Genomic DNA, 144,179 nt, shown 5'->3' on the forward strand with positions numbered 1-144,179 from the left:
ATGCTCCAATTTACAGCATCCCCAGTCAACGCAGTTTTCTCTAGGAATAAAAGGCTCTTTTCTGAAGGGGAGGTGTCTCGCCTTCCCACACCGGATCTCACAGGGCAGCAGAAGGGCCCGTTTAAGGCCCCACACGAGGTGTGACATCCCTCAGAGCCCGCTTTTGGTGCCTTGGCCCAAAAGGTGACACACAGCGCCCGCAACCGAGACGAGGCGCCGGGCCCACAGGGGACTGCCAGGGCAGGGCCCCACGGAGCGGGGCGGGGCGGGGCTGTGGGCAACCTCACGCCTCCTGCCAGCCCTCTGCGGGGCTGTCCCTGGGGAGCCAGCGCGGTGGCGCTGATCTGAGGTGACCTGCCCCTCCGGTCCCCTCCTCACACCGCCCCCAGAGACACCCCCGCCTCCGGGGGAGCTCCACGGCGGGAGCTGGTTCCCGCCCGGGCCGCGCCCCGCAGGCCGGCGGCTGGCCTCCAGCCTCTCGCCGCGACCCCCGTCGCCTGAGCCCGGCCCCGCCGCCCGGATTGGGCCGCCGAGAGTCTCCGCCCCCGCGGGGGAGCGGAGGCCCGGGAGGGAGGAAGGAAGGAAGGAACACCGCCGAGTTCCGCCTCAGCAGCCATGGTCGCGTAGCGTCTCCCCGGTAGCCGCGCTCGGACATGGGCCTGCCCCGGGCCCGCGGGCTGAGGCAGCGAGTCCCCGCGGCGGTGAGTACGCAGCCGGGCCCGCCGCGCTGGCCGGAGGCGGCACTCGGGCCGCCGGGGGGAGCGAGGCCTGCAGGGCGGGCGGGCTCGCCTCACGCCCTCCTCCGGCCGCGGCGGGAGGGGACGGGCGCCCTTGGAGGGGAGCCCCAGGCCCGACTCCGCCGTGCCGGGGTAGGGGGGAGCAGCCGTCAAGGGAATGCGGAGGGCAGGGGGAGCCGGGCTGAGCTGCGCGGGGGGGGGGGGAATCGGGCCTAGCCCGGCCCGGCGAGGAGCGGGCAACCCTGCGCCCCGCTGCCGGCGGCGTGACCTTGGGCAGGCCGCCCCAGCCGCAGCCCGGCCGGGGTGAGGCGGCAGTGGGGTCGGGGGAAGCCTCCCCAGTGACCGGGAGCGGCCGGAGGAAGATGGCAGGGGAGCAGCGCTTCCCAGAGCGCACTCCTCCGGCCGGAGCGGGCAGGCGGCGAGCTGCGCTGTCATGGAGACTGCCACAGCCCCGGCCCGGCCCCCACCGGCGGGGTCCCGGGCCCGCACCCGGCCGCTCCAGGGGTTTTAACCGCCTTGTTATAAACTTGGAGGAGTTTTTAGCATCTCTGTCATCTCCCCGGCTTCTTATCACCCGTACTGTTTGCCTACCTCTGCGGATTTTCATTTATCTAAATAAGAAGTGAAGCTATTTGTGGTCTTACTTAGATTGAATAACTTTCAAGCTATCTTTGTAAAATCCAACTTTTTTTTTTTTTTAAGCAACTTAACTTAGTTGCTTAAAAAAAGTTGTAGTGTCTTCCCTCCCCATCAGTGTCAGTTAAACTGTGGGATGAGTGAACTGTCAGAAAGGATTTTCTCATTGTGCGAAACGAGCGGTTCCCAGGTTTGGGGGTGCAGGTAGTTTCAGCATGGTACGTGGCCAAAGACGGGCCTGCGACACATTACTGCCACGGTGACTGGTGGTATCCAGCGAAATGATGATAGTTTGGGTACTCTGTGTGAGCATAACGGCCTTGCTACAGAAGCCCCAATGGTTACAATCAGTCTATGCACATTAAGTTACAGCACCAAGGCCTGAAAGAAAGCTAGAGAGCTCACAGAGGTAAATATGCTGATTGAGTTTATAGTTCGGTCACATTAAAACACTGTATCTCTAACTGATACTGATAATCTTAACAAACCCAGCTCTTCTGTACAGAGTACAGACAGTAAAACTTAATTCCAGCAGAACCAAGGAACTTGAGCAAATGAGAAACAGGTTTCTCATGAGCATTAACTCTTAGAGACAAAAATAAGTAGGTGAATAATACTTTATTGCATACCTGAATTGGTGATGCACAATACTTAGCATGTAAGTTTATTTCAGATTGTGTTGGTGTATGCTGCTTGCAATATAACTGCTTCTGTGCGTTGTTCTTGCTGTGGTCATTCCACTTAAAGCTTACTCATATCCTTAGTAAAACAAGCTTGATAATTAGATGTCGAAAAACCTGTTACCAACAGGTATGTTTCCCTGTCAGTGTAAAACTATCCATTCTACGTGTTTTAAATGCCCGTAAACATCCAAGCATGATTTCTCTTATATTTGGGGAATATTGGCCTGGTCTTCAGCACTCTTACGTATGAAAAGGGAGCCTGAGATAATACTTCAGCTGGTGACGGAACAGACATGGGTTGAGTCTGATTTTAATTTTTAAGAAAAAAGTTGACAAACCAAAACCAGGTTGTTTCCTCTTCTTCACGGGGTTGACTAATAGTAGATTTAGGTATTATGGCTTCTTCAATCCCTTGTATTTATGGTTTTATGAGATCCACTTCTCTTTTTTTGCGGGGAAATATATCTTTCTTCTTTAGAGATGTATGAAAGATCCATATATATAATTGGAAGGTTTCATTGATGCCTTGGTGTTGCCATTGTATTGATGTGGTGATTATAAGTGTGGAGGGAAATGGAATGCTTGGCAAAAGTGAGCATAATCTAGTCAATACAGCCTGGAGCAGCAAGAGTTTATCCTGCTAAAATGGATGCGAGTCTGATAAGAAAGTACAGTTCATTGCAGCTCCTCTAGTGGAAACAAATATAGACCTCATACAGAACATGCAGTAGCTGGTCGAGCACCATGCATTTCACCACTGTATGTTAACTATACCTGAACATCTTTATTTGTGCAGCTTATTTTGCTGGAGGAACCATTGAGACAGGTCAGTTAGGAATGGGATACCTGCAAAAATTTAGGTTCAAAATCATCTGGTTATGTTTATACATGAAGGAGCTGATCTGGATTCTGAAATCGGCGTCTTCCCAAAACCTGCTCAGAGAAGGAAAAACACCCTCATTCATTTGAGTATAATGGAAAATCAAGTTACAAGCACATTTTAAAATTTAGTAGAGGCTTATGGAGTTTTAAGCATTCTTCTGAGCCAAGACGCTGAGCAGCCAGCTGGCAACTAGTGGTCAGCCTGTACATTATAGTTAGGGAATTTTTGCTGCATAAAACTGAAAATGCTAGTTATAGTTCCATAGTTAAAGTTCTGTATAGAAAAATGAATTAAAAACTGCAACTGAAATTTCACATTAACTTACATATGATATATACTGCATGTAATTCTGTTAAATAGGCTGCTGAGAATTTCTTTTTTTTTTGAAAATGTTATTCCTAATTCATCCTTACTCTTTTTACTGCAGAATATTGTATGAATTATGGTGCTGAAAGAGGTCAAAGAGTAAGGTCACACCTCATTCATCAGATACTGTGGTTAGTAGCTCATGTTTTGAAAAAGGTATATACATTTACTCAGATCAGATAATAAAAGTAAGTTCAGTACTGAATTTATCTGGGAATTTAAAGACTTGCTGTTATAACTCACCATAGCAGAAAGAGATGGAAAGACAATTTTTGTTCTTGGCCAAAACTCAGATTTGGCTTTTATCCACTAGTTCTACACTTGTATGGATGAGGTTCCAGAAGAACTGCCCATATCAAGGTGTGTCAACAGCACTTGAGAATTTACTAGCATCTTTTGCCTTCCATTAAATGGTTCATTTTCCACATAATCTTGGGTTTTTTTCCCCCTCATATGCACACATAGACAATAAGGTTATATTCATATCTTTCTTGGACGACGTTTAATTACAATATTCTGTCAGAACACAACCAAATGCTGCCACTTAAGATTAAGAAAATACTGGTTACATAACAGAGCAAACACTGAAGATATATTTGGAAAGGACTTAGCTTCAAAGAAAAAGTCTATTTACAGTTAAAAAAAAAAAAAAAAGAGCCAGGTAAAGACATGCTCTGAAGGTAGGATTAGGCAAGCAATGCTAAAATCTTAATAAGAGTGAAGCCATTCTTTCTAATTTTATGAGGCTGTAAAAAGTGTGTCATTGTCTTAGGCAAAAAAGCTTTTAGATTGGAAGGGCTCTTTACTTTGGGGCAGGGGGCAGTGTGTGTTTTGTTTCTACTGAATGCAGTTCTTCTAAGATGCTGAAAACAAGGCAGAAAACTTAACTCCCTGAAAATTAAAGTCGAACATAAGACACCTTATATGGGGAACATAATGTTTTAAGACAAGCAGGGTATGGGACATATTATTAATTTTATGTATTAAAATTAGTATTTGAGGACTTTGATTTTTGGATAATTCTAGGAAGTAAATAATAGTCTCCTAAGGAAGGATTTTTGCAAAGTTTATCGACTCTGAGAAGTTGCTATGTAATTGGACAATAAGCAAGCACAGCATCTGTGTTTAAGCAGTGAGTTACCTACCTGGAATATTGTTTAGTCTGACCTTGCCGTGCCAGACCTTAAACCAAAGAACTTAGTGTCTTTATTTGATAACTAGTTCCTAGACCAAGAACAGTCATCCTAGTGATACTATATGTGCAGTGCTACTTCAAAGAGTAACAGCTGGGAAGGGGTCACATTCCCATCTCATTCTTGGCTGCAGGCTGCTCTCCTTGCACAAGCTGTGTAGCTGTTCTGCCTCTGCAGCAAGCTCAGCTGGCTCAATGAGAGGTTGGACAAGTACTAGACCAGGAGGGAAATCAGGACCACCTTATTTGGTGGCAGTCAGCTACAGATCAATTCAGTTCTGTGAAACTTCCCTCTGAGGTCACCGGCTGATGATTTTTTGGTCACACTTATCATGCTGATCATCACCTTGAGGGTGGAAGGGAAATGCCCTACCTTCATCTCATTAAAGGCCACATGGGTTTTCACTGCTAGGAAATTTGTTGGGATCATTTGAGCATCTTCTAATGAGTTCCCCTTAATTTCTTCAGTATTGCTAGCACCTTAGCGTCTTACCACTTGAGAGGGAGCTCAATTCCTCCCCTGCCACCCCGAAGGGCTAAAATAGCTTACCGTGTATTAGACTTGAAGATTTTTAGTTAGGTGATCTGTATGAGACTTAATGGACTGCTCTATCAGAATGTTAGATGAGGTGATGTAGTAGTCCCTTCTGGCCAAACTGCTTAACTATTTCATGGTTACCTGGAGAGCACTTCCAAGTGAAAGCAGAAAGACAGTGACATCTAGGAGTTTTATGACTTACAGTATGTCCAAGAAATTTCAAGTCAACTTTAACGGTAGCAACCTTCCTTTTCTCAGCTTGTCGCTTTCCAAGACATTAGTACAAAACATTTCTATGGGTGTAGTGTGCAGAGGTAGATGCTAAGGTAGTGATAAAATAATTATCCATTACTAATTTCAGAGTACAGAGAAGTCAGCTGATTTTTCATAATACTTACTGGTGTTATAGTTGAATAAGTTTGCTGGATATGATAACTTTGAACATTCTTAAGTCATAATTTATTTTCTTATTATTTTCTTCTGTTAGCAACATATTGCTAATTCTTGATAAATTACCTAGAGAGGTTTCAAATAATTCTGTCACTTTGGGAGGATTAATTTATACTGTTAACTCTTCAGCCACTCTGTTTGCATCAGTAGTACTTAGAACTGATACAAGAGAACCCTTATGGATAATTAACATTTAAATAGGTGCAGTTTAAGCAGCTACATTATTCTTCAAGTACTGGCAAAGAAGTTTTCTTTGACTCCTGGAAATACTTTTTCCTTTTATGCTTGTATTACAAATAATCGCCCAGAATAAGTGACAATTTTTTTTCCTTTTTGCTTTAAATATATATGTATCTTTCTATGTAAGTGATTCTGTTTTAATATAAGTAATATAGACTAATATCATAGTTGTATTGATAAGTACTGATGCTGTAATATTATAATAAAATTTTGCCAGCTTGTAGTGGAGCAGATCACGTACTAGAGTTCTAATTTATTACCTACAATCAGATTACATTTAAAATTTTTCATTGTAGTTTAAACTTTAACTGCGTAGATTCCAGATTGTTTTATACTAGTGCTAATTCACATAAAGTGAGATAGATTAGGTAATAACGCCATACAGGTAACTATAACTGTATTCAAAGTCATTGGAATCTAATTGGGCTCTCCCTACCTTTTTTTTTTTTTTTTTCCCCAGAAAAATATTGATAGAGACTTCTAATAAGCTGTACCATCCTAGAAGGGACATAAGTAACAACATTAACATGCCTGCTGTGGCATCTGTACCTAAGGAGCTATATCTCTGTACTTCACTGAAAGATCTCAACAAGAAGACAGAAATAAAACCTGAAAAGACGAGTACAAAGAGGTATATATTTTAATTTATTTTGGATTAATATTAGAAGCATTAGTGCTACTCTGTTAAGTAAGTTCCAGAACTATGTTGTGGATCTAAATTTCCTCAATTATTTCTGTTATAAAATCTTTGATAGTCTTATATCTAGATCTGTCAACTATGACATTGGATATGCTTACTGCCTACAGAAGGTAACTTCACATACTGCCAAGACATGAGTGGACAGAGCATGATGCCCGTGAAAATTTTATACGCTGAGAAAAGGCTACATAAATACAAATTCTCAAAATGATAGTGTTTAGCAAACGTGCGAATAGAAAATATTTTGCCTCTAGCATTTTTAGACAATCAACAATTTAATTTTGTCTTACTATGAATTAGTTTTTCCTCAAAAAAAAATTTTTAGAAGGGAAAAGTACTTTTTTTCCCCCCCTATCTCAGTATGCTATTTAATTATGGACGATTTTAAATAAGGCTAGTAAACAAACTAGCAAAGAGAAACATTATTTGGAGAAGCATGGTTGTAATTCATATTTAATGAAAGCCTTATAGTAAGACAGTAAAAGCAACTGCTTAATATATGGGCAGAGGCCGTGAACACTTAAAATGGTATCTTGTAATGAAAAGGTATTTGGGAACAAGTCAACAATCATGTGCTTTGCTCCTCTTCTTTGATTTCAGTTACGTACAGAGTGCCCTTAAGATTTTCAAGGCAGCGGAGGAAAGCAGATTGGACCGAGATGAAGAAAAAGCTTACATCCTATATATGAAATATGTGACTGTTTATAACTTTATTAAAAAGAGACCTGATTTTAAGCAGCAACAGGTACAAAAGCTTTCTGACTGACCTCTTCTGCATTGGTAGAAGTATTAGAAGTACAGAGAATTACATTAATGCACATTCAAAGGATTACACTGGTATTAAGTAAACTGTTTCACTTGTGATGATATTTTTTCCTTCCTGTTTTTGACAAGTCTGTTGTTAGTTGTTTTTAATACACATAAGGTATGTAAACTGTCAGATCTGTGAATATTTTTTCAGGGAAAGGTATTCTGTCATCTTTCCCATTCAAACTTTTTTTGGGTGCAGTTGCCTTGCCTAGCCTTTATTTATTAGTGTATAGAACGTTTTACTTACAAACTGATGTTTGAAAGGAAAATATTTTGATTCAAAATGGTTCCTTTTATCGGCATTAATACCATTATAATACCAATTCTCTGTACATTAGTGGCTCTTGATATGGATAGAAATAGGCATTATTAAGCTGTATGATTAATATGTGGGGTGATGCTTGTAATTTTAGGACTACTTTCATTCAATTCTTGGACCTACAAATTTAAAAAAAGCTATCGAAGAAGCCGAAAGACTCTCAGACAGCCTTAAACTCAGGTACGTGAATACAGTAAATAGATAAGATATTGTTTATTATACCTGAAGCCTGTATATGCGCAATTGCAGGTTTTCATGCTATTTAGTAGTGAGGGATTGCACTTGAGTAGACTTTAGGTACCTGAAACTGTTGAGCGCTTAAATTGTTTACCCACAAAAGTCTGTTATTAGAGATAATTTTTTTGTCATCACATAGTCCAATTACTTGCCACTGTGTACATTGTCTCTTAATTCTTGGTAACTATGATTTGTTGATATTGTCTCCTGGTTTTGTTTAATGACTAATAAAAAGAAACCACAAGATATAAACTGTATATACACTAGAGATGATCGAGAGCCATTTCACCCTTATCCTTTTCATAATAAGGTCATCTGGAGCTTAATGAATGTTTCTAATATTTATATATGTTAAAAAGTCCTGCTACTGTGGATTTAGTTTACACTAACAAAACATTTTTGATTCTTTACCTAGTTGCTACACCTTTCCTCTCCCTCTGCCATGTTGCAGATGTGTATGGAAATGCATGGGTTTGCCAGTATGTAACTGATGCTAAGGGGGCCTTGGGTGGCTCCTTCACAGCTGCCAAGTTACAGGTCTTTGTGCTATAAGCCGTGAAATTGTGTCGGTGAGAAGCTGTAAGGTAGACTCTGTCTTTGGGTGATATTTAGTGCAGCATATCTTGATTCCAGCCCTGTTTGCTTCTCCCATCCTTAGTGACTGCCTTTCCCGCCCCTTTCTCACCCTTTTAACTCTTGCCCTTCAGCTGGGCACATTGCCCACACCCCCCCAGTATTATTGGGAAAGCTTCCTTCGAAGTATCCATAAAGTTAGTTTAGGTGAACAAGGAAATAAGAGTGTAGTTACATGTATATGAAAAGAGACTTTCCAAAGATGTCTCGTGACACTATGCATAAAACAATCTTTAGGTTTTCCTTATTTTTAATTAAGTCTTACAGTTCAACAGAGCTACAAATTACTGTAAGAATAAACACTGATAGAGTTATAGGAAACCCAAACTATTTAGAGACATTGGTTAGTAACTTGTGGCTTTTTATGAAAGGAACAGGGTTTTGAAAGTCAACACAATTAATAACTTTCAACTACTCTGGGCAAAATGTATATATATTTGAAAGTAATACAAATGAAACATGACTCCTGTGTAACTGCAGGAGTGGTTTCAGGGAAGTTATTTGCATAATTTCTTCTTGAGGCAGTAGGCCAGCAAATAGTTTAAATGTTAATTGTTAACTGGAAGTGGAGCTGCTGAAGCATCATTTGTATAGGAGCAGGAATACCCTCATTAATGACCTATGTGCTTCAAAGGCGTAAATGGGAAATTGATGGGCAAATATTCCATATTGACTGAATTAAATTAAAATCTGAAGTATGCTTTAGTGCTGTTAACTCCAAATGAGAACAAAATGCCCTGTTCTAACTTGTGATGCCTTTGCCAAATCAAAAATCCTGTTTAAAAAAAAAAAAAAAACATTGCAGGCCTGCAGCCTCCTTCCTATTAGTAGCCAATTAATGGAGTAGACTTTGAGGCAGAACTTGATTTAATGATCTAGTTTATTAACATAGTACTTTTGATATGAAATACAGCTGTATTGCTGTTATTTCAATCCTGATTAGGCAACATCTGATGAAAACGAGCAATTACTAATACAGTTCAGTATTTCACTGCTTGGTTCAGTCATCAAAATTACCAGTTCAAAACTTTTTTTTTTTTTTAGTGGATCACTAATAACCTTTAAGCTTCTCAGATATATAAAATAGAATGCAGTTTAACAGTGATGTAAGTATACAAACCTGCAGTTGGTGATCTAAAAGCTGTACTTCAGAGATCACTGGTTTACAATATTGTGATTGTCCTTACCATGGCAAAAGGCTTGGAAGTTAATTTTAGTCTAAGACTTTGAGAAGGACAGCTGTACACAAGACCTAGGTCCACCAAAGCTCTTGTGTATACGTGATTCTTGCATTGACTGCACTGTAGCCCCAGCGTTTGAAACAAATGGCAGGGACACAGGTGAGGACAGAACAGTGTTATAAAGTCAGCTTACATCCTGAAGGTGACTGATAGCATATAGGTCTGATCTGACTTCTCAGAAAAAGGAAATTTAGATGACTGAGCTAACATTCCTAACTGTTGTTGGCTCTGTTGCAAAACTGAATAAAATACCTAGGATAATTGTTATAATATATTGAAGTTTACGTGTAAGTCACCAATAGTTACTTTTTTCTCTAGGAAATGAAAAACTTATTAGATTTAGTGACACCACAGCTAAGCATGACCTTGGGTTTAGAGGCAAAAAAAAAATATTAGTTCACCTCAAGAACAGTTAACATTATGAAATAAGACCCAAAACAGGATTTAAGAATAAGAAAACAACCCAAGAGTGGGAGAAATAATATACAGTCGTGGAGGAAAATGGGGTTTGCTGGAAATACAATTGTCAATACTTGAACTTTTTTTTTTTTCCTCCTGTAGACTTGATGATTCTGATGTTAATTACCCAAGGCTAGCCGATAACACAAAATTGAAGAAAAATAAGAGACTTTTTTTTTCCCCAATAGATATGAGGAAGCTGAAGTTCGGAAAAAACTTGAAGAGAGAGACAGACAAGAGCTGCAGAAAAAGCAAGAACCAAAAGATGAAGGAAAGAGTTCAGCCAAAAACTCCTCAGAAAGTGCTGTGGATTCCAAAGGAAAAAGCCAAAGGGTAACTGAATTTACAGGTTTACGAACCCTCTAATTCAGTCTAAATGTATAGTTTTAATTTAGCCTTTGATCTCTACTAGTAGCTATTTCCAGTTCATGTTATTTTAAAAAATAGCTTACACTCCCCATAGCCCTTCTTTGAAAGATGTCAAGTCCTACCAACCTTCAAGTCTTCCATAAGATAGACTAGGGGTTTTTTTATAAAGTGAAATTCAATCTTATACTAGAACTGGCGAGACTAAGAAACCCAAGGTATTGGTAATAAGCTGATTTTATGGATAACATGTCTCCTCTTTAGGAGAGAGCTCACTTTTCAGCAAGACTGTGTAAAGAAACTAATTTCTCTGCAAATATTTCACAAATTTCATCTAGCAGATGATTCTATCCTAGGTTGTATTGACTTTTTAACTGGTTTCTGTCTAGATAGAGCAGCAACTTTGGTATCTTTTTAGTACGTTGGTCAACACATCTTCAGAAGAAATTTCCTTTTAATACGCTTCTTCCTGTGGCTTACAGACTGACCAGTTTCCTTCAAGCTCTATGACAGCCAGTGTCTGTTGGCCACCTTGGTTCTGAATATTAGATATAAAACTAATGTTTTGGTTTTGTTTTGTTTCTGGTTTGTGTTGGTTTTTTTTTCCTTATAACACAGATTAATGGTGAGAGGAAGCATTCACTGGAAAGAAAGGATCAGTCTGACAGTCTGAGTGGTAAGAGATGCAACATTCACAGATGTGAAAAAGGTCTCCATGTGACTATGCACCTATCACCTAAGCAGTTGCAATTCTTTTAAGGAGTTATTTCACAGTCAGACTATTTTGATGAAATTCTAGTATCCTGCATTTCAGTAACAGTAACTTAGTAATTAATTGAGATCTGTATCGCAGCCTTCATCGCTTCTCTTGAACTTTGAAAGCTGTACTTAGTTATTAAACTGTTGAAAAACTAAAGCTGAACTAGCCCTAACGTGGTCAAATTATAAGGAAAAATGTCTCCTCAAATGATAAGAAAAAAATCTAGGCAAGGCTGAAATATGTCAGCTTTCTCAGTTAAATAAGAAATTTTTCTTTTTCCCTCCCATTCTTCTGCTTTTTGTTCTGTAAGAAATAAGTGCAAATGTTCTCTAGAGTTCTTAACTGAAGAGGAATATCTGCAGCATGTAGCTTGCCTATAGAGTTTAACTTTTTGTGTTCTCATTTAAATCAAACTATTTTATCACGCAAGTGTTCAGTGTTGTCTAATTCAGCAGATGAGATGCTAATGACTGCAGTGGTGGGACAAAAGGTCCGATATGTTCATTCTATAGTGTCTCACCTCCATGACTTTATGGGACTCTTCTGTTCCGTTACACGTTTGCAGTCTTGATTGCACCAGTCAGATGCGATGCTAGCTATCTCAGTTTATAAAGTAGCGTTTTACATCTAATAGTTTCTGTATTTCCAGGAGCAGTCACAGCTGAGAAACTGTTCGCGATGATGTCAGACAAAAATATTGAATTGATTATAATGGATGCTCGACAATTGAAGGATTATCAGGAATCCTGTATCCCAAGATCTATCAGTGTCCCAGAAGAAGCTATCAGTCCTGGGTATGAAATAATGTTAAATGATAGTGAAATATTACATTTTATGATTTTATAAATTGACTGAAAAGAATTGTATGCTTTTAAAGCTTGTACACTTAGTTTTAGATTCCATGCTACATACATCTCACCCACTTGTATCTGGACAGCTCTGTTCTTGCACGTACTTACTTCAAGCCAGAACATATTTATTTTACGTAATCCAGATATGTTTATGTGCTTGGATATTGTTGGATGAAACGTTACATGTACATTTGTCTTTAAATATATGTTAATACATTTCAGAGTCACTGCTAATTGGATTGAAGCTAGACTCCCAGAGGATTCTAGAGATCCATGGAAGAGGAGAGGACACTTTGATTATGTTATACTGCTAGACTGGTTTAGTTCTGCCAAAGACTTAAAACTAGGAACAACTCTTCAGAGCCTGAAAGATGCCCTTTTTAAGGTTGGCAAGCTTCATGTTTTATGTTAATTCATCTGAATAAATAAGATCTTAAAGCATCTATAATTACAAAGTATATGGAAGACTTAATGATACTTTAGGCAAACATCTTGGTTCAGTTTTTAAAGACTGCTTATTTTGATAGCAGCAGCGTAGTCTGAAGTTCATATTGCCGTGCTTGTGCCCTAGTAGAGGACAGTATAATTTATTAAATAGTTAAACAACAGAATGATTCAACTCTCCTCCTCAGCAACTAGCTCATAGTTCTTGGCTGACAGAGTTACTTGGGAAAATACTTAGTACTGTTTGCCAGAAACACTGTCACCCTCTTTCCTGTATTAGCAACTATAATTCCTTACCCACAGGAACTGGCTGGTGACCTGCATAGACAGGCCGAAGAAGGCTGGCTTCTTTGCAGTCCTGTCAGCCAGGCACCTCCTAGACCAGAAGGGCTTCAGTGAAGGAGACCCCAGAAATATTTTGAGCATGGTTAACTTTTCTGCATTATTGAATATTACTTTTAGAGAAACATGAATTTAAATGAGAACTTCATTAGTGCAGGGAGCTTATAGACTCAAGCAGATGCTCAACATTTTCAAGTCAGAACTCTGACTATAGCTGTATTGTCCCTACTCTTCATATAAGTGGCTCTTGTGAAAGACCACACATCTTTCTGTTACTTAAGCATTCAAGACTGGGGTTCAGGGATACTTCAGGTGGTTCTCCCTGTTTACTGCTTTACAGAATATTCTCTCTGCCTTGTTCATGTTCTAATACCGAGGACCTCAGGAGGAGGGCAGTCTGAAGCCTGAATTCTAAAGGGTTTTTCAGAAAGTTAACATTGTGCTTTCTAAAGCCGATGTCCCTAATCACTCAGCAAACTTTTCAGATAAGACACAGAAACAAATATTATAATAAAAGTCTTTTTCTGCATGGAGCATCGTTACCTGAAGTACCAAACCCTGTTGTAGGTAGAGCCAGGAACCTAGCTGTGTTGGGTATTGTCCAACTACAAAGAGAATCCCTGTTCACCAAAGGGTTTTTGCAGCCTGTTTAGTTCTTATGTAAAAATCTAAAAAATAACCAGTTTCAATGTAATGACTAGACACAGAAATTTCAACGCCACTCTTAAGATGTAAAAGTTTCTTTTCTATTTTTAAATAATTTAATTTCAAACTTTTTTTTCTTGTAGTGGGAAAGCAAAACTATACTGAAGAATGAACCTTTAATTCTAGAAGGAGGTTATGAAAACTGGCTTCTTTGTTTTCCCCAGTATACAACAAATGCGAAAGTAACTCCACCCCAGCATAGCAGGAGTGAAGCAGTGACTGTTTCTTGTAAGTATAAAGGATGAATCCCCCTCCCTTCAAGTGTTTAGAATTACTGGATATATCTTTAATTCAAATATGTTTTGAGATAGCTTTGTTCTGGCTAAATCTAAATTTTGGGGTGGAACATGGGGTTACGTTGCTTTTGTGGTTTTGTTTTAAGAGTTCTCTCATCCTTCCCTCCTCTCCCCTCTCCTAAAGTGGATTTTATGTATCCATCTCTGGAAGAGCCAGCTCCCAATCCACCTGTTGTTGCTGTAAAGCCATCTCCGACAGAAGCGATTGAGAATGAAGAAACAGGAGATAATTTGGAAGAGAGACTAAAATCACTTAACAGACCAAATGTACAGGATGCTGCTGTTCCAAAATCTGACACTTCAGTTGTAGTTAATCCAGTATCAATTACAAGAAATATCCCTGAGGTAAGCTGTGTTTCTATTTTTCAGAGTTAGTAAATGGTTAATCTATTAGAAACTCACCCCATGCAGAAGCCTAAATCCACAAGGAAATACACTTAGTATTTGTTTAAGCCTTATATGCAATGTATTGGTACGGAGCCTGTTGGTGGTCTGTGAAGCCATGGTAACTGATCTACAGAACTTCATGAAACTGAATATACTTAACATAATTGCAGAGCTTTTCATGGATATTTCTATACGAGCACCCAGAAATTGGAAGTTCAGGGATCAATCATTAATTCAAAAAGTCTATAAGGCACTCTTCTACTCAAAACATACACATGATGAAATACAGGAGGGTAGTTAAGCCATGGCTTACCTTGGCTATTCCAGATGTTTGCTTTCCAGCGACTGTATTTTCCTTCACACAACAAAGCACTTAGGTGGCTTGTCACTCTTGGCCCAGCAGTGAAAGTATAGGAATTTCTTTCTTCCTTTCATGGAGATAAAACTTTCTAAAGACACCTTTGTAGAGTCCTCACACTAAAATAATATTTTCCTAAGGAGAGAAGGCTAAAGTCAGACTCTTCACTTCCACCATTCTAGATACTGCCTTTAATGCAGATTTCAGTCAAGGGACCGTAAACCTTGTTTCTGTTCTTCCCTGAACTAGACTAGCTTCTGTTTCTTCAGAACTTCTACTTTAGCATGAAAACCAACTTGTTCTCCTAGGTCTGAGCATAAGCCATTCTTAAATACCTCCTACCATCAAGCAGGTCTGCCTCGGTCACGTGCTCTCTCACGTGACTAAGAGAGCCAAGCCCAGATTAGGTCTGAGTGCCCAAAAACGTTCACCTTGAAAGCTTGAAAATAAAAAGTTGTAGTAATCGGTGCTTAATGCTGTCCTTATGGTTCTGTAGGGCTTGTTGATTCTTAACTCACACCTGGAAGTTAAGTGAATACCTAATTTTACTAATAAGCAATTTGAATTACCAGATTTAATGAAATTGAAAGTTCACTATCTCTCTGGCAGAAGTCAACTTTATATCATCTTTGTTCTCTTATAAGTGTCACTTAGAAGCAGCTTAGCTAACAGAGCAGTAAAAGTGGTAGTGAATTGTTGTTCTCTGCTTTGTGTTACAGGTCGATCGTACTAAAAAGCCTTCACTAAAAATCCCTGATGATAACAGACCAAAACCTGAAAGTGCAGTCAGTGACAGCCAGCCTGTTGAGAACGGACGAGTAGTTCCAGACCGGTCCACAAAGCCGTTATGTGATGCAAAGAGTGTTCTGACAGAAGAAGAAAAAAGTCGCATACATGCAGAAACTGCTGCCCTGTTAGAGAAAAACAGACGGGAAAAAGAATTTCGGGAGAGGCAACAAGAAGAACAGAAAGAAAGACTCAAGCGAGAAAAAGAAGAACAAGAACAAAAAGCAAAAGAAGAACAGAAAGAAAAGGAGCACAAAGAAAAGCTACAGCAATCCAAAGAGGACAGAGAACAGAAAGAGAGGGATGAGCAAATAAAAAGAGATCAGGAGCAAAAGGAACAAGACAGAGCACGCAAAGAAGCAATAGAAGCAAAAAAACAAAATAAAAATGAACTAGAAAGCACTGGTGCAAAAAGGATTGAGATGGACAGAGTATCTATGGAAGAAAGAGAAAAGGGAACTCGAACACCAGAAACACAGAGACGTGCACTGGGTGACACATCTCAGACCTTTGTGACTGTTCCAGGCAAGGTTAGTGAAACAGAGAAAATCATCACCAAATGTGGAGTAATTATTCAGGATGATTTGTGAGTGCATTCTCTAGTATCAATCTGGAAATTTTAAATACATCATTGGATTTTTATTGAGGCCACTTTTGCATAAATGTAGAAGAGAAAGTTAAAACCAATACACAAATAATTAGATTATTTTTGGTTTTTGCAAGACAGCCTCAATTCTTGCTTGCAGGTGGGCAACATGGAATCCATATAGGATGATAAAACTTCCCACTGACATGGAGCTAGAAGGGACGGTTCATAGGCTGCAGTCCTGTGTTTCAAAAATAGAGGCATGGTGGTATTTTATCTCTTAATACCAGCCCAGTACTGTACATCATACTGTTGTAACACATGATAGGGACAGAATTATATTATTGTAACAAACTCTTTAGTGCCCCCTGCTGCATAAATGCTGATATAACAGGATTTTGTTGACTGGCGTAGGAAGCGAAGCAATACCCTAATCTAGTAATTTTGCTGAGAACAGTCCAGTTCCAACTCTTTGGCGGGGGTTACAGTTTTTTTCCTCAGACTCTTGGAAAAAATTGGAAAATTTCTGACTGGGAAGAATAAACATGATGTGTGGATACCTGCTCTAACCACTTCTTTGTGGCACATCCATTTAACAACCAAAAAAGAAAATAGAACTACTTTTTCCCTATTTTGCTTTATCATCATTCTTTACTCTCACTCCAGATAAAAATTGAAAGCCTTCTCTCAAAATCTTTTGCAGCAAACTGGGGTTAAAGGACAACCAGACAGTGGAGCTCAAAAGCCAGGACCCCTTAGAGAGGATTCTGACCAAGATACTGAAAGACTTAAAGTAAATACAGTGTGTTGTATGTAACCAAAACCAATCAAGTGCAGATGCTTTATGATTATTATGTTAAATTCCACCTCATTTCAGTTTTTAAAGTCATCGTCTTAAGAAAAGACTATACCATGTTTGCAGCTGCTTGATTGCTTTTTTCATTTGTCATATTCATCTGAAAAAAATACTTGAAAGTTTCACTAGAAATCTTCATATGTTTCTGATGGCAATAACAAGCATTCCACACTTGTTCATCATCTCACGCATACTCCTGTGCATACCGCTTTCAAAGGGAGAAAATATCATCTGTATGTGTTTAACAGAAGCAGAAATTCCTAATAAAGTAGCTTATTTAGGGGAAAAAATTGAGTAGTCGCACTTCTGTGAGACTGAATTGTCACATTTTTTCCTGGAGCATGTCAACAAATGAGTTTTGTTTCGATTGAGTGATACAAAATAGTAGTACGACATTACAGTTTATTGTAATGGTATTTCCAGCTATAATCAAGGATTTCTTATTCAACTGTTTTACATTAAATCATGTAACTATATAGGGAAAGTCACAGGCAGTTTGCTGCTCTGCATAAGTACCTAAACCTACCTTACGTTTCCGTTTGTTAGTCTCAGCGGGAGCCGTTGATGAGAGCGCGGAGTGAAGAAATGGGAAGGATAATACCAGGACTGCCTGCAGGCTGGGCAAAGGTAACTTTCTATTCTGGTGTTATAATCGAGTTGCCTTGTGCAGTTTTCTAATGCATTTCAATTGTGTCTCATTTCTACATTAGATCATTTGATACTTTATTTTTTTTTATTCCCTTTTCAACTTCAACACAGTTATTTTTTGAATTTTAACATAATTTTAATGAAACTAGGGGAGTTCATCGCTGTTTCGGGTACTAAGCAATTGCTGTTTAATATGCATTTTGGTGAAAGTGGTGCCTTCCAGTAAACTTAATCTGTTAAGTATCGAAGCCAGTCATGACTGTTGATATCTCAATGCTTGACAAACTCATGCACTGTTCTTACAGTAGTTTAAAAATAGGTAAGTAAGTTAATGATGGATTTTTACTTGTTTTTGAAACAATTTGTTTTTTTTCCCCAAGTTTCTGGATCCAATCACTGGAACCTTTCGTTACTATCACTCGCCAACAAATACTGTTCATATGTATCCACCAGAAATGGCTCCTTCATCCACGCCTCCATCAACCCCTCCAACTCATAAACCCAAGCCACAGGTGACTGTTGAACGAGAAAGAGAACACTCCAAACTGAAGCGCTCCTACTCTTCCCCAGATATAACCCAAGCCATTCAGGAGGAAGAGAAGAAAAGAATCCCTGTAACTCCTGCAGTCAATCGTGACAATAAGTATGTTTGATAAGTTACACGGCAACTTATGCAATACGATAGTATATAGGACTTTGTGCTTAATCAACTGAAGTTCATTAATGTTTTCTAAGTAGGTTCAAAAGGATGTGAGAGTGATAGACTTAAATTTCATTGCTAAAAGTCCAAGGTGTAGGGTAGTTATCTTTTGAGAATTAAGGTAATTGTTATGCATTAACATGACTTTCAGAGGCCAGAATGTAATTGGACAACAGCTGCTTTTTAAGTTGTGGCATTTGCATTAACGTTAAATGCCAGTTTTCTGATGGCTTGTGAAACGCAGAGTTTTCAGTTTTTAAACTGGGTTAAAAATCAACAGCTAGTTCTTCATCTGTGAATTTAAAGAAGAAAAACCCCAAAACAAAACAAACAAAAATAACCCAAAACAAGCAAAACAAAACAAAAACCTCTGATGGAGCCTATAACTCAGCCTCATTCTAGGCCAGCGTAGATGAATTTGTCACCATTTCGTTGACTGGTCTTAAATGATGGCATTCGGAGACATCTTGTGCCAGGATGTTTTTATTCCCTGTGAGGGAGGGTGGTTCTGTTGGCTCATGTGCACAGTCTTGTCAAGTCTGAGACTCTGAAAAATAATTTCTTCCTGACAGACCGGTCTGTTACACTAAAGCAGAAATTTCAAGACTCTCTGCATCACAAATTCGCAATCTTAATCCTGTGTTTGGGGGATCAGGACCAGCTCTTACAGGACTTCGTAATCTAGGGAACACTTGCTATATGAATTCCATATTACAGTGTCTGTGCAACGCACCGCACCTGGCTGATTATTTTAACAGAAACTTGTATCAAGATGATATTAACAGGTAACAATCTCGTATTCTTCTCCTGTAATTTATAACTGAAGGAAAAAAACCTGCCTTTACTATTGTTAATTCAAAAAAATCACTTAGTTGGGTTAAGGGGGACATTGTTTTTTAAGTAGGAGACAAATGCTAACTTCTCAGTGACTTGACATTTTCAAAATTTCGTGTGACAAAATAGGTTTTACTCGAAAGTCTTAATTAAATTGTGCTTGCGACATTCATAATTATCAGTGTACTAGAGTGTCCTAAACCAGAATGTTTAAATGGCAGTTTATAAATAAGCTGGAAACAGCTCTACCTTCCATCAGTCCAGACTGGGTCGTGGAACCAGGTTACAGTGCCAAAGTAGACAAAAATTTTAACTTAGGCTGTCAGCCAGTTTTTCTCAGTCTAAATGAATTACTTTGACATTGGGATGATGTCTTGAATTAATAACAATAATATTTTTTTTTCTAAAAAGTTATTTGAATGGCTCACCTTTTTTTTGTCTATTTAATTGTATAGGTCAAATTTCCTGGGGCATAAAGGTGAAGTGGCTGAAGAGTTTGGTGTAATAATGAAAGCTTTATGGACAGGACAGTATAAATATATCAGTCCAAAAGACTTTAAAATTACAATTGGGAAGATTAATGACCAATTTGCGGGATATAGCCAACAGGACTCCCAAGAATTGCTTCTCTTTCTAATGGATGGGTTGCATGAAGACCTAAATAAAGTAAGCAATACACTTGTAACGAATTATACATCTGTCAAATGATCAAGATAAATTGTAAAAAGACTCTCATATTTCATAAGAGGATTAACGTTACTGGAACCTTGTGTAGAAGGAATTCAAGAATTAAAGTAGGAATTTAGTTTGAAATGTATGAAGTACTGAAGGAAGTAATGGAAGAAGCCTAACTAGATAAGAAATGGATGGCTACCCTGACAGGTTTTAAATATTCTTGCAAATATTCAATAGTATACTTGCCAATAGATGAGACTTTCTGTTTTTATATATGTTATTATACGGCTATGGTATTTAAACTTCTGTTATCCAGGCTGACAACAGGAAAAGATACAAGGAAGAAAACAATGATCATCTTGATGACTTCAGAGCAGCAGAACTAGCCTGGCACAAACACAAACAGCTCAACGAATCCATTATTGTGGCGCTCTTTCAAGGCCAGTTCAAGTCTACAGTGCAGTGTCTCACGTGTCACAAGAAGTCCCGGACCTTTGAGGCTTTCATGTATTTGTCGTTACCACTTGCGTCCACTAGCAAATGTACGCTGCAGGTACGCTGGCACGAGAGAGACAGCTCTTGAAGTAACAACATTTCTCTGTGACTTCATCGTGGCATTTGCTCAGCCTCTTGTTGAAGGGATTGGTCAATATTCCAGCTTAGTTTACGCTAACCTGAAACATGAACAGATCTGAGTCTTCATTATTTTTTAGTTCTTCTGAAGTTTAAAAAAAATAGGTCATTCCTTAGAAGTTTTAAAATACAAGCAGGGTGGAAATACTTAAGTTGCAGTAGCAGAAAAGACGTGTAGTATTTGTTTTTGTAGGTTGTAGCTTTTAAACAAAATATTGTAGGTATTTTGAAAGACTTGCAGTTAATTAATATACACAGTAAAGTTTACTTCCACACATGGATTTAACTCGCTTTTCGTCATCTTTGTGAAACATAGCACGCAGAAAATTGATGCAGATTAACAACCAAATAGGAAACAAACATTTTTGCTACACTTCCATAAACACCTGCCCTTCACAATCTGTGTTTGTATTTTCTTTCAGGAATGCCTTAGGTTGTTCTCCAAAGAGGAGAAGCTCACTGATAACAATAGATTTTACTGTAGCCATTGCAAAACTCGGAGGGATTCTTTGAAAAAAATAGAAATTTGGAAATTACCACCTGTTCTTCTTGTGCACTTGAAACGGTAAGAGAAATGGTGATAGGTAAAAATTAATAAGGATGAAGTGACGAGGCTTTGATGGAGATTGATTGATTGTTCCAGGATGTATTTCCGCTTGAAATGTTGCAAGAATTTTATTTTCGTTTGATGCCTGTTCTATTAGATGAGGCACTCTTACAAGTAATATCTATTTTCATTTGTGCTAGGAAACACATGTGCCAGCATTAACAGAACTGGGAGCCAAATGCTTTAGTTGAGATCATGTCCTGGTTGAAAACAGGGGAAACGGACACGCTTAACGTTCTTAAACAGCTTGTGAACAACCTGTAACTCATAAAGATGCTTTTTCATTCTCTAGATTTTCCTATGATGGAAGATGGAAGCAGAAGCTTCAAACTTCTGTAGATTTCCCATTGGAAACTCTTGACCTCTCACAGTATGTTATTGGTCCAAAGAACAACTTGAAGCGATACAATCTGTTTTCAGTGTCAGTAAGTAACCACGTCACGTTTCAAAGTTCAGGTGGTCTTTGTGCCAAGACTTGGGTTAGCCTGTGTGATTCATCTCGGCTTCCAGGCTGCCTACCTGGTTGCAGATTAAGTTGTATTCTAAAAAAGAACATTTGGTATTCAGGAAGAATCTCACATTCTAGTTTATTTCCCTAACCAGGGAAGAAACGGTGACTTTTGAGGCCATTAATTCTTTTCTTTTCCTCATACGTTTCCAGAATCATTATGGCGGGTTGGATGGAGGGCACTATACAGCCTACTGCAAAAATGCTTCAAAACAACGCTGGTTTAAGTTTGACGACCATGAAGTATCTGAGATATCATCATCATCTGTGAAATCCTCAGCTGCATATATTCTCTTTTACACTTCTTATGAACAGCGAGCAGTGGAGATGGCCACATAAAGTAGTATGGGTTTAAAAAAAACTGGTTTTCTTTTTGTAAGAGCAAAGTAGGTATGGGAATGCATATAAATATGCAAAGCTATGACAAACATAGTCACTTACGGATATGAGGATGGTTGCAGCAGCTTTTCTGCAAGCAAGCTCTTTCTGGTCAGTACTAGTGCTTAAAAATCCGAAGACAGATTAATAATGCTTGTGGTGATACTGCCATCTGTGAAACCATTTAAAAAGTATACCTGCATTGCCATTTATTTAAAAAACCAACTATTTTTAGTCTGTTACAAAATTAAATTCTAGCTTAGTCATCTGAAATCTATTAACAAGTAGTTTAAAATGTCTTAAAATCCCAAGGCATATCTTGATTTTTATTTTTTTCTTTCACTGTTATGGCCTTTTCACATTTCTAACCTTAAGCTTGATTCTACTGTGAATACTCTAGAATGATGTAAACAGTTAGGAATGTAAGTGTACATATTGATTGCATACTTGCACATCAGAACTATGTATATAATAAAATGTTGTCCTTTTTGTGAGACTCTCTAAAACTCAGAGGATTGCGTTTATTTGCCAGCTCTAGATAATTGCAACACTACTTAATAAAAAAGCAGAGCTGTATTTTTTTCTGTTAGCTTTTGTCAATATTTGTGCACTTCAGAGTTATTCTAAACGAACAAGATTTTCCTTTTTAATTTTTTAATATAAATTTTCATGTACACATGCATTAAAAACCTTAATGAAGAAATGATTTAAAAATATATCCTATTAAACGTATGTCTGGGTGTGCTGTTTTCATTCTCAACTAGTTGTGTAATGGTCAGGATTCTATGTAATGACAGTCTGAATCTTATCCACACAGTTTAAAAGTTCTTCAGATAAAAAAAAAAATACTACTTCATGTACAACTCATTAGTTTAGAAACTAATTTAGTTGCATCTTGTACATTTGTCTGCTCTGGATTTGGGTTAGTTTTCCCTCTCTGATTAGGTTGGCATTCAAAAATTTTAAATCCTGCATTCTGAGCTTTTATCTGTCTCCACACCTGTGTTTTGCTGATGGAATTAAGATCAGGATTGATTGTTTTCCAGATGTTTACAAGCTGCAAATGAATTTGCAGTGCTAGAGGGACGAAAATGACAGTACTAGAATAATGCCTTTTTTTTTTTTTCTTTAATACGAACGGTCACTTCTCTCCCCGCTCTGATCTGAGTGGTCTGCTCCTGTGCTTGCACCTTAGTATCCTACTGTCATTTCCAAAAGGCAGCTTGAAACAACATGGTATATTTAACCAACAAAGGAACAAGAATTTGGAGGCAAGTGCATGTATATGCTCAGCATTTGTGTTCTCTTGAGGGATGTATGACGTTTGTTATGGAAAACAACCATTAGACCTTGTACAAATGGAGCCGATGCACGTTCCTTAACAGGCTCGGAAGCTGTAACTCTTCTTTCAGGCAGTAATTCCTAGAGAGACCACAACAGATGACCTGGTAATGCAAATGCTCTAGTTTATTGATGAAAGAGGATGTGGCTGATGCTTCCAATAAATTTTCATTGCTGTCTTACTCACTGTTCATTTTCCATAGCTAGCAGATTTTTAATGGGTGCAGGGAAGGCCTTGGCAGGTGTAGAATAGGAGGTAAGCAGTGTCACTCTGCACTGAGGAGTTTGGGATCTCGGTGACGTGATCATCATCAAACCTGTACCAGTTTTTGGTGACTGAGTGCTCACAGAACGCCGTGTAGTGGCCATCATCCAGAAAACCAGAGTGGTTCTGTAACAAACGACACAGTGTTAAAACAGAAGGCTCACTCTTTCTCCTCACAGGCAAAGCTAGGACTTGGCAATCATTTCTTGTTTGCTGTGAGAGAAGATTCTATCCCCCTTTGGCCTACAACAAAGAATATTAATTCAAATAAATGCTTTAAAACAGAGCAAACAGATGATGATTATGCTTCTCTACACAGAGCAAACAGATGATGATTATAGAGCCCTGACACAGGTCGCTATAAGCAGGTCCCACTTGCAGTGAGTGATTGTGAGAACCTGACAGAAAACAGGATCTCTTAAAGCTCGCTTGCTGCAAGAGATGGATAAAGAGACTGTTCAGTCCATATTTAGATGGGATCGATGCAGGATCAGCTTGTGTGTTTCTGCTGAAAAGGCTCCAACCAGGCGTTACGTGCCAGGAGCGCTTGAGTTTTAACATTGGGATGTGGTGGGAAGAAGGAGAGAGAAGTGGTAACAGCTCTTCTCCTCTTTGGTTACAAACTGCCACTGCATTATGTCCACGGCAGGGGGGGAAAAAAAAAAAAAAAAAAGGATGAAAACCATATATATATAAAATATATATAAAGTCCAAGATATCACCGGGTTCCTGGGCTCCATGAGGCAGGGCATTATAAATCGCAGCAGGAAAGGCAAAGCTCACCACGACAGCGCAGAGGCTGTACTCTGCGTCCCTGCGGACAGGCTGGGCAGTGTAAGGAGAGAGGTCCAGGTCGCTGAGTGGATAGCAGATGGTGGTTGAGAGCTTCCCTTTGTGTTTGTCTTGCCATTCGAACCTGAAATAAAATTTTGAACTATTTTAAATAACACCTAACTTCTTTCTTCCTGATCCTTCTGTCTATTAGAAGTGGCAGAAGTCAAATCTCTGCATTGCTGTCACTGTATCCCAAATGTTTTGGACTGTGCTGTTGCCAGTTACTCTTTCATGCCGGGCTCCATCCCTCTTTCCTCTGTACCTTTTAGTACAACACGACACTTTTAAACTTGTGTAAGGCGTCCAAGGGCTGCAGCTGGGGACCACAAGTTCTTTTGAGCGTGTCAAGGAAACCAGACACTGAATGGGAAATTAAGTAATAACTGTACATAACATAGTTCTGGGAAGCCAAATCATCCCAGAGTAATTTTCTTTATAGGTGGGAAGTTGTTAAGAATAAATTCTTAAGAATAAAGCTGGCATCTGGCCACAGGTGGCTAGTAAAAGTCTGCTAGTCGGGAGCTCTTGCGCTGATGCACCGCTCTGTTTAGTAGACCCAGTTGCTTAGGCCCGATTTAGTTACGGCATAAACAGGAACACAGTTGTCTCAGCTGCAATATTGACACGCAAAACGCCCTGTCTCAGTCCTGCGCTGACAACCCCAGTCACAAACTCTCCCGCTTGCCACAGGGACTCGTATTCACAGGGATGCCTGACCGTGTGAACCGCTGCACGGATCTGTAGTCGCTCTCTCCTCGGGGAGTTTTTGTTCCCTTTGGAGAAGAGAACCCAAATGTAGTGAGCGAGATGTGGCGGTGGGAGTACGGAGTAAGGCAGAACCTTGTCGGGGATTTTAGGACTGCAGCTTGCATGTTTGACAGGTGTATTTCTGTAATTACCCATTTAGCTTCCAGGTATCAAAAGTACTAAAACCACCCATTTGCCGTGATTTTTTTCCTTTTATGCAAAGGCAAGTGACTGTCCTTTGTGTCTCACAAATCCCAGGAAACGGCCATGTCCTCCCCCATATAGACTGTACCTCTTTAGGTGAAAAATAATGATCTGCGGTGCCTTGGTAATAGTGGCCTTTACTACAGCATCTTGTTTCGTTCCACACCAGGAACAGTGGATTTGGTTGTTCCAAGTCAGTGTATCTTGCTGAAAGAAGCATTTGAGACAGTCCTGTCAAAGGAAGAAAAAAATAATAATTTGATCAAACAGATCTCCACCCCTGAAGATCCTAAGCAAGGCAAGAGAAGGGTTTGCTGTATTTTGGAGCTCTCTGCCTAATGGAAGCGTGACGTAGCAGGGCTGACATTACAAATACACCTGGAACAGAAAGCAGCAGCCAACACTGGCTTCCTTTCCCCCCCCCCCCAAAAAAAATGAGGAAAGATGAGCGAAAGAAACCCTCCTGGGTTGAACAATCTTAATATCCCTCGTGTCATGGCCACTCAGGAACATTGCTCCCATGACCGTACCAGCCTTTGTGGTCCAGAGAGCAGCACAGAAACCCTACTTCTCTTAGGGCCGGCTCAAAGATTACCCATTAGTGCCCAGGAAACCAAAGTTACTAAAAACCTGCATCGTTTTAATAAAAACATGCATTTTTACGTGTCTAAGCCACCTATTCCCACATGGAGCAGAAACCAGCAGGAATGTATTAGAAGTCGTACCCCCAGAGAGCACATGCTCTTAGAAGGGACAGGCAGGGACAGAACGGTGAAGCTCTCGGGTCTCTCGGTGGTGGTCTTGCATTCCAGACACGTGATCTCGTAACTGAGTTGGCCCTCAAATAACTGTGTGATAATAGATGTTTCACTGACACTCCCTCTGCTTGCTTTTGCATCAGTTACACATCTCCTTTCACTTGACTATACAGAAGAAAAAAAAAATAAAAAAATTAACAAAACGTAGGTAACCAGCTGTTTCAGAAGTGCCTTCACTGGGCTTTAATGGTGGCTGCCCACTGCCTGTGTAGGCTAGTCGTTATTGTCACAGAACTTGGCTCTAAAACGGTCTAAAATGCTATGACTTGATGTTTCATACGTGCAGAATAAGCTAAATTCCTTTTCTGAGAGAAATTAAACAAAAATATAATATTCGGGACATTAGACGGGAGTGATTTAATTGCTAGACAAGCTCTTTATCAGTGGAACTGAAGAAGAGAGGGGCAGACATGGGGGGATGGCAGACATGAAGATTTCAGGCAAATGAAAAAGGGGAAGAAACAAGGAGAGGGAGAGGAGGATAACGGAGCTACCGTCAGCACTATCGTTTAGATGGGGGCTGCAATTTGATGGAGCATTAGACAAGAAGCAAATGAATTATTGTGTGTAGGTGGGTATGAAACAAAGGAAGAAAATGACAATTTTTAGCAGCCACATCATGCGGGTCGGGAGAGAAGGATGGGCAGTTATTACACGGAATCCTAAATCGTGGAATGCAAAAAGGAAACAGCTACGGTCCCCAAGATCCACAGCTGGGCTCTTACCTTGAGAGCCTCGTGGAGCTCGTTCAGCACACAGATCAGAAACTCCTGTGCGTCCTGCTGAGTCGTCTTCCTAAAAGCTGGGTACCGCTTCTCGAGGACCGAGTGAAAAGCCTCCGGGGAAACACAGTCAAACTCTCCAAGCCACATGTCAGACATCAAACAGCCAAAGGCAATCGCAGACTGGCCAATCTCCCTTGGGAAAAATAAACATAAGTTTCAGGTAAAGTATGAAAAGCTGGTGGTTCCACCTCCAAATGGGAACAAAATACATAAATTTAGAAAACATCCGCGGGTACAGTACGGCTCTGACAGCCTGTCATTTGGTTTGAGGGACTCTGCAGATACTAGGAAGTGGTAGGAATCATCAAGACAGCAATGATAGCAACCGGTATTACCACCAAAATGACAAAAAAAAAAAAGTGTGACGCTGAAGTTACCCAGCAAGGAAAAATGACTCAGTGTCTCGGAGGAAGGAACGGAAAGCAGTGTGTGGCCAGTTTGACTGTAACTGCCTGGTGTGGAGCTGGCAGGTGGCTGTCTCGGGCGTTCTCATGGTAACACGTATCCGTCGGAAGGAAAGCAGCTGTGCCAAGCAATGTAAGTAGCGTGAATAAATCAACTTACTTGTGTTGGGCTGTTTTGTGCTTTCCCGAGAGGAAATACTCCACGAGCTGTGGCAGGCTGCAGAGGCACTGCAAAATTGCGTTCATGTAGCACGTGTTGCCCAGATTCATCAGGCCGGTGAGCCCTGGGCACCGGCTCTGCGTCTCCTCCATCGGTGCCGTGCAGGAGTTCTTCACACCTTCCGAGCAAATGCAGTCATACTTATACTTACTAGGAAAAAAAAAAAAAAAAAACAACACAAAAACCCACAACAGTGACAATCTAAAATGCTACTGTGCCCTTTGAATTATGGTTTTAAAAGTGTTGTCGTCTTGAGGAGACGTTTCCCGCTGTTTCAGGATCTGCTTTGTAAGTCACGGTCACATTTACTTTCATTGAGCTAATACAGAGGTAAAGACTCTCAGCCTCCCACACCGAGCTCTTCCCAATAGGGTGATACACGTCATTAAGAGGTATTTTTTAAATACCTGAGGTTTTAGAGTTATTTCTAAAATTCCACTTAGTCTTCGACTCTATACACAATTTCTCAAAAACCATAACCAGCTGTAAATAGCCTCCTTAAGCGTTTCTCCCTACAGAATGCATATTATATTTCACTTCCTCAGTGGTCTGGAATGTATTTTCTAAAACCAGAGGTTGCAGTCTAGCTGCCGCTATAAAGAGGTTGCTTTGTAGACTTTTTCCATAAAATGTTACTTAATTCGCATTAAGAAAATTTTAGTAGGTTTGGTTTTTGCTGCACAAGTCTGTCCTGGACTGAACTGTCCCCATCCCCAATTAGGCAGAAGCGAGGTCTGAAGACAGACCCTGCCCGACCCAGATGTCCTCATTGGTGTTGAATTTTTAAAGGCCGTTATTTTATTCCGGTGCAGGAGGAGGGAAAACTCTGAAACCTCAAATATCTTTGTAGAACAAGAAAAGCCATTTCTTTCCTTTCAGCTCAACACCACCTGCCCAAGCTCCCGTGTCTGGCCAACAGCCGTTTTCTGTCATCTAATAGCTACAACACAACTGCAAATATGGTTCCTTCTAAATTTCAGTAAGAGTAGAGCCAACATTTCCAAACAGCTCTACCTATAGACCAGTGTCCTATGAAAACGCTTAATTCCATCTTTTACAGCCATCTCCAAGAAACGCCGACTCCGAGGAGAAAGCGCGTTGGGTCGGTTGCATACAGATGGCCAGGAAGCCACCGGCCTGTGCTCGCCCCACCTCAGGGGGGCTGCCTCCTGCCCGCTGCTCTTCGTACCATCACCTCTCCCGTTGGGCTTCATGGCGCGACTGGTCCCACGTGTCCCATCCTGTCCCGTCCCCCGGTTCCCCTCGCCCCGTGGCTTTGTGATGCTGTTCTGTTCCGTTGGTTCTTGTCCAGGGGAACATGCCTGGCCCGACCCGCCTCCGTCCCCTTCCTACACCCAAAACAGCCCCTTTTTTGGGAGAGGATGGGCACCTGCCCCTTCCACCGGGCAGGAAGCTTCAGCCTGACCCACCTTTATCCATGTCTGCTCCAACCTATGTTAGCGTTTATTATTGCCGAGCTCTGAGGGGAGGGCAGTGACGACTGAGGGTGGTGGCCATAAACGGGCAGAATCACCCCAAAACATCACGCTGAATTAATTTATTGGTGTTTGGAAAATTTCCCTGGGGGAAAAAAGTTAGTGGCAGAGAATGTCTTTTAATTAGCTAATGAGACAACACAGTTGATCTCTGAATTTCATACACCACTAAGGAGCAGCAGCTTTTCCCTATTTACCGTACAATTTGGGAAGAAACAAGTATCCACAGAAGAGGCCCAGGAAGGCATCTGAAAAAAATCCCTCATTGTTTTACTTGTTAAGCTTCAAGCGAAGGATGTCTCCCACTGCTCTCCGGACAGTTCATCTGCTGTCCCTGCCACTTCTCTCCCAAACTGTGTATCCGCAAACTGGGATATAAAAGCAACACACGCTCCCACACCCGCTATTCAAAATCTGATCTACAACTATTCTGTAAATGGAACTGTAACGTTGTACGTACTTTACCAAGAGTGTCAAATGTTTTCAAGTCTAAATTGTAATCCCACGGGTTAAACCTAAAAATTTTAACAAATATGTACAAATGCCTGAATACGTACCAAGATACAAGTTCATAGGGTTTTGTTTTTTTTCCACCTTGAAGTATTTAATTAGGTTTTGTTGACAAATCTCGACTAGCTAGGAATTCAATCCTGCCTCTTTCTGCAAAATTATTCAGTGCAAGCATGGAAAACAGGAGGCTGAACTGCAATGCATTTCCCGCCCTGGGGCTCGACTGTTCGTACCTGGGTGGAGGTACTTTGTCAAAGGGCTACAGGTAAAGCGCAGAGACGAGCACATGTTGCAGGTTTCTCAGAAGGCTGCGGAGCTGCGGCAGTCCCTTGCTTTGCTCTGGATAACTGAAATACACCAGACATTGCCGTTACACTCGGGCTCTTACCTCTGAGCAGGTACAGCTTGAAGCCTACAATACATCTGTAGTCCGTACAAAAGTACAGGACTTTGTCAATTCTCTGAAAGCCTGTTACGATGGAGCCTCCGTTCTCCAATTCTGTGATTCCCCTTGCTTACTCCTGCAGCTATTTGGGGGGAAAACAAGTACGAATGAACTTCTAATAATGTACACTAATACAGAAATAAAATTCAAATGGGAATTAGGGCAATTGCAACATTGGAGAAAATATCAAGAAAGGACAAGAACAGCAAGGAATTAATTTTAATCTATTGGAATTTAGCCATTTAAATTGTATTCAAAGGGATTAACTGTCCGTATTTTCCTGATTTCATCTTCTTTTTGACAAAAATAGTCATAGTAAGTATCCTTGTTTGGAATACAGGGTACACAGGGTATTATCCTAACACAATCAGTCTGCTTCTACAAACCAACTTATCTTTCCCTTGCCACCACACCTGTCCAGTGCTTGCCACCTCCCTGAAGGATACTTACATTGAAGATTTTTTTCTGCTAGTATGAAGGAGAAGATAATTTGTGAAAGTTGCCATTTCCCTCCCTTCCCCCTCAATTTAGACACAGGCTTCTCACGCAATTCTGGCTGTAGGTCTCCCAGAGTAAGCTAGTACCCACGCCAGGAAGATGCACATAAATGTGCCCAGGGTTAACCACTCCAAGTCTTACGTACATTCCCCAACCCTGACTGTTCCCTTTGGCCTTGGAAGGGTTTCGGGCTCTGGTCACTGCAACAGGGAGCAGAGGGAACACCCCCCACCATCACACACAAGTCGCATCTGTTCATTTTGTTAAGAAACGAGTCACAGGCAAAACTTCTGAAGACAGGTACCATGGTTGTAAAAATCAGCTGTGCATTGTTCGGAATTTGTCAGGAAACAAGAAGCTTCCTAACTTTTACTTACAATTTTCCCCAAATGAGTTTCCTATTTCATACGCTGACTTTGGTCACATTTTCACAACACCTGAGGCTCCTCCAAATCCTTCTCAATTTGCAGAGCCACCCTCACTTACAGATTAACTCTTGCTGTTACTTGGCTAAGAATATAGCATTGAAAGTGTGCAAGCACATCTCGAATAACGGCCCGCTACCCCACAGCAACAGAAGGGGATGCACTCAGGCATCCACGAAGCAGCTCCTAATTCAAAACAAACATTGTAAAGAGCTTTAAGATATTTTTGTCTCATTTACCCATTGACCCCTGTGTTTGTCTACTGTAAGTTTTTACTCCCCGCCCCCCAGTTTCTGGTGTTACCCAAAGCTGAGACACCTCAAAGGTGAACAACTGCTTTGATTCAGCACAGCAAATTCTACTTTTCTGCATAAAGAATTACTTAAATTCACCCAAACAACCTTTCAGACTAAGATGGACAGCAGAATTCTGTAAACAAGAATAAATTTATTTTAGATTCTTTAAAGATTTAATGATATACAAAATGTATACAGTATTATATCCTTATAACATTTTACCTTTCCCCGTCAAACATAAAACACCATTTAAACAGCTATTGTGTTCGTGCCTTAGGTCTGTATCTATAAGATACACTACTGAATAAAAAATTTATAGAGCGATATACTGCCCTTTTAATTAAAAATTACAAATTAGTACCTATGTAACAAAAAAATCGCAGCATGAAACTTCAGTTGGACAACAGTTTTTTCTTGCTGAATGCTCAACAATATTTGGGACAGTTAAATTACATTTTATTGGCATGAAGGTGCATTGCAATCTCCCGTACTTTACATAATGCTATTCCAACCCTAGTCTCTCTTAAATAAGTACCACAAATAACATAACATTAAAGATGGTATCTACACAATTTTAAATACATTTAAAAGTTATGTGTACATTCAGTTTTGATATACTGGTTTTACGAGATCTTTGGAAGGCATAACTTCTGAAGCAGTCACTACGTACGAGGAAAAGCACTTCCAACTTGTGTTCTTACAAGGCAACTTATTTGGACCAGTACATACTATTTCTTCTATTAAATATGATTATACCAGTCTATCATGGCTTTGTTACTATTTGACGGTGACTTCATAAAATTGAAATGTATAAAACAAGAAATTTCATTATGCACAATTAGGGTTCTATTCCACAAAAAAAAACCCCCAGCTTTACAGCCATGAAGCTGAATCCTGATTCAGGAGACACTCTCTCTACTGGAACAGGTCAAGTTCCCTACCTTCAACCTCAGCCTACTGGCATTATTTATACACCTCATTTGGCTCTGTCCTCTTCAAAAGGCCAGATTAAAAGACATCTGGTGAGAAAAGATTAGTCGAACACTTCCAAAAACGCTCAAAGAATACTCTGGCATTACAGAGGTAGGTGCTTTCTCCTGTCTCTTGCTGATTGACAGTAAGACAGCTGCCAAACAGGCAATGCTTTACCTTAAAACATCAACTACCAAAATCCTTTTGGTTGAAGGCATATTGCACACCACAGGACTACAGAGAGAAAATCCTCCACTAAACCAAAATAAAATAAAAAAAAAAAAACCTTCCGCTAAAAAGCCCCTTTAAAAACGTATCTTAAATACTTGTCATTATTCAACCTTTAAAGTCACGAGCCGCTAAGCTGTTCTCTGTAGATGGTTATCACAAGTTGTTAGATCCTTAGACACAGATCAGCCAAAATTCCACTTATAGGACAGCAATCCTTGTTTTGACATATCTTTCTTTTAATGAGTGAAGGAAAGATAAGTGACAACTTTGTGACATTCCATGAGGTTTGGCTGAAGCCACTGATTTGGTCACATCATTAGAGCATCAGACGAATAGAATTAGCTGAATCGGATTCTTTGGTGCAGCTTCCAGGCTGAATTGTCAATTCAGGGGAATCATCCTGAGGAAATATCATCTTGTCTGGTGTGTAATCATTCCTCTTCAGATCTGTACAAACAAAAGGAAGTCATATTGATTACTGTTTCTTGAGCTAGTAGAATCAACGGGGCATAAAGTCTTTCAAAGACTTGGAAATGCATACGCACTTATAAAGAAGAATTCCTCAATATGCGCTGTGTCAAAAAAGGATGTTTTTATCATACGTGTAATCAGAAGTCTAAAGCTCTGCTTTAAAAAGTGATGGAAACCTCAGAATTATATTATTTATAGACATTATAGCAAGCATTGACTCAACTCTCAACTCTATTCTCCCAAGGGAATAACGACAGGACCAGAGGAAATGGTATGAAGCTGCAGCAGGGGAGGTTTAGATTAGATATTAGGAAGAATAACTTTACTGAAAGAGTGGTCAAGCACTGGAACAGCCTGCCCAGGGAGGTGGTGGAGTCACCATCCCTGGAGGTATTTAAGAAACGTGTAGACGTGGCTCTTCAGGGCATGCTCTAGTGCCTGGGATTGTTGGTTTGTGGTGGGGTGTTGTGTGTGAGGTTGTGGGTGTGGGGTTTAGTTGGTGGGTGCTTTTTTTTTTCTCTCTTTTTTTTTTTTTTTTTCTTTTTTGGGGGGGGTTGTTGTTTGTTTGGTTTTGTGTGTTGTGTTTTTTTGTTTGTTTGTGTGTTGGTTTTTTTTTTTTTTAATGTGGTTGGACTCGATGATCTCAAAGGTCCCTTCCAACCACTAAGATTCTGTGATTCTGTGAACTAGAAATTGGATCCTTCCATGATCCGTTTTGATGTTACCAGGGTCTACAACTCAAATTCAAAATAAATGACCTCTCTCTTCATGGGAGAAACAACCTGGAGGAGAAGTGTGAAACAGGCAGGAATCATGCAGGTTTATTACTTGTTCCCCTTTCACAGCATGACATAACTATTTCATTACGTATCATACAACATTTCATGACACGAGTGCCTCAGAAGAAGAAATACAGTAACTCTTACCAGGAAGTTTAAGTTTCCTGCAGCAGGAATTACAGTGATGCTTCGCTCTGAAGTTTTTTATTGCATCCTCTCCCAAATTGGCCGGACCAAACACCATATCATATGACCTTAGAAATAAAGTGCATATAAACATGGGTTGCATGCGTTCTCTGGTGAAAATTTTGTAATATTTTTCTCTAACCTTACCTTTTTTCTCCAGCTTTTATCACAGAGGGATCTGTCAAGTTTTCACCAACACCTTCAAACAGCAGATGAAGAAAAAGTTAAATCTGATACATTACATAAGGGCATTAATATTGAAAAGCCTTGGCATCCTTAGTTATAACTTCCCAGCTTCCTCGAGAATAAAAGCAGTGCCCTCCCACCCCCAAAAAACAACCCAAATGATATATGATACTCTACACCCTTACACAAATTGCTCCTAAACAAGCACACTTTGTATTTCTCAGATTTCTTCCACTTATTTTTACATCTGCCTGCAATTCCTAACTCTAGTTTTCACCCGCAAGAAAAAAGTATCCTGGATGTGAGAACTATACAGGAAATCTGACACACAATTCAGGACAAACACAGCTTACCATATTTGCACTACACAAATGTGCCCCAAAATATATATTTTTTTATGGTGCATATCTTTAGGAAAAGATGTATATATTTCTATTCTATTATACTATATTACACTAGTTCATTATTACTTTACACTATTTATATTTTATTATACTAAAAGAGAGTAGATTTAAGACTAGATAGAAGGAAGAAACTTTTTACAGTGAGGGTGGTGGAACACTGGCCCAGGTTGCCCAGAGAGGTGGTAGATGCCCCATCCCTGGAAACATTCAAGGTCAGGTTGGAGGGGGCTCTGAGCAACCTGATCCAGTTGAGGATGCTCCTGCTCACTGCAGGGAGGTTGGACTACATGGCCTTTAAAGGTCCCTTCCAACCCAAACTATTCTACAATTATATGACATTCCCTGTGTTGCTGTAAGATTTAATGCCATACTATGTAAGACAACCACAGATTCAGATTAACTAGACCAAGGTGCAGTAAATAATGCTTGTTATTTATTACAGGCATATGAAGTCTTAACAAAATGCTATCCCAAGAGAAAAACCCACATACACCTAACCTTGGCCCCAAGTGCAATTCCAAAACAAGGACATTACCTTGCAAATCTAGTACCAACAGTTCTCCTCTTGTATACTCGTATGTCCAATGGCTGAAAGCCAGCATAACCTCCTCTAGCATGTTAGTTGGAATTATTTCATCACCATTATTGTTGTTGTATTTTCTAAACTCTCCAGTCATGCACTCTTCAACTGCAAACCACTGGCCAGCAGAGTGGCAATACAATAGGAAAACTTCTAGGAACCTAGGATAAAGCATACTTAATGAATATATTTCCAAAATAGGTGACAAATATATCATTACTACTAGATTTTTATTTGATTCACTAATAATTTAAGTAATTTGAAACTATTATACTAAGTCATTTATATTATCACACTAGGATAGAACTGGTGCAAAAAGGATCAATAGAAAATACTGCCAAGGATAATTCTGCTTGACACATTCATCGTAATGTTTTGAGCCACATCTTCACATATGAGCATCTTAATATATTTTATCCATCTGTTAACAATCCTGTAGGCACTCTTCTATGTCAAAAACATGCAACATAATGGAAGTTTAAATACACTCACCTTGGAGAGTATGGAATGGATTTGGGCTTCATTTGATTGAAAGCAAAGGTGAGTTTCTGTGCTGCCCTCTGCTGTTGAATTTCCTACAAGTCAAAGCCCATATTTTATTAGTTGTATTATATGACAGGGAATGTCAAGGAGCCAAAAAGGCAGCTGGAAGCGTAATTGTCTATTCCCCCTAAGACAGGGTAACTAATTACTTGCTTTTTAAATTATGTCTACATTGTAGGAGTTTGATCAATTTGATTAAGTAAACCATACTGGAGCAGAGTTTTTAACCCTTTAGCTTATAGAGAACCCCAGATGAACATTTTTTTTCTTTTTCTTAATAAGTATATACAAGGTGGTTTTTGGGGGGGATGGGGGTGGAATCCTGTTTCACATATAATGCCTGTCTATGTTTAATAATTGACAAGGATAAAACTTACTCTCAAGCACAAGTGTAACACAGTGTCCTCCTTATAAATGCTTGACCAAGTATTCACAACTTCAGGAAGAAAAGACTTGATGATATAAAGATGTCCTGATTTCAGGATATCATATTCTGACCATGTGCATACTACTTTAAGAGCTCGACGTAAACCTCCTCCCATCTCCTCTTTACTTAAAAATTCAATTTTAGCACAGAGTCCTAGTTGTGACCAGGAAGACATGCTGTTGTTCAAGATGCTGGGAGAACTTTCTTCGAGGCGATACACAGTGACTGGTTCACCTACATTACAACACAAAAAGCAATCACTGCATTTAATTTTCCAAGTTTAAAATTCAAAGCACTGAAAACCTACAGTTTCCTAGATTTCATCATGCTGCAATATTAAGTTGTTACTAATATCCTGAATTAACAAAATTTAAACTACCCAGTGGGAAGACTCCTCTCCAATCTCTTTCATACAGCAGCAGAGTAGTACAGTGGTTTTATCCTCCTAATTAGAACTATTAATGACACTGTTCAAACAGCATTAAGAACATTGAATAAATATGTTTGAATTTTATTCAAGTCAAGACAACTTAAAGAAGTCCTTCCAAAACAGTTTGTTATAAGAAGCGTTAGTACAACAGTATCCTCCCTGTATCACCATTTCTGAGGACAACCACAATTAAATCCAGATTTGAGTGTTTTTGTGTGTTGCAAAACAGACTCTAGACTTCCTTCAGTTCACTAAAACTTTAGTTTCACACTTGCTCAGAGCAAGTGTGAAATTTGGCTTGATCATTCTATATTAGAAGGAATCTACAGGTTTTGGTTGGATTTTTTTGTTTGTTTGTTTGTTTGTTTTTTCCCCCAGCGACAGTAAACCAGCAACAAGAAATACGGTTCTTACCTCTTGGAGGCACAGGAGTAAATGGAATGCTCTGTGATAATCTCATCAAGTTATTTCTTTCTACAGCTAGAGGGAAATTACAGCATTTGTTAGAGTTCAAGCATCTAGTACATGTTATGAGAAATATGAACAGTAGTTGATAAGAGGGACTGACCTGAGTAATAGTAATTGATATCCATGATAGGCTTGAAAGGAGAAGCAATGCCTGGAAAAGGAAAAAGAAAAAAACCAAAAAAACTACTGCCCACTAGCTGTATTGTATATTAAAATTACCACACACAAAGAACACTTGCCAAGTAACCAAGTTTGAAAAGGATTTGCTATGCAGAAAATGAAGTATCGTGCTTAGCTCTTCAGTACCTTGGGAGGGGGGAAATTAAAAATTGTAGTGCTCAATAGTGGCTATTTATTTAAAAAACAAAACCAAACCCACACTATTATTTATCCATTAAGTTCCAACGTATCAATAGTTAAACACATTCTCATACAGACCCAAACAGTTGCTTATATGAAAAGCTCCCAGCTTGTTTACAGCAGAAGAGAACTTACCATTCAATGCATCTTCTTCAGATGGCCTGTGAAATGCCACAAAACCAACAGTTATTGCTTCTTAAAAACTTACTTTGTCCATTGATTTTGGCACATCATCCTAGGTCACCTTGTTAACCTCACACTACTGCTTATTTCCTATTTTTCAAGGGCAGTACAGGTTTCTTAATTACAAAACACTAATGGAAGACCGATAAGTAATCTCATGTTTTTAGAGCTATACTTTAAATACCACCAAGTCACGCACAACATTATGTAAAGTTTGCATCACAAGAGCTCATTCCCACAGAGGTGCTTTAATTAAAACGTGTTCACAACAGCTTGCCTTTCTGTTATCAGATTAATAAGGTAATGGCTTTAACAGTTAACTCGGGGGATAATTGTTAACAAGAGCAATGTCTGCACGATTTCAGAGAAGGTTTACAGTTTGAAAGGTTGGGAAAAGACCTTTACCAGGAAGCTAGCTCCTTAGTAAGTGTCAACACAGTCATTTTCATTTAAGGGCATGTTTTGCACTCTGACATGTGACCCCATTAATCTAAATAGAACTTGTCGAAGCATTCCAGTGAACACATTCAGTTATTTATTAGAAAAAAAAAAAAAAAACTTAAACCTTGTTTTTTCATTAAAACACAACCGCATACCACTATAGTCAAAGATAACAATCAAAAACAAATCAAAATACAAAGTGAATTTCTCCATTAGTAGAAAGTTTACTCACATTTGACTGCTATTTGAAGGTCTACCTTGCAACCAATCCTGTAAAACAAATGAGAGGAAAAACAAAGGAGGTTTCAGTTTTGTAAGGAAAACATACTATGTTTAATCGGAGGTAGGATGGTGAAGTGTTTTAAGATCTTGCAGTACAGCCTGTTTATCAAGAATCCTTCACGAGGCTGTACTGAAGTGCTGTTGAATGGAAAGACTCAGATACAACCGAGGAACGGTAACCACAGTTAAAAGAATAGATAAGGCTACGTATTCAGTACTGGTTTATGGATTATATAAATAATTCCTTTCTTAAAGAAAAAGTTGGTGGTTTTTCCATGAACAGGAAGCAGCGTTATGTTTTCATAGTAAGAATATGTACAATATGTAGTAGAGAACAGGCACAACTTCTTCCCTCAGTCAAAATACATCCCCTTCTGTTCCCTCTTTGAACAAAAGAGTCCACAAATCAGTATTATTCTTTACACAATCTGTTTCATCTCCTTTATTTGTTCACAGTGTCTATTGCTGCTTAACAACAACAAAAAGGAGGATACAAACCGTCAGTAAGGCTGCTTTAGAGTCTACTTGTTGAGTGTCTTCACTCGATGCTCTTCTGCTCTTGCTGTACGCTATGGATGAGAGAGATTCATAACTGGACAAGGAACAGCACGTGTCACTTTTCTAATTGAGTGAGCAACTAGGCAGCCTATTGGGGCTCAAAAAAAAGCGTGATCCACAACTATCTGATCTTAACAAGTTTCCAGCACAGTCCTGACTAGAACACTTAGCTTTTTATGGCTCTAGATATCTGTGGCAAATGCAAGGTAACAGAATTAAGCTGGCATGACTAGAAGAACCACAATGAGACAAAAGAACAGATTCAAGTAGCATCAATCGTGAAAATATTTCAAGATTACTTGACTTCTTGTGTTTCCTTTTATCTTCTTAGAATATGCATTATCAGTATAATTTAGAGATAAAATTAGGTCACCTAAGAAGACAACACACTTACGTTGTTCTGAATGGACCGCCAGAGGATCAGTAAACCCACCGCAAGAACTAGATTGTCTTAGACCACAGTCAGTTTGAAGACCCTACCGAAAAAAAATACACAAATGATTAGTCATCACTATCATTGTTTTCAGCTAGTACTATTTTGGCACACAGTTTGCCCAGTTTTCTTTTCTAGGACTATCTAGGATTATGGGTTTTTTTCCCCAAATACCTTGCTGTACAAAAATGTCCAAGTTGAGTGCATAATCCAGTTAAAATGCTCATCACAGTAACCATCAGCTCTAACAATTTCAAGTGCACGTTAAGACTACTGACCCATACCGAAAGAATTCTTTTAAAGAGTACGTTACAACAGTACAGAACTACAGAAATGCACATTACACTGCATCTCTACAAGCACCGAAAGTTCAGCTATTCTGTCACATGCCTTTCTTAACTAGCAATTCTCATTTAAGAACTTGGCTCTGGCAGAAATTAAAGTTCAGCTTGAACCCACTGAAAATAGGAACAAAAACTAGAGAAGTCTTGCCACATAAACCCCTACAGTTTATGAACTGAATTTCCTCATGGACTTAAGCCTTAATAACAATTACATACTATCTGAATATCAACTGAGGTGGTGAGCTTTTGACAACAAAACACTTCTTTCGCAAAAAAGGAGAAAGGCAGTTTCCTCACAAACTAGAACTACGTGTAGACTGGCATAGGGCTGGAACACTCCTCTCAACCAGCCTATTAATTCCAATGACTACCTGAATAAAATGTAAAAATTCAAGATTTCTGAAGAATGAAAAACTAGATCTTGAAATGCTATGCCCTGCTTTGATTCCAAGATTTGTAACAGTTAGGAAACTGTTACTAATCTTTTTCACTCTTCTCTCTTAAGGAATACACGCCCCCCCATACCTAAACACATACACAGGTGCATGTGTATGTATGTGTTTCCAAAATGTGTGTGTGTATAAATGTATATATATTCCTTTACATCCCCTAAACATAAATACTTCACTGGAATGCAACACAGAGCATGCACCTGCCTAAAGTGTCTTCTGAAGACCCATTTTTAGGTCTATATACATTTCAGTGTTCAGCACACATCTTCAGCATCTTCCAATCAATGACCGTAGGGCCTACGTGACAGGTAAGAATCAAACCAGTCCCACCAGTTAAGACAGGACAACAGTATTACTAACTGCTTAAGAACAGTGGTACTGTCTGGAAATGCTACTGAAATTTGCATCCCAATAATAGAAAATACTGGAACTATTTAGACCTACACCAAGGAGACATCCAGCTGGATTTGCACAAAGGTTCAGCTATGACTTTTTTTTTTTCTTTTCATTTTTTTAAATCATGACCAGGGTCTACTTACAGATAATGACACGAGAGAATTGAATTCACTGTCTTTGCTGTAAAGAATACATTCAGTATCTAGTGAAAATAATGCCTTTTATAAATGGAAACCTCCTTTACTTACTTGAAGCCTGGTTGTCTCTATGCCCTCCAATATAGCTTTTTTGAAGTCTTCCTGTTGCTCCTATAAAAAAACCAAAGCAAATTGTAAACATTATTACCAAGAAAACCATGCCAAAAGCACACACTCAAAAAGCTTTTTAGTCACACATTATACTTATCAGAAGGTCCAGTAGGAGCAACTCAGCAGAACACTGACATTGCAAATGGTCCTAAGACAATTCTCAAGTCAGATTCTCCCCTGAATAAGGGGTAACTGCAAACGGTAACTTGTATTTACTAACTTACCTTAACAGCTACGGTGAGAAAACTAGCTATTTTTATATATATACCGTAGTACTTGGAGGACAGGTTTGTTACAATTAATCACTTTCCATTTAGTTAAGTTTTTTTGTTCTTTAAGAAAACTGAAATTAGAGAACAGTTTAGTTTATGACACATTTATTAGAAAGGCTTTCTCTTTGCGGAAGCATAATGAATAATTTTTGTCACATTAAAAAGTCATATACACTATCATCTTGCTCTATAAAATATCATGTAAATCACTGAAATCTTCCTAAATGCTGACCTGGAAATTTATGACCTTGAATTTTAATTACAGTATACATAATCTTATCTTAATTCACAGTTGTAGTCATCTCAGCTTTCCTAACCTCAGATCTTGTTTCATATTTCATTAGTATCGTATTATGAAACAACGGTACCTGATGTATAGTTAAGGTCGCATGAGTTTTCACTAGATTTATTATTTTTTTTTAAACCATGGAACAGATACACATTCCTTCCAGGTTGCGTTTTGCAAGTTCCTTGATTATATTTGCTCTTAGACTTTTTCAAAACATATTCTGAATCTACAGCTAAAAAAAAATAAAAAAATAAAAAAAAATTATCCCCATTAACATGCTTACCTCAATATCAGCACTTCTTTCTTTAATTTTGCTTGCTGCCTCTTTAAACCGCTGTAACTCCATGCTGTCTCTGTGACCTTTGACACAGTGAATTGAAAAACAGTATTCAAAATCAGAGGTAACCTCCAATGGTCCAGCCATGCCAACAGTTTGCATCACCATAGCAAAGGGTTACAGACCATCTAAGTTCTGTGTGCCTGTTTGCATGAGAGAAGACTTTCCAAACACACAAAAGTAAAAATCACCATAACAAAATATTAATATGAAACTATTGCTTTTCCCGCATTAAGGCATGGATTACCACAATTCAAAAAGTAAAACTAGCATTTTAAAATTTTGCTCAAGCATATGCTCCTCACATGAGAGGAACAAGCCAGTCTGAATTACAGTATTTTTATGTACGTAGGAAAAATGAAGGAAAAGCAGACAGTTTTCTTGAGGTAGCTTTTACAATATACCCTTCATCCTCCCAGTTGCAAGAAATGCTTTTCAGAATTTTACCAATCATGTGGCTATATAATGAATGAAAATCTGCTTGGCTTCACAATGGAAAACTGCACTGTATCACAAGTTTTATAAAATGTGGACAGTAAGAATGAAGAGTATGTTCTAAATGCTAGAAATGTCAGAGGAACATACCCTAAAAATTTGGCTCCAGTAAAATAAGTATAGTTAGTATTCAAAGTTATTAGTGGTGAGGTACATTTAAAGATTAGTTATACAATCACTGTCCACTATTTCTGTTTAGTCTTGCTTTCTGAATTAAAAAAAAGTTTTCTTTTTTTTTAAACCACGAGGAAATTACAAACAATAGCTAGTGAGTGTACAAATGTGTAGATACTCTTCCTACACATACACAAATCTAAGAATGCTAGTACATGGAGGTAACTTCTTAAACTCCAAGTGTCACAGCAGTAGAATAAACTCTTGTCTAAAGTTTTAAATCTTTACATCCTCAACGAACCTTTGGAAAACACCGAAACATCCCTGAACAACTGAGGCAAGACAAGACCTCTACAGGCAACCTGACAATTCCAGATTGCGATCTTCTGCTATACACTAAACATACTTAAAGCGTTATCTACTTCACAAAAATCAGTTAGTAAACCCACACCTGTGTTTTGCAATGAATCTGCCACTGTTTTACTGTTCAAATATGTAGGTAACTCTAACCAAAAAATGTGCACCTTTTTACTGTTAAGCAAATCTTGGGGAGAGGTATAACGCTGTATTTAATAGAAGGACTTTGGAAGCTTCCAAAATGACTGCCAAAAGATATGTTAGCCTAGGCAACAGTGGAAGATCCCAGTTGTAACAGTGTTTAGAAACATAGTATAGGAGGATCCCTCAGCTTGACACAGATACCACAAAGATATTTGTCCAGGATTCCATCAGCCTAAGAAGTCTTCCGTAATTACGTCAAGAAATAGACAATATTTTTAATTTATGCAATGAGAAGGTACGACTTTATAATGAGTCACAAAAAGTTTGTCTACAATGCCTGTATCATGTTGTAGAGCTGCTAATTGCACAAAACTACTATACTCAATAACTGGCTAATGTTTTTCAGAAAAATATTGTCTATGTGACAGAATTATAAAGAAAAGATAATTTAAGTAAAAAAAAAATTCAAGCAAAATAGGAAAATTAGAGATGTTAAAAGCAAAAAAAAGCAGAGCAAAATGGTAGAATAAAGTCACCTGCAACCGGAATACACCCAAAATACTATACAATTCTTGATAAGTCAAACCTTGTGGCTTAGATTTGGTCCACAGTTTATGAAGTAGTCCCATAAGGATGTTAGAACATAAATCTTGGTTTTGTAGTTCCATTGCATGGACATGCTGACTTTTGGAAAGTTCATCTTTAATATTCAATTTTCCATGGGAGCCGCCACAGTTGACTGTTGACATCAAGTTGCCAGTTGACAAAGAGAACTTCATTTGGGGGTTGTTCTTCGATAAGTTGACAGAGGACTGGTGATCACATTTGTCAACTCTGCAGCTGTAGTTATCATTAGTGTCACTCTCATCATGAATAAAACCACAATTAATGTATCCTCCATTTTCAACACAAGGTTGGGTGAAAGCAAGGCAAGCAGAGCCAGAAGCAAGAGGATAAGAGCAGCTAATAATGACTTCAGGACATTCAGAATCTACTTTGTTATACTTACCCACAAACGCACCAAATTCTACATTATTATCTCCTTCTGTAGCCTTAGAGAAAACAGTCTCTTCATGCTTTACTGAAGAATCCAGCTGACCTTTGCAACTGGGTCGAGATGGAGTGCTAACAAAAAATTTAGCTGTTGGGGATGTTACATGTGGCATGCTGTTGGATGAATTGCCTAATTTTTTACTTTTACTAATAGATTTTGAGATCTCTGCAGCCTGTATTCGTTGGCGAAGTTCTGGAGGAGAAACAGCATTTGAAAATAAGGCACTGCCTGAGGAACCTGCCTCTTGAAAGTTTATTTCTTCTCTTCGGGGAGCTGGAGCTAACTCCTGGCCAATTGTCTTATGTTGGACTTCTTTTTCATCACGTATAGAAATGTTACAGAGTAAAGCATTATTACTTTCAAGGCCTCCTTGCGGAAAAGAACCAAAGACGTTTCCAATGCTGTGCTTTTTCCACACAGAAGATCTTAGAGAGCCATCCTCAATGAGATTTTGTGCCAAATGTTTTGAAATGCTCAATTCCCGTGTGATTTCATTATGAACCTTGCTGGCTTCTGAAGCTTTCTGTGCAGTCAGCGTTTTCAGAGTATCCACAGTTAGAGCAGAGAGATCCTGTAGGTGGCCAATCTGTGAATCTAAAGACTGTAATGACCGTTTTATGTAGTTGACACGATCACCAACTTCCTTTATCTGAATGCACATTTGTTCCACCCTAAAAAAAAAAAAAAAAAAAAAATCAAATAATGAAGTAGCTATGAAAGGTATTTTTCTCAATATGCAAAAGAAGCATCTTTGCAACACTTTCTGCCCATTAAAGGAAACGACTTCTGAAATTTCAAGACGGCATTCACTGTAGTATTGGACTGTCTTGTAATACAACATTCGTACATACTTCTGAATCACAGAATTAACATCCACATCAATAGAGGGCCTGCAGCACTTTTTCAAACATGTCAGTTTATTAAAACATCATGACAAACTAAATAATACAATTGCCTCAGCTTACTGAGTGCTGCTACAGATCAGGAAGCATCAATCACACTATTAGTTTCTGCATAGCAATGGAAAGACATCATCTAAAGTTTCCATAAATACTTTCTTGAGCTGCATTTTACCCCCCTTAAAACACATTTCAAAATCTGCAGAAGTTCTAAGCTTCTCTATTCAGAAATACTCTACCGTTCAAATGTGACTCGAATCCTCTCCTCACTTCCAGAATGGAATTTATCATCCTTTTCATTGAAATACATCTCAACACACAGCTCTTCAAAATCATGAAGTTTCTTTTGATCTTCTTCTGTCAGGAAGAGTTCTAAAGAGAGATTAAACAGTGAAGAAGATGCATATGTAGTGAAGTAGTACAGGTGCTGGAAACTAATAGCCACAACTTTACAAAGGGTGTTAAAAATAAAAATAAAATAAAAAAAACAGTAAAAACCCACAGTGCCACCTAAGACCCTTCCTCTTTCCTTGCTAGAAAAAAGTTCAAGGTCAAAGATTTCCACTCATATAAAAATCAATATTCTGAGAGAATCCATGCACAATATTATAATTCGTTCTGCTCCCTTTTTCTTTGAGGCAGAAGCTAGATTTCTTAGCTGGATTCTATCATCTGTGGACCTTTTTTTTTTTTTTTTTAAACTTTTTAAATTTGCAAAGGGTTTCCAATAAGAAGTTTTCCAGAGAGAAAAACAAATTCTTCCCCCATTAACGTTAATAGGAAATCTAATCTTGTTTTTGTCGTAAGTTAGTTTGACTGGAGATTTCTTGGGGCTTTGCACCGCAACCTTCATAAAAACACTGTGACTTTGAACAGAATTGAAGTCTTACTCAATATTAAAACCATGGAAAAGTAAGATCTACTTCGACTTTCTTCAGAATATACAGCATTTATAGCATTTTTCTGACAGTTTGTTTTAATCATACCAAAAAAGATACTGAATTTTTTTGGATAATAACTGTTCATACTTGGCCCATCTGAAGTCTTGTCTGTCTTTCTTCTTTTACATATACAACAGAAGAGGGAAGCCATGTGGCTCAGAATAATAAGTGGTGGAGGCAAAACAGGTTTTTCATGGTAGGCCATAATGAAATGATAGCGTTGATACTTCCACACAATGTTTGAAATTGCCTTGACTTGTAAATACACGTTGCTGAAAGAGAACAGAAAAGCATTAACAGATTACGGTGGTTTTTGGTTTGGGGTGGTGGGAGGTGGGGGATGGAGGGTTGGTATTTGGGTTTTTTGTTTGTTTGGGGGGTTTTTTAACACTTTGATAACAATTTTGAATTCTGGAGCTAGTTAAGTAAGAGACAAAAGCACATACTTGTCTTTTACAGCAAAATTATTTTAGTGGAAGTTGGAAACACATTCAAGAAAACACCATGATCCAAAGCAAGGAGATAGTTAAAAGAACTCTCTTACCTGATTACAGCTCAGTACCTTTCCTCAGAAATAAACTACACTGAGATCAAATTTCAACTTTGCCAAACAAAAAATATAATAATTATTTCTAACTAAATGTATTAGACCACGTTAGTTCTACAGTCTGCCATTCTTCAATGTTAGTGAGCTGCTTATGCCCATAAATCAAACACTTGCAGAGAACTGTAAAAGACAATTTACTATAATTCCACTCATCTAATTAGAGAATCTTAAATGAATTTAGGAACGACAGGCAATATACAGATCCAGAAACATTTTTGTTTGTTTTCTGACAAAGAGGAGTTACATAACGCTTTCAAATTCTCTTAAAACTTTTGATTTCCCTGGCCTCATACATGTGACACATACCAGTCGCATCGCACACTTCCCTACTTAGTCACAGGCTTGAGGTGAGGAGGAGACAAAGACCAGCCTTAGAACCTGAAAATACTTCCAGCAAACAAGATTGCTTTCAACTGGCAACAGTTCTTCTTATCTTGTCATTTCATTGCAGTGAAATAGAAACTTATCAAAGGTTTAGCAAAAATTAACAATTATCCATATACTTACTTGAAAAATGCAATAAGGAGATTAACCATAATTATGTACTGTACAAAGAGGTAGACAGCTTGAAGAAACGGGGTCAACCATGTTCCCGGGCCACAGAGATGAGCAACTTTTTCATCAGAATTATTTGCACACACTGTGTTGGGAAAAAAAAGGCACACAGAAAAAACATAAAACTTTTAGAACTCCCAGCAGGTGGAGAGAGGGGAAAAAGAAGATCACTTAAAAACTGCCACAACCAACTATCATGCACTGGTGCTGCAATTCAAAATGTCTCCATGAATTTATGAATATTGTAGAAAAACACAGGAGACAAAGTTTCTGGTTAATACTATGGTATAATCATATTATCGGATTAAAAACTAGCATAACACACCATCATGGCCAAAATTTTGGCATGACAGCTGTGGGGACAAATTCCAAAATCTTGCTAGCAATAGCCTTGTGAGAAATTATGATTAGGTAGAGTTTTCATTCTAAGCATTCAAGCTTTATAAAGAATAATGAAAAAGTCAAGTCAAGAAGTTATACAGCTACAACCCACAAAGAGGAGGCAATCCAATGAATGGAATCAATGTTAACAATACCAGGCATTTCATTTCATAAAATTAGAATTTCATAAGGCCTTGAGAAGATCTTACTTGCTTCAAAATTGCAGTGTCTTACCATCAATTTCATAGGCATACACTTCACCAAAAATCATCCAGTATGGATGAAACACAATATCTCTAGCAAGAGTCCAAGACGGTGCCTCATCAGGATACAGTATTGCCTTCCTGGGAACACCAAAACTAAGTAGTACAAGTGCCATAATCACCACAATGTAAAACATGTTGGCCACCTATTAACACAAAAAAGTCAGTTAACCCATAAGGTCGTAATTATCATTTCACAACTTTAAACATTTCAACAGTAACAGTGTACGGTTGATGAATCCTATGTATTATATAAGGAGAAGAGTCTAAGACACTTATATTTCACTCAAAACATTTTGTTAAATAACAAACTGTAAAAAAATTGGGTTTTTTCTTGCCCTTTCTTAAAGCCTATTTCAGTATCCTTGGCTAAAGGCAACCAGAGTATTTCCTTTGTAACTCAAATATCTATTAAGAGGATGAGTAGTAAAAGAGAAACATTCCTTCCTAAACGCACTCAATAGCTGCACAAAACGCAGAGGTAGCTTTCCAAGGGCAGAAACACAGAACTTATGCCTCTTGCAAGAAATCTAAGTGAGAAATGAGCAAATTGATACCCTCTTTTTAAGGAATGATGGGTTTCAACTTTGTAGGAACCATCTTATAGGCGGAAGAAAAACAAACACCCCTTCCACCTTTGTATGTACAGTTCTCAAACCTTAAAATCTTTTTTAGCATTTAAAATAGCTCACTGACAGTAAAGCTAATTTATTTATTTTAAAATTTAAATAATTTTAATTTTTTTTGTGTGAGAGAAGACAAGAACAGAGCCACAATCTATTCCCAGTTTTCTACAGAAAAAAATATGAACGTGCTTTAGGACACAAAACAAGTTAAGTCTTGCACTAGGAGTGCAAAGGCAAGAAAACCAGGACTATAAGTAAGTCTCAGACCCAAAAGGGAAGCAATGCTAGATGAATCAAGAAGGCGGCATCATCATATTCATTCAAGCCTCTGACATCTAAGAACAAAACAGACCAAAGAAGGAAGACTTGCCAGCATTTTATGGATATGTGACAGAGAAAGCTCCTTAATAAAGGAAGCCTTCTAATTAGTGCTTGTTTTGAAACACATTAAGTTATATTCCAGCTAGCTAATTCTGCATAACGAGTTGTTGACATACTACATCAGGATAAGCAACTTTTTTCTAAAAACTTTGGGAAAATTTGTAAATGGATACAGCATGAAAAACACATTTCAGTTGGGGAAAAAAAAAAAACCAGTAACAAAAGTAGTACTTACCATTTTTCCAATCATCATAACATAAGGGCCAGCCTGTTGATTTACAGCCAGAAAGTCCAGTAATCGCACATACCAAAAAATTATGTTGAGACAGTATGTTATTCTTCCAGCAACAAAGACATAATTTTCTCTGTAAGTGTTTTCACCAAAATTTCCCTTTGCTCCAAATCTTAACGCAAACCCGATGAAGAAAGTGACAATGGCAATTGTGTCACTGATATTGAAGTAATCACTGAACCACACTTTAATCTTCTGATTAATCTTCCCAGCCTCTGACATAAAAATCTGCAATAAAAATAGAAGTCAGATCTGCTCACGTTCATTGCACATGGACCAACACTGGAAATATATGAATCAGTAACACTTTTATACTTGCAACAAATAAAATATCTATTCAAATGAATAACTGTTTTACCCTGGGGAATCAAAACCAGTGTTTAACTGTGTCAGCTTCACGACAAGAAGGTATGTTTCCTCCTGTTCGACCAATTTATGAAGGAATTTTGGTTTCAGGTTTGTTTTGGTGGTGCTTTTTCCTTTTGAGGCAGTTACTGTTAGAAAAATGAGCCCTACTTTCCGTCCATTCAGTTAGGCCTGAGGTACAAGGTTAATGAACTTTCCCTCTCTCATTTAAAAATGCTTATAGAACTTCTCAGAAATCTTTTGGTGACCAGCAACGTTGTAGTTGTGATGGCTATCCTGTTGCAATAAAGCTTTTTTAGCTTTTTTTGTCATCTTGTTCATAGCATAGTGGTAGAGTCTGACTGACATTAATAAATAAATACACATTTCACCCCACATAAAAGTAAGGTTGTTTATTCCATTACAACCTGTAGACAGTGAGTCGCAGATACCAAAAAAAAAAAAAAAAAGAAAAAAAAAAAGGGACCAGGATGTCAGTGCCAGTTCCTTGAAATTTGGGAGGAAAAAACCCACCTCCTTTTAATAAACCTCCATCTCTTCCGCATTGGAAACAGAAGCGCAGGCTTAGGCCAAGCAGTAGGCCGAGAACACTGGTACTGAAACTAGCAGCCTATACTAAAGTTTAAGATAGAGGTATTATATCATGTGCTCTGATGCTTGAAGTTTCTTCAGTTCTCTTGTTTATAAACACAGCTTAAAGCATACTGGTTTAACTGACAAAGAAAACTAAAATCACAAGATTGTTACAGACATACCTCACGAATTTTCTCAATTGCTGATGTGAAAATGTAAGCAATAACAATCCACTCTTGAACAGATGGTAATTCTTCCATTTTTACAAGAACCACAAATGTGTAGAGCATGAGGAATCCTAAATACGCCAACTAAAAAAAGCAATGGAAATTATACATATAATTACTGACGGGTTCTTTATAGATGTGCATACAATCTTTTGATGTGGTATACAATAAATGGTTCAAGTAGAATTACAGTACTATATTTACCTCTTTAAGCAGACAAGTTATTACTTCTAAGGGGATACAAACATTTTCTTCTTAGAAAAGGAAAAATGGCTGTAATAAGCTATTATTATTAGCAAAGCTTTGTTCTTACTACAGCTATTTTTCCTTTAATACAAATTTTCAAGTTTCTATTACAGTAATTTAAACAAAGCTGTGCATAAAAAGTTTAGCCTAATAGATGATTACAGAATTCGTGCTAGCAACTCATGAAATTAATTACTCAGGCCAGAATAAAAATGTTCATGCTAATTACTCCTAGCTCAAAAAAAAAAAAAAAGAAAAAAAGAAAGTATTTCTCAAAAACAATATAATGAGCTTAAAAAACCCCTAAACCATGGAGCACTGCATGTGCATATGCAGTTTTTCAAAATCAAGTACTTCACATTTCCAGCTTAGCAAGGTAAGGGGTTTTTGTTTGTTTTTTAAAAAGTGCTTAAACTTTGATTCAGGTCACAGAGCTACATGTTGGGAAAAGAACCCAAAAATTTGCATTAAATTTCCAAATAAAACACACATTACACAGAAAAAAACTCACCGTATTAAACCAAAACTTCACAATTGGTGCATGGTAAAATGCGTAAAATTTCTGTGTGATTGGAAGTCTTTTAGGTTTTGCTGGAGTCTCCATATCATGCTTTTCTGAAGCACTGTCCAAGATCCTTACTTCTTTAAACACCTCCTAAAGTGAAAGGACTGTTAACTTCACGTGCAGAAATACATGTTTTTAGACACTCATTTTAACTCTTGCTTTAATTTAAAAAGGTACAGGACAGTTAAAAATATTTAGTACCTCCCCCTGCCCCACATTACCATAGGTATTTCATCTGCTGCATTCTGGAAATTGTTTTCACTGTCATCCATTGCCATTTGATGTGCATCTTGAGATTGAGGAATATGTGACATTTCAGCCTTGGTCTTATATTCCAACAGCAATATAGCAGGAGGGAGTAAAATACTCAGTATCACCTGGAAAAGATGAAGACTAAGTGCAAATAGCTCACAGCTACATTGAAGTACCAGAATACATCAATCAACACACAGAATATCCTCTGAAAACATATTATCCAAATTCCACTTGCTTGTTATTGAGGAAAAAAAAATGTAGAAAATAATTAGTTGTTATTACTTACATACACACTTAAGAGGCTAAGATCACATACACAGAGTGTTCCTTGACTTCAAGATATAGGTAAAGGGAAGAATCAAAAAATTCCAAAACTGAAAGTCACTAGAAAGAATGTACTCCAAGCCTGAAGATCCAGAGACGTTCTGTTTACACTCTGTTCTTTAATCCACTCCCAGAAACTCTGGAACTGTGTACTGTCAAGGTGTACTTCAAAAGCATATACGAGTTGAGGTTGTGGCTTTGTTTTTTTGGGGGGTGGGGAGGCTAGGGGATGTTTTGTTTGTTTTGGGGATTTTTTCCAACTCATGATAGCAAAATGAGCTAAAGTATGGATAAAGAGAGTAAGTGAAAGCTATTGTCATTAGCCTGTTACAAAGCAAGCAAAGAAAGGGTTAATCAGTTATCAAAGAGGATTTTAGTAGGTCACAAGTTAAATGATGCTTGTAGGTATTTTGTAGGAAAGTTTTATTTCATTATATCCCTAGCAACAATCGCGTTTTGGTACACCATCTTGAAGAAACACGTAATTTTCGTTTAATTGATCTATATCACAAAGGGCATCATTAGAAAACTTATCCCCGATTGGTCTAGGCTTGTTTCATTTTCTGCCCTGCTTTTGCTCAGTTCTTCCTCCAAAATAGGATACACACAAAGCTTTTCTACATCATCTTACGTACTGCCTGTAAAAAGCCAAAATGCATGAAATTATATTCTTGCAGCAAGTTTTCTGTCTGTTAAGGGTTTTTACCACTATATTTTTAGTAGTAGATTAGTATTCACATTATCTCTTTAAGCCTCTGATGAAAGGCTACTTGCCTGGTTTTTGCCTTCTACATTTCTGTACCTTATTTGAAAAGATAATAGAGTGTCAAAAGAAGAGTTAACAATAAATACTTCCAGTTTTGTTTATGTTATAGGAGACTGTTTTACAGGATTTATTAACATAACTTATAGCTGTGAAAGCTTTATACTAAGAGCACTTAAACACAAGCTTTCCTTCCATTTAAACATAATTTCTGTTGATCCTTTTTACACCAAGGAACTGCGACAATGCTTACTTTGTACCATGAGTTCTTCCTCATGTTCAGCCTCCCCATCCACATATCTGATAACAGCATCTGTGTACAAGTATGTGCTACAAACGGACGAAGCCTTGACGACACCGCTAGCTTCAGACAAGTTGAGTTGCTCCAATTTTTAAGCTCATACGTTAGTAATTTCATTGCCATAGTTTCATCTTGTCGAAAGGACTGTTCTAACAGTTCAACTGCCAGTTGACCAAACTCACTAGAATGAAGAAAAACCAACAAAACAAAATTTAGTATCTATAGAAATGACCTTGAGTTTAGGTCAAATTTTCCAGTACAAATTCCCAGTAGCACAACTTGAAGGGACTTTATCTGTCCCTTCTCTACAGATACACTGTACAGTAATTTTTAACTAAAACATGTGAATCTGTGAACATATGTGGGCTACAAACAGCTGTTGAAACATGCAAGGAAATTACATGCAAGTAAATGGCATATTCAGTGTCATTTTAATTTAACTATAAATCACTACTTGTAACACTTCTCAAGAAAGAGCAATATCTAATATAAAACATCTACTAGAGTACTACTTAATCCTTTTTACAAAAAGGAATTGTCTTCAAGTGTGCCAATAGAATAGTTTGGGTTACGTTCATATATAGCCCACTACTTATATTGTACATTTCAAGAAAAGATCTTTAACTACATAAATGCAATTTACTTGGAATACTCTTTCAGTTCTTCTGAAGTATCATCAACAAGATCACTTTGTTTTGCTTCATATGCCATCGAACGATACACTTTGCAAGCAACTAAGGCTTTTGCCATGGACTCCTCCCCATGCTGCCAGAAAAAGAGGGCCATCTTCTGCCTCTTCATTAACACCGCCCAAAGTAGCAGCTCGTTGAGAGGATAAGCAAAACGTCTCGTCTCAGGATCATCTATGTCTACTATTTCATCTTTGGTTCTTTTCTTTTTTCCCTCTTCTGCACCAGTGTCAATCTTTAAAATAAAATCAGAAAGTTACATTTTAAATCTCTAAACTTGGTCATTGCGTAACTTGAAATAAAATGCCAAGTGATCCAATATCAATTTATATGCAACTATAAAATGAAAAATTAATTTCCACCTGCTTTTCAAGTCTTCAGAACTTTTGTTCAAAAACTTCATTAGAGTCCAATTCATTTTAATGACTGTCAGACTGAATTACTTTGATTTATAGATCAAAAGAAAAGCAGTAACTAATATACCCACATATAAATGAGGAAATTCATCGAGACACATGGCCAAATCTTGCTCCGTCTACAAGGCCACTTGAGTCCGCCCCATTGCTAAAACTGTGCCAAAGATAAGCTTTTTGCACCACAACATATCAAAGCTTATCCAGAAGACTACTATACAGAAAGTTAAACACTATTTACAGAATCCTGTAAGCATGCCACACAGTTTATAAACACGTACCAAAGCAAGGCTGAAATTCCAACTTTACCAAAGTCAGTAAAACTGCTGCTACTCACACTTCAGTGGCAGCTGGATTTCAACCAGGTTCTCCACTCTCAACTATTTAAAAAAAAACCCTACCATGTTCCCCTCGCACACCTGTACCTTTGGTTTGTATGGCTGTGCTGTCTTGATGAAGTGATTATGGCGCATTTTTTCTTTCTTGTCTGCCCTGTTACCAAAAGACTCATGGCTTTTACACATCTGAGGAGTAGTATTTGAAGGATTTCGCCCAGATCGCTGTAACAAGAATAAGGGGGAAGGGGTTTGTTTTGTTCTCTTTACTCTTATCTACTACGCATTATAATTTCACCTGTTTATAACTAAATACTTAGGTAGCAATTAAACAGTTACTTTGCTACCAAAACAGTGATGAACTTATATAACAGCAACAACCAGAATTTTCACTGGGTATGTAACAAATTTTTTGTTTGTTTGGTTTGGTTTGTTTTTTTTAAGAAGTCATAAAGTAGGCAGTTACAGTTGTTGCTATACAAGAAACTAAGATATCTGCCTCCCCAAGCCATGGTGAATCTGCATGTTTAGCGCCCATTCTTCCCCTATACATGGGAATAACAGAGAAGGAATTTAGATATGCTAGAATAAGGAGCAGGAGAACAAAACCTTTTGTTTGTAGTCAATCCCAAAACAGCTACCAGCTGCCCTCATAGGCCTTACTACAGCCTTTAGAAGAACCAGTCCACTGACAAGAAGAACCAAACAATATGGATCCAATTTTCCTCCAAAACACATAGTTGTTTTTTTAATTGAGAATATATGAGTTAGCATGTCCTGTTATCCCACCGCCACATACCCGATTGTTCCCGCTGAGACTATTGTATATAGCTCTAAAGCGTTTTCTTGTATAGGTGCATCTATAGGTTCCTCCCATCAGATATTCAATAACCAGCCCCACATCAATCAGGTTGATTTTATATCCTGGAGGAAGATTTCCCTAGGAACACAAAAGGTATTTTAGTTTTTCAAATTATAATCCTAAACTTGCTTAGCAGGGTTTCTACATGTCACATCACAGTTCTAAATAAAAAACAAATTAAAACTTTCATGATTAAAAAACCCATCTACGTGGCTCAATATTTATCAGTTTCAAAAAAGACAAGGTTATAGCCTCTTTTCTGTATGATCTCCCCTAGCAGGGTAGATGCTTATTGTGTTGGGGGGTGTGCAAACTGGTTTTTGTCTGTTGTTTTAACGGCCGAAATTACTCCTAGCTGGGAGTATGAGCTTTCAATCCCACCAAAAGAATAACAGTCACAAGTAAGACAAAAAAGACAGCAACTCATTGGATTTAACTTCTTTCCGGCAGCAGGGCACTAAGCATACAACAGCAAGTATTGGAAACAAAGAATGACTGCAGAGGTAGCTTATTATTTACAATAAAACATAATTAATAAACTTAAGATTGACAGTCAAACATAAGAAGTCATCAAAAAACCTAACACTGCTAGTTTGACAGATTTTTACATTTACAGCATACCTGTTTGACATCCCGAACGAGATGAAAGAGTGTTGGGTTAGTTGGGCCTTGTTTCTTTATAAAAAGAGGGATAAAAAATTGGAATGAGAAATTAAAGTGCAATGACAACATGAGAAGATTACAGTAGAAGCCACTAGAAGTATTTTTGCATGTTGGCTCAAAAAAATCCCCAAAACCCTAGTTTTTAAACAAACAGTAGCCATCAAATAAATGCAAATATTTCCAACTACCATATTAGCTAGACTACTTCCTTTTTTGTTTCATTTATTTCTGTTTTAATTTGTGACATAATTAATATACCCAGCATTTGTACAAAAAGGAGAAACAACCAACCCAGAATGCCAACAGCAGCATTATGGGTTTTTTATAGTATTAAAATATAATATCATAGAGACAAGTTTTAACAAATAAACGTATTAATTTACTGGAACACACACAGACTGATATTCATGCTTATAGTACTGCAGGATCCATAGTAAAAGTTCCCTTACTTCTAAAATCTTTAGTCTGAACATTCCCTCTTTTACCAATTTACCAAAGTGGATTTTTCTTCCTTCTCTGATTTCTCACGAGTGCACGAACTGTCACACTTTCAGATATACGGCAACCCTCGCTCCCACACAGAACTCAATCAAAAGCACACCAAGTGTGTGTTAGCAACACCATAAAAGGTTAATAAAAAACAAAAAAAGGACAATAACACCTGATCGTGTGGACTCCTTTACAGAGCTTTGAGCTAAAGAATTCCTTCTTTTTTTCTTTTCTCTTTTTTTTTTTTTTGTCAAAAGCAGATAATGAGAACGTTAACGTAAACCTAATTGATATTTGTGTACTACTCACATTAGCTACCTTTTGGTGGAAGGCTTTTTTGTTTTGCCCCGTTAGATACTTAGTGCTATACAAAACCACTTTAAAATTCTTGAATCAACACCTACAGCAACAAAATTTTTCTAAGTAATATTTATAACTATTCAGGTTCACAAAATAAACTATTTTTTACAACTATGATGATACTATTTTTTACTATTTTACTATTTTTTACAACTATGATGATAATAGTAACTAATTCATCTTATGATCCCCTAACTATCTATAGACCTCATATTTCTCTCACAGGTTTCACCCATCTGATTTTCTCTTGTTTTCTTCCCCACTGTGGTTTACACATTTCATATGTTCCGCAACAAGGCTGCAATTTTCCCTTTAGTATCTATCCCCAACATCCGACACAGATGAACATCCTGCTGGCAAACTATTTCTGGTATCATTTCTGAAGAGCAAGAGAGCAGCTGCCGTGCTATAAAGTGGGCAGACAGCATGCACTTCTCAACTCTAACCTCACACCAGGAAGCCTTCTCTATTGACACCCCACGGCCTTCAGACTGGTGCACGTGACCTAGCATACAACATGCTGAGCGACTAAAAAGCCGTTCTAAAAGTAGCTTAAGAAGTAATCATCCACTTACTGTGTTGTAAAGTTCTTCCAGCCTGGGAATTGTAAGAAATTTGTGCATGCTTACTCCATTTTCAATCAGAAGTTTCACAAATGCAACTCTATCCATCACAAGGGCATCTAACATAGCCTGTTCCAGAGAGCCAACCTACAATAAATAAGTAACAAGGTAAAGCCTGGAGAGAACCAGTAAAATGGGGCATCACAAAAATAAGTGTACTTAGATCATATCTCAACCTCATTCACTTACAGGGCTGGGGAAACCTTATATGTCTACAAATACAAAGATGTCACCCTTGGTTCAGAAAATCCCCTGAACTCCACATAATTACAGAATGAGAGAATATTCTGAACACTTAATCAGCAAGTCTTATAAAAGTCCATAGGTCCTACTGACACAGTACATGGGACTAAATAGATACTTGGTTTAACACTGTTAAGCTGTTCTCTTAAGTTGATATTAGATGAAACACAAAGACATAAAACATTTAAAGGTCAATTTGCTTCAAAGACAAGTGCTCAGAACCATCATTGCTATCAACAAACCTTACATTATGCACTTTTGACTGCACACTCGTATACGATTGCGTTTTATTTTTACAGTAATACGGGGAAAAAAAGCAAGATCCACAATGTAGTTTTCAAACTAATTTGCAGGCTACAACAAACAGACATTTTGTCCTCCCCCTCAAAAGATACTGCAGTGCTGCCAACAGTAGTTAATACATGCATTTTACTAGACGCTTCTTAAGAACTTCCTATGACCATGCAACTTTAAGGAAGAAAGAACATCTGACTAACATGAATTCAGCTTCCACCTTTTGCAATGTCTTTTCTCCTCTAGTTATTAAGAATAGTTCGCACATTTTTAAAATTTTTGGACCGTTTTCAACTACACAATAACAAAACAGCTCTAAGACTATGCAGTACGCAAAAATTACTGTCCTCAAAATAATAGTGTCAGTATTCTACAGTCTCTACAAAAGTCAAAAGATTAATTCTTTACAGTAAGCTGAGTTGCTCTCTTAGAAAATATCATTCTGCTTAATCCAGACCATTACATACCAGCCATTGCTGCCCATAAACAAAAACATGATTTTTGGCTATGTCAACTCTATCCCACGCAAGTGTAAGAACAAGCTGGTCAAATGCAGATGCATTCGTGCCTTAAGAAGCAAAAACAATGAAAAAACATTTTAAATTAATTAAAATATAAGGTAATAAACATTCTTTCTTCTAAAAAAGTCAAATCAAGCAATCCACCAGTATATTTCATCATTTATGACACATTATGGTATATACAATGAGAAAACAGTATTATTTGCTAAAAAACTAAAGATTCCTACAGATTACAGTATTTTATAAATAATTCATCATATAAACACTAAACAACAATAGCTGAAGATTCCAAATGCTCTTAAAATTAAAAGTCTCACCTTTTAACAATGCTGTAAGTATTGCAACATCAATGTCCTGATGTTCGTCTGACCCAATATGAAAAACTGTAATCTGTCCAAAATGGTAAAACAGGGAAAACACATTTTAAAGTTATTTTCAGGCAAAGGTGATTGGCTCCAGTCTTTTATGTCAGAAATTGAAATATGTTAAAAAGTCACCTTATCTTTGATGCAACTTGGGCCTATGCTCAATTTAAATTTACCTTTACTGTGCACTCTGTATTGTTTTCCTGACTGGGTGCCACACAAGACAACGTTTTATGAGAAAAAGCATAGCAAAAACCCTTTACACTCTTCGATCCATTAAAACTTCTTTTCCCACTATGATTCCAATTCTTTATTGTCTGTAAACACCAGACAGTATTCTGTTTACCACTCCAGTTCATTCTAGATTATGAGATTAACCTGCCAGCAAACATTTTTAGCTGAATGTGACAATTTTAAACCTTAGAACAGCACAATATGATGTCCAAATGAGACACGAGTACCTGAACTCAGGCTACATATAAAGCTCTAGAAAGTGCTTTTGCGTTAAGCATACAATAGACCGTTGTTGGTACAGTCATAATTAAAAGACAAAAAAAAAAAAAATAGGCAAAATAAGTGCCAAGGTTTTCACAAGAAAAAAGGACAGCAACGCAAATACGAAGTACATGCACACCACAAACAAACCAAACAGGCTGGGAAACAACAGCAAACTCAGATTACCAGAAATAATCACAAGAAGTGAGAAGTCTCTCTTGGCCATGAGATTAAGTATATACAAAAACTGTATTTGATCATCTTCTCTAACTGGAAGATCCATTATGTTCAGGAAAGATCTCTGAATGACTCTTGATCATAAGCAATATTGAGATACAATTTAATATTATATCCACAAATGCATACACCTTGTATAAAAAGTTTTTATGGCAAGATCTACTTACAAGTTCTTTTTTTTTCATGCATTCCAGCAGTGTCTGAAACAAATGAACTGCTTCACTTTGACCAAAGTTAAATGTCTTTTTGATGGTTGAAATGATTTCAGGCTCAGCACCCTCAGGAACATTCCTGAAATTGAAACAAACAAACAGGAAAACACACTGGTATACATGAACAGTAAGAACAACAATGCATTTAATTAGTTTCAACATGTCCATTTAAAGTCCTGCTATCTATAAGCCTATTACTGTTCCAGTGGCAAAATCTTGGGTAACCTTTAGAAAGAAGTATAGGTTGCTTAATCTACAGCTTTCTACTACTGCCTCCTAGAAGTAACTCACTTTCTCTCCCTTTCCTTCCCATACCCAGTTCTGAGATACTCTCAACTAAAAGATTTTGACACAAAATACTACGTACTCACCCCTCTGAATAAGACCTGCTTCTGATCTTACTATGGACAAAGCTGTTTGGTTTACTGCTATGTTAGATCCCTGCCTCCTGGTTCTAAGGCAGTCCCTGCAACAAGGACCCAATATGTTTAAGGATATATGCATGTCTGATAATAAGAAATCACTAAGTATTGTGGAGCCCAAGCACATCCCCTTTACTATTTGAAACTACACTTAAAACAGAGAAGTGTTTTCTACACTAAACAGAACTATGTAGGAAGTTCAGTTTTAAGACTACTCAGAAGAAACAATATAGAAAACTCTTTCTGACCCCTTTATTAGGAAAGTTACAACAGCTAACTGCATGAAAATGTTTCCATTCAATGTAGTTAAGTGGTATTTTCGAGCAGTCTGGTAACATACTATTCTCTATGTTATTCTCACATCTCTGCAAGGTCTGGTTAGCTCTGACTTCTGCTCAGCAAAACTCTGTTGTGCACACTTAACAGTCACATTTACCACTTAAGCTAAGTGGCTAAGTTAAAATACGAAGTTGAAGCAGACAAGAGCATTTAAATTGAGAGTTGGGTCCTCTAGTTACAACAGCGTAACAAAATTACAGCACATAACCAAAGTTACACACGACAGTTTTCCATAATTTAGGGTATAGGTGTGTACACTTTTCCTATCCTTTTTGTAAGTATTGCTAAAGCAAGCATATGCTACAGAATTTGGTGCAACTGGTACAAGGTATGTGGGAGGAGCCTAGAAGTAGAAAGGAAGTCTTGGTCTTTAGCCAGAGCTATTACTGCAGCCAAGCTGGAAGGCTACATCACAGGCAAGATTACACTCTCTGCTTTTAGCCTTTGTCTTTCCATAGATAAAGCTCTTGCACAAATTCATTAAGGAATGGTCTCAAAACCCATCTATGTATGACTGATAGTTTGGCTGGCAGCGCCAGGACTTACCCTCCTTCCTCTGTTTGCTTGTGAACATACGCCAATATGTCAGCAGCTCTACCAGTTCCTTCACATACTACCACCGGCACAGGAGGACTTTCCTGAAGGAAGTCTAAAACTGTGAGTATGACATTGGGGCCACCTTCGAATACAAGTGCCACCACAGGCACGCCTTGGCCAATTCCTATAAAGTTGCAAATAAGTGATAAACAAAACAATGTTGTAAGTGCATAGGGAATGCTAAGATTGATTTTGCATATTTAATAAACCAAGCATGTTCCTTCTACTGAACAAATATTAAAATGCTGTCTGACATTTTAACTGCTGTTAATGCACAGTTTCAAGTACTGTTTATACTTTGGGCTGGAGGGAAAGCACTGCGAAGAAGCCAATAAATACAAGGGAATACAGTCTACAAAACGGAAGAGAGCCTTCACAGAAGGATTCCTGAACTAAGGTAGAAAAGTGATCATTTTTTCTTTAGGGAACTCCCCTTCTACCTTCCTCCCAAATTGTTTCCAAAGATGCCAAGATGTATAGAATTTGAACATAGTTACAAGGAAATTGTCTACTGACAGGGAGTATTGCAAAAGCATTCCTAGAAGAGAAAAAACACAGATGTGTTGCTCCATAATTGGGAAAACACCAAAAGAAGTCATAGCTTCTTTGCACAAACACAGATGAGGTTTTACAAACTCAATTGCCCTATTGTGAAACTGCAATTGATCAATCAGACCAGTAAGACCAGACAACAGACTAATAACTCAAGTGACATACATCTCCTTTGTCAAAGCAAAACTGACAACTTTATTCCAAAGAACTCTCCCCTCTGGTCCCCCAGAAACCCTAATTCTACCAGCAGTATCTAGGGTCCAAAGCAGCAGCTGAAATTTGCAAATTCATCATTCAGACTCGAAACAAACTAAAGACTAATTTTTCTGTTTTCTCATTTGTATGTTTGGTGCAAGTACCTTTTTCATTAAAGCATAGTAACATTCAGCCCTCAGGGATCAGAATTACTTACTTGCATGGATCCGTTGCAAATTAATAGTTTTTTCCAGTTCTCTTCGCAATTTAACTTCTGCTCCATACTTTCCAACTGTTCCATCATCCACCAGAATGAAATGGGAATGGAGGTTATTTAGGACGTTTAGTTTACTTAATGGGTTTAACAAGGTTTGATATGGAGCAACCACCTAAGTATAAGCACACAACAAAGTCTTTTACTTACACAGATTCGAATTTATTTCTGTAAAACTTAACTTTTTGTCTAGACATAAGAATCGGCGGTTCAACAAGAAGCAGTGACACATATAAGCGTGCCTTGGGGCAGGATACACCAACAGCTGTAGCTCTTAACTTTGTGCAGGAAAGCAGATAACTTTATGACAAAAGAATTCTGTTCTGAAAGATAATAGAGAAAAGATCCTTTTGAAAAAGTGTCTTTGGGGAAAACTTGTGACTGCTCAGGCGAACAAGTAGCATTAAAGACTCTGCATCAAAGTTTTTCAACTTATTGTCCTCTGTAAATGTGAATTCTCTGTAATACTTTAGCATTTTTTTAATCTGATTCAGTAATATCAGTAAGGGGGGGAGGGAAGGATTAAGTACGTGAGGACAAGCTCCTCCTCTAGTGCATTTGCAACTTGTTTACACTAATGATCTTGCATAAGTCACAGATGTTAATGTATCTTCGTATTAAAGCAAGTATTCCAGTGATGCAAAACAAGTGAAAAAACACGCTTGAGCAGATTTGTCAAAAAATAAGTCAAGTAAATCATTATTTCAATTAGGTAATTTATCCTTACATCTCTTCCAACAAGGTCATTTCTGTTTTCAATCACTCCCCATGGAGCAATCCCAATAGTGCAAATCTTTCGAGATGATCGGGAAGCATGTTCTCTTAGAGCATCCCCAACATGTTTTGCAACACCTGTTTGTGCACAAAAAGATTTTAATATCTTGAATGTCACATCTTACTAAGAAATACAACTGTTTTATTAGTTAACTGGGCTTTTAAGGATCTGGAAACTAATTTGACACAATGCCAAAGAAAAAGCACCATACTACATCTACCAGAAGGAAACGAAGTACTATGTATCAGTAATTCAACAAAATAAATATTAGCCTAGTAAGAACTAAAGAATTTCCAGTACGTTGCTGTACTTGTTTTAATCGCATTAAGTTTCTCCTCTTGCTGTTTCAAAAACAAAAAGCAAAAATGCAAAAAACAAACCCAATCGAAAACCAAACCAAAAAAGCCACAAAACCCCAAACCCCCCACCTTTGTGTTGTTTCTCTTTGCAAGATAAAACAGCAGCCCACTTCCAACTACACATTCAAAATGTATTCTTTAAATTTCATTTGACCAAACTCACTCAAATTTACTTTGCTTTAAGACGAAGTGATGCATCCATTAAATCTTTTGGCTCTTATAAACCACACTGCAGCTAACTGTGTACATTCGTTGGTACTTCCTTACCTGTGTTCACTCCTCCAGTTATAATCCAGGCTCCCGTTGTCACTGCAGCTTTAATAAGACCTTTGCCAAGCAACTGTTTGATGCGTGGGTGAAGTTCAAATTTCTGCATGCCCCCGTGTACAGATATAACAAGCTTTGGCAACTCCATCTGCCATTCTTTAAGCATAAGTTGCAGAATAGCTTCAGGCTTAGTGTCATATGACAATCGCACATACTGCAGGCACAAGAAGAGTGTTAAAAGGTTCTTAAAAGAAATCATCACAGAATCAATGAGTAAGAAGAATAACGAGGGTGTACTTCAGGATATATTACCCTATTCCTGGCTATGGAAAATGTAATTCACTTTCTCAAAACACGGCAGCTGCACTAAACGAACAAGCTTACCTTATGTCCTCCAGAATTAAGGACAAGACAGTTAACAATTTTGAAAGCAAGTTTTGGAAAGAGAACAACTATAGAAAGATTATGTTATTCCATCCTACTGGCACAGTGACTTAGAAAAATGAATCTTTATGAAAGTATTGGATAATCTCTAAATTAGATGAAATACAGAAATATTTACAAAAGTTCTGCCATCTACTGCGGAGAGGCTTGCATGTTTCTTCCAAAAAGTTTTACAGAAAGACAGTTACTTGCTTTTCTTTCCCTATTTCTGGTGGGAAGGAAAGTTACATTCTTTTAATAGAAAACCTCAAAACTAGCAGCTTTTTACCTTGCTATGCTTAACAGCATAAGATTAAGTAGATGGTTGATCAATTAAAAATACTGCTGCATCTTTAATATGAGTACTTCAATAAGCCCTCCATGAATCAAGTTCTTACTAAAAAACAATCACTATTCCAATAAACTGGTTTTTGCAACCCCACTAGCCCTCTGCAGAAGCCAGCACAGAAATGAGGACAGGCAGTTTGCTATTTCTGTACTCCTAGAAAAGGATTCACAGCAATTTTAAGCTATACTAAGCATACAAAGGAACACATACACTGCTATTACCAACATGAAAGAATTCTGCTAAGAGCCCTTCTCTCCACAGAGATGATCTCTCCAAGAGCACTGGACTCTCCCTGGGGCTCAGCTGGATTCATGAAGAACACAGCTCCCTCATTCAAGCACTCCAGCTTGGCCATAGGAGCCACACTGCATCAGAGCCCCTTAAAACTTACAACAGCATGAGCATTAAACCATTTCTACCACAACTAGAACTAGAACAACTACACAACCTTTACAAAATGGTTGCGGAGAATATGTCAGAATGTCCACTTTGCTAGTCTCTCCAGGACATGTACACTTGTGAATTAAGAGCTGGTATCCAAATTTTCAATTTATTGGTATTTATTATTTTTAACTAACATCTTCTCTCAAAAAACTTAGTTATTCTGGTCAGTGTGATTATGCTTTAAGTTTTGAACAAGTCTACTAAAGCAGCATATTCCACATCTGTCATAATTTTAAATGATTTTTCAGAGTTTGAAAATTATGACTAGAGATTTAAGATAGCAGATGCTACTTAACAAGTCCTATAAAAATTTAAAAGTAGTGAGTGAGCAAGCAGCATAGATGAGTAAGCTGTGTTTAATGAAGTCTGAAACAGAGACACTGAATTCTTAATGTAATGTTTTGCTGAAGTGATTGTGAATTCTTATCACCATTTGCAATTTGAAAGTAGGCCTGTACACGAACACAACTAATTCTGATAGATCTGAGCAACTTTTGTTATGAAAAATAAATTAAAATATGGAAATTAGGAAGAATTCAGATCACAATAAAAAAATACTACAATAGCAGAGGGCACTGGTTTGTCACAATATGGGTGACAATGTTTTCAGCCTTCACTTAAGCAGCCGTTATCTATACCAACACGTTTAGAGTTAAGAGAAAATGTCATACGTGCCTTAGCCCTGTAAGAATGAGAGCCACCTTGAAAGTTGATGACACCATAAGCATCAGTTGAGGTCTGTTCTGTATGTTTTTCCACTGACCATTCTTCTATTTCCTGATTATAGTTTTCACCCAGCTTCACATCGGAGTATTTCATAGCAAGACTTGCAGTGAAACAAGCATGTTGTCTGACCAAGCGGCCACAACAGCACCTGCACCCAACCATATCATTTAGAATACTTAAGTAAATACTGTTATTAGAAGACAAGAGAGAAGAACTTTTATCTTAAACAGAGATATGTCAGACTTAGAAAGCATATAAACCTATATAAACCTCTCTTCTAGAGCAAGCCTTGTTGCCATAAATATTTATAGCAATAACTAACTACAATACGTATTTATTATGCAAAATATTGAAGCTCATTGAGATAGAAGTTGGAGGCCAGAAGAAACTGAGTATTCAGGTCATAGAAAACTGATTCTTTGAGGCGAAATCATTTATATAACATTTCACTGAATTTTTTAGAGTTGGAAGGGACCATAAAGATCATCTAGTCCAACTCCCCTGCCGAAGCAGGATTGCCCAGAGCATGTCAGAGCATGTTACTCAGGACTGCATCCAGGCGGGTCTTGAAAATCTCCAAAGAAGGGGACTCCACAACCCCCCTGGGCAGCCTGTTCCAGGGCTCTGTCACCCTCACCGTAAAGAAGTTTCTTCTCATATTTGAGTGGAACCTCCTATGTTCCAGCTTGTGCCCGTTGCCCCTCGTCCTCTCACTGGCAACTACTGAAAAGAGTCTGGCTCCCTCCTCCTTCAACCCACCCTTCAGATACTTATAAGCATTGATAAGGTCTCCCCTCAGCCTTCTCTTCTCCAGGCTAAAGAGTCCCAGCTCTCTCAGCCTTTCTTCATAAGGGAGATGCTCCAATCCTTGAATCATCCTCGTTGCCCTTCGCTGGACTCTTTCCAGTAGTTCCCTATCCCTCTTGAATTGGGGAGCCCAGAACTGGATGCAGTATTCCAGTTGTGGCCTCACCAGTGCATCTGTGATCTACATACTGCAAACAGTTCTTTATTCGTTACTTATATTTGTTTTACATCTAACCTTTCACTGACTTGTCATTTGCAATATTGATCAAAACTTTTTAAACCCCTATTATGAAAGTGCTTGTTTAATGGAAAAAACTATTCATAAATATTGTAATTACAAAGAACTCTTACCTGACAAGCTGCTGACAAATCTGACATCCTGGAAGGCATCTATAAGAAATATTTAAATATATGAGTAAACTTCAATTTCAAGGGGGAGGTAGGGTGTGGGTTGGGGGAGGGAAAGACACACTCCACTCATGCTATTTCATGTCTGAAAAAAAGAGGTCTCCAGTAAACGGAAAACATGCTGCCCAAGTTTGCCCATTTTTAACATGGTAACTTACCTGTTTTATTTTACATGACTGTAGTATACTTGGCAAGTAAAAAAAAAAAACATGCAAAAGCTTCAGTCCTGAGACTTCAGTCAGTTTTTCAGGCTTTGAACCATGAACATCTGAAGCCCAGGAATATTTCAGACTGGATTATCTGCAGTACTCAAACTGAAACCTTTTGCTAGATGCTGAGGAGTTACTTACAGACCAGCATTTTCTTGGACTCATTCTAACTGTAGATTGTTGCATCTATCCTACAAATTCATACTTCTAATATACATTCAAGTTGCACTGCCTGTGTGGGAAGGTTATGTGATCATTTCTGAGCTGCATATACAGAAAAAGATATATTTGAACAAGCCTTATATAGTAGTGTCTTTACATAAATTTTATTATATAAATAGAATTCCTCATTTCTACCCTCTTCCATCTTGAACATTTTCTGTGTTTTCCTGCTAACAGCTTTCTTAAGATTTAAAGTTTGGTTTTCCATAATTTTCATAAGCAGCTGTTAACCAATTATGGTTAAGAGCTAGTATGCAAAAGCATACAAATACAGATGTTATACAATAGTCAAACTGTTTTCAGACTTTGAGCATAAGTAATTTCTTTATTTTGCCCTTTATAGAAGTTACACGCTGCTATTAATAATCTGTTTTTAATAATGAAATACAGCTTTAGATCTTCTCTAACAGTTATTAAAGTGTAATTATCTATAGTAAAAGTTACTGATCAACAAAACATACTGAATACTCCTGTCTACATTTGATTAATTTACGCATAATTCACAAATAACACTAAGGGATTCTTGCAAACTGCAAGGACAAAATCCGATGGGAAAGCTGTAAAGTCCATTGTATGCTACAAAAGGGTTAAACTAAAAGGGCAAGTGTTGAAGATCATTTTGTTCCTTGTGAAATGCTCTGGAAATTTTAACAGCTTCCTAATTACTTTGTTTGCATTTGCAATTTTTCCATGTGCTACAATGGTGGCTATAAATTCTAAAAGCTTCTCATGTCACATGGTTTAAAGGAAAGTGGTGAATTATTTACAATAACTTAAAAATTCTACAGCATTTACTTTGGTTTTAAGCAGAGAAAGAACAAAGTTCTTAAAATAAAAATAATATTCTGAAATAATAATACAAAAGAACAAGACAGATTTATAACTTTTTTCATGGAAAACACTGAAATAGAAGTTTTCTCAAGGCCAGAAAAAAAGGTTTCTCAGCTACTCTCAAATATATGATAGTAAACAATAGAAAATATTTTGGGGAGACAAAAATGCCTTAAAAATGTCAGTTTTGAATCTATTTTCATTTTTATTTTATCTGTGACAGATGTCATGACTACACACATCAAGTTCAATCATTGTAGGAATTCTTAAATTATACCTATAACACTTAGCGAAGATAATTCTACAAATTAGGTGTTAGAGGTATCACTAACTCACTTGATTTCACATCTCTAATTTAGCATGAGATAAAAGCAGCACATGAGATATGCAAAATATTCCTCATTAGTCTCAGCCTCCCCTCTAGAAACATATTTCCCCATTTTTCAGCCTCATTTTTTCCCTTACAGAACTTAAGGATGAAGAATTACTAGTTGCCACATTAAATCTTTCGATATCCCAATGGTTCTTATTTTATTTATCTTCCCTGGAAGCAAGTATTTCTTCAGCCTTTGTTTTGTAATTTTTTCCTGCCAACACGATTCTTGTTTTTCTTTATTCTTCTACGAGTTCTTCATTCCTTTTTCCTGCACTGTCAGGTTCATTTTTACACCTCACCCTACACTCACACTGCTGTTCTTTAAACTCCAATACAGTATACTTCTATGAAACCTTCTGACTTCAGAACTATGCCATCAAAAAAACAAACAAACCCCACCCTGTAGACACACCATAGACATCACTAGGAGGACTGGTAAGAAGAATGCAAAGGGAACAGGGCAACATTTATTAGCGATTTCTGCAATGTTAACTTTTTTTTTCAGAGGAAAAAAAAATAATTTTCAAGATAGACACCAAAAGTGACAATGCCCAGTCACAAAAAAGTTAACTAAAGCAGTATGTTATATAGACTGAGTAGTTTGTCCAATAATCTACTATACACTCTCTTTATAATACTGTCTTTTTTCATTTTAAAGAGCAGCAACGAGTTCTTGCATCATTTTTCATTTACCTGTGGGGGTCTTTTGAACTTGGTATAATATACACACACTCCCTCTTGGTGAAAGTATTTTCTATCCAGGATTTCTGGGACTGAAAAATAAAAATGTAACAGCATTATAAAATACAAATCAAACACCTTGGCAACAAAAAAATGCTTTTTAAGGAAATAAGAATTAGAACATGAGGGTTTGTTTGGTTTTTTTTAATTTAAAGATGAAGGCAAGTAGTGTCTAACAAAGAAGTCAGAACATCATTTGATGTTTTGCTGTCTCCCAAAAACCATATACGACCCTATAAAAGCATCTCACATCGCGTAAAATTTGAGATAACCAGAATCATTACATAACTTATTTTATACACAAATCTATTTAAATCCAAAGTAATATTTTCCAAAGTTAACATTTAAGTAGCAAAAATTTGCAATACGCAAGTAAAGATGTACTAAAAAACCCAAACATTTTCAAAGTATGCTGCCTTGCTAAGAAAAAAAAAAGTTTGGGTTTTTTTTTTAATTAACTGCACTACACTGAGATAACAGTAATTTCACCTATTTACCTCTTTAATAAAGTAAAATTTTCATCTTGAAATTGTGGATAAAGAAGTTTTCTAACAACACTGGTAATCTTTTCTAGTAGCAATAAATAGGTCATAACGTTTGTTCTTCATCAAGAAACTTTTCATTTCAATAAACAAATTTAACTAGCAACTCTAAGATGTGTTTTAAGCTTAAACTTGAAACATATTCTGAAATTAAGCATGTTTACTTCTTCAAATACTTACCTATTCTAATAGCTTGACATAATTTTATTTCAGATGCTATAAACCACCATGTAACAATATCTTACACGATAAACTCAGGATTACATGCTAAACAATATGCATAATGCCCAATGTCTAGTCACGTTTCAGCAACACATTGGGAAAGGAACTCGGAAATGATTTTTGGTAATTAAAAACAAGAAAAAAAAATATTTTGGGATGCCAATTTTTACTTTATGCAATATTGCTTTAACTCCTCATTAAGATTACATTAAAATTTCTTCATTGCTAACAGCATGCCCTATTCTACATTTACATTTTACCTTTAGAAAAAAAATTGAGAAATTTCAGACCTGTTCTATTTTACAAGGGGAAAAAAGACTGATGTATATTATTCACAGGTATCTAAAGAGAGGTCTGTGGAAACTATGAAGAAATTAAGATTTTTTTTTTTTCAGATCTATTATAATAGAAGATTCAGTAAAGATGGATGGTTTTTTCACTTGCTGCAATTTCAAGATCAGTTTAAGATAACGCAGAGAAATTGTTACAAGTAGGAATGTACCAGCTCATTTTAATATAGGTTCCCTGGAAAACCACTCCTCCACTGCCCACCCTCTTTCTAAACATCTCCCAGACTCAGCAGATCTTTCCCACATTATTCATCGTTATCTCCTTCCAGTATTTTGTTTTAGTGGACTTTGACTAATCTATCAAGACGGCAACAAACTGCTGCTCCAGTTTCTGTCTTTGCATTAAGAGGGACCCAGTCTCCTCCAAGGAGGATGGAAAGCTGCAGGGTACAGGCACTTCCCGAAAGAGGAAGCAGGGCAGGGGAAAGGTAGATGCACAAGCCACAAGAAAGAATCATGGCGGGGAAGAGGAGCTGTAAACAATAGAATGAGCATTCACACCATGTATTTTACATTTAAATTAATATTTTAAACAACTGGAAAAAATAGCCAAAGCCATTATTTGCTGCTGTCCTACCTCCTTTCCCTATACATAGGAAAGAAAGCTGTTGAAAAGAAGAAAGAAGGCCTAGCAAGGGAAAAGCAGGATATTAGACATAATATGCAAACATGGTGTTATGAAAGATTCTGTTACATTTATGGTGCTATTCCCTCTCTCCCCTGCTCCTTCTCCTTTGGAGCAGAAGATTGAAGTGACTGACTCTCAACAGGCTTGTGAAAGAGAAGGTCTCTTCCTCTGTCCTCTAATCTTTCAGTAGCTTTATCCTCAGTTCTTGGATAAGGGAAAGGCAGTGCATTTTCCACAAAGGAGCTGGGTACTTCCTAGGACACCAGTGCCTTGCATGAGCTGAGCTCCAAACAGCTTTATCTCTTATTTACCTTTATCAGAAGATTAGCAGTGTTATAAAAATAAATTTGATATATGTATATATGTGCATTTATACATGTACATTCATTCTATATGTAAAAATATACATATAACAGATAGTCCAAATTTTTAGCTTCCTCCTCTCATGGTATTTTTTTAACACTATCAAGTCTTAGCCTTTGTGATATGAACCCCAGTTCCGGAAGCTGCTTTGCACTTAGCTGAGTGTCCCCACTGTTTAAATGGGTATGTATTTTTGTACTCCATTTCTTAAAACTGAGGTCTTATATAGATCATTACTTTAACATTGCAGGAGTTTAAGCTTACACATGAACTCTGCAGATCCTCCAGAATATACAAAGATTAAATGTTTTAGTTAGCTGGCTAAAACCGCACCTTGAAGCAAGCCATCACAGGCATAACATGCTAGATATTGAAATCTGAAGTATATAAACCACAAGTAATTGCACCAATTGCTCCATGCCATATTGTTTTATTAAGTGGTGATCAAATCTGGGGACAAGGAACATGGGCTCACAATGCGCAACACCACTTTTCATAATAAACTGTTCTGAAAATTAAAAAATAAAAGAAACCGATTAATTTTTATCTTAAAGAATGTACAGTTTTAACCACTCATCAAGGAATTCTCTCTATTCTTCAGTAGTGAAAGCATCTTCAGTACAGCATGGGTACATCTACGCTATTTACGTGGAGGAGGTTTGCTCTATAATGTTGTTAAAACATACTTGGAAATTTTCATTTGGTAAAATTAGACATCCTCCAGAAGCATTCCTGTACACTGATCAATCTCTCTATTGCAAGACATTTTATACAAAACTTGCTAATTACAGGGGGAAAGGGGGGCAAACCAAAAAGAGAACAGAGTGAGACACTTCCCCTAAATGGGTAAAGATGACATTAAAAATGCAGGAAGAACTAACACACGGTATTGCCTTCCCTGTAAGTAAGAACTACTATTACATAATGTTCCTGTGAGGATCAGAAAAAGGAAGATGATGCGAGGACAGTGTTAAGATCAATTTGTTGCAGCAATTACCTCTAAGAAATACTTCCTTATCAGCTAAAGATTAAGTTAAAAGAGATCAAGTCAGTACTCAAAAATCAATATGCAACTTATCACTGTTTTTAAAAAATTGCCTACTCTTACTAAAGCTTTTTAGTCATCTTTGCAGCGTACACAGCTACATCTCTTAAACTCTGCTTCCAGTAATAGGGCAACTTCTGCTGACTGGAGCGATCTGTTTGCGAGTGTCTTTTAGAAGGCGTATCTTACATGGTTACAGGCAACATGGGTCAGGAGCTCTCAATACAGCGAGCTCTGTAGTGCTGCTATTCAAGAAAAAGGAAAGAGAAGGGAGGGGGAAAGGAACTATGAACCCTCATCCAAAAACATATAGTCAGATTTTAGCAAAAAGCAGAAGTAGTATCAACATATAACGAACTAATTTTCAACTATTTACTTTCTTTCCTTTCAAACTTGCATCCTGAGGAAGAAACACTTAGCTTTCCAGATTCTCTTCCACGCGTTTCAATTCTCTCAAGCCAAATAAAATGTAAGACTTAAAAGAAAAATGTTAATACAATTAATATTAGTCCAGAACTACCTTCACTATCTTTTTCCTACAAGTGAGATATCTATGAAAATTTCATAGATATTCATAGATATACATTAAGACCTCTTAATCAATTTTGGCAGGATCTAGTCTGCACACCAAAACCTCCTTATTTTTGGAAGATGTAGAGCAGTAACCACTAACTCCTAGCCCCAAAGCAGCCAACTAGGCTTTTGCTCAGTGTTACAGCTGTAGAGGGTTATGCAAGATACCTCATTCTGGTTGCACTGATTTCTAAGCAGACAACAAAGTTCACTGTCTTTCAGTACGCCTGAAAGAATTTCAAGAAACAAAAAGCACACAGATTTGATTCAATAAGCTAGAAGAGACAGACTCACCCTGGGATCGTGATTAAAGGAAATACTTTAAATTATTTCCAATAAATAAGTTCTTTCATAACAGTTTCACAAGTGTTGAAATAATTATAATTGTTATTTGAAACAAATATTTGTTATTTAAAACAAATTATTTGAAACAAAATTTTTTATTTACACAAGTATTTGCTGAACTACAAATTCAAGAGATTGTGTCCAACTACAGTACTTCCAAGTTCTGGAAGTATCTAAACGCCAAAATAATCCCACAACCTTTTACAACACGAGGAAATTTTACCATAGCCAGTTTATCATTAGTTATTTTTGACTCAGCAATAGCATTAGCACTCCAAAGTACCAGTAATAGAAAATACATAAGTGTACTTGCTCAAGACGCAAGGAATTCCTTATGTTACCTTTACTGAAATTCATGATGGATATTCTTAGCAAGTCTCCTTGTGGAATGAAACTTTTGGCACAAAGTTAAATAATTTAATGTTTTGTATATAGCAGGTTACAAACGAAAAGCAGCAAAGTACAGTATGAGATCAGGTCTCAGGGAAAAAATAAAACCCAACCACCTACCACTCCTTCCTTCAACACACATAAGTGTTTATAAAGAGCCTTTTATTCAACATATTAAAATGTTGACTATAAAACAATGACTAAGACGACTAAGTTCTAGCAGGACAGCAATTGATGGACAACAGTACAACAGAGTCTTACCAAACTATTGTGAAATTCTCTGAGTTTATCCAACAAGTTGGGTCTGAGTTATTTTCTATGTAGAAAGTAAGCTTTCCTTTTGGCAAGATCTCAAAATAACTTCCATGACTTTCAATGAATACAAATATGGCAGGTATAAATATACTGTATAGCTGACAATCATGTTCATGTACAAAAGGATCCCAGTTTATTCCTTCTACTAACTTGTAATACTGTACACTGTTGGAAGCTCCTAAGTTACAGAATATTTGTTACAAAACTAAAGTATCCTAAATAATGTATCGCTCTCAAACCTATAATGCTGCATACCAGCCTAGCAGTTCTGCTGACAATTTTTCTACAAAGCTGACCAGCTAAATCAGGAAACTGAACTGGATTAAAAAAATAATATACCAAACTGTTACTTCTGTGGAAGGCTGATGATAGAGGTTTCCTTTACTGATTGCATAAACCTCAGTTTCAAATTTAGAAGTCATATCACTTTATACAGCATCTCATATTTCAGCTTTCAAGTCTTTGCTTACACTATATAGCAGTTCAATATATGCAATATATTCCTTTTAAAGGAACAGATCTTCCAATTTTATTTGTCCTTTATTTAAACATAAATAGACTCTATATTCTTTCCCCACTGCCTCCAGTTTTCCAGAAAGCTGAAATTTCCATTTAGGCAAAAGAAAATAGATGGAAAGCTTGAGGAAGCCTGAAAACAAGAAGATAGAGTGGAAACTGCCTGCAGCAGGAATACTCATGCTAGCACTGCCGTAGGGCGGTCCTATCCATCTAGGTCACTTACAACCAACAGGATAAATTTCAAAACATTTCTGAGAGACATTCTGTACTAAGAACGTCCTTTAGCTTGTCCATTCAAGGAAATGTCTACTGACAAGTTACTGTTTCTTATATAACTATACATACTGCACACACTCTTTTCATGATTTACAAGAGGATCTCTTATCTGAGAAACCCACTCCATTAGCCAAGCACGTGCTATACCATGGGACTGAACTGTGATCCCTGCCCAGCCAGCCAACTCCTCACTGAGCACTGGGGTCCTGCAGCTATAGCTGAAAGGCAGAAGTTCCAAACAAACCTTTATCTTATCGCTTTTATACTCAGTAAATCGAATAAAACCAAATAAAACCAAACAAGCATGATTAACACGATAGCCAATTAAGTTAATGTCTGTAAGTAGTTTAGAATTCATAAACATTCTTGTAGGAAGAGGTGCCATAAACAACATGTACGCTAGCTCTCACTGCAAAGATTTCCAGCAGGGCCTTCAAACCCGTAAGGCACAAAGAAATGCGCTCCAGACAAAGTACCTGGACTTGTTCTTAGTACAAATTAACTGAATGATACTGAAAATGTGCATTCCAGGAGGAGCTAAGTAACTAAGCTGCTGTGTATGGGGTGCAGAGTTATCTAAAAGACAGTTAGGTCTACATTTCCCCAACAAAATACTTAAAATTTTGGATTAAAAATGCTAGCAGAGCACAACTCAGTTCCTCAAGGAAATATTTATTAGTTGAGGCAAGTCTTCAGAATTTCAGCTAACATTAAGTAAATAAGCAGATGGGAGGAGAAAAGAAAAAAGTAGGCAGTTTGATGCCATATATTTGCTAACGTTTGTTTTAAACTCTTGGCTCCAGCAATCCCCAGACATTTAATTTACTTGCTTTCCTTGCAATTTAAAATTACATACCTCTATAATTACTGTTTGGGGCTTTTTGGTTTGTTTTTTTTTAAAGGAAGGGGGAAAGAAAACAAAGTATTTAGCTAGCTAGTATTATGAACTATATATAAAAGACTCTACTGAAGAATAACAGCACGGTCTGTCCAGAGAATACACAACACATACAAAAAGTTTGCAGAATTTGTTCCTGAGCTGATAACTAGAACACCAGTGAACCTTACCAATTTTTTAAGCAACTTCTATAGAAAGTATGGATATGTGCAATACTAGAAAGACAAAAAGGCCCAAATATTATCACAATGCCAAATGATATTTATACAGAGTGCTTTAATGTATCCCTGTGAAGTATGTCGCTCTAAATGAGAGGGATTGTGCATTAATCTTAAATTGTCATTTACTCCACTACAAATGAACATTTTTGCAAGGATATTTTACCTGCAACCCACATCAGGATTATTTCTTTATTATTCTGCAACAACTATCAGCCTCACCTACAAGAAAAAATCGTTTCATTTATTTTTTCCCAAGCCCACCAGGGCACCTCTTGTTACAGAACCCGACCAGCTCAGACACAGACAGACCCATCCCGCACAAAAGGTGTCTCTGCTATGTTGAAGATCCTGTTCTGAGCAGAACGGTTCACCTGGCTTCACTTGACACATAAGAAATCAAACAGCTCTAGTTTTCTGGGTTGAAAGACTTCTCTAGTGAAAATATTGCTATAGTCCTGAAAATACATAGCTCAACAGCAAAAAAAGTATTGGTTTTATTTTAAATAAAAACTGTTGATGAAGCAGGGAAGGAAAAAGGGCACTCAGAGAAAGTCTTCTGTCAATTCTCCTGCACACTGTATTCAGAAGCAGACCTGAAATGAGCCAGGCAGTGAAGATACCAATCTTTATATCAATGGCTCCCTTAGTGCCGAAAACAAACCTTCAACAATCCTATTCTTTATTAAACAGTTCAGGAGATTTGCTCTGAACAGTTTTCACAGCAATCCAGGTCTCTAACAGAGTAGCTATTGTTTCATCAAGTTCTCTGACGTAACGCAGTCACCACCGAACTCACCAAACTCACGTGCAGTTTCAGATGCAAAGAATACTTGGGATTTGTCAAAAGGGTTTTAACAGCTCTCTCAAACTTGACAACAGTGATTGGGGATTTTTTTTTTTTTGTAGATTAATTTAATTCAGATCATAAATTCATATACAAAATTTAACATTCTGAAATCATTGTTTTTAATCCTGATGCACCAGAATAAAACCTACAGACCTAGTATTTTTGGGACATTTTTATTACATTCAGACTCAATCCACTTCACCCACATTACTGGGAAAGTTATCTTCTAACTGCAATATAGGTCTTTCAGTGGGAAATTCAGAGCAAATCCAACATATTTTAAAATAAATGTTTAAAAGTGTCTGGTTTAACATCCATGTGAAGGTGCGTGCTGTTCTGCAGTTAGACCAGTCATAAAACTACTCCTCCTTTTTACAAAGTATTAAATCTTAAAATGCATACACCATCCATACAAGGCATGAAAAAAAAATATTAAAATATACCAAGAAAATTTTTCACAACTGATTCTACAGGATGAGAGATCTCAAGTCACAATGGAATAAACCATCATTTAATTTCAGAGGACACGTGCACACTGGTGTAATTCCAAAATGGCTTTCTCTCAGCTGAGATAACAATAAACCCCTTCAGATTTAAATGTCCAATTATAATACATACAGTAATTAAATAAACTTACCAAAATAAGAGACTCTAAGACTGCATGAGCACAGCAGATGGCATGCTATTCCTGAACATGCCTTCAGAAAAGTAGAGTATCAGAGGAGGTTGAGGGGGAGGGGGAGCGGCAGGGGGCATCTTTTGATTTTTATTTCCCAACTTCCATCAACAGAATTTGGAATTTTGGTAACAAAATGAAAACACAACAGCAGGTAAACCAGTTTCACTGCTGTAAACTGAAGTAAATTTATTTCAAAAGAGTTTACATTTGCAATTCTCCTGACTCACAAAATACCAAGTTAAAAAAATTTCTAGCCCCTCTAAAGAATCTATAAATTACTTCTAATTCTCTCAGACCAATCACATTATGATGCGTTCCATAACATATTTCAAAACATATGCCAAAGCTATGATCTAGAAGCAACAAACCACTGAGTTTCCAAAGGAGATGAAAATAATTCTTTACCTAAAACTTACAACCATGGATATGAGAAAAGGATAGAAAGAGAGCATGCGGTAGTCACTGCAAGGAAAATATAGCTACAGCTTTTCAGACAGTGCTTTAACTTTAATAAGACTTTGTTCAAATAAGAGATTAAAAAAAAAATAAATGGCAAAAGTACATAGGAACATAGGAATGTTTTCAAACCTGTCATACAGAGCCTGCTTCTTTCTGATTAGAGTCCCTTGTTCAAAACCTATTTTAAATTAGGTCAAGTCAGCCATATAAACGAATCCCAAATCTCTTACATTTTTAAACACACAGCCTACTTTTTCTTCTTTATCTACAGTGATACAATTGTACAGTCTGCATCCTCTTCACCACTCTCAACACCAACGATTTAGCCGCAGTCTGCAGTCGTTCTAATCTTACCATTGATGCAGATTGCAAGCCTACACACTCTCTTAAATAAGACCAGCAGGAAGGTAAAGCCAGCAGACCTACTCACCAACACGCAACAGAAATTATGTCAAGCCTTTTTAAGTGGGTCAGATAATTTCTGTGGGTACCAAGGATGGCCACTCTTCCTGGTCCTTTCCACAGGGACCGATGGGACACACTGTGCACGGCTGCTAAAACCTCTGCACTTCCCTGCTCACCAGATTTACTCCACATGAAAGAATTAGTTTGGTTCATGCTCCACATTTCTGGCAAGTGTTGGGCTTACCTTGCACGTGCCACACAGCGTGAATGAACGGACAATCCTATAAACTCTGGGTTTATTTTGGAAGGAATGAGGCTTGGGGCATGCTTTCAGAGGCAAAACAATTCACATAGCCTGGATCCGGCTGTCCTCCCCAATCAACTTCCAGTCCCTTCCCCATCACATAGGGAATACAAATCACAAATCTGAGAAAGGAGTTAGCGGTGTCCACCTCTGGAAATAAAGCAGTAGGAAAGGACTCCTGGGACCAGCGAAATAATTAATCCTACCCTCAATTCGCTTCCGATTTGTTCCCAGATGAAAAAAAGCTCAGCTCTGGCAGCCGCTATTCATAGACAGCATACAGGCTGCAAGTTCACTTCACATAGTGCAAAGGATGTATTTCACCTTTATTTGAGCTGCAGATTACAAGCAGGTCCTCCCTTTATGGTTCATCAAGAGCACGAACATCTGATTAATGCATTATGTGCTGAAGCACATTACAACTACAAAAGCAAGCTGGAAGGGTGGATGTTGCTGGTCTTGCTCTACCACTTTCATAGCCTGCTACATTTACAGATCTGATTTATTTTTGATGTTGTACAAAGAAAAGTACTTCTCTATCATTCACAGTGAAGATTTCTGGTGCCTGCTGACTTAAGTAGGCTATTATTAACTCACTACAGCAATGGAAACTTGTTATCACTAAGGGATTTTTGACATAGCTAGCCTCAGACAACCCTTTGAATATTTAAGAAAAAAAAAAAAAAAAACACCCCAAAAAAATCCCGCATCAACTAGGGAGCCTTATGCCCATGTTTAAATTATTAGAGATCAATATTTCCTGAATAGCATGAGTGAGAAGGAAGAGCAAGAGAACACACTAGGGGGCATGTGAAATAGGTGACAGCACCAGACCACTGCTAAGGATGATGAAATTTCACTTAACATCTTTAGACATATTATCAGTGAAAACCCATTTATTTTTATAACCAAAGCTACTAACATTAGAACATAGATTTGGAATTTTGTTCACTTTAACAGTGAGTACTATAAAAAAATCACTTTGTGTAAGTTACACAAGTCATCTCAGAGCAGAAAATTAATATCAGGCTGGTTCCAGGCTAATATTAAAACAGCAGCACTGGATGTGATGTCTGAGGGAGACAGAAGTTAGTGATACAACCCCTGAACTGCCTTCACTTCCTTAGTAAGGGGAGTATGGGTGTTACTCGTGGACAGGATCGTGGAGGTATGATGGGGTACATTGACTTTACTCCTATGCTCTGTGTTCTCCCTGCCTGTACACATGTGCACATCAATGCGCCAACGCTAGCTACAGAAGGGGAAGCAAACATTTTGGTCAGCTCTCTACAGTGACCAGATTTCTTGGGAGACTAGAATAGGATGGAGAAAGTAGGATGAGCTGGGGAAAAAACAAGCCAAAACAAGAATTTGCTACAGTATAGTTCACCTACTGTAAAATTACAAAGACTTAAGCATTTTTAATTTCAGCTCACTCAACAAAGAGCTGCTGGATTAAGTTACATTTCCATTGCCTGTCAAGACAGAGAGCAAGCTCTCCTAACAGAGCTAGCCACGTCCGCAGCTGGTCAAGAGTGCACGCAGACTACAGCCCTCATCTCGGGGCATAAGCAGCCTGACAGCATTCTAGAGACATCCATGTACCTAAACTCTTATCAGAAGATAAGGTTCCCCACTAAAACTATTTAAGTAGTTTCTGTTTACTCTAGAAAAGTGCAAAGAAGAAACTTAACCGAGTTTATTTAGGCAAATGTGAAAGCAGCTAATTACAGTACGAAATAATATATAATGCTTATTTAAGCACTTCTAAAAATTTCCACAGTCAGATTTTTGAGGGGAACAACCAGTCGTTTGGGCTACTGTGTCTTATTTTGTTGATCTCTCATGAGGCTAGTCTTAGATAAAAGTTGAGCTCTCCATCACAACCTCATACTGACTGCTGAAATATTCTTTTACACTGATGTCCCCATTAGCATTCAACCATTTTATTATTAGTGTTGAGGGATTCCTTTAACAATTAGCAGGTTTTGAAAGTCTCGACTACGCTCTTACTTCCATTCTCATGAATGTTTATTTTAAATATTACAGCCAGAGCTGTAAAACCTATACGATGCAATGTATTGTGAGAGAGCTTGAAGTCATTAATTTTATCTTCAAGTCAATACTCAGGCTGCTAAAATGTACCATTTTATTGCACCATTTACTAAAAGCGCTACAAAGCTTCCTATCACACCGTCCTTCACACACACACAGCATTGCTAATTAACACAGAAGCACAGGCATCCTAATGCCTTAACTACTGATTTAAACCAAGGTCTGGCTAGCTCTAATACAGAAGGAAACAGAAGAATGTCCTTTGGTTGTTCTCTTACCCTAGTCTTACAGGGTTGTCTCAGCAAGCTTGAGTCCCCAAGCTGAGTATTCAGCTCTCAAATCAAAAGCACAAAACTCTTATCAAACACTTGTATGGACCTGAAATACTCTGATTAATCAAGCTGGACAATTTCAACTAAAAAGCAGAATAACCTGTGGGGACAAAAATCTCCCTTTTTGCTCTAGCAGGGAAAACTAAATATATTTGATAACAGGAACATCAACTCATGAAGAAAAAAAAATTGAAATGTAAAAGGAGATACGTTCCAAATAACTCTTCACTAACTGAAAGTATAACGAAGCAATGCAGGTAGTTCCCTAGGATGTACAATTCCCTGTCTCAATCTTATATCTTAATTTTTGTTTATTGCACAGTGATACAGGTATCCTCTACTTAAGCAGATTGAAGAAACTACAGTTTCTCAGCTCTCTTCAAATGCTGATGAAGAGTTGCAGGTTACCCACAGAACCTGCAACACATCTATGTTATATACCATAAGCCTAAATAATCGCCCAGAAATTAAATATGTGATTTTTAGAAATAAAGTAATCTTTTCTTTTTTCTTTTTAATTTTTTTCCCCAGAGGGGGGGAGGAGGGAACAACTCATTAAATGATATTGAGAGATCACAACATCACCTGCACGTCGTAAATGTTTTCTGTTTATTGTAATTTCTTCCAGCATACTCACTTCTAGTAAAACTCGCCAATGCTGAGTGGTACATGGCACAAAGGCCTGCCTAAGCTGTACTGGACTTACACCTCAGGCTCCTCTCTGGTCACTGGGGCAAAGGAGTGAGGACAGACTATCCTTCTAGAGAAACAAAAGACAACACTAAGGAGGTGCAACAGCAAAGCCAAGATGCACAAGTGGAATACTTGCTTTAACAGATGCAATTCTTCAAATTATACAGTGAGGGTGCAGTCAGAGAAGACAAACTGAGCAAGTTACTATTCTGCCCTCCCACCTCTCCTGCCACTTCCTTCCCAGCAGCAGTTGTGCACTAGCCCTTCGGTGAGTTGACTGAGCTCCCTAAACCAGCACAACATTATTTCCAGGGAAAAAAAAAGAGCAGGTAGCCTTGATGCAAGAATGAACTGATTCAGATTCAAACTGGGCAGAAAACTAAGGCACGGGAAAGGACCACATGGCCATGATCAGGGTGGGAACAAGGGAAGTAGGACATCCCCTTTGGTAGCAGTAAGATACTGCGTTAGGCAAGACAGCTGAGCTGATCTAAGCACACTGTCAAGGTACATCAAAATAATCCCCCAAAGCACACTTACTCTAGGCATCCAGGAAAAGACTACAGATCTGTCACACAAAAAGGCATTCTTTTTAAGCACCTGTATCCTGATGTTCAGGAAGGAAAGGAAGCGAAGACGTTATTTCTCTATTTTTCGGAGAGCTGCCAATGAAGCAAGAATGTATTGCCTAAGGTCACATTTTAGGTGAGCAGATACTCTGGGTTTGAGAATAGCATCCATTTCCATCTGGCACAGAAGACATTTTCTCCTAATTCATGGTATAATTAAAACCCAACTAAGTCCTAATATATTAATTACAAATGATTTTTCTTGTCCTAAATTCAAGATCTTTAAATTTGCCAGAAAAACCCTGGAAAATCCAGTAATGACACCCAAGAGGATAGTCAAGAAGACTAACCTTATCTTAGCGGTGCTAATTTTTCTACATCCTCTCTGCAGAGAGAATAGAAAAGAGTTGCTCTGAACCCCCCTCAGTCTCCACTGAGCAAGCCTAGGGACTCACTGCCTAATTAGCTTTTGCGAATAATCCTCCCCCTCTCTGCAAAGTCTACCTGTATTCTGCAGGCTGTCTACATGTATGTAACCAGAAAACATTTTTCTACAACCCAAACCCAGCACTTTTCTGAAGGCAGAAGAGCTTCAGTCTTTTGCATTTTCTATATCTGGAAGAAAACGCAGCCCAAAATTTACTGTATTGTTTTGTCCAAAGTACTATGATTATACTAGTACCAAATATTTCTCTCGTGGGCTACAGAACACCAACAAGCACAACCAGGCTGATGCATTCAAACAACAATTCGTTTGTCAGCAGCCTTCATCATTGCAGAAACGTTCACCTGTAACACTAGCTGGCAGCCCAAACGAGGACAAGGATGATGAGTGTTCTCTGCCCTCTTTCCCTATATAAGCAACATAAAAAGATCACACTGTTTCATTAATGCATTTGAAACAGAGAATTTAACAGTGAGGAGTCCCCAAGTTCTCCACACAGAGGTAGGATTTATATGGAAAACTGCATGCATACAAACCGTGGTTTTCCTACAGTTGAAAACTTTAAAAGGATTTTTCTGCATAAGATTTTTATAAAAGAAACCAAGAATAAGACGACAGACCAATTGCTTAATGAGGCAAAGGCATAAATCCTCATCAAGAACATTTCTGAAGCTGGCACCAGCTGAAAGGACAAAGGTTAGTTAAGGGGATATTTCTGCTTTTCAATGCCTCTGGCTGCAGAGCCAGTTAATGCCAGTTTAAGAGGTTAATGTCCATCCCAACTTCTACACCTTTGCTTAGTGGCCCTCACGTGGGCCAAGGTAAGTGCTGGCAGGGCTGCCCCATGGGCTAGACCACAGTGTAACCCCATGAACATTTTCAGCACCACTATTAAGGAGCCAGTAAACTATAGCTTGTGAAATTGGGAGGAGCGAGCCTCTTGCAACTAGTTCTGCATCCGGAGGCCTTGCAACACCAGAAGATGCTAAGTTCCTAGAAAGTTGTCTAGGCTATTTGTCAGCTATGGTATCGTGATTCAATAATTTCCCTAGTGTGAGATTAGTACCATGAGTAGGAATTCCTTCAAGATCAATCACTCTCAGACTTTCTGGCCAGAAGATCACCCTCAGCCTTCAGTTGAAGTTTTATTAAATTTGTTGCTTAACAGAATTTTGCCAACTACAGTTTAGACAATACTGCAGCCAGGGAACGCAGGAGAGACTAGTAAGATTTCGACATCTAAACCACCATTAACTGCACCTACTCTTGTAGATTAACTGATTTTTATAATTGAGGAGAAAGTTGATTAACAGTTCTGTAATTACACAACCGGTATTTTTTTAGGCTCCAATCACGTGTCACTTAAGCACATGCATAATTTAACCTATTCAGGTGACTGAAGTTTATACCTGACTAAATACCTGCATTACCGCAGCAGCCACGGGGACAGGCTCTGAAAGGAAGTAGAGCTTTTTCAGACTGGCTCTAGCCACAAACTAGTATATGGCATTGAGTTTACTAAACAAAGCCAATATACCTGCAATTTGAAGTATGTTGTACATCAGCATGACCGTCTTTGAACCTGGTCACATGGCTGCTATGCTGAGCTCTCTCAGATACACAAGCAGAATGCAGCTTCGCTCTCTCCTAAGGAACAGGTTCAGCTCCTTGAGAAAGTTAAATAGGGATGAAAATAGCACTAAAAAGCAAATAAGTAGCAAGTTAAGAAGATAAAGAAAAAAAAAATCTAGCAATATATTGTTATGCGAGACAAATTACCAGCAGTGGATCATTTGCCAGCAGAAATAACTTAATGGGAGGGGTCAAACTGATCTTGATGCAGCTCAGTCCACAGACTACAGCACAGCATATCTGGTAAGAAAAGTTATCTTACATCTGGTAGCACACATTCGGAAAACAAGGTCAAGAAAACATCCTCTGTAAACAAGAATTTAGATACAAAAGTATTCAAGTATACTACGTGCCTACAGTACAATTAGACAAGGTCTGAAATGCAATTTGGTTTACGCTTTGAAGAGGCTACAGAACCTGACTTGCGATGGTGCAGCTCCATCCCTGCCCGCACACAAGGTTGTAGGATTTGGAAAACACTCATGTGGAGTGGGTGATACACAGGGTAACTGAACACTGACTAATATGATGGCACAAGTCAACTCTCAAGCACTTCAGAGCGAGCTTCCAAATCAGCTTCACATCTTATGTCAAGTTTGAGGTGCCACAATTCCATTTTCCTAAGCCTCTGCACATGATCCCACCCCATCTCATACCAGAACCAGCATTTACGCAGTCACATGGAAAGCCGATTCAGGGAAATGACCGACAAAATAATTAATCCTCCAAAAAAAAAAAGGAGGTAATTAGATGTTTATTCAATTCAAATCCATGAAACAGTGACTGAGCACAGAGGTAAGCACAAAGGGATGGGCAGAAGGGTGACATCCAGGGCTTAGATGAGTTTAGACCACTGGATTACACACCTTTAAGAACAGTTTTGGCAGATTTGGGAGCGCGTAATAAAGATGCTATGGACTTGAACATCAACTCCATGCCGTATTTGAGATTATTACCCCGCAACACACATATCCACAACTCAAGCACTGCAGCTCGGTCTTGGGAACTACACTGTCAATGAAGTGAGTAATAGTGGGAAGACCTGGACTGGTAAGCAATACTAGTGCCCCGAGTCTAGAATTTTTTAGGCAATAAGTGCTTGTGAAATACAGTATTCCCAACAGAGCAACTAGAAATTCATTTGCAGAAGGCATAAATGCAAATCTATTTGTTTATTAAATTTAAATTTTAAATTTTAAAAGTCAAGTTTGTCAAGTCTGCATTTAAAAAAAAACTGATTATCACTTTGCAGTATTAGGATCAGGAGGAGAAAACTTAGCAGGTATTAGGATAAGAACCGTCAGCCAGGGACATCTTGCAAAATCCCAACACAAATCAGGGGACTAAAAAGCGAAAACATCGAAAACATCTTTTCTGTCCTCTCTTAGCAAAGGTGAGAAGAATCAAGTAGGTAAGATTAAGAAAATAAGTACCTCTCTGGGTAGAGGTAAGTGGGAACAATACATGGAACAAAGTCTGGTATTCAATTGCAATAACCATTGTGTTAAGATTGACTGAGCTGTAACAGACACTTTCCCAGGCTTTGAAGATTACAGACTTATATTATGATGAAAGACTGAACATCTAGATTAAATTAACTCAGAGCTGTAACTGAGAAAGTATTCTCAAGCAGGAATGTGTTAGTGCATGACAGCAAAAATATACTGCAGTAATCACCCAAAAGTTTGTCAGTAAAAAAAAACACCACACAAAATAAAATTCAGCAAACCAGAACTTAATAGAAATATGCCAATTCTCAGAAGCTGCAGCTTCTGTTTTTTTTTAAATGTCATTGGATTAGTAGTAAACAATTAAAGGCAGAATCCAATAGCACTGGGAGTGATCCACACCAGGCTTTGGGATCCATGACTAGGAAGCAAAAAGCCTGACCGGGCTGCCACAGACCTTGAAAGAGTTCCAAAGCTCTACAACTCAGAAAGAGACCTCACCAAATTGCTATTACAATTTGGTAATTTGGTGTTGCTATTACAATTATTAGCAGTAAGTCTACATAAGATTCACATGTGCATAATCTTCAGATGTAGACAAACTATATGCACACATCTACCAGTACTCTTTGAAACTGCATATTGGCCAGTTGCATAACATGACATGTGTTCAAACAAAATAAGTACGTCATGTTGGACCATATCTGAATGTAAACCAGTGATCTCCATGGACAGGTTGAAGACAAAGCAGCAATAAAGCTTTGCAGAGGGTTTACAATAGTTGTTTCTGAAGTTGGATCATCTGAAAACATTAGTTGTCAAACTACACACAACAGAGTGCCAACTTTATCACTGCATCAGCCTGTAAAATTACGATTTTGCAGCTGTAGAAAGTCAAGATATGTTAGCACACGTATCCTCCTTCAGCTGAAATCAAATGAAATAAAGGTATGTTGGGATACACTAACTCAGCAACTGTACATTTGCCACACATACACCCAGAGATCAAATATTTCAGAAAATCTGATGATAGAAAACGTGTGAAACAGCTTGAGTTAAAATGCGTTTATAAGAGTCTTTAGGAAAAAAAAATATTGCTCTTAATATCATAAGTATTATATAATCTGTAACTTTGATCTTTTAGGATTCAAAAAAAAAAACACAGAAATTCCCAGAATTAAGATTTAAGCCAAGCCTACCACCTCAGTAACTTCTGAACTTTGCTTTATTTAAGGGGAAAAAAACCTCATAAATTATAAATCAAGTTCATTTCACTCTAACGTGCTGTCAGTTTGGTACCACACTTTAAACTCTTCTTAGCAATCAACCACTCCATTTGTCTTACAGACTATTCCTGCAACTTCCTCATCCCATATGTTGTCAAACCATTTTCCACAGTTAAATATTCTGGTCCTTTCATAAGGTAGCTTTTCAGAACCATCAGCACCACAATCAGCAACATAGTTAATCTTCTGCCCTTATTTCCCATATGTCTAGAACACTTTTTGCCCAATTCTTGGGAAGGAAGAAATCCCAATACAGTTAAGAATAACAATGATATTTATCGCAGTTTCTCACTTGTTTTTTTTATATTTCACTATCCCATCAGCAGTTCACTGGCCTTTCCTTCTTGTAAAGAACAGAAGGGTAAGAAGTTTCCCTTTCTTGCCTAACAGCGATTAGACAACCTGAGTTGTCCCTACTTCCATGCAAGAATTACAGCAGCTGGGGAGAAAAACAAACTCGAGCTATACTGTGGTTCCAGCAAACCCGGTTGTTAAAGAAAGCAGCTCACGCCCCTGCTTTAAAACAGCTCATCTCTGCTTTACATGCTAAGCAAAATATAGGTGTAAAGAAGGCTAAAAAAACCCCTCACCTCTCCTCAAAAAACCAGCATTCTCTCCATCAGTGCAACGGCTGTGATGGAGACTGGTCTCCAAAACACTGCTGCTCAGGTCTGTGGTCCCAGCTGGTTAGATGCAATGGTTCGGTGTGCCATGCAATGCTGGTTTAAGGACTGGCTGCTACCAAAAAGACAAGTCACCTCCTGTACATCCTACCTCCTCTCTTGCGCAGCAGCACTGATGCCTGTGCTGAGCCAGGTCAGGAAGTGAAGCTTGCCAATACAAAGGTTTCAGGGGTTTACTTTTTCTGTTCTTTTGTTAGATTAGCTTTCTATTACTTGAAATACAAAAACATCCACAATCCAAGTAAAAGGAAAGCTAAGCTTATAGTAATAAAAATAAGAGAAACCAAGGATTAGTTAGACCATTTTCGTTATAGGTCGTATTACAATATATTAACATGACACCATCACCAGTACATTCTCATTCTGCGAACAAAAGAGATGGGATTAAATCAAACACAGGACAGTAACAAGATTGCAGACTTTCAGGACAGGACACATGAAGAAAGCATGCAACAAACTGCTGAAGTTTTACCACAGGTCAAGTCACTATCGCTGACTTTTTTTTTTTTTTTTAGAAATAATGAAGCGTATAGACTTATTTGTCAGAGGCCACCACTACTTCTCAGTATCAGAAAAAGAGACATTTTCTTTAGTAATCATGTAAGTATCTTATCCAAGTACACACACAGAATGAGACTACTCAGTAATTTATCTGCTGGAAAGCCAGCTGCTGGAATTTCACCCAGTGAAGCTAAAATGCACGGAGACAGGATTGTTCCCATTGGAAACAAGAAACGTGACCTGAAAGACAAACTTCAATTCTGAAAAATATACATATTGACTTTACTGTCAGTTTGCCTTTAAAAAAGTGGGGAAAAAAAACAGAACTAATATTACTTGTTTCAGCAAATTAACGTGGCATGCAAATATTTTAGCCAAAGTAGACATGGTTAAAGGAAATGAGGCATTCCAAAAGAAATAAGTATCTGTCAAAAAAAAAAAGACAAAGTTACATTTTTCAGGTTAAATACATTGCCATGAGAAGTATCATTTCATTGTCTTAATTTTTCAAAGCATAAGCCACAATTTTAAAATCCAACCCCATGTCTTTAAAGACTGGGACTTCAAATTTGGTCTTATTTCAGACAATATGCTGACAGTATCAGTAGAAGTGTTACTGCTGGTATAACTATGTATTAAATTCCTAATTAGGCTAATCAGAGTCTTTCTGGGAAAGAAAATTAAACTTATTATGCAAAATCCCATCAAGCACACAAAAGTATACGCTATAAACGCATCTCTGCCTTCACACACACTTTTTGATGAGTCCTCTTAGAGATTCATTTTCAACATTATTGGTGTAAAATTGACAAACCTATTGTGTCAGTATCAATTATTTAAGTTCAAAATAATATTGGGATTTTTTTTTTTTTTTTTCAGAAAATAGCCACCCGTCATGACTGTCCACACGGAGTGAACAGTTAATAGAAATGTATCTCATGATGGGGCACAAAAGAGAAGCAGGAAAACTTTGGGTGTTGGTACAAAGCTTCCAGGAAAGGGAAGCACAGCAAGTGGTAAAGATAACTATGAGAAAAAGAGAGGAGTTTGGATGCTGCAGCCTATCACCAGCAGAGCAGAGAAAGCAGGGTTGATGTGATAAGACAAAAAGGTAAGGCACCCGGACTAGAGTTACACAGAGCCTCAATGGACAAGCAGCAAAAGTTTAAAACACAATAGAGTACCTCTCCCCAAGATAATCCTTGTGGGGAGGTAGCCGATCTGATAGAGTATCTTTAAAGGATCTGATAGAGTATCTTTAAACATAAGTGAGATAACTGTTAAATGCAAGGTGATGTTTCAAGGTGCCTTTGTATGACAAGTGAAAATTACCTTCCATTCTTGAGCTCAAGCAAGCAAGCAAAAAAAAAAAAAAAAAATCAAAGTAAAACATCAGGAAACTAAGGTACAAACAGACCAAAACTAGCCTAAACAGTTCCACATGAACAAAGGTGGGGTTTTCCCCCACACACACTTCAAATAGCAAAGTCAAGAATGGCCTCATACCAGAAGGTATGAGGGATGATCCAGCAGACACTTATCTCACCCACACAGTCACATTAAAAAAAAAAAAAATTGCCAAACTGAACAACTCACTCTTTAGAATAATTCCTGATTTAACGTTGGACACCGTCCAGCAATTCATCAAAACTGCTGAAGAGCCACGGAGCGGCGGGGAAGCGTTTAGCAAAATGAAAACCTGCACAAAATGTCCTGTATTCGACATCCGGCAAAACACCTGTTCAACAGCGGTGTCGAAATAACGTTACATTGCCACAAAAACTGCTGACCCACCACCAGTTTACAAATCTATAAACCCAATCTGTGCATTTTTTTAACCAGTGAAGCCCAGAACAGGGTCATGGGCGGGCGGGCGCTGAGGGGGGCGACGACGGGGCGAACGCCCCGTCGTCGCCCCCCTCAGCGCCCGCCCGCCCCGGGCCCTGAGGGGCGAGGACGGGCCTGAGGCGCCCGATCCCGCGCCTCCCCTTCCGGCCCGGCAGTGACAGCCCGGCGGGGACCCTCCTCCTCCTCCCCGCCACCGGGCCACCCCGGACAGGGGAACGACAGCCGCGGCGAGCTCGGGAGCCAGCGGAGCCGAGGAGCAGCCGGCTGGGACAGGTCTGATCCGGCGGCCGGCCGCCCCCCTCCCCGTCCCTTCCTCCCTTCTTCCCCTCACCGCCGCCCTCACCATTCTCCTCAGGGCCGGGCTGGGTCTCGGCGCCGACTCTGGCTCTCCTCGCCCCGGGCAGCTCCTGCTCGTGGTTCGGCGTCGGCGGTGGCGGGGCCTGTCTCCATCTATCGGGGCTGAGCTCGGCAGCAGCGGAGGGCTGGGTGGGGAGAAGCCGGGCGAGGACAACGCTCCGGGGAAGAAGGGAAGAGCGGGGCGCGGAGGACAGCACTAGCTCGACTCCGCACCGGGACCCAGCGCTGGCGGCGGCCTCGGCCCGGCGGCTCTTTCTCATAATTGTGCGACTCGGCCGGCGGAGAGCCGCGGCGCTGCCGCGTCAGCGCGCACCGCCCCCAGGAGGAGGGGGAGGCCGCTGCCCGCTCCCGCCCGCCCCGGTCCCCCCTCAGGGCAGGGGCGGAGACGGCCGGTGAGGAGAGAAGAGGAGGGGGGCGGGGGGAGTCAGCCTCAGGCCTCCCCACACACGAGGGGGAAAAGGAGGAAACCCCGAGCGGCGTCCCGAAATGGCGGCCAGAGGGCGGGCGGCCGTGACCCCCCGTGCGCTGTTGGTGAGGTAAAGGCCGAAGAGACGTTAAAAACGGGGGCAGAGACCAGTCTGACTGGAAACGCGCGGTTCGAAGAGGGAGGCCCCGTCTCTCCGTGGAGACACCAGCCCGAGCATCGGGCCCCGAGGCGCTGGCGCAGTGCGGGCGGAGGGACCGGGGCTCCCCCGCCCCGTCCAGGAAATGTCGCCTCAGAGCGGGTAGTGGGTGCACCCCGCGCTGGTAAATGGCGGGGAGATGGTGCCTCCTGAAAGGAACCCGGCGTTATTCGTTTCCTGAGCTACATAACAGGGAACAGCATTCGTTCGTTGGAGCTTTCCTTGCTGGTCGTGCTTCTGCATGGAAGTGCCGCCATTAGCACTGTCTCAGGCACATTTTGTAACCCGGTCTGAGGAGAATTGGAGGAAAGTTCATTGTGGAGGGAAAAAGGAGGATGCATTTCGTCCACTTGAATCAACTCTGTTCCCGGTTTAGATTAGGAACTGCCCAGGGCAGGGACCTTGGCTGCTTTTGCCAGTGAAACTTGAGAATCAGTATCGCTAATAAAAAGCCTCGTACAATAATTCCCATTACGCGTTTCAGTACGTCTCTTTCGCAACAAACTGTATGCTAGAATAAACTGCGTTTCTAGGGAATAAAGAGTAATTAATTAAGTTTGGCTCAAATGATTGGTGTTCCCCTAAACATATATATATAAAAAAAAAAGATTTCCTAGAAAAATCTCTTAAAATGTACGCCTAATATTACTGTTACGCCATTAATTTTTACTTAAGACACAGGCAGCTAGATAGCTCAGTGTTTCCTTTGCAATAAAAACATGGTTCAAAAGTGCATTAAATCTGGCTCAAAGGTCCTGGTACCATTTCTACAATACCATAGCCATAAAAGAGCGATATATTTGTATAAACTCAATCAGAACGTTCAAATTAACTTAAAAACTTTGATTTTCGTTGGCAGGCCTTATCATTTCTCTGTGCTGTTGTGACATTATCTTGAACCCGGTATCATCCGTCTCCCTTTGCTGCAAAAATCCAGCATTAGCTCCATATAATCTTGGGCATGACAGAAAGTGGAGAGTCTGAGGCTCGGTACATTACCAAATTGACTAGACCCACTCCAGTAATTAGAAAGGGACGATCAAAAATCAAACCAAGTATTTAAAAAAAAGCAGCAAAACTGGCAGCTGCTGGTTTAAACTGAACTGTAGATAACAAGAAACGAAAATATCCTCGCATTAACAGCCATTCAGCAGGGCAAGTCCAGTAGTAAATTCTGGTAGCAGAACCCCTATACCGCAAACAATAGGCACAAATTTGAGAAGACATTCAGTGGGCATTCAGCTCCACATCAGGGCGTTGCTGCAGGGAGTTCCTCAGCTGCAGGGGAGCTCCTAATGCTTGTTTTTACTTAACTTCAGCAAAATTTGCGCTATCTTATATAGGTATGAAAATTAGGCTCTTAGGACTCTGAATTTCCATAGAATAGGAAAATTAGGCGTTTCCAGGAAAAAATTAAATTAGTTCTGAGTACAAGATGAGCACGACTAAACGGCAAAATTCACTCCCTTACCACAGGAGAAATCCCAAGCCTGCTGATCCGCAGCTACTTGTTCCCACCCAGATTACCATGTGCTAGTACTAGTTCTTGGCTTAGGGAGCAGGAACAGAAGGAGCAGTGGAAGCCCAGTAAAATTTTCTGGAGGTGGTTCAAGAACTTTCCAAAGGAAAGCAGAGAAAATCGGGGATTTCTGAATTCTTCAGCTAACGCTATAAAGCATTTCGGACAAAATACCACATTCCTGCTTCTTTCCTTCCTGTTTTACTTTTCTAATCAATTAATCTAAGCCTTCGCACATCCCACATGAAGCTAATGAACCCAAACCACGACAGCAAGTTTTTCTATGACTAGGTCCTTCATCTCATCTCACAGCAATATTTGGGCTGTACTGACTTGATTCTCATGGTTATCACGTTGGCCTCTAACTTCAGTATTTGTAAATACAAGAGCTAGAAGGAGCAACGGAATTAGGAGAAAGTAGCTGGAGGCCAGCCTGGGCATGAAACTTCTGTGGTATAAGCTATTGTTTCAGGAGAACATGCTTGAGGTGAGGAATTTTCCATGCTTTTTTTTTCCTGTTGATCCTGCAAAACTGTAGAGATTGACATCAAATTGCTTGGGAGTTAAACTGTTTGTGATAAGCTTAGATGGAGAGACAGCACATTGTTTCACAGGAACAGCCTGTGAAGAAAATGAAGGGAAAATGAGTCATCAACATCCTCTCTGCCTCACTCTCTCTGGGGGAGTGTCAGCCTCCAGAGCATTGTGAAGGGGGGGGGCAGGACATAGCACCACAGTGAAATACATCCCCGTGACTTGGGGCACATGGCATAAGGAAGTCACCTTACGTGCTTTTATTACGTTGATCAGCCACACAGAACATGACGTAATTTGACCCTGAGCTAGCAGCGTTAGTCATCCAAAGAGAGTGAATTCTTGTACATTCAGATGTTGAATCTGGTTTTCATCCTTGTACCTCAACCTGAGAGGGCTAAGCAGTAGGATGGTGTTACCTTCCAACCACACCAATAGTCAACTCAGAATTCCTCAGATACCCTCTTCCAAATCAACAACTGTCAGCTGTGAATTAGAAGGAAATAAGCATTATTTTATACCTTATTGCATTTAAGGACCTTTAACCTGAAGCAAGCTTTGGTTATCTAAAATGGGATAGAACTGGTTTAAACAAAACTCCTTTTGCTCTGTGGTCCTCTATCTCATTTTTATATCTCAAACCAAACTATCAGTCTGTCACGGGCACTTTATCTTAACTTTATTTGTTATGTAATCATCACCAGAACTAGTAAAATTTGTGGTGTCAACCGCACTAGGTTTTACATCGCATTAAACCAGCTGTAACTTGATGTCACTGCAATAAGCGCTAAAGGATGATAAGAAACCTCTCTAAGGAAGCAATTACCTCAATATTTCAATATCCAGTAGCAAGTATGAGGCTGTTTGATTGCTCGCTCACCCTCACGTAAATGAAATACTGACTTATGCACAGAAAGAAAAAATTACAGCATTCCTCCTCATGAGAAATTAAATGAGTTACCATTAAATAAAAGTAATCTGGTTTTGATTTTTTTGTTTCTTTTGTCAGGGATATGCTCTCTTACTCTGCAGCTGTTCTTTTAAAGTTGTTAAAAATACGTGCTGGAGTTCATATAGTTAAATCAGATGCACATGCCAACTGATAAGGAGATCTAGTTAATATCCTACTTGAGGTCAAAGAGATTCTGTGTAGAAAGCATTTTTGTCCCTTACCAAAGTCATCTGTGGCAGAAAAGAGGTATTATTGATTCACTTTTATTCTTTTAACAAGGCTAAATTCTCCCAAACCCTCTTTTTTTTGGCCACTGGGTTTTCCGTTTCTGATATATCTAGGGACATCAGCTGTCTAGCTGCAGCTACAGTGGCAACTCACCAGTTTACATTCTCACTGCTACTCCTGAACAATGAAGGTACTTATTTTCTCCACGTGAAAGTTTAAAATTTGTCAAGTAAGGCAAAAAGCGTACAATGGCACGGGTTAATGGGATCTGTGAGTCCCCTCCATTATTTGGGAAGCGTTTTTCTAGGGCTGGAGTTGCCGAGCTTTTGTGAAAATATTTTGCCAAATACCTCTCGGATAATACACTGAATAACCTTACAAACACGCTACTTTTCAGCAATTCAAAATATGCTATTTCAAAATGGGATGAAGTAGACACAGCTTATTGCTCTTAACCACATTTAGGAAATATAACCTAAAAGGAGGCTTGTTTCCCTTGAAGCCAGGGAAAATAAAACTCAAAAAATATGTGACTCCACAGTTTTTAAACTGTTTAGAAATTTTGGTTACTTTGTTGGTCTGCAATATACACCAGTTACACATCTTCCAAAGAGATCCCAAATGTTGAGTAATCTTTTTGCAGTATAAGGAGGTTCTTCAGAACCCAAAAGCAGTTAGTCTGAACAATGTGTCAGCTGTAACAGCTGAGAAGATGTATTCCCTCAGAGGAAACAAGTGCCGTAGCTTAGTACATGCAAGAAATAGGTCATTAAAATCTAGGGTAAATCCAAGATATATCAAGAGAATAATAATGTACAAAAAGTTAATTTTATGTATTTAACAGTCATAAATTATCCCCTGTAACTGATTTAGACTCCAATCTCACAAGCAATATATGTATTTAAAGTAACAGAACTGCTCATGTATTAAAATTGGCAGAAATAGCATTGACATCTTACTGCATGAAGTAATTATAAAAAGGGGACATGGAGGTCGCATGCCTTTAGAGATGAGCTGGTTTGGTATCACCTGAAGGCCACCGATGCAGTTCAGCTCCCCTCTAACCGTGAGACCCACCACAACAGCACACGGGTGTTTTCACCACATTTCAGTGCTAAATGGGGCTAGAGCGTTACACAAACTCAGCCAGTTACTTTGCAGCGCAGATGCAGGGAATGCCATGTGGGGCTTCTCAGTTTTTCAGCGCTTCCCTGTTTTTCTGCTGCCACCACCCCTAGCAAGGGGTTGCAGAGGGGCTTTCTGGTGGCGGCATAAGTGCCCGATGACCAACACGCCAAGCTCAGAGTGCAAAACCAGTAACTCGGGCTCGGCTTTGCCGAGTGGCTTGTCACATCCAAATTAGGCAAATGAGAGTGTGGGTTTTCCAGTTTTAAAATCTGCATTAAAGCTATTCCATATTAATAGGAAGGGACATTCGAGTTACCAAACTACATTGAGCGCATCCAGTAGTTCTGAATGTGCGGTTTTTTTCCTTCGTCGTGCTCTGAGTGTACAAAAAAAGATACATTACCCTGCCCATCATCTAAAGTATAATGTAAGCATATCCTGTATTTGGGAACATGATACATTACTTACTGCTCAGAAAACTGTGTTTGAGAGCACAAAACTGCCAAGGGTGTGCCTCCAAGTGTCTCCACTTACATGTGTAAAGCAGTAGCTGCCAGGAACAGGATGGGGACATTTGCACCATAATGGTGACCCTTTGCAAGATTTTATCAGTGCCAGCCGTTAAAAAAATAACTAAAATGACTTGATGTCAGTTTTGTTCTTCTGAACTTTCTCCCCCCATAACTTTCATAGGATTTTTAAAGCTTCCCTGTGAAAATTGTTTCCACTGCCATCTTGGGGCTCACAAATTCTTGTTTTGAGTTTTAGCTTGTTAGCGGCTGAGCTGGGGCATGGCGGACAGGCGGTGAGGTGGCCTTTGCACAGAGGTGCTCCATGTGCAAGAAGCAGCGGTGCAGCATCTCCTTCCTTGACTGCGCTGCCCGAACCGGCGAGGAAAGCAGTAGCAGCAGCCAGAGGTGCTGCTTCTCGGGGTAGCCAGGCCGCAGCAGGCAGCAACACCAACCCAGTGCGACAGTCCTAACAAACTGCTTTGCAAGAACAGGGCAGCAGGTCAAACCAGCTGCTTCCTGAATTTTAGACATCGGAGACAAGGTCACAGGTATCCTTACGGAGCTCTGTTTCTTGAATTATTTTTTTTACATTCAGGGGTAGGTACCTCATAACCAAAAGGTAAAAGCCTACACAGGACAGGACTTAATTGTCCAACTTTGAATTCTTATTCGACAGTGACCCTGACAAGAGTGTCACTTTGTCCTGCAGAGGCTTGCTGCTCCATTTTATAGGGAAAAAGGTACCAGTGGGCATGCACTTGCTCTTTTTTCCATTGTCACTATGATGTAAATTTACTTTTAAAATTTATTTTTGAAATCTGCTACCAGAGAAATGCTCACTTACAGACAAATTACAAACTCACCTACCAGAGAAATACCTGTTTGCTAATTTTCTACAGTTAGTTGCCTTAAATCCATGAGGATGGATCAATTTCCCAGCATAGTCTCCATGACCTTTTGAAAGAAACATTAATTAAAGGACCCCACTTTTCTTGTAGCTTTGATAAAGACACATAACACAACAAAGCTTGAAATTAAAGTAACTGAGTTAACGTTGAACTTTTAAATGTACTGATACCTGTTCTATTTCCTTGTATTCCCAGGCCTGTGCAGTACAGAAGTTGATATAATCCGGTAGCCTGTCTGCAAAACACGGGAGAGCCAGCACGAGCACATTTCAGCCTCTGATAAAACTGTAAAAAAAGTCCTTTTTTTGTTTTTCAAATCTAAGCCAGGCTGTTGCACCAACATTAATGCAACCCCTGAAAGTCAGCAGGACCATAACACCGTAACATAATGATGTGCAGAAGATAAGCTATTGTTTTAAATGACTGTTACTGGTGGATTGAGCTGGTGGTTATGGCTGCTGCATTTGTCTTAGAGAGTTCAGAAGATTTAACCTCCTCATAAATGCTAGTCTCCATACAGGAACAGAGGCACATATTATTGTCCAAGAAAAAGTAATGTGCAAAGACACTTCAAAACACACTGGTATTGACCTGAACAGAAAAAGAGGAAAGAAAGGAGGCGAGTATGCGCAGGAGCAAGGAGAGGGAACAGAAAACCAGACAGCAGAATACCTGTGAGCTTACTCCTGAGAAAAAGCTGAAAGGGCGCTCTTTGATCTAAACACTTTCTTGGTTAAAAGGTCTTTGAGCTGCAAGCAAAAAACCTATTCTCAGCTATTTGATGCCCTCAGTGCTCAGGGAAACAGGATCTTGCGCATTCTTTATAAATAAGAGGGATTCCAGAGATACCTGAGCCTCCATCATCAGCCTCTTTCAAGAACACAAAACCTTGAACTTTGATCACTCACTTCTGACAAAAGGGATAACAGCGAGTTGCTCTCCTCCTCCTTTCCTCAAAAATTAGAAAGATAAATCATTTACATGCTAAAACATGCTATATAGGCTACTTGAAAATACAGTACTTTAGCTTCTGAAAGTATTACAAATCCAAAGACAACTTTTAAATGTACATAAATCTAATAGTTTACTGGAAGTAAATTATTCCAAGTGAAAAATCAAACCCGTGTTGCGGTGATAAAATTTGAGTTTTTCTATGAAGAAAAAAAATATTGCAGGTTATTCAAGATGGAAAATTAGCAGAAAAATGCCTTAATAATCAGAGCAGTAGAGTTGGAATGCTCCTCTGTAGATTGCCCCCCTTGTTCAGAGCAGGCTGCCAGGCCTTGTGTTTTGAATATCTAAGGATGGAGACCCCACAACCTCTCTGGGAAACCTGCCCCAGTGTTTGACCACACTCGCAGTGAAAAGCTTTTTCTTATGTCTTAAGTGGAACTGTATTGTAAAGATTGGACCAATCTAACAGGCAAGAACTTGTTAACTAATAATGGTAACCCTCTTCCTCGAAAGAAAATGCCTCTCCTGCTTGCAATCCGAGATCTGCAGTTTTGCTGAAGTGTCAAATCTACCAGCCTTAAGAATGGAATGCACGGGGAATAGACAGTGAAAAACAACTCTGCTGATTGCAGCTGTGTCTGTTCTTCCTAATTTATCTACTTTTTAATATTAGTAAATTCAAAGAGCATTCTGGAGAGTTTTTTCCCAGTTAATTACTCAATTATTGTGACTCAATGCTACTGGCATCTCCAGTGTATGAGCAGAAGAGGCTTAAAATACTTAAAAACGTGTTAAATACAAATACACAGCGGGTTCTAGGGATGTCTCAAGGATCACATATCAAGTGCATTCAAATTCAGTGGTGGTTTTTTTCCCCCTGCCAGCATTTCCAACCCAGCCTGGGTTTCAAGACTGAAGCTTGGCTTTTTCTTGCCCTTCATGTCTAAGGCTAAGTACCTTCAGGTGAACAACGCTTCTGCCGCACTATTTCCTGGGTCGAATGGAAGTAAGCTTGTTACCATCGAGAAGTTTGCAGGTGTTAGATTTCTAACTCCCTGTGCTTCAGGTATACTTTCACAGAGCCCCATGACTAACAGCTGTGCAACAAACTCAATTCACAGACTTCAGTTCTCCCCTCCACCCCGGGGGGGAAAAAAAAAAAAAAAAAAGGAAAGAAAAAGAAAAGGAATCCACCAAATTTACCACACAGGTATTCACAAACAGAATCGTAACTTTGATACATCAGGCAGGATAAATAAAAACTACAACTACATCTCTATGGGGGTATATAGCGAATTTTTAATTTACTTGGTATTACCAAATGTTAACTGTTTTGCCAGGAACATTCACAGTAGGAAAAAGACGAATCGGAACAAAGCAATTACTCAACAATTTTTTCCCAAGTAACATTTATTAATAACATTCTTAAACTGATAACTTAAGAGTCATAAGGAAGGGGGCTGTTGTCAGTAAACATACAATGAAAAGGTAGTAAGATTTTTATATTAAAGTTTGACCGAAAGGGCTTTTAACATAGTGTTTAGCCCAACCAAATTTAATATTAAAAACATTCAAAATTGCTACAAGTGTTGCAATCAGTTCTATTGAACTTATAAAAACCTCATTTCAGTAGTCAATACTAACCTATTTATATAAAATTTTAAACTCCATTCTTAATTTCTGTAAACAAAGCACCTAAGCATTTGAAAGAAAAAAGTTAGTTTACATCCCATTAAACTGCAGCACATGTGTGTGAAACTTCAGGCATGATCAGGCATGGAGCATAATTAGGCACAGAACAAGACAGTTTCCACAGCCAGCTGCTGAATACACTTATGTTGCCAAAGGTCTTCTTTATTTATACTAACGCCATTATCATTTATAGCTGAAAATTTAATAAATCCTCCATGCAGAAGATTTCGAAGAGAAAAAGGAGTCATATTACATAGATCTGTGAAGCTCCTAAGGGCTTCTAGTAGTGTGTGACTTTGAATGAGTTATGACTTCTTTACCTCTTTTGGGAATTTTCAGAAGCTTCTTCATAACCATTTAACTTTGGCAGATACTGGGCTTGTCAAAGAGCATGAGAACATGTCAGAAGCAAAGTTTTCAGTCTGCTACTGGAACACTGAGGTATGCTGTAATTTATTATTAAGTGCCAGTGAGATAAAAATTGAAGATGGCGCGCAAGATCATTGTGCTCTGAGGCCGTCAGTTCAAGCTTAGATCAAGAAAGTCATGAGTGGCAACTACTAAGGTATGAAAACTCTTTGTTAATTTCTGTTTTCTTAGGGAAGTTGCAAACAAGGTGGTTATCTGACCCGTATCAACTGGCACCACGGGCAATCCTTGTGAATGGCAACAACTGGTACTCAGGCTGTAAATCTGCCCGCTTCTGGCTCTTGTGAACAAAAGTTTAAACTTGATAAAAATTATGTAAAGTGGCAAATTTGCAGTAAGGCTTTGTTAACTGCCAATATAGATTTACAATTGTCTTAATTAGCATGCTTCCAAAGTAAATCTAGTTAATCTAGATTTAATTTGGATACGTTTTCCTGAGCCGACATGCCTCTAACTATCAATGTCTAGAGGTGACCTTCAGACGGCCACCGAGGCACTTAGTTGAGGCACTGCAGGAAAGCCTGCATTGCCATTGCCCAGCATGTGTGAGTCAGTTGTTCTCTTGAACTTGTACTGGCTATAGGAATGACATTCATTTAAAGAATAGGAAAAATGTTTTAACCACTACCTGACATTAGCACTAAGTGAACTCAGTGGTTTCCTGTTGTTGCCTTCTCCGATTTTCTTTGGTGTAAAGTGTTAGCATTACAGCTATACGCATTTTCTATGCCTAATCCCCCTCGATTTGCAGTTTCCAGAAAAAACATAGCGTCAAACAAACTCAAACTCTTCTAAATGCAAACTAATGATTTAACCTATTTCTCCATTTTCAAGTCTTTAAAAGCTAAAACAAATAAAGATTAAACAAGTTAAACACATGCATTGGCCTTAACTAACACAGGCACTACTAGCACTATTCAAACCTGTTGTTTTGTCTATCAATTGCAAAGAATTTCAAAAATAGTTTTAAAAAAAATGTGTGGTGTAGATGCAAAAGCTAAAGAAATCTGTCCTGTCTTCCTCCATCCCTTTGAACTGATCCACAGCCAAATGAAGACCGCAAATATAGACCTAGTCTCAATAGGTTGGAGAAGAACCAGGCCAGAGTTAACATTTCCCCCAATCTCCCCAAATAACACTTCTTGAGCAAAAACCCTCTTGCCTTTCACACCATCTTGTTTGTCAACTATTCCAGGAGCTGCACTGAAGTTTCCAGGACCACTGTGTAAGTACCTCCCCCCTTTTATTTTGTTTGGAAATGGCTGGCAACGTATATAATCCAAAGACTTGCATCGAAGCTTCAACAATTTTCACAATTAAGGCATAAGCCAGTCATACTACAGTTGGGGGGGAAAAGAAGGTTCACAACCCCAAGCTAAATTTGCCCTGTTACCTATTTTATGGCTTACAATGTACATAGAGTAACATACACACAGTTTATTTAATCTTGTAATAATGGAACTATAGTTTCATTCTTTAGTTGCTATAGTTGCATTACTATCAATCTTTGCATTCAAAATCTGGAAAGAAATCCTATGCAGGGTACTGTGCTTTTTTTTTTTTTTTTTTAAATGAAACTTGACTGGTTTTAATCAAAATTAAGAAAACACTTAATGCATCAAACTGATATGGGCAAGCAACTTTTATAAAAATATACTGTATAGAAACACATTTGGAAAATTGCATAGAAAATATCCTTTTATTTAAATCAAAATAAGGCACAGTTTTACTAGCTATGATTTGGCTGTAAAAATGCAAGTCTATTTTGATTACTTTTATGTAATTAACAATATTTTCCATAAAAATATAGGTGCAGGAGTAAAAAAATTCTTTTACACAGAGTAGGAAATACTCTATTGTAAAACTTCACCAAATTTACTGTAATTCTTCTGTAGAAAATGTGAATACTATTTTAAATCAGGATCCTACATGTTATTGTCCTCCAGGCTGTTCACTGGCGGATGCTGTGCTTTCTTCATTTCCTGTATAATCCAGGTGTTCCATCATCTAAATGTGAAAAAAAAAAAAAAAAGAAATACTGGGTTTCCCACATTGGTCCAAAGTATTTGTTAGCTAAGAGAAATATAATTAAACGTGTTAGAGTGCATTTTAGCAGCATACAGATAGGAAGTCCTCCATAGATCAGAAAAGTATTCAAGCCAATAACGAAAGTTCTCTTAGCTAATGCTTTCCACTACAAAAACATTCTCCTGCCAAGGATCCAAGTCCTCTTGAAGAAGTTAAACTTATGAGTCAAAAGTGTCTCAATTATTACATAAGAGAACAAAAAAACCTAATTGGGTTCAGCAAATCTTTCTAAGACATGGTTTGCTGAACTGGAAATAGACCCTAGGATCCTGCCTAACTTTTACAGATAGCAAGCAAGAGCTTGAATAGAAATAAGTAGCTTTCTCTGTTCGTGACTGTAAAGGCTGGCTATATTACAGCTAGTAACAACTAACTATTGGCAGCATTTCTTTGTAAATTTTCCTTTTATTTTAAAAAGGATAAAGGAAATGGAATTGTAAAGTCCTGCAACAGAAGAGATCTAAATCAGATTATTCAACTGATTATACTTTCCAATTAATGTAACCGATCAGGTCATCTGAATAACACAAGACAACGTTGTACTTGTGACCAAAAAGCAGCCTGTTTCCCCATCCACTGCCGTATTGCTAGAGGGCAATAACAGCTCTGGTTTCCTTCCTGGGACAAGGCATTGAATAAATTACAGAGGTAATAACACACATTTGTTAGCACGACAAACTGAGACCCATCAGGCTCCACGATTAAACATATTTAGCAAGAGGCCAAGGATTAGACAGTTTTGATAGCCGACAACCAGAGATGGAGATAACAGAAGTAGTAAAACTAATGCTGAAAACTAGAACGTGTCAAGGAGCTCATATGGCCAGTGTGGCAGGATTATTAGGACAAGGGCACAATGTGTTCAGCATTAAAAGGTAGAACACCCTACACACGCTATTGCATAGTGGCATATCCTGCCTAGGAATAAAAATGCTCCCTGTCTTTCTGTAAAATGGCTGCTCACCACGTGAGTTCTGAGCTGGGCAGATTTCCACGTGATGAGGACATGATTGCTTTCTTGTCTTACTAACACCTGCTGGGGAACCTTGGCAAGACAAAGCCAGGCTCCCACACTGGTGTGTCATACCCGCTTCAGTGTGGTATAATTCTATGTATAGGGCAAAGAGAGTAGTTTCATTAACTTCTCTCTTCTTCTCTAGCCATGACCCACCTCTGTGCCATACTTTCTTTTATGCCAACAGAACTGGCTCATTGCAAGGTACACAAACATACCTTACTAAAAGCAGGTTTGCTTAAACAAGCTGTTTCCCAATCCCAATGCACCAACGTGCTGAGCAGTAAATTGAGGTGACAGTTCCAAGGCAGAAACAAGTCACTGGGACTTGGGGAAGGCTTAGGAGAGCCTAGTGGGCACATTATCAATCTGTCTAAAGCCAGAAAAGGTCTCTCTCATCCCTCCCTTCATGTGTCAGAATTAAGACAATAAGAATTAAGGCAGGCACTAGTTTTGCCAATACACCTAAGAACCGAGTTCGAGCAATAGCACACTCTCATTCCGGCAGTGAATACCAAGTTCCTGTGCTAATGACATCTTGCATTCACTTTGGTCTATCTAGAACTTTCCCCTGCACTGTGACCAAAACCCCACATCAAAAGTCACCCAAAGCAAAACACTCCCTACAATTACAGAAGTCAAACTATTATTTTCAATGAGGATTGAAGTATTTGTTTCCAGGAAAAAACAACAAAAAACCCACAGTACCACACTACACCAAGTAATTCCATGTATCTTCCTTCATCCTAGGGAGGATCATCTAACAGCTGGCATAGAGAAGGCAGTTTTGGTAAGCATTTTTGCAAAATGTTTCCATATTAAATTGACAAGATGCTTCCAGAAAGAAGAGTTAACACTATTTGCAACAATTCAGTGTATCCCAAAGTCAAAGATTCTTCTCTTAATCCTACAACAAGGTAAATTGCACAAAATGTACTTATGCTGGAGAGACCACTTGTACGTAAATTTTAAAGTCCCTGCTTAAGATATCATTTTAAGCTAAGTTAAAAGCCAAAATGGCTTGTAGAGCATAAAGAGTGTTTGAGGATTTTTGATATACATAAATGTTACAAGGCCAGGTTAAAAAAAAAAAAAGTAGGCCACCCCATTTCTAATCTCCACCATATAGAAGGATACCCCACAATTTCAAGTCAGGGACAACAGATGCCTTTCTAAAAGTGTAAGATTGCATTAAACTGCTTTTTCCACAAATGTTTCTCAGTCATAGGTTCTCTCCGGACAACCCCATCCTCAAAGCCTCAGCAGAACCTGCAGGAATCTTTATGACAACCAGCAGCAAGATGAAGGTACGATGCTAAAATCTTGGACAAAGTTATTGTTTCAAGCCTCAAAAGAGCCAAAGCAATCAGGCTGGACATTGAGGAGAGCTCAGGAACATTTTCAAAGTGAAAGAGATTCAGAAGCTTTTCTCCCACATCTGAACCCTGAGCCAAAGTAAAAATGGCAATACAAACTCCTACCTGTAAAAGAGAACATAGTACCTGTGCACACGCTCACCTGCAAGATTAACTCTGATGATGTTGCATTCACAATTCTTAACAACTTGCAGATTAATCATAGCTGTAGGTATCCAAGAACGTGATTGAAAATTACGGTACTAAAGAGCATGCTACGTAACATGCCAATGACAAATCTCTTCATTTATTTCAGAGAGAGATAAGAAAGCTTACTAACTGCTTCAAATTGCAACTCTAACAAGTTGCAAGACTATTCTATCTAGAAGACTTCAGAGTTGCAGTAGTATATTACTAAAACGATTTCATAGACTGTACTGATACAAAAAAAAGGATTTTTAAATTAAATCAATAACTGGGAAATAGGTATCAAATTAGTTTATTGTGCAGGCACACAAGGAGTATAAGCAATCCAGACAACCTAGAAAAACCTTTATTATACACTTCACAGCAGCAATACTGCCCATTTGGTGGTAGGAAAGTAGGTTTGTTACTCTCCCACGAAAGAAATCCCTGTGCTTCAGTGAATAGTTAAAATGTTTTTTCTGTGCAGCAACTCATTACAGCTCAAGACTACTCCATAAAAAAGGCACACAGGGCATAACTAGAACTTAAGACTGCATCATTATGCAGAAACAGAAATGCTCTCAGCTAAGAATGATGGGACCTCAGAGCTATCTTAGGGAGTCAAGTATTTCCCATACGTGTAAACTAGAATCTGAAAAACTGACTTTAACAATCCTATCCAAGAACTTGAGTGCACACAGCAGACAGAAGAATTTTAAGTTATAAAAATACAGTCTGGCCATCTGATTTTCATTTGCACTCAAGCCCTCCCACTTCCTAACCCCTTCTTGGGTTTGCATCTGATTTCTTTATTATTAAGGCTTTTTAATGAGACTTAAATTGTTAAAGTACCCTTTATTAGAAGAAAGAAGCTAATGAGAAAAGTACTTTTTAGTTCAGAATTTAAGACACAGGCAGAGTTCACCACCTCAAATTGTCTTCAATGCAGAGGGCAGTCAAGCTATGCTTTATAAATAGATGTATAACTCTAGACTGCCAACTATAATTCAAGATTATATTTAAATGCTTAAATTCTGCAAGAAGTTGAAATTTGAAAGCTTGATTGCTCTCTCCATGCTGTGCTTGAGGCAGTGGACAGTTAAAATAAATACCGTTGGTGTTAGCGGTCATGAGCTACAGCCTGGTAATGTTAAACCTTCTCGCTGCAGCCCAGCAGCTGTGAAGCAACAAGACCACAGAAGCTGGTCCGAGTCCCCGCTCCCTATCCCACTGCAAGCACTGCAGACAGTAGGGGATGAAGTATGATGTTGGGTGATAAGATGATAGAGGGACTGTAGACGTGATTACTAAAGGCAGATTATAATGCTGAACATTATAACAGAGGACAACAAAATTGTTGTTTAGCACTAAGCAGGTTTTCATGTCAATGCAGTGGCACATAAAAATTAGGTGAAGGACTTCCATATAGGTAACAGTAAAGGAACTAACACCAATTCTAAATATTTGAAGACAGTGCTAGAGACTTGGGAAATTATAGAGTAGAGAAGCATCCAAAGCCTGCCTTCAGGCTTAGGAATCATGGCTTCATTGGTACTTTATATTAAGTTTTCCTTTATTCCTTTAAAGAAAGAGAAAAAAAAAAAAAAAATTAAGCATAAAAATAGATTTATAGCTTGTCTTCACTTCTACCCTTTTCTACTGAATTACTCAAAAAAAATTAAAAGGAAGATAGATGCAAAAAAAAGGATTAAAAGAGGAAGCAGATGGGAAAAAAGAAAATAGGAAACCGTAAGATGATTAATAAAGTTGCATTAAAAGAAGGCCATAATCACACCTTGTAGCAAAGGCGTCCTGGAGGAGTCCAATACCTAAATAAAATTCATTCCATTATTAAAATAATATACAACAACAAAAAAAAAATTCAGAAAAACCCCAAACTCAAAAAAGCTAACTAATGGACTAGAAGCAGACAGCAGCATTCACAAGTTTAGTCACCTGCTACACTGTACGTGCTCTTGTACCCCTATGCTCGGGACTCTCTGCTCTAACAAGTCTGCAAGGTTTCTCTGCTCCTGTGAGGACAAAGAAAACATCTACAGCAGTCTGGTCACCCTTGTCAATGGGGCAGCTCTGCTCCAGTCCAAATTACCATGGTGGTATCAAAAAATAGTCTTCTGTCACCTTTGTATGTCTTTCCTCCTCAGAATGAGCACTGAAAGTTGGGAGATTTCAACGCTGGGGTTGTATGGGTTTCTGTTTGTCAGTTCATTAAGGATGGTTCAAAGTGCAGCTTTATGTGAGGAGGACAACAAATGAGAAAGGGCAACACTGCAGCATTCCGAGACTGCAGCTTGAGTAACACCCTCTGGAAAAAAATTAATATAGAAATGCTCTTCAGAAAGTTATAGAAAAATAGGAGTTAGTAAAGTCACACAGAGGTGTTCAATCACAGACAAGTCTAACTCAGGGGTGGTGGAGTGGGGGTGGAAATCAACATTTTAAATTGTGCCAGAAATGAAGTCATCTGACCTCAAAACAAGCTGAAGTTCAGAGCAGTTTTAATCCTTCAAGAAACCAGTTGAAAGGACATGAAATAACTACTATGGCAACATAATTCTTCCAAGTATGAGTTTTGCTATGAGAAGTGCAAGAAGTTTTTGTTGCTAAAGAGAGTTGCCAGATTTACTTGGGCCAATCTTACTCAGAACTCAAGTGAGGAAAATAAATTGCAAACCTTCTTCCCTGCCAAGAGACCCAGAGTTACTGGGCTTCATATACCTGACACTGTTTGAGAATAGCAAACAGTCTCCAATTTATACACAAATGCATGCAAGCCAAATTCATTCACAGCTACAGAGAAACATTTCTATTCAGTGGACCTATGAAAGGAGAAGAGCTGTTTTTGTAGACAAAAAGACAGGGTGTCTAGTTAAAGCTGGAGGTCTCCTGAGTAATTTCATACCTGGTCAGCCTCCAGTGGAAGCAGGTGTAGAATATTAGTTAAATCAACAAAAGGTAGGGTTTAGCTGAGGATCCTATAGGAGCTGTGTGTCTGCAGTTTTACATTTACAAGAATTGCCACCACCTGACCTCCACTGGTTCACTTAAAGCTTGCAATGCAGAAATGGAAAAAGCAGGAGCTGCTCCTTTCCACCATCAGCTTCACAGCACCTACCTCCCCCTGCAAGAGGCTGTGCGCTCCCTGAGCCGAGTGCAATGCAGCCTGGATACGCGTGGGAGTTTCTGAATTCAAACAATATTGGACTTAAGGTCTCAAACAAAATTTAGAGTAACCTCGAGACTGGTCTGTCTTATGATAAATGTCAGCTCACACAGGCTGCACACTCGGTTACTGCAGCAAGTCAAATCGGGGGGAACGTGCACATATCCCCCAGCAAAGAGCTGGGGGAATTTTGAGGACTGTGATTCCTGGGTAGTGTTAGAGATAACCAAAGGGGAAACGCAGAATACCCAAGGTAGCATGCACACAGTGTGCGCTGAGATAGAAAACAGTTGTATATGACCACCGTTATTTGGTTGCTGAATGCTCCATATAATCCTGATGACACCAGTGATGCAGGGAAAGTTTCTAAAGTTCTAGCTGATCACCAATTTTTTTGATCTGTCTCTTAATACAGGACTAATGCAGATTGGAATCTGCACGCTTAGTTCAGTGACTCATGTTATACCACATCAAGATGATAGTTGAGGAATGTTAAAACACATTTCAAAGAAAGCGAAACGGAACAAGTGACTTTTTCCAGCTATTTCATCTCCCTTAACCTTTGTTCTGCCACGTCAACTAAGATTTTCTAAGGGTAAATACTATTTTTCCTTATTAGTTCCAGAAGATAACATGAAGACTAGCAAAAGTTGGATTGTGGGTGATATATTACCAAGTACTTAGAGAAGCATATACTCAAAGGAATTAACAACAAAATACTCAAAGGCATCCAACCTACCTGGTAACTGCTTCCTTTCCAAAACTTCTTCATCTCTTTGCGCCTCCAAGCGACAAAGGAGCTGGTGATGAGTGTACACGGTACAAGATACAGAAGGGCAGGTTGTCCCATCTTCATTAATGCCAAAACAATGAAAGTCAGCACCATACCAATGGCGTAAGCTATATAAAAAAATAATAATATTTATATATCCACAATCAAGAACAGGTGAATTTTTAAATTAAGTCACTCATTTAGTAAGCCAGAATTATTATTTTGTTAAAGTAGTATCTTCTTGTTAATATAACTGAAGAAAATAAGGACAGTAAGTTGCTCTGTATTTGCAAGCTTTCTCAAAGCAACTGACTACCATAAAGAATACTCACCCTACACATGGGCAGGCACATTAAAAAGAGATTATAAAGAGATTCTTGAAAACATTGAGCCTTTACCTGAAGAAAACTATCTAGTTCTGCCATTTTAAAAAAGCTAACGTGAAGATCAGCATTGCTGAAATCTCACATGATTTACCTATTGTACAGGAAATGTAGTATACAGAAGATGAACTTGTTTGAACATCAAATCTTCGACAATAGGCAACCAGAAGCCCTTGAAGGGGGGGGAAAAAAAAAAAGGATTAATTAAATATTTAGCCATGATTTTTTTTCTCCCCAGTCCTCCAAATTAAAGCAGCATAAAAAGAATTTATAATACAACTTCCCATTACTGTATGTTATCTTCTTCCCATTGATTTCTGGAAAGCCAAGAACCAGTTTAAGAAATCTTACGGTAAGTCTTGAAAATCAAAACCATAACGGAAATATGAGCCAAGTGAGCTTGGCATTAAAACGTTTTGGTTTTTTTAAAGCAAGCTAATTACATTGTGCCATTTTCAATTTTCTAATACAGAAGAGTAACAACCTAGTTTAAATAGGATTTTAATGCTCGGTCTCAACAATCAGCAGTTTTGCCTGCACACTGCTCACGAGATGGTGCTTTGTGCCCGACTTCAGTAGTTTGCTCAAGACTCCCAACTATGGCAAAATTCAGCTCTTCTGAGAAAGATGGAAAAACTTGATAATGCATTTTCCATTACCTCACCTCTAATTAGGTAGTCTAGGATACAAAAATACTATGAAGTCAGAGAATATTTGCTTTCTGTGAGATTTCAATGAGATTTAATTAATACTGACAGCTGGATTTATCTGTGGGACTTGTATTTATACAATACAGTGCAAGAGAAAAGCAAAACCCCTTTGCTTTTTACGTGTTCTGTAACATACTAAGCTTTCTTATACCGTGGCTTTTGCTGTATTCTGCACTGACAGATCAAGGCCAACCGCTGCATTTGATTTAGAAATTGCTTTGTAGAATAAACTCTAATATAAGTCAGTTGAGAATCAAACCTCAAATATTTAATCATAAGTTACAATTGCCAAAAACATTTGCTCACCTGGGACAATAATGTCTCCAAAACCCAACAATGAAAATGGTATGTCACACAGTGTCGATGCAGAGTATTCAAGTCTAGGCACTCTAATAACCACAGGTAACTGTAAAACAGTATTTCAGAAGCCCACAATAAATCTAATCTAAAGCATCCTGCTGTTTTGGATATTATTTTTTTTTGTTTGCTTAAATTAATAGACAGTTTTAATATAATTAATTTCTTGTTAATGCAGAACTTCAAAATAGGTAGAACCTAAAGTAAAAACCAGAAACCAACACAGAGAGTGGATAAAGCTTAAGGCAACAGGTAAGCTGGAATTTCAGATTTACAAATAATATGCGCACACCAAAAAAAAGTTAAAACAATATTTAACCATATAATGGGAATAACAAGTCTGGATTATTAACCTAACTACAGAGTACTGATCAATGATTTCCAGGCCCTAAAGAGAAATTTGGACAGTCAGGTTTTCCCCAAAAGAATAGTCTTTTCAGAGGGAATCATTTAAAAATCCAGTATCTGAAATACAATCCTTACTTTCTCATGGGGAGCTGAGCGTTCAGCAGGGACTTCCACCAAGTTTCCATCATTCTAGGATCAAACCCAAGTCAACAGGTATTTAATACTTAAAAGAAAATAGCAGAAGCTGGCTATATTTTGTGAGAAAGTTATGCCGAAAAGCACACTATGGATTAGCTACGCAGTGTCAGTATTTTTATGTTGCACGTATTGAAACAACTATTCATACCTTTTCACTGTTTCCAAAAGGACCGGCTGCAACTTCAACCATTATACTTGCCCCATTCTGAAATAAAGGTTATTTTTCAAAAGTTAGTGGTTTAATATACCAAAACATTCATACTACAATTACAAAACCTGCTTGTACCTCATCTTGCAATTCAGGATTGGAAAACCCCTGAAAATCGAAAGGAATGCACTGGAAGCTTACGGTATTATACAGCATTGTTTTGCATTAAAACATGTAGTCCAGCCTAACATAACTGGTTTTTTAAAAAAAGAGACAACAAATCCACCAGATGTAGCTGGAAGTTTAGAAAAAAAACGTGTCAGCTTTTTCTGCCATGAGCTTTCTGCTTCACAATAAAAGCCTTGCGCATGGCTCCTGCTGCACCCCAAACCAGCCCCCCAGAAAGTACCAGAGCGTGTTCCAATACCCGGCTCTTAAAAGCAAAGGAAGGAAGAAAACTGGAGGGCAGTAATTTATCATCGCGCTGTCACACAACTGGGGACAGCTTACTTTTAGCCGTGTGATTGCTGAAAACATAGTCATTTAACAAAATTTATGGCACATAAACAAGCCTTAAGCTCTACGGCCATACAAGATGAAAATTTAGGCCGCTGCTGTCTTAAATGGGGAAAAGAAAAGGAAGTCAGCATTTCTGCATCGAGATTACTGAAAACGCTACTCTGATTGATAAAAATATTGCCCCGATGACCAGACAACATTTTAGGGTTTATTTTAAAGATAAATTCACAGACATACCTTTGTGATAAATGGTGTTATGAAGACAAAAAACACATCGTATAGAAGGAGAAGGCCTAGAAGTATCACACAGGACTGGCAAAAAAAAAAAGAAGGAAGTATTACCATAGGCTCCCAAGGCCTGCGCAGCCAGAGTCTGGTACCATTACTGAACCACCAGCTTTAAAAAAAAAAAAAAAAAAAAAAAAGGAAGAACCACCCACAAACACACATATCCATGTTTTTATTCTGGCATAACATTTACAACAGGATTCATTTATTTTAATAATTATTAAAAATGGAAAAGATTTTTTTTTAAAATATGTATTTCTTGAGTGCTGAAAACCTACTTACTGACACTAAACGTAGAGATTCATGGCATTAGAACGCTTTCTTCAGGTAAACAACTTACAGTACCTTAAAGTTGGGCATTTTCAGTGTTTTAATAAAGTTCAGGCAGAAAGCAACTCCCAAAATGTCTTGCAAAATCCAAGCCCACCTGAAAATAAGAACACATTTTTACCCATTGTCCAAAGTACTGCTGGAACCCAAGTGCAATAATGATTTTAGATTTTGCTGGAAAAAGCAAGATTGCAAAATGAATCGGAAAGCAAGAAATTAGTTTTTAGGAAGTATTGCTACAAAACCCACAAAAATACTAGTTTCAAGATGGTCAATTCACGCTGGCCTGTGATCACACATAGGTAACTGTTCTTCATCAGTGAACTACAGAGAAAACGAGTTGAACAGAGGCCAGAACAGGGCCTGGGTGTTCACTTGTACGATTGCTCACTTCACTGGAAGCCCAACTTGACGTCTGGCTCAAGGTGCTACTTAGGATCGTACTAGAATATTTGTGTATTTGTGGTCCTGTGCTTCCACTGGACCGTAGGAAGCACGAGTCCTATGGTCCCTATGCTATTCTTGCACTAGTGTTCTTCTGTGGCAGTCATTAGCAATCAAGCTAGTTCTTTCTCATCTGCATAATTTTTTGTAACTTCAAATTACCACACAGTTCATTTGTATAACTTTGTTCTCTATTATTCCCATGCTTGTTAAGCCTCATAAATACTTTCATGACATTTTTTGAAATCGGCACTGGAGTTTAGAAGGATGCTGTGCTCCAGGATTAGTTATATGATGGGAAGTTCATTAATGACAATTATTCCTATTACTCTTTTAAGTCAGAATGCATCACTCACCTATCTTCATTCCGAAACACTGCCCAGACGACAGCTGCTGCTATGCAGAATACAGCAAGAAAAATAAGCCTCACTTCAATGCTTTTGTTGCAACATGCAATCCTGAAAGAAAATAACTCAATTAAAAAAGACAGCCTGCAACAGCCAAAACAAATTTATGTGCTTCGCTGAGTCCTTAAGCTGAGAAGGTGGTCTCATCCTGAGCACTTCTCCTGTGCCCGTTTGTTCCATTCAGACCCAGGTGGCATCATTCTGGCAACTGCAGCACCAGCCCTTCTCTGGGCTGCGTTACGAACACCCCCACAGAGAGCAAGCGAAGTTGGGCTTTGATGGGAACCCTTATTTTAGTGAACACATCTAGGGAAGGCGGCAAGCAGATTCATTTATTTAATCCGTTTCTGTCATGTAGCAATTATGCCAACAGAACCATGTCAGTGAGGGACAGTCATGTCACAATTCCCGGAAGGGGAGGGGCGTGGAGGAAGATCAATTTTAAGACACGTAATACAAGATTAGAAATGGAGTAAGTATGTATTGCAAAATTGTGAGCCAATATCTGTCTCCACTGCCTACTCCATTTTCTGGGACAGTTCTTGAGCTGGTATTAACTGACAGAAGTGATGCCTGTCCTGCAGCTTACACAAAACCTGCCGTCTCTTCTACCCGATCTCCACCTTTGATGGGCTACTGGATCACCCCGCACTAATATCATGTAGTAAGTAACACACAAATGTAGTCTGAGGCTTCCAAGCTCATAAGCATTGTTCTTCTGGGGAAAAGACCCATTTGTTGCATTAAACACTAGGGTCTTTTTAAAGTGAACATACAGGGGAGGAAAACAAGGACATTCCCATACTGACTAATATCTGCAGGATATTTAACGTGGAGCAGCAAGAAGAGGCTGCCTGTACGCTGGTAACACACTGTTCGTTATGCTGTGGATGCCTTGAATATCTATTAATGGAGCTTGTAATTTTCTTTTTTAACAATCCAACACACTAAACCATACAGGAAACGATTTGTCAAACTGTTGCTGTATTCTCACGCTACCTTGAGTAGCAATACCAAAAAGAAACCTTACGTTTATAAGAACTGAAAGACGTACAGTACCTGCACTGCCCAAAGGGTATTTCTCCTATTAATGCCGCAAGACAGTTGTAGAGACTCATTGCAGATGCCAAGCAGAAGACTGATATTATGACATACACTAAATAAAAAGAATGGAATCAGTGACATACAATAGAAAAAAACCAGCAAACCTGAATCAAAAACAAGGATGTACATTTGATACAAACTGTTCAGAGTTACAGCACTGCTCGATACAGCCACTGATTGGAGACTACACTCTGCTGATTACAGGTGGTGCTGAATTCTGAGTGTCTCTGCCATGATAAGAGTTCTCATCAAGCAAAGACTTGAATTCTGAAATTTTTGAATTAAAACCTTTTTCTTTAAAAAAAAAAACACAAAAAACCCCCCAAAAACCCAAAACCAAACACACTTTCCTCCCTTAAAGTTTCTTAAGAAGAAATATGTCATCTGTTACTGCTTTCACATACTTTTATTTGGTTATGGCTAAAGCCAAGGTGCTACTTTACAGCTACCAGCTTTCCCAATTTCGGATAATACTCCTTATTTCCCTTTAATTGCTTTGTCTGCTTTAGGGATGCCTAAAAATTTCAGCACCCCTAAGACCTGACTGATGATTTAGGTGCATTTTAAGATACTAAACACCCCATCCCTTCCAAAAATTTCTCTGTGGTTAAGAACCACCTGGTCAGGAAAAAACTCTATATTCCATGTTCTAACTTTCAGTATAGTATGTATTCTAACTCATGGTAAGCACCCTGAAACAAGGACAAACAATAAAACCAGTTCTTTGCTAGTTGGGGTTTGGTTTGGATTTTTTTGGTAGTGAAGGTATGGCTAGAAAGCAATTCTGATACCTCCAAGGAGATTACTGGAAAAAAAACAGGGAAGAAAGGTGGATTTTATAGTTGTAACCAAGATCGTGCGCCATTACGATCCGTTAAGCCCCCAACAGGCAAAACCAAAAGTTTTGCACAACAGATTCCTCTGAAGTCACTAAGAAGTCAGCTGTTTAGGGAAATCTCAAGTTTTGAGGCAACAATGCAGAATTAATGCCTGAATAGTTACAAAAAGAGAGAGAGAGAATTCCATCACAGAGCTCAGCTTTGCAACTGGCTTTGTGCTAGAAACGCTCCCTCCCTGTCCTGCAGGTACAGAACTGACCTTAACTCCAGGTACTGGTAACAGGACTTACATTCACACGCTATAGTAGTGACATATCAAAGCAGGGGTTTTTTGGTTGCTTGTTTTTAATTAAATACAGATTTTACCCTGGCATACCACGGCATGTCATACCGTGGTAACAGCTTCTTTATCTCCAAGAAGTTTCATATATGTCTGCTCCAAAGTGCACAGAACTAAGGCTTCTTACCAAAAAACTATTACATATTTCCTTTGAACCATTCACATTTCTTCCTCCCCCTAAGTAATTTATCACTCCTCTCCCTTTCTCCTTTAAGAGGGCCTTTTCTTCACTTCTTCCTAAATCTCACCTGAAACATCTCAGAGTAAACAGGGGACATTTTTAATCTAAGCTTTTTGACCACATTAAAAAGTTCACCAGTCTTGTAGTGGGAGAAGTTTAGCAAAGGCAGCATTACTCAGAGTCAAGATAATAAAAGCTGAACAAAATCCAAAGTCACTATGGTGAAATTTCTTTTGCAGGAGCAGGAGGTTAACTGCTAACAAAATCTCAGAAAGAGTGAATTTACAAAGCTTTCAGAATGAAAGTTACATTTTTTTGTACTAAAATGTGTAATTTTTAACAGTGTACGTTTCCTGGTTGCGTGATTTGAGGGCAGGAAGAAGGAAAACCCAACCAACGTTTTGGAAATGGTATTTTACTGGGATCGCCTAATTCAGGAACTTAGCGCATTGCTAGTACGCTTGAGTTTACTCCATTACGGTAATGCCATTACACCTGGTCCTTTAATCAGGGCACTGCAACCACAAACTCAACGTCAATGTAGCAACACCTAACAAAAGCTTTCCCTCTAAACACTGCTACGTCACCGCTGCCATCCTCCCAGGAACCTCAACACACAGCGGGTACTTTTTTTACTAGTCACCTCTGCTCCACATTCCTCCATTCAGAATAAGCACTGTCAAGGCAGCCTTTGTAAGAGAGTTGAAGAAAGCTTCTCTCTTTTTTAAGTAACAACTACACCTTTTCAACCCTCCACTCATACATGGAGGGAATAACTTAAAAAATTACATTCATTTTAGCTTAGAAATCTAGCTTTCCAGACTTTGATACCCAACAAGATAAATAAGTCAAATAAGCAGAAAAATAAGTCAAATGAGATCATCCACTGTTTCTTACCTAACCATCTGTAGAAGAAATAAAGTAAGACCAGCATGACACAACAGATGACAACAAACAAGATAACTGTTACAGGGGTGAAAGTAACATTTTCTTCCTTCTTCCGTCTTGTTTCTCTCTCCCCAGGACTTGCTATTGCTTTCAAATTCTCACTGTTTTAAGAAAACAACAAACACGTTTACTTCAGATGACGGACTAGGAAAAGGTTTTTGACCAGAATTCTTGGTTATAAAGCGTTTAGACTGACAGCATTTCAGTCGAATCCTTCATACCAGTACTAGACTTAAAACTACAGAAAAATTGTATGCATATTGTTTGCGTTTCTCTCCATTTTTCAATGAAGATACGAACTTCTAACCTAGCATAGATCACAAGGAAGAGAGTCTCAACTGCCTTCCTTTCCAATTGTGTGGTGATTGCTAACTTTAAGGAGTACTCCCAAACAAGACCCCAATCCATGGGAGGAAAAACAGTCCAATATCAATACTCTTAAATTCCTTTCCAGGATGCAGGCACTCAACTCTAATAGCGCATCACCTCTGACTACAGAATTTCTTGGGCTAGATGCAGTCAATCTGGTAAATATGACTATGATAAATCAAAATCATGGGTATTACACACTGTTTTAAAACCTCAACAACAGACATTAAGCGTCTGCAAACCCCATTCATGTTAGCAGAATGAAGGTAGCTACACCTTCATTCCTTACACCTCATAATTAGAGAGTAAGTGAAAGAGAGGGGGTGTAACTGGAGATTTTCACTGGGACTAATATTTCTGTGCATACATACTCCGTATTTATACCTCACCATGCAAAATAAGGAGACTTAAATTGTTGTGTTTGTTCTTTGAGCAGATAGCCCTACTACTATTGAGTACAGACGCTAGTGCAACGTGCCCATCAGATAGCATGTTCCTGATGAATCCCAGGACCTACCTACAAAATGCTGAATTCAGCACAGAAAGAGCTACCTTCAAAAGAGGAAAACCCACAGGAGTAAGGCACTTTGTTAGATGAATCACCTTCTCAGAGGACATGCTTTGAATAAGCAGCTTTAAAAAAAAAAAAAAAGCTCACCCTAGATTTATGAAAGTGCACTTTAACAAGTTTAATATAATTACATCTAGGTATTTTTCAATATGGGAGACAGCAGCACATTTAGTTGTTTTAGCATTCAGTGCAGCCACACCCTGTGGCACTGCAGGGTAAAAAAGCAGCATAATCAGACCCAACCTTTAAAAAAAGAAACACACACCCCTCGCTCTTTCTACTTCTTTAATCTCTTTTAAATCACTAGATTTGCATAACTAGTGGGAAAGAGGGACCTGCTGTTATCACATACGATCCACTCCCTCTTGTTCTGGGGAGCAAAGCCCTAGAACACCGCTGAGAATGGGCAGCCCTAGGTACCAACACACACTGCCCCATTCAGCGCCCGCAGACCCCCAAGGAATACTGCAAAATAATGCCGTGCTCCGAAAGGCTGGCTTTATCCAATTTAACCCCAGACTAAAAGCAGTTCTGTGCATCGAGTGCGCTTCACTTCACTAAACCAAGCCGCACACCCCTCAAGCACAGGGCAGAAACCACTACTAACCCTCTTCTCCCTGCATTTCCCACTTCACTCCCGCCTCTTCCCTGCGCAGGGACTGCTGCTGCCTCCTTGCCCCTGCCTAGTCCCATAGCTGCCACTGCCCTTGGCTCTCTTGCTCCTCCAGATAACACACAGAGCTGAAGCAGATAAGCCTGGTTGGACTTTAACTGTCCGGAGCCACCCAGACACAACCCAGCCACGTTCCCCAGGGCTCCTAGTGACAGAGGGACAGGGCGCTGCGCAGCCAGCTAGAATGGAGCAGTTGTACAGATCCCTGCCATCGCAGATGCTACATGCAACTACGTATGTACCTCTTGGATCACTGGATTTTAAAGGTGTCACTAAAATACCTACTTTCTTCATGGATATTGGAGTATTATGATGCTAGTTATAGGGTATTTGGAAATTTTTTGAAATGTTAACTCATTCTTCCTCCCGAGAGCTGCATTATTCTCCAGGGACTTTTACAATCTGCTACTCAAGGTTCCTCAAAGACCTATGTGGTTTTTCAAAGGTTGCAGTGCTCAAGTATCTCATGGCAACGCAGCTAATTGCACCTAGATCTTCCAATTTTTTAACTACCAACCTAAAAGAACATAATTTCTCACTGATCATAGTGACAGTCTTCACAAAATTTGTAGCCCGTGTAATTGAAGCAGTTCCATTTAACAAACTTACAGTTCTGCTACTCCACTCCAGTAGCCTCCTAGTGCCACTGTAAACACAGCAATTAGGAAGATGACAACCATACTGTAATCAAACTCTGGCAGAGGTGGTGAATACAGAGTCACATCAACTTCATTTCCAAGCGTCTGAAAAATAACATACAAGTTGGTTCATAAGGACAACAGAAAAATTACATTGCTTATTTTCCAACAAGATGCACATCATGATTTCCTGCTCTACATAATGCTGAGAGCAAGTTTTCAACTGTCCCGGTTTGAAGTAAAACCGAACCAATTTTCTGTTCTGTAACTTTACATCCTAGCTAGGCCTCCTCTCACTCTCTGAAATTAACGGCATATTGTGGAGAAAACTGCTCGTTCTCAGATTGATAAGACCAATGTTTGTGCTCCATGCCAAGGAATGGTATGCAGGGAGGCCCTTGCTTATACTTATTGCTATAACAACCAAGGTCAGCCAATTTCGTTATTTGCCCCCTTAGAGGGTCGGAAACGGAAAAAACGTAGAGGGGTCACATCGGTGGGGAGGAGTGGACAGGACAGGTGACCCAAACCTGACCAACTGGGGTATTCCATCCCATCTGCCCCATGCTCAGTATAAAAGCTGAGGGATCAAAGGGTCAACTTCTTCCTGCGATGGCCGACGTCCAGAGAGGACTCCGTCTGTTCATCTGCCTTTGATCCCGATCCATGTGTTCCTAACTCCAGAGCTGGAATCCAGTTCCCATTCGTCACTGAGTCCAGTTTGGGACTTCCCCAGTGCCTGCCGGTGATGTGACTGTCATCCTGGGAGCTTGATATGGTTTTGTATATATTGTATCTATTTCATTATTTTCTTCTTTATTTTTATTTTAATATTAATTCTTCATTAAAGTAGTTTAGTTCATTCTAAACTTCTGAATCTCCTTTATCCCTTTCTCCTCCTCTCTCCTCTTTTTGGGGGGGGGGGGGGGGGGGGGGGCAGGGGAGGGAAGGGCCATCTGTCGGTCCGGTTTTGGTAAATTCAGCCGAAACCACGACATCAACTTACTGCACAAGACATCCCATATATTTGCCTCAGTCACTGTGAAGAAGCAATGCTTTCCACACTGCCTTTCAGGAAGGTCAGGTTTGAAAACAACCCTATTACTACCGCTGTGGAAACATACAGATACCACAAGGCAAAATGGTACTTCTCTGCATTCTTCCAACGCTTCTGAGAAGTTGTGCCTCCAGCCCAAATGCTTTTCATCCCCCAAATATACCAGGTACTATCAAAGACGCCTGCTCTGCAGGAAAGCACATCTGAGTCAACCAACTTGACAAACTCACAGGTCCACTGAGATATCAGCAGAGGGCTACCTCTAGCTCTTGAAACCACAAACCTCACAGTTCAGATACAGGCACAATGCTTCAGATAGGACACTGAAAACTCAAGGTGGCAGAAAGTTATGTACTAACAGCTTTACATGAGCATGATTTGAGGTGGATTCAAAAAGAAAAGAAAGCAATTTCACACAACTTAAAAACCGTAAAACCGAGTAAAAAAAAAAAAAAAATCAATAAGCTGAAGGACACTGAAGAAGACGGGAGCGCAGAGACATAACTGATACCAAACTGTACAAAAATCTTGCAAGCAAACCCAAGATGCTTCCATTTGACCGAAAGGTGAGATTTAAGAAACAAAGAAAGGATGATAATTTGACAGGAAATGGAAGGTGGTGGGGAAGAAAGGTTTGCTGTTGTAGTCAGTCAAGGCATCTAAAGCAATCCTGCAGTGAAAAGAGACTTCAGAGATGCCGCAGAAAAATGGATTTGTTAACAGGCTGCATGTGGGATAAAAGCAGGACAGGAGATGAACATGCCAGGCAGGTTTGGCTACGGGAAGATCAAACGGGCAGTGGAGAGATTGAATGGGAAGTCGAGTAGTGTAGTGGAATACACTGGCCATATGTGAAGAAAGCTCATTCATTTCAGCATCCGAATTATCTAATTACAGATATTAACCTTACTGCAGGCTAAAGAAGTCAGAATCATTCATTTGCCTGAAGTTATGGAAGTTCAAAAAACAAAAAAGAAAATTAAATTCTAGTGAAACATTGCAGCTGTATGAAGTGGAACACAGCATTAGATAAAGGCAAAAAAACCCCAACCTATTCAAATTACAGCATCCTGTACGTAAAGAAAAACAAACCCCCAAACAAACCAAAACACAGATATAAAAAAAGTGCCAAGAAAACCCAAGAAACCTAAAGGCTTATAGATTTTTAGTATTCAATTCCAACACATCTTATTCCAGTTTTTCCCTTAAGTTTCATAAGTCTAGGTTCTAATGTGAATTATACTTTATAAGAGTGATTGTTTCCTTTTGTTCCTATTGTTCTGCTCTCTACTAGAAACTTGAGAACTCTCTGCTTCCACCACGGGGAGCACTAGAATCAAACACACTGCATCAGGTAACAGCTCTGCAAGAGACCTGTCCACTTACAGAGGTTTCTAACACTCTGCTATTGCCATCAAGGCTCACAATAAACCTGACTGGAATGGTGAAAGCTAACAGAGATGAAGAAAAGAACTAAGAAAAAGTAGAAACTCTACTAAGAAAAAGTAGAAAGACAAACTAGCTATCCTCAGTCTGCTGCTGTCTCTCTCTTCTAAATAAAAGGAGAAAGTTGGAAGCCTTAAAGAGAATTAAAACAGAAATACAACCGTAGCTGGAAGAATACAATGGCTGCCTGCTTCTAAGCAGCACATATCATTCAAAACAACAGCTGCCAGTGACAGGACAGAAGACTTTGACCAAAACTACATCAGAACTAGGAAAAGATCACTCATAGTCTAGGCTGTGTTCCTCGCTACTTTTATGAAGGCAGTCTCATTATAAGATAAAGCCGAATTCTTTGCTTCAACAGCAGTATGAGACATCATCTGGCACACTAATCCACTAGCAAAGTTATGCTGGTGAATTACTACAGCGGTACAGAAGTGATTCCATGTGAAACCAGGCAATAAAATGGTGCAGAGAAGATTCAGAACCAATGAGGGATCTAACCTTGGTCTACTTCCCTTCAATGTTAATAGGTCACATCTTAAAACCACTCAACTAAGGAAAGAACACTTGTCTTACTTGAAGGAACAAATCTGAAGACAGAGGGCAACCCAAAACAAAACACAGTATTCATCAAGACTATGGCAGCCTGGGGACAGTCATCACAAACCTTCAGTAACGTCAACGCTTGGCAAGAACCAATCTTTAATGGGAACAGACAGTAAACAATCAAAGTCCTGTAACATCTAGGCAGGGTTTCAGTTTGCATACTTACCTAAGACAACCTCCCGTGGCAGCTCTGAAGGTTAAGAGCAGAAATGGTGACGTGAGCTTGCAAATTCAATCCAAGAAGCTAAGACTACACAGGTTAGTGCTAGCCCCTGCTATTGGCGGTGCAACTCCTGCCTAGCAAAGCTCTTTAACACTAAATAAAACACAAACCAACAACAAAATAGCAACAGAAAAAGCCACACTGAAGAGAAAAGACTGTTTTCTTTAAAACTCTCTGCAATATTGTGTATCCTGATATTACATGTCAAGGAGAACAAACTCCAAATACCCCAAAATAAACTCCCCTGCTTACAAAGCGTAGGAGATACCACAACTGCCACATTTTAATGAGACACACTTGGCATCTCACCACGAACTCATCAGCAGAAAGTCAAAGTATACTGCTGACCTGCTCTGTAACAGATGTCATCACGCTATATAAAGAGAGAGCTCATCATCTGGCAAAGACAAAAACACCCTCACACCTTCCTCAAGATCCAAGCTGATAAGGTACTGCTTGCCTGAAAGATACCGTGCTCTAATTCTGTGCTGCAAGAACAGCCCTCTCAGGCTACACCTTTTGATGTATGTCAGGCATCTGCAATTGTATACAGGTCTGCTGGAAGGCTGCTGATCTCGTTTAGCAGGAAGACTTCTAAGATTACCCTTCCTCCAGTTAGGTATTCTGTTTCCCATTCTTAGTGTTGTAATTAATCATTTTCCCAAATTAACCTAAATAGGAAGACTAGCACTTCCATGCCTTAATATCCATCCTCTTCTGTGAAACTGAAAGCAGTATCTATGCACGTTCAAATCGGGTAGACATCCGTATCTGACCTGAAATTATTTTATTTATTTGTTCAAAAACAAATACAAACCATAATATGCTGAAGTTATATTACTCACCAGCTGCATATCTACTATGTCATTATATCTTATAAGAGCAACTGGAATAGTCACATCTTCAAAATCAGTCTTGTTATCTGAAAGGGGAGACTAAAAGAGAAAGCGTCAGTGATAAGTATGTTGAGCCTATTTGCAAAGCAAATCTTTGCAAAGATCTTTGCAAAGCTAGATCCCCAAAAGCAGATTATGCTTTAAATTTTGGGGGGGGGAGTAAGCTCATTCATCATCTTTTGTAAAAGGTCAATGAAGACAGATGTACTTAAATCAAAACAGGTGATGCTACCAACACACCTGGATTCATAAAGTCCTTGTGCTTTTGTAGTATTACAAGGGATAGTCAAAACTGTTTTTATTCTCTATGCTTTTAAAACAAGATTAGCTTTTCATGATAATCACACAAATTCATAAATTGCAAGTATTTGTACGTATATGTTGCAGTTGTAATAGAGAACAAAAAAGCAACAGAAGCATCTGTAAAGATATCTCACAATTCCTTTATTTCCAAAATTGGATTACATTTTCCTAGCTTATTTTTGTCACACACATCTAAAACAGTATCACCTAATACTGCAGGGAGTTCAGAGTAAACTAAAATTAGGAAGTGATAAAGACAAGTATTTGCATGCAGAGATACGATTAAAGATTCAAGGGACAGATTAAAAAATACAATTCAGCTGTAGATACTTTTAGACGCTATAAGACATCGTTGCACAGAGCTAACTCGGAATGGCCCCCTAGGTCTCAGCCAGCGCAGCGCCCTGGGGGGAAGGCTAAAGGCTCACGCTGGAATCCCACACATTGCCAGCGTCCTCTGCTTTCAGGGTTTCTCTCAGCTAACCCTGTACAACGCTGCATCGGACCAAATAGGTAAGACACTATTTCACTACAGATGAAAACTGGATGATGTAACTTACCAGCCGAGCTTTACTGGCAATCAACAGCATTTTAGCACCTGAAGTTTGTGCAATCCTTGCTTTCTCCAAAAAAGTGCAGTTTCCTCTCATCACCACAACTGCTTTGTCCTTCATTAAGCCGGAAGGAACTTCAGAAGAATTGCAGAGTACCGTAGAAGTCAGGTTTTCCAGAGTCCTGAATGTCTGCAGAGAAGAGGAAGAAGTGGAACGCAATGAAAATCGGAAATCTGATACCATGAACTGATCTAGAAGACATTACTGTGCTCCCCAATTTGAGGTTTGCCAGAAAGAGGCGTAACAGAAAGGACTCGTTAATTCAGGAATACAAAATCAGAGCAGCAGTTTCTGCAGCCTGAGATACTGAGGGACATTTAGACCAGTGTATAGCTGAAATATCTGACTGTTTCTAAATGCAATTTCACAGCAGTTGTTGAAATTTAAACTTAAGAAACTCGTTATATAGGAAAAACACTGCTTGTAGTTCTGGGGAATCCAGGGTACAGTCTGGGGTATTTCCAGGCTTCACAAGCCAGAAGAGCACTGACAGACTCAACATAACCAGAGTTCCAAAGTATAATGCTTGTTCAAAAACAGCTGGTGAGCCTGATAACATCTTACTTCTAAAGAATTAAAAAAAAAAAAAAAAAATTGAAAAAATATTTCTATCCTTATTTCAAAGTCCAATTCCATATTGACAATTATTTCTGAATTTCTGTCCGTTCTCTTCAGTTAGCCAAGACATCTCTGTGCCCAAAGTAGCACAGCAAAGATGCCTGGGGCAGACAAATGATTTTTACTCTGTTTTACATCGAGTTAACCTGCTAATGAATGACAGGAGGGAAGGGAGAGAAGGCTGCCTTGATCACTTCCAAACACGAAGTATTTCCTGTTTATAAGAAGAATGCCTAAAGAAAAAAAAATAATGAATTGTTTCTGCCTCACACCCTAGTTTGGCTCACAGACACAGGCTCAGAAAACATGGCATGATGATACATTCCAGATAATCTCCTATTCCACCAGATGTTTTCAAGACAATTAAACAGAACATCAAACTGATGAATCAATGTAAGAAAACTGTTTCACAAGTTTACAACATTTTTGTAACCAAATAAACAGAAGTTTTACTCCCAAATCTAAAACTTGGGCATACTGATTATACCTGAAGAAAAAAGATTACAGTATCAGTTGAATATATAAACATATTTAAAACCAGTTATAAGCACAGAGAGTATCACCTTTGTAAACTTTAGAAGCTGACTTTAAAGTACAGAAATATTTACTATAGAAATTTTGTGGGGGTGGGGGACACCACACAACCCAAAAAGGTAAGTATTCAATGTAGCACCTATTTAACTCAAAATCTTTAAGACCAGTTATAGCAGATGCAAATTCATATTGCATTCTAGTTTTCTTAGGCAGAGTGATTATAAGCTACTTACAGCATTGTCCAGGCTTTTTGGAAGAGATACCCAATTGGAATTGTAAATTATGCAGTAATCTTTTGTGACTGGAGGCACACCATTTCCAGATGCATGCAGGATCCCCTCATCTGCAGTCACCTGCAATAAACCAGGGAGTTACGAATTAAGCAAAGTTCAGAATACCAGTATACAGATATTCTTCTACAATCAGTATACAGATATTCTTCTAAAAAGCTGTTCGGAAGAGAAAAAGCTGTTCGGAGAAAAGGAATTTATTCAATTAATTATTTTATATAATGATTGATTCCACAAGACATGGGTAGCTTGAAAGTAGGATGGAAAAACAGTAAAAATTAAGTCACTGTATAAAACTATGTATTTGCTACATGTATGGTTCATGTCACCAAGTAGAATACCATCACAAAACCCAGGCAAATTATTTCAGATTCTGTATCCTGTACTTTACAAAAAGCATAACATTTTACATAGAAAGCAATTAAAACAGTAAATGGAAAAGTGGATTAAAGTCTTTCCATCCTTGCAGACTCTAAAATTTCCCCTACTAATAAAGGTATTATATGGCAATTCCTCGAATATATTTTATCCAATAACTCTAAACACAAAGAGATCAACTAATGTACTTTAAGAAGAATTTGTGTAGTTAAGGAAATTCTGGTGTCTTGTAAGATTACTCTCACAGTCCCTCAAGTAGTATGTTTTGTGTTATTTACTAATACATACAAATTTTAATACTTCTGATAATTTTAGTGATATCTGCTTCTCCACAAGCATCAATATACTAACAAAGGTCAGGTATCTAAGTGGATAAACGAACAGACTAAGGATTAGATGTAGCTACAGCCGCAAAGCAGTGAAAACAAATAAGCATCATTTGTAACTCAAAGAAGCGTCACCTCAAGAAAACTGGGAGATGATCTCATTTTGACCATTTTTCTTGAGAGAGAAACTGACCTCAATGTTGGGAAGTATGGACAGATTAAGAAAGATGAAATCAAATCCTGTTGTAAATTCCACGTCTGTCTGAAAGAACACTAAGATATTAAGCTAGAAGCTGGCATGGGTAAGGGGGGAAAGCCCAAACGTTTGTCAGATGAACAATGCTAATCATTAGCAGTACTATAGCGGCATTTCTCCTCAGGCTAGTGTATCAGTATTCTGCAGCAAGTGAGAACTAGAGAGAAAAGAAAAACATGTGACGGTATTGTTTCAGAGGTTTATGCCTGCCTGGGTTGAATAGCAAAAAACCTTCTTCAGAGGAATCCATTATATTGGCCATAGCGCAGGAACATCTGCTGGGAGAACTGTGTCAAAGGGCCTGAGCACATTAACTGTTTAACATAAGACAGTTCTTCAGCTGTCAGCTAAAATAAGTTGTTCCATGATTTACGATCAGCACAAAAATTATCAAGCTTCCCTCTTAAGTGCACTTGCCTAGAAACGTAAGCTAATGGCAAATTAAAAGCAATAAAGGCTTCCAACAGGTGCAAACCCCAGATGTTTCCATCTATTAAAAGCTCTTTCTGCTTCATGAAGTAGAATAATATGTGTTTTCTGGGTTCCCAGAAATCAAGTGTTAATGCTACACAAGCGTAAGTCTACCTAGGAGTGATTACGTGCTTATTCGATACGCATGGTTTGTTTGGCAAGCTTCCTTCTCCGGGGATGAATCAGGAAACACAATTCTTGCTCATGAGATGGGGGGAGGGAGGGCCATAGCATGACGTTTACCGTCACATATTAATTAGCATTTAGAAGTTAAAAATGAAGAGAAATGCTACACCTCACTTGGAACACCCCCACTGAAATCCTGCTGCATCCAGGTGAACTTTTTTTTTTCCTCATTGCTTCAGTATCCTTCTTCCACAACTGACAAGGGCTACTACTTTGGGTGCGTGGCCTTCCAGCCCGCTGTGCCACTGAACAGTATAAAACAAACCTTACTCTCACCATAGCTGCAAAGAAAAAACTTCTTATGGAGCACATTTTCAATCCTGTTACTTAAGTAGAAGACTGGAAGTGCGTCCACAAAACTGCTCCCGAACAGATCAACCTGCTTCCGTGGGCTGACTTGCTCCCACGCAGCACAGAGGCGTCACCACTGTCCTCACCTAGAGGGGCATCAGCACCTCCTTTCCCCTCGGGTTCAGACAATCCCCAATAGCCCCTCACCTTCTAACAAACGTCTTCCTAATTTTGTCAGCTGGTTCCCTCATCATATTTCCTTCCTTTACCACCTTTAAACTTTTCTTGGATAGTTTTCCTGTATAATATCTTTAATAGAGAAGAAGGCATCTCATACTCTCTCTTAATCTGTATTTTTCCTAACACACCCCTGTCACTGCAGGGATAGAAGCTTGGGCTGACTGTTGAGCTTTGGAGCGCACTGGTAACCCCACCACGTAGAATACTGGAAGTTATATGAACCAATGGACAGAGACCAAACCAAGCCTACATTTACATCTGTCACAGCATCTAGGTAAGACATACAAGGAATTCAAAGATATAGAACAGGGAGAAGGTATTTTGTGCATAGCAAGTAACAACATAAACCTCATAGAAACATAAAAAGGCAGTGAAAAACTAGGCAGGAACCGAACAAGTATAATTTCATAGTTCTGCCAGGGCCCTGTGACACACAAACTGTCCTTCCTTCCAGGCATTGCGACCCAGGGGAACGTGCCCAGAGAGCAGCAGTGGTCCTTCCCCGAACACCCACTACCTCCCCCAGCGCCAGCTCCCGGCGCTGTTAGTCTCAGGACACTCTTCTTGAGGCTGAACAGCCGGTTCTAACGCTCACCACTGCTACAACCGCATTTGTGGAGCAAAGGAAGAGTCAGGACACGGGGCCTGGAGTCTTACAGGAGGGCAGGAGAAGCCTCTTCCCTTGTGAGCAGCAGCAAACCATTGGGGTAAGGAGTAAAGCCACTCTTCGGAACCCCAACACAACCAACGACAGCTGCCTGGGGCTCACAAACAGCGGGGCAGCACTTTGCAGAGACACAAGCTGCTTCACCCAACGGCGTTCTCAAGGCACTAACAAACTGCACTGTGCACTGACTGTTGAGTGGGTCCTGTGGTGAGTCCCTACACAGAGAAGTACTGCCTTACCGAAACAAGGTAAAAACTATGTTAAAAGCAAACAAACAAAACCAAAACAACTTAGCGGGGCAGCATTTAAGGCAGATATGCCCTTCACACTGCTGAAGCAGATGACAGAGGTTTGTGCCTTCCCCCTTTCGCCGCTCCATGAGGCAGAAGACGATCCACAGATCCCCGCAGCAACAGGCACCTGCGTGCAGGGAGAAGATGCCCCACACGGGAACCAAAATGGCACTGAAGGCGAACAAGCCGAAAGCCAGGACACAGACACACACCACGACCTTCCCCGACACGCTCATTTAAATACCTCCACAAACAACACCAGCCTTTATCTACCCCGGCACCCGGCGCGTTTGTTATCCAAACCCGCCGAGGCACGACCGGAGCCGGGCCCGGCCTGCGCTGCCCGGGGAAGGGGAGCGGGCCGGGGGCTCCAGAGCCGCGCCGCCGGCGAGGCGTCGGGAGCCCATCCCGGTCCGACCGGAGGGGACGGGAGACACGGGGCCGGGTCCCCCAGGGAGAGGTTCCAGGGGACACAGGAACCCCCCGGCCGGCCCTGTCGCCACCCGCGGCCCTACCGCCAGCCCGCACCCGGCACCGGCCTCGGCGCCCCGCGCAGCGAGGGCAGCGCAGCCCCTTACCGTCGGGAGCAGCAGGCCCCACAGCGCGGCCCACAGCAGCCCGGCGGCCCTCATCGTCCTCAGCCGCCGCCCGCTCGGGGAAGGGCCTCGGCTGGGCTCGGGCTCCGGCTCCCCCCGCCGAGCCTTTCACCGCCGCCGGCTCCCGGCGAGGCGCCACTTCCTCTTCCGTCCGCCCCGGCCGATGGCGGCGGCTGCTACTGCTGCCGGCGCGGGCAGCGGGACGGCGCGGCCCCCTCGCCCCGGGGCGGTGCTGACGGCGTGGGGGGGACGGGCCGGGTGCGAGGGGCCTGCCCTGAGGAGAGCCCCCGGCCCACGCGCGATCCCGGAGACCGCCGGCCCTGCCCCGCGCCTTTCTCCTTGCCTTGTGCCTTCCGGCGGTCAGTCAGCAGCGCCCACCCGGCAGCTCCACCCCGGGCGGGTTGGAGGTGCTTAACGCGACCTGAAACCCCCCACCGCCGTTACAAATCAAAGGAAAGGGTCGTGTTTGCCCTAAATCAGAGTATTTCACCTCACTTCGTCTGTCGAGGTGACCGGGCCAGGGGGGAGAGGCACAGCAAAGGTAGTGGTCTCTTCAGAGAGAATAAGAAGTACATAGAATCATAGAATGGTTAGAGTTGGAAGGGACCTTAAAGATCATCGAGTTCCAACCCCCCTGCCATGGGCAGGGACACCTCCACTAGAGCAGGCTGCTCAAAGCTCCATCCAGCCTGGCCTTGAACACTTCCAGGGATGGGGCATCCACAACTTCCCTGTTCCAGCGCTTCACCACCCTCACAGTAAAAAATTTCTTCCTGATACCTAATCTAAATCTCCCCTCTTCCAATTTAAAACGGTTACCCCTTGTCCTGTCACTACGTCTCCTGACAAAGAGTCCCTCTCCGGCTCTCCTGTAGGCTCCCTTCAGATATTGGAAGGCTGCTATGAGGTCTCCCCGGAGCCTTCTCTTCTCCAGCCTGTCTTTATAGGGGAGGTGCTCCATCCCTATGATCATCTTCGTGGCCCTCGGCTGGACCCGTTCCGACAGGTCCATGTCCTTCCTGTGTTGAGGACTCCCAAGTATTCCACAGTATTACATGAAACAGTAAAGTATGGCCTATAACAAAAGGTTGAAGAGAATTTGCATTGTTTGCACTAACAAAAAACCACCAAATTCAGAGATGTCTTCCTGGCTTCGAAAGCGTGGCAAGGGCTGTGATGCAGCCGCTGGAAGAGCCAGCAGTGATTCACAGAAGGAGACAGACGGGAACTGCTCTGTGATTTACCAGCTGAGGAAGTTGAGCAACATCCTTCCCGGGAGGTTTTCAAGCGCTGGTTACTGGGAAGGGCCGGGCTGCCTCAGGGCCAGCGAGTACAGGGAAGGGGAAGAGGCAAAGATAGGAAAGATAATGGGAGGAAGGAGGGGATGGGGCCATGGGCGAGATGTTAGAGGTGTGAGGGAAAAGGGAGAGGCAAGAGGCTGAGAGCTGAGCTGCGGCCCAGCACTAGTAAATCAAAGGCTGAAGTGGGTAACCCGCCTGCTCGAGTCGCTCACAAACTAAGCGGTTACTAGTTATCACTATGGAGGAAGGAGGTTCCTGCATGTGTAGTTCTCCCTCTGTGTGAATTTAAGGACAAAACCATGTAAAAATACCTACAGGGAACATTTCCCACCGCAGTACGGCAATTTTTCAGTAAGTTGTTCTGTTGCTGTAAAAATCTTAACAACATTTACCTAGCTGTAAATAAGTAGTGCTTTGATGAATACAGGTATCTTGATGATGACAAGCAAGGTCACCCCTGCCCCAGTGACAACAGGACAGGCTTATGCATTTTCCAGACTTGCTGCAAAAGTGTGTCTAACAATTTAATGTATTTAAACAGTGAAAGATAACGGTGCACCATAGCACAGCTAATAATTCATATTCCATGCGGAACTGGTATTTTAAAAAACCAGCTAGTACATTGTCCATCTGCATGTTTCTATTTTAGTGGTGTTGTCAGAGTAACCATGACACTTCACGCCAACTACTCTCTCTACTTTTGAATCTAGCAAGATCTGGATGACAGATTAATACAGATTACTTCAATAAATCTATCAATTCTGTGACCTCTAAAGAGCGAAGGGTATGTACGTGACAGCCTATTTCAGGCATGGAAGAAGTGTTTAATTTGAATTGCAAGTGCGTAGCTGCTCGCAGGATGATTCCACAGGGTGTGCTGCCCTACCAAATACTAATCCCTCTCCTTGCGTTCCCCAGGAAAGCACAGCAGTTTTTATTCTGTCTGCAGCTGAAAAAAAGTGGGCCGAGGAGAAATACTAGAAGCACAATTTCAAGGAAATTGCTCTCTCACAAAGAGTATGTTTGGTTTGATTTCCCCTACCTGGATGCATGTTTAAAGATACCGTGTAAACATCTCTTAAATTAAACACATTCCCCACAGTCCAGCAGGACTGTGCAGGTTAGAAATACCTGCACTGAGGAGCCCTAGTGTTGGCTCAGGACAGCTGACACATATGGGCAGCTCACATTCAGGGCATCAATAAAAACTTCTAAGGTAATCTTTATTGGCAACTTAAGTGGTTAATTTTTACCCCTAATTTTTACCATTAGCTTTAAGATGTAACCAAAACTGAAAACAGATGACCTAGTCTCAGATTTCAGCAGTATGAGAAAAACTAGATTTTATTTATATGTTATTTCCGATCCCAGGCAGAAGAAAACTAGGTTATAAAGACCTTCAGAGCCTGAAGAATGACTTAAAAGCCTAAAAGATTCTCTCCTCGCCTCCCCGCCCCCAGTTTTAAACCTGAAATTCCTTATTTGGAATGAACACCACAGCCTCTACTCAACATTAGCATGATACAGAAAACCCACAGCAAGAATTGCATCCTTTCTATACCACTATAATTATTTCTATCAGAGAAAAGAAGCGAAACAACACTTTCAGAAAAATCCCTTTCCCAACCAAAACATCAACATGAAATAAAATCTTTAACTCAGCTCAGGCATTCCCGAAGCATTTCAAAGTGTTATGGAACAAAGGCTTTAATGTAGGCTTTGAGCACATTAGTTAGAAAAGAAACAGCTTGAATAATAGTATACATACGTACATACACTGAAGTCTTTTTCTAAGGGGTCACAAAATTATCCCTTCCTTCCCCTTGCCTGTTTTCCACCATACACACACACTTCTAAATACAAATTATTTGACTCACAAGGAAAGACACCCAACACACCTTCCATTCCACGGCCATTCTCCCAACTCTCCCATTGCATTGTGCTACTTTATATTTTTTTCAAATTAATCAGCCTCTCGGCTTTTGAGTAAGTTTATTCCAACCAATCTCTCTTTTTCTGTTCCTTTCCCTGTACCTCCTTACCCAATTAAATTTGCTCTTCTATTAGCTTCACTTTGAATTACTGTCTAATTCTGTTAATTTTGCGTAAAATACCACAAACAGAAAGTAGTTGCCTTGTTAAGTAGGCAGATTTAGAAGGGTGGCTATCAGCATTAGATATTTAAAAGAACATATTTCATAATTTTTGAAGTACTAAGATTGTAAAAGAGATTAGGTTCTGCTCACTAAACAGCTATGACATACAAAAATAATTTGTATGGGAATTTCGGGTTCATTAATCAATAAACAAGCTTGAAAGGGATGAAGGAATTTTTAATATGCTGTATTAAGTTCTAAGAACTAAGAGAGAACACTGACCCAAATATTGAAAGTAAATATATTTCTAAGAAATTCAGTGGGCAGTAGAGTAATAGGGCCGAACAGAGCAGGTGTCAAGGAAAAGGAAGTGGCTTAATGAAAGAAAATTTTACCCTGCCCTATAAACGGTCTCTTTCAGTGCTTCGTATTTTCCACGGCTTTTTGGCTGGAGCCTGGAACAAGACAGGAAGATAACACTTGTGAAACCTCCTGATTAAAGCAAAATGGAGAACATTGGTACTGAAACCTGCCCTCTCCGTGAGACATACACACACAGCAAAGATGACGATGTTTGCAACAGCCTGATGGGACCTCTGTCTCCTGGCAAGAGAACGATCCAAAACATAGAAAGACTGGTATTTAAGAGTTATTTAACATAAACACGTCTAGCAACCTTTCCCCAGGTACTGACACCCTTATCTGAACACCAGTAAATACCAATCTATGCTAGTAAGAGATACCCTAGTTTACTGGATACTATGCAGCGGAGAGAACAGCCAATTCAAATCTATTTTCAAAGGTGACGTTTAAAGTAGTTCAAAGAAACTAGTGAAAGCCTTCCTCATATGCCATTATGCAGCAAGGTCACATTAGCATGCGTTAATGACGGACTGTAAACCTTACTTCTGAATTGTAGTTTCAAGCTTGTATCACACCCTCAAAGGTATTGAGTCAGGTTTTAATATTTCCTGATGGTAGAGACTGTGAGGGTAAACAAGGGGAACTGCATTTAAAAGCATATTACTTTCAGCATTAATATGCAGCTTCAGTGCATGTTGAGACTGGACTGTGAAACTTACATACAGTAGATCAATTTTTTCTAAATAGTTTTCTGTCTAGAATAAGTGCCATTGTTTTGCCTGATCTATGAATCCTTAATTGCAGACAGCTCACTGCGAAGAGATTAATTACTGGTTATCAGTATAGTCTTCATTCACCTTTAGACTCAGCTCAGGTAAAATATGTTATGTAAAATATAGACATCTGTCTTAAGCACCAGCAAGATCAGATGCATGTAAATACACTATTAGAAAGAAAAAAACAAAAACCAAACAGTTTTTCTAGCTCTTTGATGAAGAATCTGAAATTAGTTAGTCATCCACTTGTACAGCCCAACGTCAGCTTTAAAAGCACACCAAATTCTCTCTCAGTAGTTTAAATGTAGATTTTAAGTCCATTTTTTTTAACTTCCAGTAAGCCAGAGCAATCACACTAATTTCAGTTTAAAAGAATGGATTATTTCCTTCCACATTACTTAAGATGAAGGTCCAAATATATACATATATATTAAAACATACATATTAAAACAGCAAAATATTTAATTCAACTTTTTTTTTCCCCCGAATTAGGGTGGGCCCTTAGTAATACTAACCTTGATTTTATTCACTTTGGATTTATATGCAAATACCAGAGGAAAGTTAAAATTTGTTATAGTGAGAGTATTCTTCCCATTTACATTGCTTTAATAACAAAAAAAAAAAATAATTAGAAAGGTTCACTGAATAAAGGAGTTTCAAGACAGCTTTGTGGCCTTGAGCAATTTAGTGTAGAGGTCTCAACAGACACCTCAAAGTTGTTTTTCTTGTCCATCTCTTGCTATTCTCTTCTAAATGGGATTAAAACTAGGTTAAGAGAACTTCCTCCCTTTTGAACTACATTTTTGGGTAACATTTTAGGATTTTGGTCATGCTAATGGGATGCACAGGATGTATGGAACAAGTGACAACCACAAGATGTTCAGCAGCCATATTGCAACGCTTGATAGCCAGTTAGGGCTGGGTTTAGGTGATGCAGAGTCCAAAGCATACCATGCCATGGGTGCCCTTGTCACCCCACTCTCCCTTGAAAGGGCACAGTTGCTTTTTTTTTTATTATAACATGAGTTTGCTCATCTAGCAGTTCCCAGGTGAAGACAGCAGTCCTAGTTCAGCATCAAGCACCTCAAATCAGGAGCTTTTTCTGGCACAAGAACACATAATAGTGATGTCCCTGCCTACTCCAAGTGCTCCTGCTATTTTCTTTCATGTCTCCTTCCTCTCCATAGCGTTGGGAGAAAAGGTCTTAATGAAAATCTGGTGTAGCCATGGTGACCTCCTCAGCCTGCAGAGCATCCAGGAAAACATCACTCAAACCTCCTCAGGTACAAGGAAGTCTTCATGACCTTTCAGCTCCAACCCATCCATACTCTTCTGTGGGAAAGTAATGGAAGATTGGTGAGGAGGATTGTAAATACGCTCAAGTGACTCGCACCTGGGGTGCTGAGAAACACATATATCACACAAATTGTTGTTTAGTCTTGTGTGCTTGCGAGTAGAACACTTGCACTTAGATAATGTAGGCATGTGATGGACTCAGGGGCACCTTGTTGAACATGCCCGAGATTCTTGCCCTGCTCTTGAAGAGATCAAAACACAGTGGAAAACTCTGCCTGCCTGAATCCTTGAAATACAGGCCAGAGCAGCAAGTGTGAGCTCTCTCACTCCCTTGCTAACAAGGGCTCTCTTTCTAAAAAGGACTCTTGATTGCTCCATGGTGCCTGCGTCCCCTGCTTGCCTGCCTCTGCCCAGGTGCTGCTTTAGAGATTCCCCAATCCATGAGGTATTGAGATTAAATTTGTTCTTTGCCTTCAATATGTGGTTTTGTGGTTGTTCCTGTGTCCAGCCTGCATCAGCTCACACATCTTCCAACACCTGGAAGCCAAATAGCAGATGGATCTAGTTCATTTCCCTGAAGTTTTACCAGCACAGTGAACTGAAGGCAAATACAATTTTTCTACTGATATTTTATATTAACTCTAAGTTTTGGGTTTTCTTCAACGGAGATAGCACTGGGTGCAGCTTGCCTCAGCACCTAGAACACCTGCAACCTCACATTCATAAGGGAAAAAAAAAAAGGCACCATCTTGTCTTCCGAACATATACGTGCCATCACTCTGCAACTGCTGAAACCAAAGCCAGCTCTCTGGGTGGCTCCATACTTTCCGAAAACAGCTTTGTAAGCCACTGCAGGAAGAGGATACTGCCATCCATCAAAGTTACACTGGCAATCTGTGTATCAAAGTCCCAGCTTAGTCATGCATTTAAGTGCCCAATTTCCTCCATATACCAATTATGCACCCAGTATTTTCCAGTTGGTATCAGCAATGCTGTCCTGTGTATTGCAGATAACAAACATTGACATGCACATGTTCTGTTCCCTGCTCATTCCTCATAACCATGTACCACATTGCCCCTCCCTGGCTTCTACACCTGCCTTACTTGTACATCTCATTTTTCTGTAGTTCCCAGTCAGGCTGTTAGCCTCTCTGACCACCTTCCCTGCAGTATGAAGAATTAAGCAATAACGAGGAAACTTTATGTTTTTACATGGCAAAGTACAAGACTGGCTCAGAGCTGCATGTAGTGATAAAGTTTAAATAACTCTGCAGCTTAAGGCCCTGTTGAGGGAACAACTGTCCAACAGGCCAGTTCCTAGAGAGGACCTGTTCTGTACAGAACTAGGAAACCTTTTACATATTCACTATAACCAACCACATGAATATCAACAGGAAAACTACTGATGTAAGTAACTTGGGCCCTGTGTGCCAGGCAAATTACCATGTATGAAGAAAGGGCAGTTTGTCTGCAGAAACCCAAGCACCAACCACTTAGAGCATCTCCTCAGGTGCACAGAGACCTCAGCTGTAGAGGTAAGCAGCTAAAATTTTGAATTTCAATCGTTAACTGCTGCTATGGGTCTGAACTCTGTTGATCCAGTCCTTGTATTAAGACAGAAAAGTACATAGCAAGAGCAGTACTACAATTACACGGAGTTAAAAATGCAAGCCTCCACTTTTTAAAAGTAAATAAATAAGAAAGATTTATTCCAAGCAGCCTTGTTTGTTTTTTTTTTTAAAAAAAAAAACCACATTCTATTTATGGTTAGTCTGTTTTCTGCCCTGAAGCCAATCGGCAATCTAATAAACCAGATTGTTTTATTTCCGGACTGCACACCTTTGATATTAACTCTTAGTGTGTGATTAGTGTGTCCTATAGATTTTAAAATTGCAAGTCTACCTTCAGGACCCATAAACTAGAAGCATAACCTGGTAAAGCAGAGTACTGCCAAGCGCTCCTAATCAGTCCCACTGAAGAGCTTGTTCTCCGGAGAAGATACAAACGCTAGGAAGGAAGATCTAGCTTCTAGCTCCTATTCCCTGACAACCTAACTTTATCTGAATGATTTTATAGTACAGTGCTTTGAACAACTGCTTGAGGTTCCTGACTAACCAAGTTTCCAGAACCCCAGAGTATCTGGAAGCCTTACAGGAACCCACTCACCAGAGATCTTTTTTTGACACCACTGTAACACAGCACTCTTTTCTTCCTGTAGGTCATCTCATCTATCTCCACAGTGATTACGAAATGCAGACAAGATTGTTCTTATCTTCAGCTGTTGGGTTTTTAGGTCAGTGTCCCAGTGCTGATAGCAAAGTAAATTCAAACACAATCAAGAGCAGCCATGAGATTATCTTTCACTGACAGATTTGGTCCACGCTCCCCCCAGTGTTACTGTGTTTAGTAACATATAATGAATTTCATAAACATACCTCCACAGAATTTAGCATTGTCAAATTGTGCTTATTGTTGCAGGCACAGTAAGATTACAGGTATTTCTTAATCTCTCAAACATTTGTCTATACGGAGTGGAAGCTACAAAAGCACGTGATAGTCCAATTCGGCAAGGCCATACAAATGAATAGGGCCACATGCCTGGGTTGCAAGTTATCATATTACGGACTAACTTAGAACATAGCATGACACCACATAGGTGTTATAAAGCTGCTCTACAGGAGGTAAAAAGATGTAATAGGCTGTGAAAAAGCCAAACACTTTTTCTATATACTGACTGCAGGTTTATGCAGCATTACAGGACAGTCAGCAAAGCCTAGCAGGGATATCAAGGGATAAGACAGGCAGTATTTAAAATAACAGTTACTTCCCCCACCCTGATTTTTTTTTTGTTTTTGCTTTTGTTAAGGAAGCAAACAGATACAGTGCTGAGACTCTGACAGACAACATATAAAAGACTTGATCCTGCTCTGCTTGCAAGCTGTTTTACTTCTGACAACCAAAAGAAACCATAAAATGCCATCAAGTCAGAGCAGTAATGTTGCATTACCACATTGCATTGATATAAGATCTTCACAGCTTACAACGTAGATTAAAACGTTGGATCCTTTGGTCTTATTTGCTGTTTATTCCAGTCAAGCTCAAAAACACCCAAATAAACAAACCAATCCCACAATGGAGTAACAGCTTGCATAGCACAAACAGCAAAGACTGGATGTAAAATTGTGCTCTCTAGTGGAGAAATCTGATTTTGTGCAATAAAAGTTCAAGCCACGCTGACCCAACCACTTGACCAACAGGTTTTCACTGCAGAGAAGATAGCAAGATTTTCAACAATATGAAAAGAGCGCAAGTGCCTAGTTCAACAGATTTATTATAACCAAGACAGGTTTATACCCAGTTACATGACAGATTACAGCCAGATGAGGTTTCTAAGTAGACAACATAAAAATACCTAAGCATGCTTTTATGTTTGTTTAGATTTTAAAAGTAATGGTACCCTTAATGCAATAGCAAAACATTTCCTTTTAATGATGTGACACTTTAATGTGGTCCTATATAATACTATATAGTCTGATGAAAATATGTTAATATAATGAAAACTAGGACTTTTTTAAAATAAATAAGAGTTTAATAATAAAATTCTCTGTTTATTTATTTTTAGAGAGAAGAACTGACATGATCACCAACTTCTTTATTTCTAGTTATGCATATACCACTAATCTAAACATGCTGAATGGAAATACTTCAGGAAATACTAACTCGTGCTCAGTTTGTTTTCCTACAGTGTTAACACAATACAACGCATTTTCTTCATGACAGCTGCCTATCACTATTTCTTCTGGGCAGCTATGGACCAATGAATATATGAACTGAATTAATAGCAGATGAATTAGAATCTATTCTGTAAAACAGCTTGGCCACTTCATGCTTCCTCAACAGTATACAGGATTTAGCTGCTTTGAACTCTGTACTTAACTAGACTGTTGGAATAACTCTGAAGTTAGAAGACAAATATGAAAGACTTAAAAAAGCTAGATGTACAGCTAACTCATGCTAATTTTAAAATATATTAACATCTGGCATGCATTCTAATTCAAGAGTAAGGATCTAGCAAGACATGGATATTAGGTTTCTCTTACATGGTTGCAGAATGTTATGATGAGCTGTTGACTATTAGAGAAAGTAACATTCTGTCTTCCTCTTTGGCCCTAAAAGATGAAATATGGTGAGGAGGGGTTTTATTTTGAATGCATACAGAAACACAGAGCTACCTTTCATGTTTTAAGTTCCCTAGTATACTCAGAAAAGGCAGCCTAACAATTCAGCAAAGCCAGCAGTCTAGATTTGAGAAGTATCACAAGCCACAAACAGAACCATACAAGTTAAAAGATTTGCCACCTAGATGTTTTTTTAAATGGAAAAAAGTTCATAACTGATCTTATGCCTAGACCAAGAAGGACAGTCCCCCACTGAATTCCAGCATAACTAGTGCTGATATGGCAGCAATTTAAATGCTTGTATTTAGTTAATCCCATGACAGCAAGCAGATTTCCTAAGTTTCTGCACTGGTAGTCATTCAGAATTTTGAGCTGGGGAACAGATGTCAGTAATTGGTTAAAAGAAAAACCTAGCTCTACTTCAGCAGTTTTGTCATATTACTTAATAGAAAGATGAATAAGAACTAAGTAAAAAACTGTAGTTTGGGTATGGCTAAATATTTATGCCTACTAATTTAAATATTTATGAAGTGCTGGAACTCTGCAAGGCACTGTTTCCATTTAACATTCTCCTGGAAGTTTTCACAATATCCTTTAAGTTTCTGTCCTTCACATGACTGTGTCACTTAAACCATACTTTTTATTTAAACCATATACAGGAAAAAATTCAGTTCATCTGAAAAACAAACAAACAAAACCCAAACCAAAAAAACAAATCAACAAACCTGTCTCAAAATTAAGAAGCCAGTAAGGCACATGAGATATCCCTTGAAGTCCTGTGTAGTTACAGATAGGTAAGAGAGTGATCTTAAATATGCTTAGTTTAAAATTCAACAGTAGTCATGCAAAATTAATACACAGTTGTGAGCATACTGTAGCACCACTTCAAGTTAACTGGTACGTATTATTAGCTCTGCTGTAGTAATACCTGTCAGTCACACTAATGCATGTATGGAAGGGAGGCAGCCCAGTAACTGAGAGAAATGTCTGTTTTTCCAAGCCTCATTTGAGAGCGGGTATGTTTGCAAAACCTCCATTTTTAGCTACAAAAGTGTTATCACAGCATGGCAGAAGTTTCACTGGGTTTTGCAGACTCAGCTAAATGTATTGTTAGAGTTCGCTCACCATGAAGAGACATTAAAAAAACCCACCAAAGTACAGCTCAGTAGATTTCTCCATTAGGCTGTGAGCCATCTAAAAAACAAGTCCAAAGTCATATTACAGGCTGTAAGATTCTACTTAGTAATTCAGCTTAGCCCATGTAAGAAGCGCAAACATAATATTTTCCAATTAAATCATCCTAATTTCTTGAGGGGAGAAAAAGACAGAGACCAAAACCCCAGACAGTTCATACTGACTTCCAATCCCATCCTACAAGACAACTTTGTGAGGTTTTTGGGACACAGCTATGAAGTCATCCACGGTGACAAATTACAGTTCCTACTACAACACTACCATGACAGACCATTTTAAGGATAATTTACAGTAACTCTTTCAGAAGCTATTGTGCTAATAACACCAAAGCTTGCACTGACCTATTTATAATTCAGGTACTCTCTCTACTCCACAATAAAGAGGTTTTAGAGAATATGAAAGTACAGTCCAGAAGGTCCTCGTAAGACAGAGTAGATTTCAGCCTTCTCTCAGTGTCCTATATCTCAACAGTTGCAGGAGTGCCATTTGTGTAGCCGCCTTTAGACTTCATGTGGTCCTGAATTGATATAGCCTAAGAAAAAAGTTTATTAGAACATGCATCTGATAAAGTCCGGTTGCCAGAGCAATTATTAAAAGCATCAATTTGAAGAGGCAGGTAAGCTATATATTTATAGTGCTGGGTCCCAATGGTAGTAGGGACAAATAACAACTAAACCCAGGATTGTTAAATACTATTTCAAGTCAGTGCATGAGATGGGTCTTGCTATCCAAAATCCAATTATTCTTACATCCTTCACCCTGGAACAGCTTTGACTTCAGGGTGATGTGTTATCTGGACCTAGTATCAAGTGCATCCACAGAATCCTTATCCAAAAGGTTCTCATCATATGTAAAGATACTGGGGAAATGAGCACTTCTTGCTGAATATCTTCAACGCTATCTTATGTTTACAAGCCAAAGGACAGTTCTGTTCTGATGCTATTCTATTGATGAAAAAAAACAACAAACAAACAATCAAAACAAAGTCAGATTTTTCTCTCTCTTACAGTTACCTAGTATTTTATTAGCTACCTGCTCTAAAGGTTACCGAGCAGAGATTTCTGCTTATCCAAGAGGTGCACACTTACTGATGAATAGTCACTACTCATCTCTCTTGGCCCAACATGTGCAGTGTGTACAAAGTTCATCGGTTCTCCTATCATATTCCGGTCCAGTCTCCGACGCCTCTTCTAGAAGAAAGAAGATATCTTGTGTCTTTTCAGAAAACATGAGCAGCTTTCAGAGAGAAACAAGCAGCTGAGTTAAAAAAAAAAAAAAAAAAAGGCAGTCAGCAGTGACCCCTAATGACTCTTCATTGCTATCTGGCTGAAGTTTCAGACTGTTTGCAGTAAGAGAGTGTCAAAGTCACTTTTATTACCGCTAACTGAATTTTAGCAAAAGCTTGCTTCAATCTTGGAAATTCAGGACCTGAGAACTACAAATAGTCACATGGCCAAAGCTTCTGGCAAAACACACATAGCTTAAGCGTAGCTTAACATGTCCGGTTTTAGCTTTTGCATTACTTAGCCCAAACTAATTAGAACAACATGACAATGAAAATGTTTTTCACATAACCAAAAGACAAAATTTCAAATATAATGAAGGATGGCGGTTGTGCATCTACCTACCGGCTGGGGCTGTTCACCATTGCACCAATTAAAACAAACCAGGAACTCAGTCATTATATTTTTCAGTAGGTAATAAGGTCTTGTTAAGCGTAATTATTTCTCCGGGAGTTAAAGCAGTACGAGGACCAAGATGCAGTTTCTAAAGTGAGTTTAGGAAAGAATTGCTTGTGCAGATTCACTAGTAAAGATCGCAGAAAGCATCCAATAGGTACACCTGCAAAGAGATTATTATTTAAATTTATACTAAAATATACCAAAGTCCTGTAACAGTTATTGAGCAACAGACATTTCAAAAGACTAAAACAACACCATAACATTCTTAAAATATAACTGGACAGAACAGTAGCATCAATTTAAAATCAGTATGTTCACATCGGAAATCAGGGTTAAGAACTCTGCACGTTTACTCCCAGACAGTTGGTATAAATTTTGGTTTCTTTACAGAAGTGTAATAAAAGCAATGCTAGAATTAAGTCAGGTCTTGTTTAAAAGGCTGTGATCTGGTTGTAAGCGGAGCTAGCCAGTACTTATGAACTACTTAGTATTTCAAAAGAAAATAGCTTTGAAGCACAACAGATTGAATGCTTATCATTTACAAACTGGTGCAAAAGAAAGTTTCCTTCTCACATCTGATAAAGTTACTCTTCTTAGACGAAGAAAAGCTCAAAGTAAATAGTATTCTAGAACTCCAAAAAGTCCTCAGAAGAGAAAAACAAAAAGAGCATTGTATACCAGCATCAGAAACCACTCATCAGAGAGAGCCTAGGGCTTTCCAGAAAGTATGAAACTATTAACACAACACTCCTGAACTGGATACACAACCAGGAAACTCACAGACTTTAAGTGCCCTGAAGCTATGATAAAAACCAACTTTTTGGTGGTTACTGACCCCACATTGACTATTTCATACCCCAGATCATTAAAACAATATTATAACATTAATTTACAAAGAAGGTTATTTTCCAAAGCTTACAGCTTAAGAAAAATTACAACTTCAATTCAGTTGAACCCCCACTGAAGTCTTCATAACCAAACAGCATAAGCTTCCCCCTTCACAGGTATTTCTTATGTACTCTCACAATTATGTAATTAGGACATCTATTTCTTTCACCTTTGTGGTTTTCTTACACTTCATCACTTCTTACACTTCAAGCAGATTTTTCTGACATTTATCTATCAAAGCATTTGGTAAATTTGCCTCTTAGCTTTAGGTGGCCTATATGATGCCTTATTGCAGAATGCGCCATATATTATTCCGTTTTACCCTGGGTAGTTTTAATACAACTCATTATCTGGCTCAATTGCCATTTTTCACCTCACTTCATCCTCTCACAACGGTCTTTATCACCACTGATGCCTTGTTTGGGTGCAGCAAAGAAGAGACTGTGGCCCACGCAACATAACATGCAGAAGCTGAAGCTTTTGCCTACGCTCCACATTAATTGCAGATTTTGGGCGTTTATTTCATGTTAATGAGACTGCATCAAAGCTAAGATTTTCTTAAAAATCATAAAGTGCATCACTGTACACTAATAACCTATTTTGAAAGCAGGCTGACTAAAACAAGCATCAAATCGGATAGAAAAACATCCCCATCCCAAAATAACAGTTGAACGCCTACTCTCCTCCTGCCGTACCCCCCAGCATTTGGCCATCTACCTCCGTGGGGCTCCGTGTGTACCTGGGTCTTACCTGCTGCTTCCAGCAACTCCTGACGCGATGGCACGTCCTCATTCAAGCACTGGCACACAGCCGGCTCCTGCCTTGGCACCTCCAGCGCATTTACAGTTCATATTCCCGGGTTATAATTAATCCTGACTGCTAAGCAAGAACGCTTCACTGCGATGCCATACCCTGCGACGGTTCCTTCGCTCTGCGAGGCGCTGCAGAAGTCTGTGTGCACTTCACGCTTACCTACAGGTGTCAGAAAAGCAGAGCGGAACCCAAAAATAGCGCCCTAGTTTGGCGTCAGCTTTGTACAGCCGTGCAGTTTTCCCAGCACTATCCATACAGCCTGTGGCTCACTTCCACCCCTGCGGCAGCTCTGCAGGTGTCCTCCTGGCACACAGCAGCGCTGGACGCCTTCCTGTTGTGTTTTACAACAGAACTCTTCTTTTCCTCTGCAGGAGTCAGAGTATCATCCTCCAGGACAGGAATGTCTGCGTCAGGGCATGGGACACCACCTTCCTCCCAGAGACTCAGGGTTTCCACACTAGCTGGAAGAATTTTAAAAACATCTTAATGTGTTCAGGCTTGCCCAGGACTAATAAAAGCCAACAAGAGTCCCCAAACCGAGGAGAAAACAACATTTTGTCACTGTTGGCACACAGACCAGAATTGGACAATATCCTGTTGTTCTTTTTCTCTATTTTTCACCATAGCAGCAGTATCATCGAGGAGAGAGAGACAAAGGGCCAGGGAAATGGCTAGCACACACAGACACAGATGTTGAATGGGATGGGCAGGATGCACAGCCATTCTGGAGTTGGTAGCCTTAAAGCGCCCGAGAGCTTTATGAATGGTTAGATACTTTACTGAGCAGAACATTCAATTTGTTCTACCACTGCTGTGTATTAAAAAGTATTCAAAATGTTCTTATATTTTACTTACAAAATATTAGCGCTATGTGAAGTGGCAAACGCTTGCCTGAATCAAAACAAAAGCCTTCTCCCTTTCCAGAGATGAGAGAGATGCACGGTAATCTTGATAAATAACACCCACTAAACATATCTATTCTTCACAACTGTCCTTTAGACTCAAGGTGTGATCGTGACAAATCTTTGAGCTGTTAGTGAAAGACAATGAGTGTCATGTTATCACAGCTCTGAGACAGGCTGCCATCACCCTGCCCCAACCAAGTTGTTAAATTGTGGTTAACTTCTGAGTCCGGTTGTTGCCATTTTCATTCCAGCTCTCCCAGTACTGAATTGATGTGAGAAGTGTATTTCAGCCTGACCGCCTTTCTAAAAACTGCTGTGCTTCTAATTTGTTCCTTATCCTTACTTTGATCATTTGATATTTACATCATATTAAAATACTCAAACTGTTCTCTATTTACATATTTGAAGAGCAAGGTATGGTAAAAAACAGTGGAAATTTTATTTCCAGAGCAAAAAGTAGTTTTGAACACAAAACTTGAAGACTGCATTTTGCTTGGTGAAAGGTGAAGAGTAAAAAACAATAAATTACCAAGACTTTGGAAGAACCTTGGAGCCAAACAGCTGAAATCCTGCTGTGGAGTGAGCTTAACTGCTTGGAAATAGCATCCTGATTTTACTAGTATATATACGGATTGCAAATTTAGTTTGAAATGTAGTCCTCAAACTTTATAATAACACTATTATGTATATGTAGTACGATTGATTATATATTGGCCTCCTGCCATCCTGAAGCTTCACGAAAAGCTGAGAATAAGGTTTTACCTGAGACCTCCGTTAATCTACATGAGTTGGTATTGTTAATCTAAGGAATTTGGGTATAGTCTCTGAGATTTGAAGCTGCTTCTTTTAGAAGCTAAGACAGACATTAACAAACAAAAAGCCACCAAGGCAACTCCTCTATTTCAAAGTGGAAATAAGATTAGTCATAAAATGAAAAAAATGTATTTTTAACTAACTGCCCATCCCCCCTCAAAAAAGA

At 39.1% G+C, this 144,179-nt stretch overlaps 4 protein-coding genes across 8 annotated transcripts; 1 reads left to right on the top strand and 3 right to left on the bottom strand.

Moving 5' to 3' along the window:
* The first annotated feature begins 313 nt into the window (after positions 1-313).
* Positions 314-22,575, top strand: USP8 (ubiquitin specific peptidase 8). Of its 2 annotated transcripts, XM_074155720.1 has the most exons (20): positions 314-701; positions 6,186-6,356; positions 7,026-7,170; positions 7,649-7,734; positions 10,313-10,457; positions 11,109-11,166; positions 11,900-12,044; positions 12,324-12,486; positions 13,676-13,820; positions 14,013-14,233; positions 15,353-15,949; positions 16,709-16,798; positions 17,408-17,488; positions 17,890-18,152; positions 18,782-18,994; positions 19,499-19,709; positions 20,035-20,271; positions 20,774-20,916; positions 21,251-21,383; positions 21,620-22,575. In XM_074155720.1, exons 2-20 carry the CDS (start codon positions 6,253-6,255, stop codon positions 21,803-21,805), a joined length of 3,366 nt encoding a protein of 1,121 aa, XP_074011821.1. In that variant the 5' UTR covers positions 314-701; positions 6,186-6,252; the 3' UTR covers positions 21,806-22,575. The 2 variants fall into 2 exon arrangements, with proteins under 2 accessions (XP_074011821.1, XP_074011822.1); XM_074155721.1 differs by lacking the exon at positions 16,709-16,798.
* Positions 22,576-23,399: 824 nt separating this feature from the next.
* On the bottom strand, positions 23,400-27,554 carry USP50 (ubiquitin specific peptidase 50). The gene is made up of 6 exons (XM_074155998.1): positions 27,403-27,554; positions 26,779-26,971; positions 25,961-26,158; positions 25,324-25,466; positions 24,234-24,366; positions 23,400-23,576 (listed from the first exon to the last, which is right to left on the bottom strand). The coding sequence occupies exons 1-6, from the start codon at positions 27,552-27,554 to the stop codon at positions 23,400-23,402; spliced, it is 996 nt and encodes a 331-aa protein (XP_074012099.1).
* A 3,711-nt stretch (positions 27,555-31,265) lies between these two features.
* On the bottom strand, positions 31,266-68,336 carry TRPM7 (transient receptor potential cation channel subfamily M member 7). The gene is made up of 39 exons (XM_074155647.1): positions 68,263-68,336; positions 65,875-65,913; positions 64,666-64,864; positions 62,775-62,988; positions 62,101-62,225; positions 61,317-61,488; positions 60,302-60,476; positions 58,950-59,073; positions 58,003-58,075; positions 57,632-57,732; positions 56,580-56,714; positions 55,114-55,167; positions 54,430-54,570; positions 53,721-53,855; positions 52,837-53,117; positions 52,146-52,374; positions 50,772-50,927; positions 50,497-50,640; positions 49,695-49,823; positions 48,517-48,801; positions 47,246-47,420; positions 46,583-46,715; positions 45,556-45,740; positions 44,767-44,899; positions 43,584-44,299; positions 41,411-41,487; positions 40,507-40,566; positions 39,028-39,109; positions 38,574-38,644; positions 38,026-38,063; positions 37,305-37,330; positions 36,910-36,960; positions 36,756-36,821; positions 35,862-36,145; positions 35,434-35,516; positions 34,897-35,102; positions 33,919-33,970; positions 33,733-33,839; positions 31,266-32,782 (listed from the first exon to the last, which is right to left on the bottom strand). The coding sequence occupies exons 3-39, from the start codon at positions 64,807-64,809 to the stop codon at positions 32,652-32,654; spliced, it is 5,493 nt and encodes a 1,830-aa protein (XP_074011748.1). The 5' UTR covers positions 64,810-64,864; positions 65,875-65,913; positions 68,263-68,336; the 3' UTR covers positions 31,266-32,651.
* A 29,842-nt stretch (positions 68,337-98,178) lies between these two features.
* Positions 98,179-127,862, bottom strand: SPPL2A (signal peptide peptidase like 2A). Of its 4 annotated transcripts, XM_074155363.1 has the most exons (17): positions 127,691-127,783; positions 123,948-124,067; positions 122,509-122,691; positions 121,595-121,684; positions 117,386-117,519; positions 115,113-115,264; positions 112,811-112,907; positions 111,701-111,802; positions 110,916-110,997; positions 110,520-110,594; positions 109,764-109,820; positions 109,553-109,606; positions 109,019-109,118; positions 108,097-108,174; positions 107,587-107,747; positions 105,459-105,492; positions 100,589-101,026 (listed from the first exon to the last, which is right to left on the bottom strand). In XM_074155363.1, the coding sequence occupies exons 1-17, from the start codon at positions 127,742-127,744 to the stop codon at positions 100,995-100,997; spliced, it is 1,605 nt and encodes a 534-aa protein (XP_074011464.1). In that variant the 5' UTR covers positions 127,745-127,783; the 3' UTR covers positions 100,589-100,994. The 4 variants fall into 4 exon arrangements, with proteins under 4 accessions (XP_074011463.1, XP_074011465.1, XP_074011464.1 ...); XM_074155362.1 differs by lacking the exon at positions 105,459-105,492 and having other exon boundaries at positions 98,179-101,026; positions 127,691-127,815; XM_074155365.1 differs by lacking the exon at positions 109,553-109,606 and having other exon boundaries at positions 127,691-127,845.
* Positions 127,863-144,179: the final 16,317 nt, after the last annotated feature.

The sequence above is a fragment of the Numenius arquata genome, chromosome 11 (assembly GCF_964106895.1).
Source record: "Numenius arquata chromosome 11, bNumArq3.hap1.1, whole genome shotgun sequence".
NCBI classification, from domain to species: domain Eukaryota; kingdom Metazoa; phylum Chordata; class Aves; order Charadriiformes; family Scolopacidae; genus Numenius; species Numenius arquata.

Coding starts and splice junctions, on each gene's coding strand:
- USP50 (XM_074155998.1), bottom strand. CDS start 27,554: ATGGAGGAGACGCAGAGCCGGTGCCCAGGGCTCACCGGCCTGATGAAT. Junction 26,972..27,402: donor CACAAAACAGCCCAACACAA/GTAAGTTGATTT, acceptor ATTTTTCCCAAG/GGAGATTGGCCAGTCTGCGA. Junction 24,367..25,323: donor ATTATTTTTCACCTAAAGAG/GTACAGTCTATA, acceptor ATTTTATTTCAG/GTTCGAATGGCAAGACAAAC.
- USP8 (XM_074155720.1), top strand. CDS start 6,253: ATGCCTGCTGTGGCATCTGTACCTAAGGAGCTATATCTCTGTACTTCA. Junction 20,272..20,773: donor CTAGCAAATGTACGCTGCAG/GTACGCTGGCAC, acceptor ATTTTCTTTCAG/GAATGCCTTAGGTTGTTCTC. Junction 21,384..21,619: donor ACAATCTGTTTTCAGTGTCA/GTAAGTAACCAC, acceptor ATACGTTTCCAG/AATCATTATGGCGGGTTGGA.
- SPPL2A (XM_074155362.1), bottom strand. CDS start 127,744: ATGAGGGCCGCCGGGCTGCTGTGGGCCGCGCTGTGGGGCCTGCTGCTC. Junction 115,265..117,385: donor TGGAGTGGAGTAGCAGAACT/GTAAGTTTGTTA, acceptor TTCTTAAAACAG/TGAGAATTTGAAAGCAATAG. Junction 111,803..112,810: donor ATACCCTTTGGGCAGTGCAG/GTACTGTACGTC, acceptor ATTTTCTTTCAG/GATTGCATGTTGCAACAAAA.
- TRPM7 (XM_074155647.1), bottom strand. CDS start 64,809: ATGAAATACTCCGATGTGAAGCTGGGTGAAAACTATAATCAGGAAATA. Junction 62,989..64,665: donor CTCATTCTTACAGGGCTAAG/GCACGTATGACA, acceptor TTGTGCCTGCAG/TATGTGCGATTGTCATATGA. Junction 59,074..60,301: donor AAGCAAACAGAGGAAGGAGG/GTAAGTCCTGGC, acceptor TTTCAATTTCAG/GAATGTTCCTGAGGGTGCTG.